Consider the following 143369-nt stretch of genomic DNA (forward strand, 5'->3'; position numbering starts at 1 on the left):
CTCCTTCTGGACATTATTTATTTTATATGATAATTAAAAATTATTAATAGATTAATTAATTTTATTATTTTATCTTTCATAAAAAAAATATACATAAAGTATATGAATAGTTGGTATTGGGTTGTTCACATTCAAAAGATCATATTCATTTCATTGTAGCAATAAAATGTGAAATTTTTTAATTAATATTAACTTAATTTAGTAAGTAATATAATAATATGAGATAACTATTTTCAATAAGATATCCATCTATTATGAGACAGTGAGAGTATTGTTTAGATCTTATTTATAAAGAAAAGTATGAAAACAATTAGTTTAGTAAATTAATGTATAAAAAAGGAATATATTTATTAATTAATTTAATTAAAAAAATTAAAAGAGTGTGACTGTAAAAGATTAAACACCAATAATTATTCATCGTGAAGTGAGGGTCATAATTAACGGATATCATTTAAATATATCTTTTAAAATATTTATACTTAAAATTTATTACGTGAATAACATCAATAATGATTATTACAAATATTTTAATATTTTATTATATACAAAAAGTATATATCTATTATTGAAAGGTAATTTTATAAATAGTATACCGTTATACTAAATATCATTATTGTTATAGATAAAATAATGTTACGAAAAAATTAAAATTAACATAAAAATTAATTTTGCATAAATTAGGATCAAATCCTAATAATAAAATACTGTTACAAACGAATGATTCTTGGTGCATTAATTGATGTTTAATTTTAATAGATTTAAAATTATTATAAAAATTAGTATTTTTTTTTTCTCTGATATGTTAAATTAGATAAGTAAAAAAGAAAATTTTTAATATAATGAAAAATAAAATAGGGAATAAAAATTATAAGGGAAAAGGACAAAGTAACCTATCGCCCGCTGACAACCACGTGACCTTAGGCCCGCTTTCCAAGACATTATTTTGGTGAAAATTAAATTACTTGTCTGCCACAAAATTGAGTGCAAATGATGAGATGAGAGAAATATATCTTGATTATTTTGTTATTTTTTTATGAAATAACTTATAAATAATAAAATAAAATAATTTTGAAATTAAAATGATTATAAAATGATTAAAACGCAATCAATTTAATAAACTATTTCAAAATTATTACTCTTACTCCGCTCATTAAACTATCTTGATTAATCGTACGAGTTAGATTTTGGAGGTTCTATTTGAATCGTTCCTTAACATTGGTTGAGCTACATTCTTGATTTATTTATTTTTTAAAAAAATCATATTAGAATTTCTAGTACCTTCACTATCAATAAATTCTAAAAAAAATGTGGTATAGATGTTTGCAACAAATTTTAAAATGATGAAAAATAAATTACAATCACAAATAAAATATGAAGAAATATAATTTTATTGATAAAATATGAAGGTACAAATCTGTTTGTTCCTTTGATTCTTTTCTCTATTCGAGGGCTGTTAGTGGTTTATTTCTCGAACTAGAATGATTTGAATTTGATCTCCATTATGATTCGATGTCCGTTAATGACATATTTCTCAAACTAAATAGGATGATTTGAACTTGATTTCCATGAAGATTATCAAGAAGAGTTTGACATAGTTTAATCTCTTTATTAATACTTAATAAATTTATGAAATCTTCAAAATGTCTTTTTAAATGAATATAATACTCTTTATATAGGCATAAATTAGAATTTAGTATAGAGTAGCCTCCAAAATTTTGATGCCTACAATAGAATCATCAACATTGTAAAGAAATTTATTAAATTATGAGTAAATTATTTTTCTATGATCTTGTTGAGATTTATCATGCTTATATATACTTACTTTGTTTCATTTTTCTCTTCTTCTGTATCTAAAATAAATATTTTATTTTATTTTAACAAATTAACAAAAAATTTATTATCTTTTCCATAATATTTTTGATATTAAATAACTACATAAAATTACAATAATTAGATTTTAAAATTTCTTAAAAGTTACACGTGTTCGTCCACTTTATTCAATGGTCAAGAACTCGAGATTCATTTGTTGATCAGACAATCTTAATAGTTTTTTTCTGTCTCCCACTTATATCCACGAAAAATAAAACCAGATGAAAATATAATACTAAAGAAATTGGGCAAATCACAAAATACCCCAAAAATGAAATTTCATAGCTAAATGTGGTCTGGAACGTGTACATAGATTAAAGACATGTCAGAAAATAACTATAAAGTTTCAATTAATTATGAATAATGAAGAATCCAAGATGTAAATAAACAAATGTTACAGCAAACTTGCAGGCGTCGTTTATTAAATTATCTTTCAGTTTTCCTTATAATATTATTGTTAAACCCCAGGTTAAAAATATTGTTGATTCGAAGATCATAGTTGGATCTGTTAAATTCATAATCAAATTATGCTCTTTTGAAACCCAAGTGACAGAATTGCTAACTACAGCTAATAATCCATACTTGTTACTTTTACATGTTTTATTATTTCAAAAATAAATTCATTTTTATTTATCATTTTTAATACATTAAAAAAAATCACATTTTATTTTTTATTTTTAAATTATTTTCTAAGACCTAATTCTAGGTATCAATTAATATGAAAATTATTATAAAATACTCATATCAATTCTAGTTCATATTAATTGAATTATTGGGATATTACATATTCCTTAAATGAAATATTTAAGAATATAAATTAAAGACTATTTTCTAGCATTACCCTTCTTATTATTTCTAAATTATTCTTATAGAAAATATAAAGTAGTTAAGAAACTTATTTAAAAAAATGTAAATATGAAGAAGAAAAAATTCGTATTTATTTTTTTTAAACTTTTTTAAAAAAAATTCTAACTATGAAAAAGCCTCAATAATTAACTTAAGGACGCATTTGGCCATAAATATTTTTGGTTTTGGATCTTCCAAATCATCCCCACAGGAGATCCGAACCCATTTTTTTCTGATCCTTCAAGAAAAAAGTTCATTCGGACTTATACATACACGAGGAAAGTAATCAAAAAAGAAAGAAAATAATGAAATCATATGAGATTAAGTTTGAATTTTATTTGAATATGCAACTTGAATTTTTAAATTGTATTTTTTCTTCATAAACATAAAATTCATATAAGTCGTGAAAACTATCAAAATTACCCTAAGATTTTATGCAATAGTATCAGATAAGCAAAAGTTTATAACAAAAGTATCAATACAATATCACTGAGATATCCTAAAAAAAAATACAACACTTATTAATCGAACTTTAGTTCAATAAAAAAATAAAATTGTTAAGAGTTATAGTGTACTATTTTTTTAAATATAAGTCGTTTGTTGATTAATAGTACTAATGATTATATTATCGTGTTCATAATCCATGAATATTTCACCGTTTCTTTGGTATTTTCGTAAAAAAAATTGTGTAGATGTAAAATATACTTGTGGGTCAATTTTTGCCTTTGAAAAATGTAAAATTAGGCTATAAAAATTTCAAATCACATGTCCAAATATTAATTTCATCTTATAATTTCAAATCGTTAAATAAAATTACATGTCCAAACTTTAGCTGATAAGAACTAGAAGAAATATTTATTAAGAGGCGTACAAAGTTGCAAGTAGAAAAAAAAAGGCGGAATGACCTTGGAGGCCCTGTATTTGGCTCTATTTGTCAGTTAAACTCTTCTACTCACGACTTTGCCAAGTGAACACTTAAAGTTCTTAAAATACATTATTTTAAACCTCTTTGACCATTGACCAAGCTTATGTGATATTTTTTTGCTGAATCAGATAAAAAATATGATTACACGCGTTACAAAGCAAGTGAAGACTAAATATTGAAGTTAAAAGAAAAAATATAACAATTAAAAAAAAATAAAAAAATTCCCCACCCCTAATCTACTATACTCTTCTTCTTCCTCCTCATAATTTCCGCCCACCCCCACCACCAACACACACACTTTTTCTATCTGTTCTCATAGTCTTACACACAATTCTTCTGATATCTCTCTCTCTTCCCATATTCTTTCTATCATTTGAGAGTTCTAGTATGATTAAGAAAAAAAAAATTATTTAGATTTGGATAAAAGAAAAAGGGCAAAAAAATAGAGATTCTTGATTGTGAAATAAAATCGGATTTTAGATGGCTTTTTGAAATACATATGTTCGATGCTTTCAAAATTGAACACAATTTTATATAAAACATTTTTGATAATTTTTTCTATAAAGACCATCTTCTTGTTTTCTTTCTCTCACCCTCCATTTTAGTCACTTTATCACCACCATTAAATAACAAAATTTATAATAAAATACCATAATAAAACTTTACTTGTCTCTAATTCCTCTTCAACACAAAAAAATTACATGGGAAGAAAAAAACAAAGAAGATAATATAAGATCCAAATAGCAAAATAGATGAAAGATCTAGAAAGAGAAGAAAAATTGGAAAGAAATCTAAAAAAAAAGGGCTTTGGAGATGAATTTGAGATTTCTTTAAAAAAATATATTATTTGTAATAAAAACAGATTTGGCAATTTATATCTAATGTGGATATTGATGTGTTATCCACATCAGCGCGATTGAGAGACAAACATGATCAGAGGGGTTTTAAAAAATATGTTTTTAATAATTTTAAGTGTTCACTTGACAAAATAGTAAGTAGAAGAGTCTAGGTGACAAACTGAGCCAAATACAGAGGTCCCAAGGTCATTTCGCCGAAAAAAAATAAACTGAAAATTATTTAGTTCACAAAACAAATCTGGACCGTTAAATAATTGCAGAGACACGTGTAAGGACAGGACCACGTGGAGAGAGTCGAGGAACCAAAGTCCGGAGTTGAGGGAAGTTCTTCCTTTTCTACTTTTCGTTACGATTCCATTGGAGAATCACGTGCCGTATTAGACTACTCGTAATTTTTTTTTATTTTAATTTGTTTAAGTTATTTAAATTTGAAATATATTTTTTTTAAAATAATGTATCAAATTTTGTGATCTTAATTTAAAGACATTTTAAAATGTATCAACATATTTTTAAATATATCAAAATATTTTTTAATCTTATAACATTAAATATATTATGTGAAAAGTTAGTATAAAAAATTTGCTAAAAGAGGAAAGGGTTAAAATTACTCAAACTATCCAGTATCAATTGTTCACTATTAACTTGATACAACGATTAAGAAGCCCTAAATGATAGGATAGTTTTAACAAATCATCCTTATTAAATATAAGTCATCTAAATATTAAAAAATAAATAGTATTTAATAGTAAGGAAAAAAATTGATACAACATGGTAAACTATTTATTAATTTTATAAAATGAATAAATATTATTGAACATCTTAAAATAATATAATAAATAAATAAATATTAACAGAGAAAATAAAATATTATCAGAAGGAGAAATTATTTTTTTCCTTTTCAAACTATCTAAAAAGGAAAGTATGTTAAAAAGAAGTATTTACAATGAGGGAAAGGACATAAATTTTCTTCGAAGTTATACCGAAAAATTAGTTACACTTAAACTATCATGGCGATCTATTACACATCTAAACTACCTAAAAGTGAAACTATTACCCCTAAAATTGGCGTGACAAAAAAAAATGCGTCAGATTTTCTATAAAGTAAAAAAAATAATTAAAAAATCAAAATCACCCACCCCACATCCTTTCGTCTTCACACTCACCTACCCTCTTCTTCTTCACACCATCTACGCTCTTCTTCTACACATACCCACCTCCATTTACTTTCATTTTGAATCTTGATTTTTTTCTGTTAAAACTCATTAAAATAAAAAATTAAAAAAAACAAAATCAACCCAGCCTCACATCCTTTCTTCTTCACACCCATCTACCCTCTTCTTCTTCACACCCACCTCTATTTACTCCCATTTTGAATCTTGTTTTCTTTTTTCTTTCAAAATCTATTAAGAGAAAAAAGAATTCTTCTCCCGATTTTGATGGAGAAGACGATTGGGGTTTGGGAGGAAAGGTCGGATGGGTGGTTAATAATTAATTAGAAGTTAATTAGTATAAAATATAGTTAATAAAAGAAAAGAAAAGAATATAAAAAATTGGATGGGTAGTTAATAATTAATTAGGAGTTAATTAGTATAAAATATAGTTAATAAAAGAAAAATTAATTAATAAAGAAAAGAAAAGAATATAAAAAATTGAATGGTTAGCTAATAATTAATTAGAAGTTAATTAGTATAAAATATAGTTAATAAAAAAAATTAATAAAGAAAAGAAAAGAAATATAAAAAATCGGATGAGTGGTTAATAATTGATGGGTAGTTAATAATTAATTAAAATTTAATTAGTATAAAATATAGTTAATAAAACAAAAGTTAATTAATAAAGAAAAGAAAAGAAATATAAAAAATCGGATGAGTGGTTAATAATTAATTAGGAGCTAATTAATATAAAATATAGTTAATAAAAGAAAAATTAATTAATAAAGAAAAGAAAAGAAAAAAAATAAAAAATTGGATATATAGTTAATAATTAATTAAGAGTTAATTAGTCTAAAATATAGTTAATGAAATAAAAGTCAATTAATAAAGAGAAGAAAATAAAATATTAAAATTTATAATTTCTGACGTGTGATGACGTGGCAATAATGTGACACTGACGTGGCACCACGTGACAACGAGTGTAAAACACCACATACTATAAGAGTGATGTTAAGCGTTCAGATGTGTAATAGTTTCATTTTAAAATAATTTAAATATATAATATTTAAATATTATATATTTAAATGATGGCAGTCGTACTTCCATAAACTCTTGAACGAAGAAGGAGACAGAGAAATTATGTTGGGAGATTTGGAACACACAGGGAGGCTTCGCGTTGGTGAGTGTTGCAGGAGTATTTCGGTCGAAGATCTTAAGCGTGTTGTGCGTAGGATGCGCTGGGGAAGAGCGACCGGACCTAACGAGATCCTTGGTGAATTTTGGAAGAGCACGAGCCAGGTAGGTTTGGAGTGGCTGACTAGGTTATTTAATGTCATCTTTAGGACAACAACGATGCCCGAAGAATGGAGGTCGAGCGTACTAATCCCTCTATACAAAAACAAGGGAGATATCCAGAGTTGCAACAACTATAGAGGTATCAAGCTTATAAGCGATACTATGAAAGTGTGAGAAAGAGTGGTGGAGATGAGGGTTAGGAGAGGCGTGTCTATTTCAGAGAACCAATTTGGATTTATGCCGGGACGCTCAACTACTGAAGCTATCCATCTTATGAGGAGACTGGTGGAGCGGTATAGGGAGAGAAAGAGAGACTTGCATATGGTATTCATTGATCTAGAAAAGGCTTACGATAAAGTTTCACGAAAAATACTATGGAGATGTTTGGAGGCTAAAGGTGTACCGGTGGCGTACATTAGAGTGATCAAGGATATGTACGAGGGCGCCAAAACCAGGGTAAGGACAGTAGGAGGAGACTCAAAGCACTTCCCAATTGTGATGGGGTTACATCAAGGATCAGCCCTTAGTCCGTTTTTATTTGCCTTGGTGATGGATGTATTGACGCGACAAATTCAAGGTGAAGTGCCGTGGTGTATGCTTTTTGCGGACGATATAGTCCTGATCGATGAGACTCGTAGCGGAGTTAACGCTAAGATGGAGGATTGGAGACACACCCTGGAGTCTAAAGGGTTTAAGCTGAGTAGGACCAAGACAGAGTACTTAGAGTGCAAGTTCGGTGAGACACCCCATGAGGTTGGCGCAGAAGTTATGCTTGGTGACCAGGCTATCCAAAAGAAAGGTAGTTTCAAGTACCTGGGGTCTATCATGCAAGACAGAGGGGAGATTGACGACGATGTCACACATCGTATTGGGGCAGGGTGGATGAAATGGAGGCTCGCTTCCGGGGTGCTCTGTGACAAGAAGGTGCCACCACAACATAAGGGCAAGTTCTACAAAGTGGTTGTTAGACCGACTGTGTTATATGGGGCGGAGTGTTGGCCAATTAAGGTATCTCACATCCAAAAGATGAAAGTAGCCGAGATGAGAATGTTGAGATGGATGTGTGGGCATACAAGGAGCGACAGGATTAGAAACGAGGCTATTCGGGATAAGGTAGGAGTGGCCTCAGTGGAAGACAAGATGCGGGAAATACGACTTAGGTGGTTTGGGCATGTGAAGAGGAGAGACACGGATGCCCCAGTGAGGAGATGTGAGAGGTTGGCCATGGATGGCTTCAGAAGAGGTAGGGGTAGGCCGAAGAAATATTGGGGAGAGGTGATTAGACAAGACATGGCGCAGTTACAACTTACCGAGGACATGACCTTAGATAGGAGTGTGTGGAGGACCCGCATTCGGGTAGAAGGCTAGTACATAGTCGCGTTATCCTACCCTACTAGTAGGCGCATTAGCGCACTATAATTTCCTTCGTGGAGGACCCAGATTAGGATTAAAGGCTAAGTGATTCATCTTTTGCACCATAGTAGTTGTAGTTCTGTCCATTGTTTATTGCCTTTTGATTTATGCATTGTATTGTTGTTTATAGTTGTGGCGCCGTTGTACGTTGACTGTCTTATCTATCTTATCTTATCTTATTTATTTATTTATTGTAGTTATGCCTCTTTCTTTCCGTACCACTCTACCACGACTTTCCCTTTTGCTATTCCTGTTTTCATCTTGTTTTCTATATGTTTGCCCCATCTGACCTTTTATCTTGTCCTCTCTTAAAGCCGAGGGTCTTTCGAAAACAGCCGCCCTACCTTTCAAGGTGGGGGTTAGGTCTGCGTACACTCTACCCTTCCCAAACCCCACATTATGAGATTATACTGGATTTGTTGTTGTTGTTGTTGTTGTATATAATAAATCATTATAATAGTTTAAGTGTTTAACTAAATTTTCAAATATGATCCGAATAGAAATTTATGCCTTTTCCTTACTATGACAATAATGTGAAGTGACATCCATCAAACTAATGTTTCCCACTCATTAGTGCACAGGCTGTCATGTTTAAAGGTTAAGAATGCCAATTATGGCTAATTCGCAATAAATAATCCCATTAAGCTTTGTATGGTACCAGGCGATATTTTTTGTTTTGAAAGATAAGTGAATTTTAATTTATTTTGTATTTGAGTTTAGTTACTGGGCATCACCAACTTTACCCTCTATTTTAGTCTCCAAATGTAGAGTTTTCCATTTACGTGACAATCAATTTTAATACAATTTTCTATTTTTCTCTTTAAAAAAGAATATTTTTTTCTCTTTTTAATATTATATTATTATATTTATTTCATTTTTATTTTCTTATTTCATAATATAAATCATTTTTTTCTACTTCATTTTTATTTTTTTGTATTGTTATCTTGTATTTAAGTTATTATGTTAGGTATTGTATTTTTAAATTAAAATTTTCATCTTATCATTTAATTTTGTGCATTCTTCTTAGTGAAAATTAATAATAATTTTAAATTATATCACTTAAATATTTGAGGAAAATTGATTAAAAAATATTTGAAATATTTGACAAAAATTAAACTGACGATTTTTTTTTTAAAAAAACTATTTGAAATGTTATTAATTCGGAATGAATGTAGTATATATTAAATAATATATTTTGTAAATGTTATATTACATTAAAAAGAATTGCAAACATTAAAAATTTAATTAATGATTTTAAATGATTTATAATATATTATTTATAAATGTTGCATAGTAGAAATAATGTCATAATTATCAAAAAGTGAAATAGAGAGTGAATATTAGTTCTCCAAATTGGAGAGTAGAGGATGAAGTAAAGAGTGGTTGGATATATCGTGCTATTTACTTTTTAAATATAGAGAATTAGTACAATAATGAGGGGTTGGAGATGGTCTAAGTGGGTGTTTGATCATGTTTTGTTATAAAATAAGAAAATGTTAATTTTATTTTCTAAATGAAAATGATATTTGAAAATTTGTTATATATATATAATAAATTTTGAATAATTTACTTATTTTGAACTGTAATTTTTTTCCCAATAATTCACTTAATATAGACTAGCGGGAGTACCATATTGATTGATTTTTAGGATTAGATTTTGTAAATGATTTTAGAATAAGTAGCTAATATATATATATATATATATATATATATATATATATATATATATATATATATATATCAATATGGTACTCCTGTTAGTATATATTAAGTGAATTATTGAGATTTTTTTTATAGTTAAAAAAAAGAATTATTCAAAGTTTAAGAAAATTATTGAGTATTTTTCCATATTTATCCTTCATTTAATGAAATTTTTAACTAAGTTATATTTTCTAGTACAATAGTTTGAAAATAATAAAAAATATAATAGTGGAAAGTGATCTTTAATTTATGTCCTTAACTATTTTTTCTAAGAATATGTCAACCCAACAATTAACATTACGGACTAGAGGAATTATTATAATAAAATGCATATTCTATCATTATTTATTAAGAGAGTATAAGATTTTAAATAAACAAATTAAAATAAATGAAGGGAATCAAAAAAAAATTACACGTAATCCAACAAAATATTATTGGAATCTAGAGAGAGCTAGAAGACAATAATGAATCTAGAATGTCTACTATAGAAAAAATTCTTTACTATTCTTAATTGAAGTAATTTTTCATCTCATTTTTATAGAATTTATTTTTTTAAAAAAAATATTTCAACCAATTATGAAGATAAAAAAATCAGACCCAACAAATCCGTAGATCCACTCAAATACTGCATCTTATATAGAGTTTTTACTATTATTATATATGGGTGGACAGAAAAAAAGGACATGAATTATCAGTAACAGGCTAGAACGGTGCATGGAAAATGACGGGACTTTTAACTTATAATTGATATACATACCAAATTATTCTTCAATTAAAATTTTAAAAAATAAAATAAGATAATTATAAATAAAAAATATAAAATTTGTTTCAAATTTAATTTAAAAATATTTCTATCTTATTTTACCTACCAAAACGATCCGAAATAATTGAGTAGACTAAACCAATATTTTTTAGAAACGTGGGAGGTGGTGGGCGGAGCTATTTCATTTGAATGGTTGAAATTATTTGCATATTTTTCATGAGTGATAAGAAGAGGACAAGTATGGAATTGACAGGCTTTTAATTGCTAAGATCTAGACATAGAAAGTTGGGCCTCCTGTATACGGGCTAAAGAGAGAGACGCTAAAGCATTTTTTTTATTCAGTTGAAAAATTATATTATGTATTTTAATTGATAAATAATCTTCTTACACATACATATGTTCAATCGAGCACCAAATTGTTAAGTTGAAACATCAGGTGTAAATGTCAAACTTAATTCTCTTTGGACAATTGATCTTCACCTTATAAGTTAGAATTTCGTATTGAGTATACTATGTTGGTCCTTATCTTATATCTCCACGCGCTATATGTCTGATCCTGCATTTACATGGGATGTTGACTGCCCATACACATTGAGATGTCAAAATTTTGATTTTTATATATATTTTGAACAATTTCCACTTTATAACTAGATTTTGAGGTTGACATCTAAAGTTAGTTTTCTAGCATGATTTTTATGTGTAAACTTATATAATTTTGCAAATATTTTTTTGGATCAGTTTCGACTATGTTCCTCGAAATCTTTAAAAATAATCATTGGTGTGTGTTGAATTCTTTAAAATAATATATTTTTGAAGAATTCAATATAAGTGCAGCATTAAAAGTGAAGAATCCGTGCAACTTAGAGTTTCATACTCAAGTACTAAATTACCCTCACCTCAACATAAACCTTTTCCGGTCTCCACACAAAAAGTGAGGGCATTATAGTCTTCTTGCATATATCCTCCTTCTCCCTTCTCTCTCACTATCGTTTTCCTGTGAAAACTCAAAACTGTCCCTACTGGTAGTGACAAGTTAATTCGAACCTCCCTCAACCTATGCCCTAATTTGGGGATTTCATTCAATTAAACCATTCTCTGCTCAATGTCAGAGTATCAGAGATACTATTTTATATTTATATAATTTTTGGTAAATTGTGGTGAATAGTCATTTTCTAGACCATGTATTTTTGTCGTTTCTGTAATCTTGATTTTTACAAGTAATTTGCGCCTAAAAAGGTGATTTTTAGTGTCGCAAATATTGGTGATGTAATTTGATCTGATATCGCGTTTACGAAAAATATAAATGTATTTTTTAATATAATTTTAATTGGCATTTATATTTTTAATTTTGAATGTGTAAAAGTAAATACTTAAATTATCGTAAAGTTGAACATATAGACGCATGCAAACTATATGCAGGTAGAATGTGTGCATCTCACACAACTTTTCATGTCGGACTTGTGTATCTAGCTATTAAACTTTACGATAATTTAACTGTATATTTGTTGACAGAAAAAATTAGATGACATAAATGTCAGCTATGAAATTAAAGGTATGGAAAAACTTTGCAATGTTCTAAAAATACATTTAATTTAACTGAATTTTTAAATAGAAAAGTACACTTACATAAGCTTTTTGCCAAATATGTCATCATATCTTAAACTTGAAAAAAAAGTGTGTCGTATAAATTAAGACATAAAAAATAGGTTTTTTTTTGGGGAATTATGATTTATAACCATGTGGTGTGTAATATTCTCTTAGAACCAAATTATCAGTCAATTCTTTTCAAAAATATTTAGGTGTAACTTAGCAATTATATTTTATATTATTATTTTATTAACTAGCGTGAAAAAAGCTAAAATGAAAACATGGGAGATGGTGTATCGTCTTTTCAAAACATGAGAACCTTTCTGTATTTCGAGTCTTTGTTTGTTCACCTGGATTATAATTTTATTTGAAATTCATTTATTAGTACAAAAGAAAAGGTTTTTTTGTTGAGGTGTTTTGTACTTGAAGATGACAATTTTATGCTTTATACTACAGAAAATCTTGAAATTTTGAGAATTATTTTGAAAAGTTTTGACTTAGAATATTAACTCCTCTACCTTCATTGAGTCCTTTTCTTCTGCAATAAGCTCCAATCTTTTTGTTATGATTTGAATCGATAACCTTAATACCTAAAGTAGAATTCGTTTAACATCGGAACAATATTTGTTCAGTAATTTGTGATAAAACAAAAAGTTTTTTTTAATCGTAGATCTGTTATTGGTTTAAGTGAGGTGAATCTTACTTTGTTTTATGTAATTGACAAATAAAAGGACAAAATAACATATTGGCCGCTGGCAACCACGTGAGCCTTGGGTCCGCTATACTTGGCATTATTTAGATGAAACAATAAATGATTTTGTCAAACACCAAACAAACTCAGTAGAATATCTCTATAATTTATTGAATGCAAAGGGCCTAATTAATTGTACTATTTCAAAAGATTCTTTGACATAATGACACATTTTCTTATTCTTTAATAGCCATTCAATTTTGAATTCAATTCATCAATCTCCAACGTGTGGTTAATGAGATACTCCTTTCATCTCCACTTTTCTCCTTATATACTCCTTTTGAAATTATTATTTCGAGTTAGAATTTCTCTCAATACGAAATCGTCTTTGTTAAAAGACACTTATTCATAATGTAAATTTTTTTGATACAAGTTCGAATTTAATAGAGATTCAATGCGAATATCAAACATCAAAAAAGAGAGTATTTTCACTAATTTATCCTTTATCTTCTTTTCAATACATTTTATTTATGTGTTTTATCTATCGATACCAAACTTAACAATGGTGAAACGTTTTTGAAACTTTAAAATATTTATGTTTTCAAGAAAAAAAATGAATTTTAAGGGGAAAATACAAAAAATATATATTTTATAAATTAACAAATAATTTGTGATAAATATATTTATATGACGGAGGGAATAATAATTTGATCTTCCCTAACGATCTTTCTGACCAAATTAACCGATCATTATAGTCTCTTTATTGTCTTCATTCTTCAAACTTTATTAACATTAATAGTCTATTTACTAAACTAATTCATTAAGCTTTGCTTGAGTAAGGATAATATGATATAACTTTCCATCTATATAAAAAATGTTCAGTCCTTTTCCTTTGGGGAATAGATCGATACAAAGTCTTTTACCATGTAATATTGTGTTTGAGTTTTATTTCTTAACGATTTTTTTTGGATAGTTTTTGTGCTACTAATTTATTATTAAAATAGCTTGTTCAAATTTTAAAAAATATATTTATATCTAGTGAAATATCTTTAAGAACGATATTATAAACACATCAAAATTTTTGTAATTTCCAATATTTTCTAACGCAAGTTCCAAAAAGGAAAAATTAAACTATATGATTATTAGGGTAAAATTATTTTCTAAACTAGCCTAAATAATAAATAATATTTCAATTGTTACCCGTTTTAGTCATCAGTGACTTTATTTTGCATTTTTTTTACTTGGCAGTCATTGCTGCTGCTTCTTTATTTTCTGATAAAAATAATATTTTTTAAGGAAATGTCTAAATTTTTTTAAAAAAAAACTCTATCGTTGGGTTCTAAAAAGCTTGAATTTTCAACAAATTGATAATTGATGTTCGTTGGGTGTGTCATTTTGAAATTATATTTAAAATTTGAAGTTATTTGAAAAAAATCTTACTTATTTCGAATAAAGTTTCATAGTCGAAATTTGAGAAAAAAACAGAGAAAAAGTGTGTATAAGCACCTCTTATGCACTGTTATATATTTTTATAGAAGGTCCATACATTGTATATAGTAAGTGTATAACATTGTATACTGTATGTACAAGCACTATTGCAAAAAAAAAAAAAAAAACAAAGAGCTACACGTACGTAATATGAAATATATGCGCTATGTAGATGTAATATTGTATATTAAACTGTATATTTTGTAAAAATTCCTCATGAGCTAGCTAATTTTTGAAATTGAGATAGATTTAAAATTCTTTTCTTAACCAAAATATAATTTTTCTTGTGAAAAACTATAGAAGTTTCTACATATAAATTAAATTAATTCATGATTTTAAAAATACAACAAATTCAACGCTAAGATTTTCAAGATTTGTTTGGTAGAATCCATCCCAATAAAGAAAATTTATGAATCTAACGGGGCCAGGTTTATTATGAGGGGACAGGGAAAGAGTAGTACTATTATATTAGTTTGGGAAGCTATGGTTACCAACCAATAGATGATTTTAGAAAAGAAAGATAACTGAATATTTCGAGGCGTGAATAAATTCATCGTCTTTAAAAGAATATTGCTCGTATATTCTTCAGAGAATACAAATAAATTTCTTTAGAATTTTTCAAAGCCAAAATTATTATCGAAATTTTTTAATTACTCTTGGATTACGTAATATATAAAAGAAGAAGAAGAAAATCACTCCAAAAAAAGATTTCTTTTGTCTGAAAAGGTGTTTCAATAAAATTTAAATTTCAAATAAATTAAATCCGTAATATAAGAATCAACACAAAAATAAAAATATCTTTCATTTATAGGTTGAATATGCATCTAAGCTCCAAGTACAAGTTCTAGTTATTAAAGATGTTTGTTGAACTCACATGTTCAAGTACATATAAAGGGCGAAAATACTTAAATGTTATTATTTCTTTTTCTACCGACGTGGAAAAGTTGACTATATGTACAAATTATTCCTAACAGTTAAATCGGACAAATTATAGAGGTGTTTGAATTGACTTATTTTAAAGAGAGTTCTTGAAAATATTTTAAGGAAAGTCATTTCGTTATATTTGAAAGAAATAAATCTATTTGAAAATATTTTTCAAAACAATTAAGCCAATCAAAGAATATTGAAAAAAGAAAAAAACATTTTGGACTTTCATACGAAATACACCCCAGGAGGAATAAGATATTCTCACTAATACTTACCAGACAAGTGATATTAAGAATTTATGTCCTTGGTCTTTGTACAGCCGTTGAATGTTCAAAGGAATATGAGGATTGAGCAAAATCTCCTAATGGTACTTGAACTGCTACTTGAATCAAATATAGTTAACACAATCCTCTTTATTATGTGTTGAGTTTGACCAAAAAGTAAAAAAGTTTCCCATTTCCTCCTTCACTCTCAAGGCTCTTAAAACAGTTACACTTGTACTCGGTAACTTTTTATTTTTATTTTTTAATATATATATGGATAGATAGTCTAAGAAAGGATGATATATTTAGTTGTGCATTCTCATAATTGAAACTCATCTGGATGCACTTGGTTGAAGTCATCACAAGCTGTTTTTTTTTTCTTTGTGATATTTCTATCTTCAAATCCTGAGTTTGCTTCTGTGTGATCATAGGTCGTTCACATGATTACGCACAATGTAATCATAGGTGGTTAATTCACAAGCTAACAAAAATGCATCTTCTCCTCTTGAAGGGGATATATACCATGTAAAGAATGCCACCTCCTTAGTGATCCTAGGTCTCTATAAAATCCTAGGATTAGTAGTAGTTTCACCACCATTGATTGGGTGATTATAGTATGACTTCATTGAAAAACATCTTGTATTCCTCTGATATTCTCTGCTCAATTTTGTGAAATGATAAGTTGAGGATATCAATGCTCCAAACATTTTTACCTGGTGATCAACTCTTCAACAAGTTGTTAGTAGGGAAACATGTCCTGCATGAAGCAAATAGTACTGTATCAACAAATTAAATGACTAATAGTTTGTTCCTCAATTATTATTGTTTTCAATATTCTGAACAACCTTTTTATGTGTCTAGAGAAAATTATCACCTATCAGCCTTCCATTGTGTGTCACTGACGCCTTAAGGTTTAAAAAGCTTAATGTTTAACTGCCTCGAAATTAAGTAATATGCTCTCTGGTCCAATGTGACTGCCTAAGTTGGCTTTAACGCTCAAGATTATGAATTCGACAATTACAATTTCTTAACTTATTGAGTCCTTTTTCAAGTCTAACTTAATTTTTTGATCATGATTATATCCTCTTCTTATGATTTCTGCAAGTGAGGTGCTGCTTACATACACTACACTACTACAGTCTTGGGAAGGTTTTTACTTTGGACCATTGAGACTTTTACAGGGTCATATACAGAGTGCGCGAAAATCAAGTTATGATCGAATTGGATTCTGCTAATTAGGAAGTTGTAAAAAGTCACACTGGGTATGTTATTGTGGTGTTGTAAATTGAAGGAACATATCCCACGACAGTTTGCTAAAATTTTGGTCATATTATAGTTTCACTATAATAGTTAATATTGACCATAAACAGTATCTTCTAGTAACTCTCGTTTTTTAACAATGCAGAAATACATCCATTGGGTATGATATTGCTTTGGCAACAAAAGGAGACTTGTCATAAATGAAAAAAAAACTCTATTAGAGAGTTACAAGAGAAGTAAAAAATAACTCCTTATGACTCAATGCTAGCAAGAAGTGTGATAATTTCTGCAATTGAAGTGTGCAAATCATCTAAGTGCCCCTACAAGAAAAAAAGTAACCCACAGTTGAAAATCCTAAATGACAGAAAAAAAGCACGAACCGTGTATACACACTCACACATAGACTCGAAACAATGAAACACACATTAGCTAGGAGTAGTATAGAACTGTGAAAAGGGCAGTGCACTAAGTATGTGCGGGAACAAAGGAAGGGCCAAACTATAATTGTCTATTGTACAATCTTATTTTATATTTTTGCAAGATATTGTTTCTACGGCCTTGAAAACTCTCGGAAAAAAGATCATTTGATTAGTAAAAGAGGTTTGCAGTCATGTAAGTTTGAAGTAAGATACTGGCATTTTCACTTGCTAAACAAATACTACATCACATTGTAATAAAACCATACGTTTGTCCTTTTTCTTGGTGATATTTCCTCCCAAAAGAAATCTGAAAACTACCAGTGCGCTCTATCAGTCTTTCAAGGCCCAAGTAACTTAATTTTCTCCCATGAAATATTTGGATTAATGGATTAGTTCGGTTCAAAACTTGAGATAATGGGTGTAAACCGAAAAAGAATTTGGACAATACTTGATTGAAGTTGCAGTTAAATCTTCTTAAATATTTTTTCACCATTTTAAAGTTGTCAAATTAACATTTTAACATACTTTTGTTTGTGATAATATTTGTAAATACTGAATTGTTACTTCTGATTTTTTTGATTTCACACGTGTTCGATGTCCCCATTAAAACTCCGACTAAATACAATGGAGGTGAAGACTCAAACCTGAAATCTTACTTAAGGATCAATAAGTCTCACTATTAGCCATGTTGGTAACTGAATTGTTACTTGCTATCACACTCTGGGGCTTACAAAATTTTAATCATATAGCTTAAACTAAACATTGTTGTAAAAAACAGTGTTACACCTCTTCCCTTCCACTCTTTCAAATCAAAGAGTGAGAATTTGGAGAGGATATAGCAGAAAAAATGGAGAAAGGAAAACAGTAAACCTCAAAGGAGGAGACTCAAGTCGTAAATGTTTTTTCAAAGGAAAAATATCTGTTCAATCTACAGGAGGAGTATCTCAGTCGCTGCTCTACTCTCCCCAAAACCCAATTCCCATTTCATCCAAGACTCAATTTTTCACTCTTTTCACTACACGGAAGAGGTTTTAGCATCGAAACTAGCTCCAATTTTGCAATCTTGCACAAATTGTAGAGAAAATCTTGCTTCTGTTCTTCGTAAAGGGCAGCAGGTTCATGCCCAAGTAACTGTTAATGGAATCGACAACTTGGGTATTCTGGGTACAAGAATCTTGGGGATGTATGTCTTGTGTAACAGGTTTATCGATGCCAAGAAATTGTTTTTTCAGCTTCAGTTGTGTTATGCTTCCCCTTGGAATTGGATGATTAGAGGGTATACAATAATGGGTCGTTTTGATCTTGCTATATTGTTGTTCTTTAAGATGTTGGTTTTTGGTACTTGCCCTGATAAATACACTTTTCCTTATGTGATTAAGGCTTGTGCTGGTCTAAATGCTGTGAATTTAGGTAAATGGCTACATGGGGTGGTACAAACTTTAGGTTTTGAGGATGATGTGTTTGTGGGTAGTGCTTTTATTAAGTTCTATGCTGAGAATGGTTGTTTAGATGATGCTCGTCTTTTGTTCGATAAAATGTCTCAAAGGGATAGCGTTTTGTGGAATGTGATGCTTAATGGCTATGCTAAAGATGAACAGTCAATGAATGATGTGGTTGGGTTATTTATGGAAATGAGGAAAAGTGAAACTAAGCCTAATTCAGTAACATATGCTTGTGTTCTTTCTGTTTGTGCCTCGGAAACAATGGTTAAATTTGGTTGTCAGGTACATGGGCTTGTTGCGCAGTGTGGGTTGGAAATGGATTCTCCAGTAGCCAATACATTGATCGCGATGTATGCGAAATTCTGTTCCTTGTTTGATGCACGCAAGATCTTTGATTTAGTGCCACAAGCAGATCGTGTGACTTGGAATGGGATGATTGGAGGGTATGTACAGAACGGGTATATGGATGAGGCCCTGGATTTATTTCGTGAAATGGTAGCTAGCAATGTCAAACCAGACTCTATCACCTTTGCCAGTTTGCTCCCCTCTGTTTCTATGTCAGAAGATTTGTACCAGGGGAAGGCAATTCATGGTTATGTCGTGAGACATGATGTATCTATTGATGTTTTCTTAAAGAATGCCATTATTGATATGTACTTCAAGTGCAGGAATGTTGCAGCAGCACGCAACATATTTAACTGCAGCACTGCGGTGGATGTTGTTATTTGCACTGCTATGATTTCAGGATTTATTCTTAATGCCATGAGTTCTGATGCCCTAGATGTTTTCCGATGGTTACTTAGTAAGAAGATGAGGCCCAATCCTGTTACTCTAGCAAGTACCCTACCAGCTTGTTCTGGTTTGGCTGCTTTGAGATTAGGTAAGGAACTGCATGGTGTCATTGTTAAGCGCAGCTTTCAAGGAATACTTTATGTGGGAAGTGCGGTGATGGACATGTATGCAAAGTGTGGAAGATTGGACCTTGCTCAAAAAGTGTTCAGAAGGATGTCTGAAAGAGATGTTGTTTGTTGGAATTCAATGATCACGAGCTGTTGCCAGAATGCTGAACCGGAATTGGCCATTGACTTCTTCCAGCATATGGGTGCAGATGGAGCCAAATATGATTGTGTCAGCATATCCAGTGCTCTTTCTGCTTGTGCAAATTTGCCAGCTCTCCATTATGGGAAAGAGATCCATGGCTTCATTACGAAAAGTGCATTAAGCTCTGATCTTTTTGTGGAAAGTGCGTTAATAGATATGTATGCTAAATGTGGGAACTTGGAGATAGCTTGGCGCGTTTTTGACTTGATGGCGCACAAGAATGAAGTATCATGGAACAGTATTATTGCAGCTTATGGAAATCATGGTCGACTTAAGGACTGTCTGAATTTGTTTCATGGAATGAGAAATGATGGATTCCAGCCTGACCATGTCACTTTTCTTGCGATCATATCTGCTTGTGGCCATTCTGGTCGAGTTGAAGAGGGAAAACACTACTTCAATTGCATGACTAAAGAATATGGGATTACACCCCGAACAGAGCATTATGCATGCATGGTTGACTTGTTTGGTAGAGCTGGTCTTGTGGAAGAAGCATTTGGCATGATTAAGAACATGCCATTTGCTCCAGATGCAGGCATTTGGGGGACATTACTTGGGGCTTGTCGTTTACATGGCAATACTGAGCTTTCTGCAATTGCTTCTGAGCATCTTCTGAGCTTGGACCCTCAAAATTCCGGCTACTATATGTTACAATCAAATCTACATGCTAACGCCGGTAAATGGGATATGGTTTCTAAAATTCGTCATATGATGAAGGAAAGAGGAGTGCAGAAAGTACCTGGTTACAGCTGGACTGAAGTTAACAATATCACTCATATTTTTGTTGCTGCGGATGCGAGTCACCCACAATCAGCTCAGATATATCTTTTATTAGATAATCTTCTAATGGAGCTGCAAAATGAGGGTTATGTTCCTCAAATGAATCTTCAAATACAACAGTCATTATCCCTAGAACACTGTTGATTCTGATTATATTCACTATTAACCAACCACAAGCTTAGCTAAGGACACTGTATCCACACTTCAGGTAGCATAGGCATTTCATCTTTGTGTTGCAGCATTGATTCATTTATATTTGACCTCACTTGAAAAGAAAATAATGATCTAAACAGAGAAATGTGCATTTGTACCAAAATAAAGCTCTGAATTCTGATCTCCAGTGTAGTTCAGGAGTTTACTGTGGCTTCTATCTCAGGATTCCAGTAATAGTAGCGAGAAATGTGGACTCAAATCGAGCACCAACTCCAGATATCAAATGGATCACAGCATCTTTGAGCAGAAAATGGCTCCACCATGATAGCACCCGGGGTGTGGCCTAGTGTCACGATCCGACCTAGGGCCTAGTCGTAACACGGAGATCGGGGTGCGAGGGACCCCAACCATAAGTCATTTTAGCATTCATTGCATACATAAGGTAAAAAACAATATAAAGATAAGCGGAAGTAGTCATAAGTGGGGGTAAGGGACTTAGGGAAACCCAACTCTATAAACGCCCAAACCGGACTACACCAATACATCATCTAAACATGCCTCTAGTTTAACCTTCGACGGGGGCTTAGGACAAGCTCCTAACTCACCCTAGCAATAGAAAAAATGTCTAAGCAATAGAAACATGAAATAAAGTCTTGTCCTCGATAGAATGAGGACTCACCAACTCGTTGGAAATCTGAAGAAAACTCTAGCCACGAGTGGGGTAGTCGTGAGTGTCGTCCGTCCCTACATTATGAGACAATGTAGGCAAAATATGCGTTAGTACGTTTGAATGTACTAAGTATGTAAGGTATGCATGACAAGTAAGAGAACATAATCAATATGCCATAAGATGTATGATCAATCATAATGAGCATGAGTATAGCTTAAAAACAACTTTTAAACATAGGAAATTCTTGGTCAATGCATAGCATAAAACTTAAACTTTCAACCCATAACTTGATATCTTAAAGCTTAACTTGAACTAGTGTGGGATAAGACCTTTAACCGACAACTAAGACCATACGAGCTACTACATGGAATTCAATGACTCCTGCATTGAGACAGGCCGATGACTCCTGCATCGAAACAGGAGAGGCTACCTTGCCAGGGCATACTCCAAAGATAACTCAACTCAACTCAACTGGGATAAAGGCAATCTATGTGGGCAACGTAGTTTGGGACTTTAGGTTGCTACTACGATTCCCTTGGATAACCAACTACATTATCCGATCGAACCCCACCTAGAAGACTACTCGGTGCTTAGTCAATATTCCAACGGAAACTCGTAAAACATACTCATAACATAGTAGGAAAAGATAGTAACTGCCTATCAATCCATCTTTAAAATATTTAGGAATAGTTCATCTAACTTGGTGATTCATAAGAATCTATAACTTCGGTAAGAATTGTCCTTATCACCATCTCAAAACATCTAATGATCTTAACTCTGATCATTATCTCAAAACATCTAATAATCTTAACTCTGATCACTATCACAACTTTTTCTTCAAAAATCATAATCTCAACTATAACTCATTGAAAACTATCTTTATAAATTATTTAACTCATGATTAACTCATAAAAATCATCTTTAACTCATGATAATAGCTTGAAAATAACTCTTATACATGGGCATCTATAATTCAACTTGAAATCATGCAATTCATATTAAAACATGCATATAAAGATCATTGATAACATCTAAAAATAAAATCAACTCAGCCCAATGCAATTCATCCAAACTAGGGTTCATAATCAATTGTAAATTGAATGAAAAGGGCCCATTAATCAATTCCCACACACCTTGCTTGAATTTACTAATAATTGAAGAATAACCTTGAAGAAACCTGAAAACCCTAGCTTGGAGATTTGAGAGAAACCTTGAGAAACCTGGTGAGTTCTTGCCTTGGAAATTTTAAGAGCATGAATTGAATAGGAGGAGATTTTGAAGAAAGGAGTATTTATAGTCTTTTAACTTGGCTATAAAAGTGTCTAGTTCATGGAATTGAACTTTGAAAAATACACAATTGCCCTTCAATAATTCTGAAAAATTGACCCTGCGGACCCTATTATACGGGCAGTCTTGGCAACGACGAGTCGTCTAAACGACTCGTCTTGCAAGTCTAAGAAAAGGTTTGAAAATAGAGTCTTTGAAGTTTGGGAACAGGCAGGGTTTACGACCCGTCGTCAAGGAAACGATCCATCTTTTGGGCTCGTCCTGCAGGTCCCAAAAACCTGCAAAATTCAAGTCTCTGAAGTTTTATGAATTTTGGAAACAGGCAGGGTTTACGACCCGTCGTCAAGGAAATGATCCGTCTTTTGGGCTCGTCCTGCAGGTCCCAAAAACCTGCAAAATTCAAGGTTCTGAAGTTTTATGACGGGTGGTCTTTACGACCCTTCCTTACTTCTACGAGTCGTCCTGTCAAGTCGTTATCTTGGGCAATGGAAAATTTTGAACAACGCCTCTGAACTCTGGTTGATGAGGGGTTTCTACGACTCATCTTCTAAAGGACGACTCGTCCTGGAAGGTCGTAGAACTTCTACTGAGGGAAAGTTCAACTTTTGTTTGAAGTGTCACTCTACGACCCAACCTTGCGAGTCGTAGAGGGACTCGTTCATATGGATGGATTCGAAAATTTGACACTTTTCTCCTTGGTTCCAACTTTTTGACTTACGGGATCTTACACCTAGTGGTCAATGAGGTGGATTGAAAATCAATGGGGTTTCAAGTTTAAATTTCAATAGAGACAAATATCTAGTATTGATGAAAAGAGTTATCTGGTACTTATTGCTGGTTTAAAGTGGCAGGTAACTCGTGGAATTAGTCAAGATACGCACAAATTGGCTCGAATAACATAATTATCACTCAAAAAAAAGGCTCCACTATGAGCAGTTCAAAAGTAGTATGCTTTATTATGAAAGGAAAGTTATATCAATAAAAATATGGGAAAAGCACACTTATACCCAAAAAATTAAAATATTTAGAGCAAGTTTGAATTGGCTTATAAGCTGTTTTTAGCTTTTTTGAGTGTTTGTCTAGCCAACTTAAAGTCATTTGGTGCTTAAAATAAGCCAAAAAAAATAATTGGATCTGTTTGACTTAACTTATCTAAAGTAGCTTATAAACTGAAAATATCTTATAAGGCACTTACACTTAAATGTTCCATTGCTTTCATACCCCATTTTTATTTTAAAATGGCGTACATCTATTTTTAGTTTGCATGCTAACATCACCGTTCACCCTATTCTCTCTCTCTGATACCATCACAATAAATTATAGTATATGAATATACTCTGATGGTATCACGGAGTAACTGAGCAGTGTCTTCATTGAAGGATTGCTTCTTCCTCCTTGATACTATCAAAGTATAATATACTTTGGTGATATCAAAGAATAACTGAACAGTGTTTTCATTGAGATTTGATTCAATTCTTCTATGAGATTACTCGATCATTCATGATATCATTACAGTATATCTACATATTGTCATGGTATCATTGATGTATATTTCAATTCTTAAATATTTTAATTAAAAACACTTTTAAAATGAGTCATTATTTAGATACAATTTTTTTAAAAAAATTGCAAAAAGAGAAAAATTACAAAAATATATTTTCTACTAGTTTAGAATTTAATAAATAAGATTGTGATTTTAATAAATTTCTCTTAACTGTTTCTTATTTATTTCTTAAAAAAAGAGCCCAATCCTATATGATACCGATAGGGTATATTAACGAAGTATCACAGAGGATTAAACTCAGTTTTATATGATACCGATATGATATCAATATATACCGACAGAGTATCATATATGATTAATTCATAATAGTGATGTTGATGTCATGCTTACATCATACGAGAAATAAGAAGGAAGAAAGTGGGGTAAACTGATAAATAATTTGGACCGCTGGTCCACTAAGCTTACTTAGATTGGGATGGGTCCATTTTTAATAAATAATTTCACAATTAAATCTATTTTGTATAATGTTCCTTAGAAATATTTTTAATAAGATTTACCATGTAGATAGTAAGCTTCACCAACTGAATACATTAATGTGCTTTGTCTGCCAAAAATTATAAATTCTGCAACCAAACTAGTAGTCATGCATTAAATAAAAATGTCATTTTTATCCCTTTAGTTTCTTTAGACAATACTATTAGATATTAAAATATGCAATTCAAATTACTCCCTCTGTAATTTTACTTGTCGCGCGTGAAATTGTTTCACGAGGGTCAATTTGACTAATATCGAAGCTAACTTGATTAGACTAATTTAATATTTTAAATTTAAATTTAGATATTCGAAAAATAATATAATTTACAATCATTCTCATATTAATATATTAATGAGAAAAAACATCTTAAAATATTAGTTAAAATTCATGTAGTTCGACTCTCGAGAAGCGAATTTTGACATGTAAAAGTGAGCCGAGGGATTATTAACCGGAAATAAGTACACCATTGTCAATTTTTATCCCTTTAGTTTCCTTGAATAATGCTACTTAAGTGTTTGAAACTGAAACTAAGCTGTGAATCTATAGGTAAAAATTTAATTGAATGTTCAAAACTTCATGGTCGATTGACAAACATTTTTTGTATGCTAAAATTGAGAAAATAGTCAAATGCCCCTTCAATCTATTATCAAATTTTCAACTACATATTTATACTTCACGGAAGTCTTATAAAAGAAACAAAAGAAACTCAATTTCTTGTTCATCCTTTGCAAAAAGTTGATTTTTTTCTTTAACCCATTTGATGAATTTGTATTTTCAGCAATATTTTTTTTATTCAAATTCATCATTATAAGAAGATTCTTAATAAGATTTTTCAAAAAATTGATCCTTCTTTTTGCATTTTAGCTATTTTTAGAAGAATTTTTAATATTATTTTAATGGTGAAAAGATAGTGAAATGTGATTAAAAGAAGAAGAATGAGGAAGAAAGTAAACAAAAAATAAAAATAAACAGAAAATACACATGTTAAATATGGGTTGGTGCGTGTGTTTCACCGCACACAACAAATTTGTGTATTGCATTTTAGGGTGAAGTTAATTCCATTTTGAAATAGTTTAGAGGGTAATAAGACTTCCGTAAAGTATAGGTGTGTAGTTGAGAATCCGATAATAGATTAGGGGGAATATTTGGCTATTTTCTCTGCTAAAATTCAAAGATTATTGATAACAACATATCATAAGTACAGGAATATATATACATATATCTTACCTCTATCTTAGAAGTAGAGAGACTGCTTCTCATAAACAGTTGAGCCCTCAACTTGAGGAAAAACAGTTCAAAATAGTTTGGAAAAGAAAATAATTATGAGGATATCCTCGCTAGAAGACTTGTTATTTTGTTATGTGCATATATATTCATACTCGTATTGACTTTAATTTCTTTCCTATATACTCTGTATTGAACCTCCAAACAAACAAACAAAAAAACTAGTGGCAAACTAAAACCTATGCAATGATGGAATTTAAAGACCAAAATAAGAAAAACTGAACCCATTACACCAAGGAAAGGCTTCTTTACCACAAATTGAAAACACAAAAATAAGAATCTTAATCCAATTATTGTCCTTTTTTCTCTGCACCACATTTTTGGAATTGAATGAAAGGAAGTGCTTTTAGATTTAATGCAATCCAGAAGCTAGTAAAGGTTTTTCTAGCAGCAATTATTAACAAGAGGAAATATGGTATATAAATATACAAGACAAAACTTTTAAAGTGGTAGGATTCTTTTTTCCATTCTGGAATTTGCATGTCCCATCGCTAGCTATTTAGTGGAACCTTGTCATTGAGGTAACAAATAGAGTAGTAGTAATAGGCAATGCCCAATCGATAATTTGTTAGTAAACTGTATTGTAAATATTAAAAACAGTAACAACAACTAAAGGTCATAAAACACAGAATCTGGAAAATTAATGCAAAAACAAAAATCGAGCCCACTGAATGCACAGTGTGTCCTTAAGGAAATTATTCCCCTCAAAGTACCCGAGGTTTTGGAATCTTTCCTCCCAGGATAGAACGATTTACTCACCAAAGTAGAGGTTTTGCAAATTTTGGTGACTGCGAACCACTTGAAGGTTGTATATCACACGATTTTAGGAAGTGCAGAAAGAAGAAGAAGAAGTATGTTATTTCAGAATTTTTCGTATAGAACATTCTGAGGATTAAGAGACATATATAGACTGTTTGCACCTTTTAAGAAAAGGCACCTGTTGGGAAAAGATTTGTCTGTTGAGAAAAGGTTTGCAACTTTTCGGACAAGGTTGCAACCTTTCAAAAATCTGTTGGAAAAACGGAGGGAAATAATTTTAAATTAATCCGGGAAAGAAACGGGTCGCGGGTCAGGATTTTCACTTAATTAATTAAATAAATAAATAATGTTAATTAATTAAAATTTAAAGGAAATTTGGTCCAAAAAGATTATCAATCAAATCCAAAGCCGAAGCTGAAGCCGAGCGAGCGACGACGACGGTGCGAGGGGAGACCCTCTTCTTGACCCTTTAGCAACATGAAAGAGTCCTTCTACTTTTAAGTAGGAGACTTTTCATTTTCATCACCTATGTGGGACCAAAGCTTATTTAATAAAGCAAGAGAGAACATATTATTTTCCTCTCCACTTCTTTTTCCCTCAATTTCCCATTCAAACTATCAATTAAACCCAACATAATTTTTATTAAGTTCCGCTCCTCATAATGGAGAATTTAATATAGTTTCATTTTAGTTTTAATTTTACAATTGAAAGATTATATGGTCCTAATAACGACTAGTAGTATATTTTAAAGTAACGAAAAAACAAAAGTTCAATTAAAATACTCATATGATTTAATCTGTCCTTAATTGGTAACTCGGTATAAGCAAATTACGATCAAAGTATACAGAAAATTACAGTATATATGAATCAAATCTTAGTGTTTGTTAAACACCTTCAAATATTCTTTTAACAAAATCCTGATTTCTTCTCTGTCTAGCTTCGATCCGCCACTGGTTGCTACCTTTTACCACAGCTACGGGTGTTAAAATGAGCGCAAATATAGATAACACATTCAATCCATTCAGAATTTTATGAGTTGAGCTCAAAATAATTTGAATTAGATCAATCTCAACCCATTTTAAAAAAATCATGAAACCCAATTTATTCTCCAATTTCAACCCATTTTAAAACTCTTTATTTACATTTAATGTAACGTATGTTCCCAATTCCCTATTGAACGTATGAATTACTATTTACTTTATATCTTCCAAGATTTACCTATCCATTTATAACTTTTTCTTTTTAATTTTGTTGAGATCAAATTCAAATTATGATTATAAAAAATAAATAATAATATGTCAAAACTATAAAGATTAAGCGGGTCAAATTATACATATTATCACCCAACCTGATTTTTAGCCTATTGGAGCCTCTAATTCATTTGAACAGATTACCCGACCTCATTTCTATTTCAATCCATTTTAATATTTTAATTTCAATTCTAACCATACCGCATAGCCTATGGTATCAAATTCCAGTGATTAAGAGAAATCGAACCCGAGCAAATTTTAAACAAGTTTCATTTCTACTAGAACAAGTGATTACTTTGTTAACAAAGGATTTTCAATAAATATTTACAATATATATAATTACTGGATCCTCCCCAAGAAGTTTGAATGCAAGCAGAAGATGATATATATACGTTGCAAAAACTGATTTATACTTATACTAATATCACATTTACATAATAATCGAACAAGCTAATTAATTCAAAATTCAAATAATTAAAGTAATTTAACTATATATGGCAGCTCCATCACCAACTTTTTCTTGCTCCTGAAAATGCTGCTGCTGCTGCTTAATATTCCTTCTTTTCTTCTTCTCATAAGCAATCCCTCTCGCTTTGGCTTGCGTGTCTCTCACTTCCCTCAAATACAACCTCACTGCTCGAGCACCAAACGGATTCGTCTCCGTCCGTCCTCCGTTCTCTTCAAATGCAGCGCGTAGCCTCCCAATTAGCGCGTCAAGGCTACCCCAAGCTTGTTTCAACGGACAATTGCACGGCGCCGGCGGATGAGGATCGCCGAAAAACGGACAACTACAGTTGTGAACTTTCGTTTTTCCGAATTGATCTAGGTACTTTAAGAATTCTAGAATGTTCGCTCCGCTGCACCTTGTTAGTATCAATGGTGGCTTGTGGTTTCTCAAGTACTGCCCGAATGTGTTCCAATCTCGCCGTTTTTGGAGCTCGTAACGGCTCACCGGCGGCGGCCGCACCGACGGAGGGGAGAAGTTTTCTGAGACGGAATTAATTGTACTGTACACGTCTAACATAGCTGTATTTGTTTTGTGGGGTGTATTTTTTGAAATTGTTTGAAGGTCTCTGCCTCACTATATATAGGATGTGAGAGAGTTCAATAGGTTACTTGTTGAGGCTCATGATTTCATTCATGTAATGATATAACCCACGTCTTTTTTTGTAAAATGACATAAAAGAGATATTTTTGGCAAGTTAGCCCAAGAGATTAATTTTAGAATAAGTTTATACATATTTAATTTCGATGAATTACGAAATAGATAATTTATCTCAAAATTTTAATATTCCTTTTATCTCATCTTGTAATAACTAATCAAATGACTGTTAAGGGATCGTTTTGTACAAACATTAATAATACATGGATTGATAATCTAGATATTATTTTTTATTAAGTATTTGGTTCATTATTTTTCATCTAATCTTGTGTTTGGTTTAAAACTCTAAAAAAATCTTTTTCTCAATTATATCCTTAAATTATTATAGAATTTTCTATTTGATGTAATTGGGTAAAGGTAGATAATTACTGAAAAATATTATTATTTTGTGGCTTTCTAACTAACTAGGAGAAGAATAATTTTGTTGTCATATTTCTTATTTTCTCACTTGAATTATTTGAGGTAAATAATTGTCATCTTAATAAATTGATCACTCACAAAATATCAATTTTCAATTTAATAAAGATAGATCATCTGTTTTAAAATTGAAAAAACGGTAAACAATAGTAAAATCAAAAAAACCATTTACGTTAAAAATTGCAAGTTGTAGTTTTAATATGGAGTTAACATCTTAAAAAAATCACTCAACTTTGAGAATTTATCTAGTAAAGTCATTAAACTTTATTTTGTATCAATAAAATCACTCAATCAAACATTTGTATCAACAAAATCACTCAACTAAATTAATTACATTTGACATGTCAAAATATTTTTTTTAATATTATGTAAATATGAACCCTCAAATAAATAAAAATTGTCACTTAATTTATTTAAATAAATTTAATAGTACAAAACTACAAATATAAAACATAAAATCAAGAAAATGATTAAAAGAATTTGAGGGGTATTTTTAGTTCTACATATTTAATTCACTGGTATTAAATTCTATGTATTACTAATAACCCCAAATAAAAAATATTAATTATACACCCTATAATATTAATGTAGGGTGTATAACTAATACATGTACTTGTTATATCTAGGCTAAAAATTTCTATCAAACATAATATTAAATAATATCATATATAATACATGAACCATTAATCCTAATACATCATATCAAACGATTTTTTAGTTCTTTGTTTCTTTTTATTTACTCCACAAGTATGATTTGAAGGATCAAAAGTAACTAACGTTTATGCGAATGCGGATATAGAATTTATAAATAAAACTTTGCTTGGTTTCTAGCATACCTAGTTATGATGGTGTTATAATGTGACAGTAGTATTTGTTTCATCGAATACATAATTATTAGGTAACTAATTTTTAAAATTTTAAGAATTTGTTTGAATTGGCTTTTAATTTTTTACTTGTAAATTAAAAGTTATAAATTAGTGTTTTTAACTTTAATTTTTATTTATTTTTATAATTTTAGTTTAAAATTAAATGTTTAAAAATATTTTTTCAATTTATTCAAACACTCCAAAAGTACTTGAAAAATTACTTTGAATTAAAAACACTTTAAATAAATCAAATTGAATGATTTGAATGATAAAATTACAAAAAAAAGTAGGGTACGGATAGAGCTACTCAGAAAATATAAGATAAAAGATGAAATATAATTATTAAATAATAAATAAAGATAAAATGAGAAGAAAGTAATAAGGTAACGATGCAATTACATCAAATCGATCGTTAAATAAAATGGCTCTTTTGATCGTTATCTAATGATGAATTTAAACGATACAATACAATATAATTTAAGTAATTATCAAAATAAATATTATATTTAGATTATTAATACAATACAATAAAACGGGCAACAATCATTTAAATAAGGGGTAAGGATTATATTTAGATATTATGCTTAAAATCAAAGTAGAAATAGTGAAGAGAGAGTTGCTAGACCATTTATAGAGGGAAAGTAATGGCGCAGAAAGAAGGAGCAAAAGAAGATAATGGGGGGAGGGGCCAAAGAGTGAATATCACTTCAACTAGTCTTGTCAAATGTAACTTCAATTCTTGTCTTATCAATTTCATCCTTTTCCTCCCTTCATTTTATCCGTGTGACAGTGGGTTAACTTGTTTTGACCAATGGAATGTTTCGTGTGGCCGGTAACATTTTTTTTCCCTCTCTTTTGCTTTTTTATTTTTATTTTGAGGTACCATTAGAGCAAATGACAAAAAATGATCCCTTATGTTTGGATGTAGATCTAACAACAATAATAATTATTCCCTCCGTTTAAAAAAAAATAATCATTTTTTTTAGATTGTTTTGAAAAAATGATTCATTTTTTTTATAACACTTTTTTACCTTGCATGTTTCAGACCACAAAATTAAAAGATATTTTGTATATAATTTTAATTTAGGATTACAAGATTGAAAAATCTTCTTTATTTTTTTTAAAATTCTATTTCAAATCAAATCAGGTCATTCTTTTTTAAACAGAGAAAATGTTAAGTTTAAACCTACAAAGTAGAATTAGGAAAAAGTGGAGTGTAGATTTTTTTTGATAGGTGTTTAGCTTAAGGAAAAAAATATTCAAAGCAGTATGAAAAAAGAAATAATTGAAGTGAAAAAATGGTGGCAAAATACTATAGACATCATAACAAATCATTCTCAACAGTATTTATAACAAAACAACACGATAAACGAAGCACAAGAAATAACAATTAGTAACTGAATTCAAAGAGCAAAAAACTACAAAAGTAATACTACAACTAGTAGTATGGAAGCATAAGGGAGACAACACTCAACTATCTAACTAATATTATATTCTATTTCGTGTCATTTATAACATTCTATCTAAGACCATGTTTTCTAGAAGCTGAAGTTGACATGTTCTTCCCCGATAGTTCTTAGGCCTACCTCTAATTCCTATGAAATCATTTATAGTCAACTTTTCACACTCTACACTAGGTATATGCGCATCTCCTTTTTATATGCATGAAACATCTCAACTTTATTTTTCACATTTTGTCCTTTTGATGGCATCTTCTTATCACGTGCGAACCTTTATTTTATCCATCTTGCACCAATATGGCGTGTGATATCATCATTATTCTCCTCATTTTATTGGATAATAAATTCAAAATACTCAAAATTTTCTCTCTTTTGAATGATTTGTGTATCAAGTCTCACTACTTACCAGCCGTAACACCACTCAACTTGAACCCTTTAGACTCCCAAAAATGTCCCCAAACTTCCAACTCAGCATTAACTTCACTACGAGTTTCATCAATCAAAACTATATCATATTTAAATAACATATGCCATGACATTTTTTCTTGGATATATTATGTCAATTCATCCATCACCAAGGAAAAAAAAATTGGTCTAAAAATTGATCATTAGTGCAATCTCATCACAACTGAAAAGTGCTTTGAGTCTGCCCCACTATTTTTATTCAGATCTTGACTCCATCATACATTTTTATGACTGCCCTAGTGTACGTCATAGGTATACCCCCAGTCTCCAAACATCTCCATATAACCTCTTTTAGGACTTTTTCACAAGCCTTTTCTAAACCGATTAACATCATAGATAAGTCTTTTTTCCTCTCCATGTGCTACTCCACAAATTTCCTTATAATATGAATGACTTTTGAATTTAGTGTCTTCACATGAATACATGCAAATTACGCTTAGATACAATGTATCTATAATAAATTACGCTTAATTTCACTCGCGTGTATCTGAGATACATATATTTGTTTTGTTAGATACATATATCAGAAACAATATTTTCTTTTGGCAAAAATATAATTTAGGAAATTGTTGTTTCAAACATATAATTAGTACTAATAATAGTGTGCTTTGTGTTGTTTTCTCTAAAATTAAAAATTCAACTGCTCTGTTTGTCCACTCCGTTCAAATTTGGATGATTTATTGATTTGCTCATTTATTAACTCAATTTATTTTAATTCATTAAAAATTGGGTCATATATAATCAAATTGACTAATGAGAAATTTTGTCAATTTTTTTTAAAATATTTTTTATTTGATATTCTATATATCTTTATAATAATAATAATAACAATAAATTATTAAGTACTAAAGAATTATAAAAGAACAAATAAAACATAATAAAAAATAAACAAGTTGGATTATGCCGTGCATTTTAGCCTATATTAAGCCCAACTAAATTTTAAATGATTCAATTATTTATTTACATACTAACTCAACCTAATTTGATCCGCTCAAATTCAATTCAATTTGTCCAAAAAATAGTAAAGACTCTTCAAAAGTAAAATAATACTCTATCCATTTTAGTTTATGTGACACATTTTAAATTTTGAGATTCAATTAATTTTTTGTTTGACCAAGATTTTTATTTATATATATTTTAAATTATTAATTATTATAACTTTTAAATATATAAATTTTATTTCAAAAAATGCGTAAACATTTCAAAATTAATCTGTTTGGTCTCGGAAATCTAAAGCTCCCACACAAATTGGGACAGAGCAAGTAATTACTATTTTGCTTTCTCCAAAAAAAGGGGATTTTCCATTGTTGGCTCAATCGGATCCGTCCTTCTCATCTCTGGTAATCTTTCTCGTTTTGTAATTCTCTCTGTGCTTCTTCGTACCTCTGATTCGTTATTACCCATACTAGTTGTGGTTGCAGTAAATGTTAAGTTTAAATTCATTTTCTTGGGGCGGCTTGAATCAAGGGTTTGGTTCTCCAGTTATAGCAAACAATAAATCTGTTCAAAAGATCTAGAGTTTTTTTTTTTGGTTGGAAATTTTTATCTTGTGATTGTGACCTAAAGCTGTCAATTTCATTGATAAGGAGATTTTGTGCAATTTCTTATTGAGGATTGATTAACGAGGGATTTCAATGCATCATTGGTCTAGTGATTTACCTGTTCAAATTTGTATGTTAGTAATAGAGAACTTCCTAGTGTTATGAAACATAAATTATTGAATAACCCCAACTAATTCGGGATTGAGGCATAGTTCTTGATTAATGAGCTAAATTAGAGATTTTTTTTACAAAAAAATTCCAACTTTGATCATTGATATGGGCAAAGTACAGGTTTGAGTTTGGCATCCCAAACTTTGACATGATTAAGGGGTAGCAACGGTGTAGGACTGTTCTAATAACACTCTGTTTGAATGGTGGTTTCCCGTGGTTTCATAATGTACGGTACTGTGTGGTATGGTACTGTACTATACAGTACAATACTATGTTTGGATAGACTGTATGGTTTGCTATTGTTTAATGATAATTTTGTTATTTGGTTTGACTGTATGGTACTGTATCGTAACTGATAAATTTACGATAATATCCTTAATTATTATAAATATTAATAATAATTGAAGAGAGAATTTTAATTTAAAATCCCTAGAAGCTTCAATTGAAGAGATAAAGAGCACAATTGAAAAGAGAATTTCAATTTGAAATCCCTAGAAGATTCTAAAATTGTTGCGGAGGAAAATGAGTAATACGACGGTGAAAGCAGTAGATATATTAGAGTAACGTCTAATAAAGAATAAAAGATAAATTAGAATTATTTAAAATTAAGTAAGGGTATAATTGAAAGAAAAAAAATAAACAATGGGATACCACCAAATTGGTGGTTTCAAAAAGTGAGGGTTTTCATGATTACAAAACCATGAAACCAAACCATACCATACCATGTAATTAAAGAAACAATCAAAACAAACGTGGTTCTCTTACTAACCATAACATACCATATCACGGAAAACCACCATCCAAACAAGTTGTAAGTACCACCAAAAAAGGGGGGGGGGGGGGGTTGTCATAATTAGCTCAAAAGCTAACTGGACACGATGTAAAATTTAGGTGAGTTCGTAAATAATATTAACAGGTCTCATTGGTTTAGTTCTAAAGGATGGGAAATCCCATTTATCCATATAGGCGAGACCTCTCACTTGCTTAGGAAGGGACGAAAAAAGAGTTGAAGAGATGGATTCCTTCAATGCCATGACTCAAGGCCGCGAGCTTGTCAGCAGGTTTATTAGCCTCCCTAAAGCAATGGCCGATATGGTATCTATGCTCTTAGATTAATTTCCTGGCATCTTGAACCATACCATTGATCTTCCATAGCGGGTCCCATTCTCTTTTAATACCTCTGGTTAACAATATGGAGTCTGTTTCAACCCAGACATTAGAGAAGCCTCTATTAGCACACCATTTAAGGCCTTAAAGAAGAGATGCCATTTTCGCGATGTTGCTTGTACCAGGTCCCTAGTTGATGCAGTAAGCAACCAGGAGGTTTCCCAATGAGTTTCTGATCAGACCACCTCCACCACAACAGCCTTGAATGCAACTACCGTCACTGTTGAGTTTTACAGACGTATTTGGAGGTTTAAGCCACTGAACTATGGTAGTGGTTCTGTGGTGAATTTCGCATCTAGAATGTAGTGTAGATTTCTCCAAGACTCTACAATGTTAGCTTTGCCAAATTTCTTTTTAGAAATCTGCACAATGGTAAAAAGAATGCTAGCTTTAGTTCTGTATAAAGAAGGCTTAATAGCATCAAATTTATTAGAGCATCTTGCTCTCCATATCTGCCAACAAATTATTGGGGGAGAGCATGAATAATAAAATTAGCAATGGGGTTCTTTGTAACAGTATTCCACCAATTGAGGATGCGGATTTTAAGAGAGCTGTGGGTGAGTCTCACTCCTAATGGACCTGCGATCTCACACCACACTCTTCTAGCATGTTCACCCTGACAGAATAGGGTGATTCACTGTTTCCAAGCTCTCATTACTTGCAGTGTAACAATGACATCCAAGGCTAATATTGATGCCCAACTTAGACACTTTCTCATCAGTAGGCAGCCTATTATAAATAGCTCTCCATGTGAGGAAAGCCATTTGAAATGGAATGTTATTATTCCAGATCTTGTTGGTGGCACTGTTGGGATCTCTTTTCTTTCTAATAATATCCTAGGCAGAGTGGAGAGTGAAGTGGCCAGAATTTGTATTTTCCCAGATAGCTTTGTCTTTTGTGAGGTCGGTGAGAATAATCCCCAAGTTGATAATATTATTTTTCAAGTCATTGGGGAGCTCTACTTGGTGTGAATTCCAGTTCCGTTCACCATTACTAAGAACAATGTTAAGCTTGATTTAGATGTGCCCTTCATTGTTGGGGTAGAGAAGGTACAAGGTTCCTAGAGCTGACCATTTATCAACCCAAAAATTGACCTCTCCTCTTCCAACCTTCCAGTAAATATGTTGCTCCACCAAAGACAGCTTCACAGATGGCTTTCCAATTTTGAGAGTTGTCAGAGGACCATTGAGTCTTCACAGGGTCTTGATTCTCGAGGTACTTAGCCTTCATGTAATCTCTCCAAAGAGAAGAAGAGGTTCTTAGGTTCCACCATAGCTTAGCTTTGAAGGCCATACAAACATCTGAAAATTTTTCCCATTGACTTCTTCATTCCAGGAGTTTTGAATTATACCAGGAAGTCAGAGTGATCCATCCAAATGTTCAAGAATTTGAAGAATTTGATAGTGGGAGGAGTATCGTTATTCATCTTAACCAAAAGAGGAGCATGGTCCGAGCACGTTCTGGATAAGTGAGTAACATTAGTAGCATTATAGATATCATACCATAGAGATCTGTGGACAAGTCTATCCAATCTTTCCCAAATGGTGTTAGGGGGGTCTCTAATGTTGCACCAAGTATATTTAGAACCCGAGAAACCTGCATCTTGAAGACCACACTCATTGAGGCATTCAATGAAATCAAGACTTTCTTCCATTCTATGAGGTCTTCCTCCAAATTTCTCATCACTGGAGACCACCACATTAAAGTCACCTATTGCTCCCCAAGGGTCTTGGATAGTGTTTGCTATAACTCTCAATTCTGCCCATAGGTTTTTCCTCAGCTCCTCTGTGCATTTGGCATAGATAACTGAAAGGAAAAAAGTAAGAAGGTGCATTGTGGGATCGATCCATTTCTTCTTTTTACTATTTTATTTTACAGTGTAATGTTTTGTAATCTTTTTATTACATAATACTACACTTTTGGTTTGCTTGGGATTAAGACATAGTTGCAGCAGTAATTTTTTCAATGTACCTTTTGATTTAACAATTTGCACACCAAATTTATGCTGATGTTATGGTAGCTGTTACTTGGAGATAAAAGTTCACTTTTAGTTACAATGGATGGGCTTCAGTTTTAGAGGGTCTCACTTGAGGGTTTTGTTCTCTTGGGTAGAAAAAAATAGTTCTCATAATAAGATGTGGATGAAACGTCATTTAGGAATGATAGGAAAGATATTGTTGAAGTGGTTATATATTTCAGAATCTTTGGAATTATTTCTCTTTGCTACTCAGTCCATTAGTTCAGTTCCAGCTTTACTAGTTTGGGCTATTTATGTAGTACATGATTACACATAATGACATTAATTTTATCCATTTCAGAACCAAAGTACCACCAGGTTTCAGCTCAATAGCCATTAGTTATGGACCACTTTGGAGGAGGAAGTTGGACAATGATCCCCAACATCCAAACTCACAGTAATCCTTCCACACCCTCCAATCAAGACAATTTATTTCTTCAGCAACAACAATTTCAACAACAACAGTTCAATCAACCGCAGCTCTATCAGCAGCAGCAGCAGCAACAACAACAACAACAACAACAGCAGCAACGGTATCAACAGCAGATGCAACAGCAACAAATGCAGCAGCAGATGCAGCAGCACCAGATGCAACAACAACAGCAACAACAACAACAACAACAGCACCACCAATCACTTGCCTCTCACTTCCATCTTCTACAAGTATTGGGCAAAAACCATGATCTGTAGTTTGCTATTTCAATAGAGTAACAAGACATTTTTCTTTCCTAGCGAGACCTTTTGTTCTAACTTTGATTGTCATCCTACAGTTGGTGGAGAATTTAGCTGATACAATTGAAAATGGAAATCGAGATCAGCACTCAGATGCATTGGTTTGTTCATTTCTTGATTGATGCACTATATAATAGTTTGATCATTACATGTTAGTTTTCCATTCCTTCTAGTTTAAATAGTTTGTATTTTTCCTCACTAGGTAACTGAATTGAAAAATCAGTTTGAGAAGTGCCAGCAGCTGTTGACATCAATATCAGGGTCTATTAGCTCAAGATCTATGGTATTTCATTTTCACATGTAACGTTTGATTTCTGTTGAAACTTGTTCTGAACACACTCCACCCCCACCCACCCACCCACCCAAAAAAAGAGAAATAGAAAAAAGAGAGACCCCAACAAAGAGTTAAGCGCAATAAAGTAAAACAGAACTTCAAAAGTATTCTTTTCTGGAAGAATTGGATTGTTTCTTTTTGTTGTGTTATTGCTTTAAATTGTGCTTTTTCATTTGGGTTTGTTTGTGCAACTTATAGTTGTGAGGAATTTTACAGTAAAATGGGGTTCAGTATGTTTGAACGATGTTTACTTGAACAAAGTTACTCCACAAATTCAAATTTAGTTGCATGTTTTGATGCTTAAATGTGGGTAAGATAATTAGTCATTCCTGTGTTCTTTGGACAGACAGTTGAGGGACAAAAGCGCAAAAAGGCAGAGTGCGAACAAATGCTAAATCAGCGAAGGTATATATATATTATCATTAGCTTTTCTGAATGTTTGAGCCTTTCTGAATGTTTTCTACTGAAATTTGTATAATTATGATTAGCTTCTATATCTGATGATCATGATTCATGCTTAATTCCAGGGATCTTATTTCTAGGTACAAAGGCTCGGTTGAGGAGCTTATTAACTCTGAACTGTAGCTGCTACTCGCATTTTGACGAAGGTAAGATTATGCACAGCAAGTCGTTTCTGGCCTGCCCAAAAGAAGTTGAGTTGAATCACCTGTCATTTTGTTTTTATTCAATGCGAGTGAAACAACTAAGCAGTTTACTGGATGCAGTCAATTTGCAGTTTGTTGTAATACATGAGAATTAACTGCCCATGAGAAATTTTTAATGATGTTACTGTTGTAATCACTATATCTCGACAAATGACTGCTCTGACTGTAAACATAAAACCTCTTGGGCCAAGGTTATGATAATGATTAGCATTACCTTCTTAAGTGACTGATTGTATCTAAATCTAAGTACATCGAAGTGAAGCAAATAATTGAAGTAATAGTGCTACCCAGGCTCTAGTCAGGCACCTAGAAGGCTGATTGTTCAGTTTAATACTTGACTAGAAATAGTTTAAGCATTTAAATGAGTAGTTAAAGTAGCATGGGGAGTTGATCTTTCTATAGAGTGGACTTTGATGGCGCAGAGAAGTGATCAATGTTACATATCACATGCATAGAGAACTTTCCAAAGACATGGCTGTAGAAAATTGTATGTTTGCAAAAGTTGTTGGGAGCTTTGATTTGCTAAAATATTAATATTTTGTTACCTTTTTTTTTGTTGGTTGAATTTAATGCTACATAGAATTCAAATCAGCACTAGGAACTTCACATACAAATTGGACATCACTAGCTATCGAATTATACAAGTTGTCATTTTTTATCACTCTTAATCTATTCTCAAATATCTATAAATATTCATTGAAAGTGCGCTTAAACTCTGAAACTGGGTGAAGCCCCAGTTGGGTGCTTTGCCTCGCTTAATTGACACCTTAGCTTAGGCATCAGGAGCTAAATAGTGTCCTCATCATCTTTAGAAAGTTAGACTATACAGTAAATGTCAATTTAGTTGACAGATTGATACAAAATGTCGATGATTTTTTAGTCGTTACGAATAACAAATTAGAGATTAGATAAGAAAAATAGTTAGTGAACACTTAAAACTGCATTACATCCAAATTAGAAATTTAATTTCACTTAATTATAGAAGTTCTTCCAAGTCTTCTATCCAAATAATTAGTGTAGACTTTTTAGTTTTTGTTCATCAGTGCCTTTCTTCGGATACGATCACACTTGATCTTTTCACTTTTAGTCCCAACAGATCTTGGTGCTTTTCAGCTTTAATAACTCTGATATTTTCAAATGGAGTATTCCTCTAGTAGCTGGCTCAAATTCTTATATCATCAGGGTGTATTTGGTTATCCATGCTGGATCTGCATACCCATCTACTGAAGTAAAACATCTTGAGTGAATGAAATTTCTCTATGCTGGGTCTGAGAACTTGCCATTCTTCTTTCTTAAACACTTGTAGTATTTTCTCTTTTATATATGTGACATGAACCTAGAACATTGTCAACAATGAAATGATGACTTCTCAATATCAATGGTTGTGACCTTTATTAGACATCTGAAGTCCTACCTGATGAAACTTTTTCTTGGCACAGGAAAATACACACTAGCAACTTGTCCGAGCATTAGCATCTTTCGGTGGGAATTCATCGTCATCAGGAATTTGCAGTTGGTACTAACCATGATGAATCCTTAAGACTCCATCATCAGATATGTCTTTGTCAAGTTATATTTGCAACAATTTTCAAGGAAAATGATAACCTAGATACAAGTATGGGGAAGGAGAATTGCAAGAAAAATCTTATATATAACACACTCGCATTTGGACAATTAAAAACCATATGGTATGTTGAATTTACTTAACCTTAGAAGAATAAACCTTAAATCTTCTAAATTTGAGTTTTTCCTACAAAACCTATTTAGAGTTTTGAAGGATGCAAAATATCTCATCTTCCAACATTTATTTCTATGCTAGACGGCTGCTCTTTTAGTTCAAAATTATTGAAGCCCCACGTTCTTCAATTTTCTACATTGAAACTTTTTTCCTTTTTGGACTTGTTGACTGCCTAGCTCTATTAAAATTATCAATCTTAATTTGGGTTTGCTGGAACTAATAGGTAGAGCTACTAGTAGGAAGGCGGCCAAGATAGATGACCTACACGTAAAAATTAAATAATCTGTATCAGTATTTATACCAAATCGATATATGTAAAGACATATAGTATCTTTCTATACAATTTTTTTTACTTAACTATGGTTGTGTAATGTATTTTTCTTTTTAATTGTTAAGACTAATGTCATTGATTTGATGTAAGAGTAAATTTTACTTAAAATACATAAAGCAAGTATTCAACGAGCAACACTCGTTAAAACGAGATTGTTAACTGACTTTGCTTTGAATTTGAACTACTGAATAAATTACTACTATTATATGCTTTGTGGTCCCTAGTAGATCAATAATTTATGGAATTTATTTAGTGAATATTGCCACTTACCCACCTCAACTACTTAGGATGTTACAACTTGGTCCCTGAAACTGAAGTTTTATGTTCTGTCAGACGTCATTTAATTTTCAGGTATAAACACTTTTGACCTCCGTACAAGTGAGAGGAAAAAGTAAAGACTTCTCTTTCACAAAATGCAATTCTTTTTTAATTTTAAAGATAGAAAGAAAAATTCCAATTGAAATATATTGTTAATTTTGTTTACCCTTCAAATGGTACAGTTAAATTTATAAACATAGCAAATTGAGATGACTAAAACCTGAAATTTGTATGCTTCAACTTGCTTAGTTAATGTGAGCAAACTGGTAAAAAGAAATAACAAATACATAATTGAATTGAAATAGCAAGATAAATAAATGTGATGAGTTTGAGTTCTGATATTGCTAACAACGTCACCTAATAAGCTTCATGTTATTGATATTCTTAAGAATCATGGAATCACAGCGTGAGAGTATATTGCTGGTAAATGAATTATGATCCCATTATTAGCCAAATTCAATTTCATAAGGACCCCTATTTTACTCGCGTCTGCATTCCTTACGTAATGGCGGGGAGAAGATTGCAAATTTTCCGATAATGATTTGAGTTTTGATATTACCTATCCAATTCCATGCTTTGGGAAATTACTATAGTTAATAATAAAGGTAAATTAAAAAATAATAATTATTTTTTGATTTTTTGAACTGGACAAATAGTAAAAATGAATATCTATTTTTAGTATGGACGGGGGAGTACTATTTCAAAAGTAAGTCCAGTTTAAAATAATTCAAAATTGGTCATTGATAAGCATAAACGAGATATTAATGCTTAAAATGCAAGTAAGGAATTTCGTGTTTTTTTTTTTTTTTTTTTTTTTTTTTGGGGGGGGGGGGGGGGGGTTAAATATGATACATTTATGTTTTTTTCCAGCTAATAGAAAAATAGAAATTCAGGTAATTTAATGTCATTAATGGATTTTCGGTTGCAGATATGCTCATAAATTAGGACATGATGAATCTCGTGAACCTTTCGTTTTCAAAATATTTCCCTCCTCACTTCAAATCAGCTTTTTCGAAAACCCGAAAGAATTAAGAAGCTAAAGAGGTGTCTCCAATCCCCAAAATACATAAGTTTTACTATATATAAGAGAGCATTTGGGTATAAAACAGTAAATCGTAATGGGAAGTCATGATGATTATTGCAGCATTTCCATTATCACAGCTAGGGCTTGTACTCAAATTAGGAAAAGAAGATCAGAAACCTGTAGCCGGAGTTTTACTACTTGTATTTCGCCGAGATGGATTTTCTCGCGGTGGTTCGAAACAGGGGAGAGAAATAAGGGCACAGAGAAAGTGAATCAGCTTCAATATGGTAGCCCCAGAAATAAGGGGAAGAAGAAGAAGAAAAAGGAAGAGGATTCTCTTACGGAATTTGACACCAAATCATCAACCGCATTGGAAGATCCAGGTAAAAGATTTTTGTTTAAATTTCTCATCTGATACTCAATTATCTGTTTTGGGCTCCGATTAATATGAATTTGAGCTGCATTATAAAAATGCTAAGCAGTTTTCATTCTCAAAGCTTGAAATCGAGAATTGTGATCATGAGTAAAGTATTTCTATCTATCCACCATAATTCTAGGTAGTAACATTTTCTTTTTGTGTGCATATATTATCTGAGTTATTTGTGTAATAAATGAGTTACGTATCAAGATGTTTTTTCAATATTTATTTATTTACAATTATTTTAGAGTTCATAAGATGATAAAATTGTTTAATCATTATTAACTTAACATATTGTCACAGATTAAATACATAAACATATTCCAGAAGTTGTTTGTTTTGTAAATTATCCTTATTTGAAATGAGTTTTAAAAAGTTAGTAAAAGTCAGGACGACAGCCACCAAACAGTAAAGAGAAATAAATAAGTGGAGTATACATTTCGAAAAATTCGGTGCATGGAAAAAAATTCATATTAATGTCATTTAAGGCTAGCATTTACATTTTTAAATTTTTGGAAAGGAATAAGTGTTTTTAGGGAGAGCATAAGCTTAAAATAAAAATAAATCATAATGATCCAAATATAATAATAATTTATATTCACAATATAATCAGCGTTTTGACATTTTAACCCATTTTTTTAAAAAAATTAAAATTTTCTCATTAATTTATTTATTAGCTATTTTTCAATGCATGAGAAACTTTCCCAATACATTGGAAATGAAAATTTTTCTTGTGTATTTAACTGTTGACTTCCAGTTCAAAAATTTGGCCATGCAAACAACTTAGAATAAAGTATAAACATTTCTAAGTAATTATTTTTAATTAGAGAGCTGCTAATCTGCCATAAAAAATTGGCCTAAATTTGGCTACAATGGTGAAAAAAAGGCTAAAATCTTTGCTTGTATATTTTTTACTACCAACAGTTTTTTCCATTAATTTTCCTCCGAAACATACTAGTAATGAATACATCAACTTATGTCAATTTCCAAAACTGAAGATGAAAAGTTTCTACATGCTATATTTTATATGTATTAACAAATTATATGATTTGTTTAATAAATAAAAATATATATGTTATTTAAAAATAAGTAAAGCATATAATTTTTATTTGTTTATTAAATAACTCATAAAAAATTTCATACACATAAAATATATATAGCATGTAGAAACTTTTCATCTTCAATTTTTATTGCTCAACCTGTTTTGGAAATGGACATAAGTTAATGTATTTGTAAATTGGTTTGACTTTTGGAGTATTTTTATTATTTTGGCTTAAAAATAAGTGCTAAGTATTTTTTTATTTTACTCAAATACTATAAAACTGGTTAAAAGTTATTTTGACTTAAAAATACCTAAAATAAGTCAATCCAAACAAGCTCCTACTATGTTTGGAGGGAAATTATTGGGGTAATAAAAGTTATACAAGCAAAGGTTATGACCGTCTTTTCATAATTGTGGCCAAATTTGAACCAAATTTTTGTGACAGCTTAGCAACTCTAAAAAAAAATCCATAAAATACTCTTTTGAAAAATACTTTTGAGAAAATAAACTTAGAATCCCATGTAAAAGCTTAGTCAAACGCTGCTCCAAAAGTGGTCTTTAGTCAAACGCAAATTGCTTGTGTTTTTTTTTAAAAGGATTTTTTTAAAAAAATATTTTAAAATAAATTGATTTTAGAACTTTGACCGAACATGCTTTTAATAATTGGGTATGGCCATGTTTGCTTTGGAATAGAAAATTGAGAAAGACTGTGGGTGGTCCATGTTTTATTGTGAAATTTTGAAAAAAAAGTAGTCGTTGTTTTCAAAGTAAAAAATGATATTTGAAAATATGAATTGCAATCGCTTATTGTATTTCTTTACTTAGTTTTACCTCTCAATAAATAAAATTTGATTTTTGAATTTGTTCATTTTGCAATAAAATAAATAAAGTTTGTTAATTAATTTCATTATCTTTAACTAGAAAGAGTGTCGTGCAATCCATATAGGAAAATGCCTATATTAAGTGAAATTGATTCGTGATAAGCAGATTTTTATATTTCATACTACATTTTATGATTTCAACAACAACAAGATATCCTGTGTTTCCCACAAAGTGGGTGTACGCAAAACTTACTACAACTTCATGGATAGAGAGGCTGTTTCCGAACTACAATTTATGATTTCAGTTTTCCAATATTTATTGAAACATATTAATCAGCATTTCATGCAGGAGGAGAAAAGAAAGCAGACTCTATGAACCTAGGCATTGGATTTGGTCTAATTTATCTGTTTAATTCTACCAAAAATGAGCTCAACAAGATCGTTGAGATTCGTCGAGAAATGGAAATCCTGCTTCATAAATCCAAGATAGAATTTCAAAACCAAAGAAGAATTAGAAGTAATCCGTCTGGTGCATCCAATTCAAGAACCAAAATCTCACACTATGATTCAGATTGTGTTGAACAATTTGCATACTCAACTGATATAGAAGAAGAATCAGAAATCACTTGCAGCCATGATGATCACCCTTTGAACTGCAAATTGATGAAAGGAAATGAAAGGAATTTGGAAATGAACCAACTTGAAGCAGAGCTTGAAGTCGAATTAGAACGTTTGCAGTTCCATTTAGATTCAGATGTTATGTTAAAATATCCAACACAACAAGATGCAGAGGTATGTTACTTGTTTTAGCAGTTGCATTTGTTTTTTATACTTCAAATCCTGAATCCATCTCTGAGTATAACATAACTATAATCAATTGTTTTTAGTTTAGCATGAGCAAAGTGGAAAAGAAAGTATAATTTTCTATCCCTTGAATTGTGGCAGATTATGGATGAATATAGCTCAGGGGGAGGAAGCCATAGCACAAGCTTTGCAGATGTCTACAACCCTAACTGCGGAGTTTCTGCAGAAGAATTAAAGAGGAGGCTGCTTGAGCTTCTGCAGACAAGGCAAGAAGAAAGGATCAAAGAACTGGAGTTAGCTTTAGAATCCACCATGCAAAAACTTGCAGAAAAAGAAAAAGAGGTATGTTGGTGGAGAGACACTGCCAAGGTCATTTCTCAACATGCTCCGAGTCATCGATCACTTACTAAGTTGGGTTAAAAGCCACACCCCCACCAACCTTTTAGGCAACTGTCCAAAGATTTTTTGGATAGAAAGAAATTAGGAAATAGGAAGGAGAAGAAAGAAAAAGAGATGGATACAGTTTCATGTAAAAGAAGGTGAAGGAAATAGACCACAACTTATATATCAAATACCGAAGTTTCGTCTGAAATGACAAGAGAATATAATCACCACTTACTGTGACAATACATTGGAAACTGATAGGTATGTTGAGGCATCATGAACAATAACATCACTAGAGTATTAACTTTCATAAGAAGAAATTTAAACCCCTTTCAACATGTTTGGGGCGAGCATTAATTAAAATAAAATAATTATCGCCATATATGTGGCACGAGACTACCCCAATGTATACTATGTTTGGGAGAGAACTGAACATCCTATAGCAACTCATGTTGACTCTTTTTGGAACATGAGATAGTATGCATAGTCATAATACAGCTTCACATGTATTATTTTGCTATGTCATTGAATTCTTCCAGAAGTTTCTCAATCGTCTTCCTTGATACGATCTTTTCAATCTCGAAGACCTTCATCTCAGCAGCAAGACCTGCAAAATTACATCAAGAGTTCAAACCCAACATGTGGGAAAGAGTATGTCTACACTCGAGTGGTAGTTCATGAAATTGCATTCTAGGGTCAATTAGGGGGAAAAGAAAAAAGAGCAGAAGAAGACAGCAATGGGGTATATGAAAGAGCTAGCTACTTATTTTTCTTTTCCTCTTAAAATATCCTTGAGTTCGTGTAGAAACAACTTTCTACACATTCTTGATTAAGGAAAAAAGATCTTGAAATATGGTTTCAAGATAGAAATATAATCTTGAGACAGATCAAGTTCTATATGAAGAAATATAGCTCACTAACCTGATTGGCGCAAAGCTTTGAGTGGAAGAACATTTGCATAGGAGTAGATAAAATGGAGCAGACTTTTCATAAGCTCAGCAGTTTCAGCTGAGACTAGAATCTCCCTCTAAAATTGAAAGCCAGGGACATGGTTAGATTGCTTGAAAATCGGCAAAAATGGTATCAAATATGCATACATCCAGTTCATACAAGTACACACAATACAGAGCCATTAATGCCTTGTGATCCTTCATCCTAACGTCTAGCCCTTAATATGTAGACTCACCGCAAATTCCACATGTGGACTTTCTCATTCTAGTTTTCAGAAGCATGAAAAAAGAAGACAATTATAGTCATGATCTTGGTTACCAAAAACTGAAACTACCATCATCAAACATAGGTTAGCAAGCTCCATTTGGATCATATTAAGTTCTCTATTTCCGTCCGAATAAACATTTTGGAAAGTTCTTATAATGAATGAGGTAAACAGAAAATTTCACCTAAGAAGTTGAGAAATATAAGTAAAGTCGCAAAGAGTATTTAGAAATAACAGGTTTTCATTGTTTTAGAATGATCTGCCAGACACAAAATGGAGCAACTAGATTCATGAAAATAGAGCAAGCATTCAAAGAGGAGGCCACTAAACCTTGAAGCTCTTCTCTGCATCATAATACCCTGAAACAATCAAGAGGATGTGAAGTTTCTCTAGTTCTGCATATCCAAAAGAAAATATAGACAAATTAGGCAACTAGCTAGAGGGTTTTCTCTCAGTGGACAATAAGATGAGTCAGATTGAGTGAATCGTATGAAAAATAACTACAGTTGGACGATATGATGACAATTATCGTGTGATTAGTCACTGACTGAATATTTATGCTTCCAAACTGGAAAAAAGGCAGAATCAATTACTTACGCTGGAAATTTCTTATGTTTTCAGCTGAAGTAGAGTGATGTGTTAAGAGCTCTCCTATAGGTATTCCGACTGAACTCATTCCAATATTTGAATTCCCCATTCTTGATCCTGTACCACCAGGTTTCCCTGCTCCCAACTCTGAAGGTCAATCCACATAAATAATACACTTAAAACGTCACACGAGGCATATCACGTGCATGATCTCAAAATGTGTGAAACGATATCACTTAAAGTGTAAACTCTGAGGAAGCTTCTCAAATTTCCAAGCTATCTATAAATTCTAACCATAATATGATTCCATCAACTTAATCCACAGTAGTTTCTTCCAAGAAGAGTTGCTGCTAGCCAAATACTTATCAAGAAAAAGGAAAAACAGAATTTGGCTAGATAAAATAACTTTGTGACTAGCCAGATTTATCTTCGCATTAGACAGAAAGAAGTATCAGGTTTGAGAAGCTAATTACATTTTGTACAAGCTACTCATAAAAGATGAAACTATAATTGTATGGGAATCTAGTAATCATTATTTGTAGCTAGGTGTACTTGAGTTAACTAATCTCAGGGTCACATCAAGGAAAGGCAGCCAGCAACAGTTAGCCCTTGGTCTTTAAATAAGTTTGAACCATATGAATTACAGTTTGAACATATCTATGCTCTTATACTAATACAGAAATGAATCATCTAGTTTAAAGTGGCATAGTTGGGCAAGGAATCTATACAACGACATGCCCAGTGTAATCATCTAGTGTGAAACGGAAAGGTCTGTAATTAGGACAAAGAGAAGCAGATGACATTACCTGATTTTGACCATCTTTTAATATCTTTCCGTAAAACTTCTCCTGTTCTGGGGTCAGCTGCATCTGATTTTGACAAATTTGTATTATCTTTTCGTAAAACTTCTCCCATTCTGGTCTCAACTGTATCCGACTTTGACAATTTTTTGATATCTTTTTGCAAAACTTCTTCTGCTCTGTGATCAGCTTCATCCGGTTTTGACAATTTCTTAGCATCCTTTTGTAAAACTTCTCCTACTCCCTGGTCATCTGCATCAGATTTTGACAATTTCTTAATATCTTTTTGTAAAACTTCTCCTACTCTGGGGTCAGCTGCATCCGACTTTGACAATCTTTTAATATCTTTTCGAATAACTTCTCCTGCTTTGGTGTCAGCTGCATCATGCATTTTGTATCTCACTGAAAATGACAAAGTTTAAATAGGGATATGAGTTAGAAACCTAGAATAGTGAATAAATGTAATGTCTATCAAAGGTGCATAACCTACAAATTTCATAAAGACCGTTACATCCAAATCGACCTGCCCCATTTATCAACAAGGTGGTCATGTACTTATCCTTTGTTGTAGTTTGTGGGTTTGTCAAATTTCCAGTATCCATGAGTATACCTGCCAGCTGCACATATAATCAGATTTATAAAGAGATTATACAACATATAGATTCAGCTAACAAAAAGGTGTTGCTCGAGACCTCCCTTGGTATTCACCTAAAATGAAAATGTTAGAAGTTTCCCTTTGAAAATATGATAAACCCCTCAGTAATTCAGGTATTGAAGAAAACTATTTTTTTTTTTAAAAATAGATAACTTCATTTCAGACAAACAAGCTTGTATACACAATGGAAAATCTAGATGTCGGAGTTAGTACCAGAAGTCGACTGAACCCTTGACCCACCAGTATCTCCGGTGAAGTTCGTACAAACTTGTCAGCAGTAAGTGTGCAGCATGATGCCTCCTACAATGAATAAGTACATAAAAGGCGTCAAGTGAGCAGATAAGAACAATCATTTCACTTCCTGAAGAAAATTGGATATGCATAAACACATGAACCTTAGAACTAACTCAACCACAAAGCTAGCTCATAAGATGAAGGTTGCCCAAAGGCCTAACTTTCTCCTACTTCTGCTAACTCCTGCTATAATTTCTCTCTATTTGTTCTTAAATTTATTGGAGCACAATGAAGTCGACTTTAGTGCTACTTAGCAATAATAATCTTTGCTAACTAGTTTAAGAGGAAGAGATTTTTGATGTATAAAAAGAGTATATTTTTAAAGAATAGCAAAAATACAAGAAAAATAACATTTATTGGTATGTTAAATTTCCGTCATATTTCTTACAGAATGAGTAAGATACCTTCTCAATGGTGACAGCAGCAACTGAAGAATAAGGTGTATCTTCCTGCTAAAACAGAAATATCAGAGCATAGCCTCTCTATTGAACATATTTTACTAATTGACATGACCAAAGCATAATGGAGATGCAAAACATGAAAACCAAAATAAAAGAAGAACCTCTCTGCAATTGAAGATTTCAACCACTGCATCCTTTAGTGCCTGCTCGAGTAAGCAGTAAGTAATCATCATTTAACTGATTAATAGCAAATCAGCACCATTGAAACAGAATGCTTACCTCCTGATTAGCTGGAAGCTTGCTACAATTGACTAAAACTAGTTTAAGACTCCCATATAATTCATAGTAGGACAGGTCAATCTGTTCAAATAATATCAAGTTATTAATTGAATAAGAACAAATTAGTTCAGCATATTTAGAGTATAGAGATGTTTTCTTTTTACACTGAAGACAAGATCTTACATGCTTTCCAAGGAAAGCAAGATTGTTGTTTTGATTCCATTCGTGGTTTTCATTTACTATGTGGACCTAATTTTAGAGAATCTAGACTAAAATTTCATTTCCTTTCCTAACTTTGCATATAGAATGGAACATACCTCATCAATGAAAATTAAGGAAGATTGATCAACAAAGCAAGAATCAAGTAGCCATCTGAGCTCATCATGAGCATGAGCATCCGACCTTTTCATGTTGATGACAGGTACAGTACATAACTGGTCATCATTTAATGTTTCACTCAAGTAAAAAGCATACATTATGGTTGAAGCAACAGATCCAACATCTGCATCCGGATGCAAACAAACTTACAATTAAGCTCAACCAGTGTAAGACGCAAGTTATTAAATGGTCACAGACACAAATTAGGAGTTTTTCTTCTCTACTGCAGTCAATAAATTCTACTAAGAAAATATTTCTCAAATAATGCCACAGGACTATATAAGCTCAGCATTTCTCTTTTTTGTCCCTGAATTTGCTTCGAACCTATTTACTTCTAGTCCTACAAAGTGGAACTGAATGAAAAAATTGGTGAATAAATTTAAACACTTTGCAAAATCTTTACACGTGGCAAACAGCTGGAGCAATTTTCTCCTTAGGCATAAAGATAAATCAAATATAATTCTGCAATTACAATTTGAGGTAAGTGAATCTACAATTACTAAGCAATATCTGTATTAAAAGAGATGCATCAAGAAATTGGTTGAAATAGATGCATCACCAACAAATATAAGGATCTTCAACATTTTTCCGAGATTCTTAAACCAAGTTGGTAACTGGAGCAAATGGTCTTTAACCACTTTAAATAAAAAAAATACCATGTCAGTCAGCTTCAAATTTTGCGAGCTTATGGCAAGAAATGCTAGAATACTGTTCATGAGCCAAAACATAAATTGGACCATGCTATACAAACTCAGTTCATAAGTAATTGGTTATCTATCCTTGAAAAAGAAAATGTAGAATCATCTAATTAACTTTTTAAATCATCAAATAACAACTTCATTTCCTTTGTTGATTTACTTTATCATGAATACAACTCTTTATGCATCTGTGTTCTCAAATTAGCATATTTCAATTGGGTTACCACTTACCGAGTTTTATGGGTCTCTATTTCCTATCAAATATAATATGAAATGAAGGATAATTTTCATGATTATCTTGATGGTTTACCAGCACATTTGTGGTTTCACTCTCTTACAAGTTAAAGATGCTGCCATGGTGGTCAAATATCTACCATCTATCCTGGGCCTTCTCTTGTTTACTTCTCTTCATCTTCAGCACTTTTAACTTCTTTTTTTTCAGTTTCAAACTCCACATGAACACTCTAAAAGCTCTGAACTTTCAAATCAAACTTCAAAAAGATGAACAGAAGATATTTATCATGAACACTCCTTTTGAGATGATCTTCTAAGCCCTAAGGAGGACCATTTTGGACATGAAATTAAGACCAATTTCAATCTGGTATGCTTTAGGAAAATGTTGGGTGCCGATAAGCTACAAAGTTGAATATGATTTGTTTTTCTCTACACTATTTTGAGACATTGTAACATGCTAAAATTAAATGAAATAATAGAAGCTGGTTTAATACGGAGGCCACTTTTAATTAGACAATGAATGGTTCATGGATATTACCACAGCAGTCCGGCCCAATCACCGCATGCAAAAATCTTGATGGTACTCCAGCACTAACGTAATCTCTTCTTTCCTTTAGAAAAATATTCAACCTGTGAATTCCTTGGCATGATCCAAGGACTTCCATCTGCAGTGAATTTCCACAGTAGAACGATGCTGCAGATGGAGGAAGTGGAATGTCGGAGATAGTTCTACTTTTCTTGGTCACAGTGTATGATCTTTCATAGGCAGGCAAAGTCAAGGCACCAGGAGAGTGGTACTCTCCATTTGCCTCAGATGATTTTGGACTAGACTGAACTGAAGACTCATCTACATCATGCAGATCAACCTTCAAACCAGACTGAGGACTTTGCACTGGTAAGGAATTCAATTTGGATGCTGCTGACCACCTTACAGATAATGACCGACCAAGAGGTTCACGTATACTTTTTGAAGCTGAATTAGGAGAATGTCTATCATTATAAACATCATTATCAGATAATTTCACACTAATCCCTTTCTGTCCTCGGTTACCAACATCAGAGGCCGACCTCAGTATGTCATTCCTAGTGACTTTTCTAAGAATTTCTAAACCACTTTCTTTGTTGATGGCTGCTGTCTCACCTCTTCGCATCCCATCGAAAAAAGGGTCATCTCTGGCACGTACATATTTTTCCTGAAAGTATAGCAGAAAGAGGTAAATTCAAGTACTTATGCAGCTATAAGCATGTTTTTCCTTAGGTCCAACAAGACCATAGATATGCCCTTGATCAGGTATTTCGATTGGAGTTAAACGGCAGAATCACACATTACAGATCTTGTCTACATCACTGTTTGGAATAACTGAATATGATAATAAAATTAAATTCAACAGAGAAATAAACTTTGATTTCATTTATATTAGAAGAATATTGACTATAACATATTGGGACAAATGATACAGTTTATGGGAAACAGAATCTAAAGTATGAGCTCCAGCCAATGTCGGAGCCAAAATTGTCAAGTATAAAATATGAAGAAGTCGAAGAAGCCAAGGGGATTCATCATCTAGAATATATACATAATTTTCCACCGAATGAACCCCGTTGCACCCATGTGGCTCCGCCATGGGTGCCAGAGTCATATTTTTTAGTTCCTTTGACCGAATTTAAGTGGCACACTTAAAACTTTGAGATTCAAACTTTCAAATTTTGACCGTAAGTTTAGACATAGAAGCTTTAAGTTTCTTGAAATGAAATTTATATATTTGAAAGCTAACTAAAAATTACTATATATCACAATAATTAACAATTTAAAAGACATAAAAAAGATTCCGGAAAACTTGTTAGACTCCTTGAAATTTTAACGGTGTCATATAAATTGAGACAGAGGGGGTAATAGGAGATTCTGCAAGTACATGAAAAAGGGTCTAATAAAAATTGAACTTTGAACTAGAAAAAAAATAATCTCACCTTCTGAAGTTCCGCCATTGGAGAACAGAGGATGTACTGAGAAAGAAGATAAGTAGTCTGTCAAAGAGAAAATAGAAAATTTGGAAGAAAAACAAAAGAATAGGACGGTAAAGTGTAGGAAAAACAGAAAATAAAGCCAAAGTAGCGTCTTTGTGGAGTCCGCCATTGCAGCTGCTGTATAAGCATACAAGACAGTTAAGTCGAGACAAACAAATTTTTAACTCCTTTTAATAAAACCATAACCCGTTACTTTATAATTTCTTAACACATTCTTGAATGTTTTCCAAAAAATAAGACTGATTACTAATTCAAATTTCAGTTAGACTTTAAAACATGTTGACAGTTGAACTTTGGATAAATTGGTTTTCTTTTTGGTCTTGAAAGATTACCCATTCTATTACGTTAAAACCAAAGGAGTATTGGATCGTACAAAAGCAGGCTACCATTTTCGGCTGGTGCAAGATAACAGAAAGTGAATCTTGAAGGATTAACGTCAATGATGTTTGATTGTGGCATCGCAAGTGCTCTATAACTGTTTGGACTAATGGAGATCTACTAGCTTTTGAGCAAAATAAACAACTTGCATAAAAGTTCAAACTATTCTTTCACCAAGCCTAGTAGTATATTGATAGAAGTTCAACCTGCCTTTCCACCAAGCTTTACACACATATGCTAAAAACTTTGACATCTTCCTGCTTCCATCCAACCCAAACTTTTTTTAACTCATTCGTCAAGAAATAATCCCACCCAAAGCAAAAAATTGAAAATAAAAAGAGGTCCAATGATAAGGAATATCATTGATGTCAACCATGTTTCCACAAAGACCTTCTATTTTTTTTCTCTTGTACATTCAATACTTGGATTGATGGTTACTGAGATGGTAAGTGGTTACTGAGATGGTAAGCCCTCTATCAAAAGTGTACATCACAAAAATCTTTATCTTCTATTTCTTGTTTATTGAAAGTGCTAGGCCCCGTAGCTCCTCGAAAGCTTGCATAGTTTCTGCATCAAATCCTCCTGCAAACTGTACCAATAGAGACAAAAAGTAAACTAAGATGACATTTACAACAATTTGATGCAGGTGAATTACCAATCTATTCTTAGCAGGTGAATTCATTAATATCTCTTGGTTATCGATTGCTATATATATATAGTGTGTGTGTGTATAGTTCTTTTCAATATTTCTTTCTGTTGCACTATTAGAAAACTTGTTTAAGGTTTATAAAAGATGGGAAAGGAGAAAGTGAAAGACTGCAGACTGCCCAAGGAGCAAGTGTACAAGCCAGTATTTACTTTTATTACACAAACCTGATGAATCCGGAAAGCAAATCTCACTCCTTGGAGTAGCATGTAGTCCATGGAAGTGTCTTTATCTAATGGTCCCTTGGACTGAAGCTCCGCAGCTACTCTCTTCATGTACACCTTGGCCAACTTCACAGAGCCAAACTTTATCTGCATAATTTCTTTTGAATTAAGTCCTAAGCAAAATGACAAGTAGATAACAAGAAAAAAGGTACTGTAGTTTAATTCTGAGTATTCTGGAGGAGGACATGCACGTATGCATGAATGAAACTGCAAACAGATGAGCAATTTCAATCATGAAATGTTGAGATACTGAAAATGGTATACAAGGATGTAATTAAGATAATGTGCAATCCTGAAACTCGTCATCTGTCTCATATCAATCTCTCATCATATTCCGTTAAGCTCAGATTCCCTTCTGGTGGTGAACCATATGACATGCATAATACAGTCACTAACCTAATAAATGAAGCTTGTTTAGGACAATTAACATCTTAGCATACTGCTTAGTTGTGTACTTCCAAGTTCCGACTACTTATATCTCACTGGATACTCAATGTATCTTTCAAGCTTTATTACCATTTGAAGATCTAAACTTTCTATTTGGAATAGTCAGAACTGACCTTGCTTATTATCCCATTATCAAGCATCCAATGTGTGGGGATTTTGAACTCTTTGCAGTGACGCATCAATGAGTCTCTTGTCCGAAGAAGGTTATAGACACTACGTTCCATCCTGCAATGTGAAGATAAAATTTGCACAATTAGTTGAAAAAATTCACTGTCTTGGCAGAATGGCAAGGAGGTACCAAATTATAACTACTTTACGACAAGTAAGAGGTCATACTTCTCTGACAAAGAAATCATCTTCTTTAGTGCAATATCACATGGTGATCGAGGATCGTCCTTGTAAGTTGAAACTTCATTCTCCAACTTCTTGAGATCTCTATATCCAAATGCGGCCTCCCTTAGTGTGTCTGCTTTTCTCTCTGGCCAGTCAAAGTGCTTTAGGACTGCCCTTTCATCCACCTTCAGAACAGTGCAAGCACATGATCAAAATTAGCAGTAAATTGCAAACTGCAGCTTCCATTTAATATGAAATATAGCAGATATAGTTCCTCAATATTTGGTCAAATTTTCTGAGAACTGCATTTACGTACACTGTTTTCAATTGATAATAGTTACTGAACTTAATGTCATAAAACCACAATGAACTAGGACAGATGCATGACTTATCTATAAGTTATTCTTAATATTCATATGAATAATCCCGAAAATTTCAAAATGAGACAATAACAACCGTGTATTTACTGTTACAGTTGATAAAGATTTCATTCTTTTCTATGCTGATACTTCATTAGATAATAAGCATATTGAGCTTACCAGAAAGCAAAGCTCATCATCTAGCCATTTCACAAAAGCAACCACGTCCTCGATGTCTGAATAAACTGCATTATTGACCTCTGCTATCAGGGAAATCACAAATTCTGCTTGAGTTTCTACATCTGCCCTTATCTGGAAGTGGGACAATAATATGCAATCAGGAGTGAAACTAAGTCCAGAGACTAAAATGAAAAGCATCTGCTGGGAAAAATCTGAAACTTCCTTATTGCTGGACTAGTAAACGGAACGGAGGACCAGGGAAATCCAGATACAGTGGCCAGACAGTGTCTGTCACTGTTCGGATATCTTGAGTCATTAGAGTGCAATTTAGTGGTCAGTGATACGGTTAGTGTGCCTTATTGACAATAATAGAATGAGAAGACTAGAGAGAAAGAACTTACAGCCAGCAAATATGATGATCTGTTCTCAATTTCACCAATCATGCTACTACGAACGTCTGAAACACTTGATGGATCACATACTCCTCCATTTAATGAATCCTTCCTTGAGTCTCTCTTCATCAGTGAATGATAGAACTCTACTACTTGAGGAGCTCTCTGTACCATGCCTGATGTAGTTTTTCCCATAAGTTTTGGAGGAGGTGGTGGTGGAGGAGGGGGAGGGGGTGGAGGACCAGGAACTTGAACAGAATTTTCTCCTTCTTCTTCAATCAAAGCAACAGATGAAGGCCTCGGAGGGGGATTAGGAATCCGCAAGACACGTTTCTCGACCTCCAAAGGATTGGTTAATTTATGTTGGGAAACAAGAGGCTCAATCTCCTTTTCCACTTCCTTGGAACACATAAAACCATCTGATTGCCTTCTCTTATTGAATATCAAGTCCTCAACACAAAATTTTGATCCACTTATCGAGTGCCTGCGAGTAGAACTTTGTGTATCCTCCCAACTATGATTAATGATATTATCCGGGCTCCCTACTAGTTGCATATCTTCATCTGTAATAGGCCACTTCTTTAGCTTCTTAACGAGGCTTAACCTCCTTGCACTACTACATTTTGAGTCCTCATCACTATGTTCATAAGACAAGCTAAGTGATTCCCTACTTTTCTCACTGTCATGAGGGCTAGAAGTCTTATCACATGTCATGGACGAGCAACTGCGCAACTCTTCTCGCAAACATGAGTTCACCCACCTCAAGTAAGCTAGCTCCTCGACCTCATTCAACCTACTCATTTGTAGACCCTCAACTTGTTTGCAAAGGTTTTCATTTTCATGTCTCAACAAAGAAGCCTCTGCTTTGATATGCTCAACTGTGTCTCCCTGATAAGAATAAAATGAAACAGAGAAACAAGATATAATCAAGCCAACCAATTACAACTGTTAGACAAATTCAAATTTTTCCTTCACTACAACAACAACAACAGCAACATACCCATTGTAATCCCACAAGTGATACAGGTTGAACCACATGTTTTCAGTATTTCATTTACAAGATACTAGAGAAAACTACGCATTATAAGCAGACTCTAAAATCAATTCATCAAGGTTATTCAAATTCAAGATTTCAAAACTGGGTTTCCAAGAAAATGCAAACTGGATACTCTTATCCCATATTAGATCAATAAGACAAAGTAGTAAAAAGTAAATACCTCTGGAATTTTTCCAACAATGGCTAGCTGGGACTCCATGGAAGACAGCCTGCAAGAAATATCTCTTTTCTGAAGCTGAAGCTCCTTATTCAAGCGCCTCAACTCCACAACCTCCATTTCCAAACTAGTCACACTTTTGAAATCTTCCTTATTGGAAATCGTATCTTGTCTCTCAAGGGCAGCAGTCAATGAACCTAGTTGATGAGAAAGGACTGCCTTCTCACATTCCATCAATTCAACTTTCTTGACAAAGCTACCAATCTCACTCTTCTTCAGTTCCAGCTCCCTCTCGAGCACAACCACCTTTGGACTCCTCTTAAATTCGGATAATTCAGCCTGCAATTTCAATTCCCTTCCCTTTGATTCTTGTAGCAAGCTCCTCAAATGATCAATTTCGTTGAACAAATCACGCGAACCCGAAGATTTATTCCTGTTAATGTTAACTGTTTGAGGATGAACTTGAGTGGAAGTGGCTGAACATGACAAGTCTCCCATTAGAGACCTCTTCACTCTTGGCTGCGAAATCCCAGAAGAGTTCTTCTGGTTCGAGTTTTCGTTCACGGGAACCAGCTCTTTCTTGGCATGAATTATGGTCTGCAACTTGGTTTTTCTCTCCCCTGAGAGACCCTTCACAATTTGAGAACCCCAAGAAGATCTCACCCTTGACATATTGTTACTCCCTTTTACATTGCTATTACTACCTTTTGGTGCCTTATTTTGATCAGCAAATTTTGAAGCTTTCACTCTATTCTCTAATGATTTTTCCTCCCCCATTGTGAACAAGTTACAAAGACTCCACCCCTTATACTCAATATCCTGAACAGTTATATGAGCTCAGAAACTCCAAACTTTCAAGGATTAAACTCTAAATCCCTGAAGATACAAATGGGGTTTTCTCATAAAATGACTAAACCCAAGTTTAAAGCTCAAAGATGAAACCTTTTCACCATAACATGAGCTCCAGAAAACAGAGAGCTCTAAATGGATTTATCAAAGCTCAAAATTGAAACTTTTACACCAAAACATGAGCTCCAGAAAACAGAGAACTCTAAATGGGTTTGGCAAAGCTCAAAACTGAAACTTTTACACCCAATTTCAGCATTGATCATCGCCGATATCAAATGGGGTTCTTCAGTTTGAGCTCAAAACTGAAACTTCTCCACTGCATCTATATAATCTCTCTCAGAAAAGAAAACTAGACCAAAATGTGGAGCTCAAATTTACTAATTTTTTCACTATAAAATAATTTTCCTCAAAAGTTCAAGAGTATCCCTCTATGTATTAAGCTTCTTGGCTTTTGAGTAGCGAAAAGATTTTACTTTTTAAGGGGTTCTTTAGACTCGTCAAAATTGAGTCGTCTTTTCTTTTCTTTGATCGAGCAAACAAGACGCTCCGCTCCTCTTTAAAGAGACAAATCATTAGTTGAAAATGGAGAAAGAAAGGCTCATACTTTGAGGAATTTCACTATACATTTCGAGAGAGAAAAAAAGGGGAGATTGTCGCAGCTTTAATGGCTGTTTGAATTTTGAAATTTGAATTTGTTCTTCTTAGCCGTAAGATTTTAGATGGTCCCACCAGCTTACGTGGGGTGGTCTTAGATGAACGGTTGAGATTGGAAATTAAGAAAAAGGTTCTGCAACGGTCGATAAATTTGCTTCTAAACCTTTGCAAAATTAGTCGACTCTCCACTAAAATTTGCTTTAAATAACCTTTCAAATTTTGCCAAATTAGTTATTTATGTCCTTCCTTCCCATTTGGTCAATATAAAGATTTGAGTTTTTAAAGTTTGTGATTTTTAAAATTTGAAGTTATATTTAAATATGTATTTTATTTGAAATAAAATAAAATTTTGTGAATGAAAGTACTCAAAAAATTCAAAAATTTGTTTGAGCTAGTTTTTGAGCACTTGAAAAAAATTCAAGACATGATCAAATTCATGGTCAATCAGATATTTGAAGATAAAATTTTAAAATCTACTTCCAAACACTAACTTCATCTTATTTTTTTAGTGATGTGAGGCTAGATACTCACACAATCCAAAAAGGGGTGGGGGAGGGGGAAGAGGGGTTTCAAGTATCTTGGATCTATTATCCAAGGTTATAGGGAGATTGACGAGGATACATAGTGGATGAAATGAAGACTTGCATCCGGTGTGATAAGAAGATACTACTAAAACTTAGGGGTCGTTTAGTAGAGTGTATTAAAATAATGTTAAATTGAGTGTATTAGTAATACTTGTATGAGTCATGCTTGAATTAATTATACATATAATATTTCTTATGCATTGTTTGGTTTAGTGTATTAAAAAATAACATGCATTGCATAAAAAAAAATATTTACAAAAATATCCGCAACAATTACGATGGAAAAGATGTAAAAGGAATTTTGAAGGATAATTGGGTCTTTAACCATAATAATACAAGCATTAAATCCTCTTGCATTACTAATACCTAGAAATCCATGGTGTTAGTAATGCAAGCCTTAATACACAATGCAAACATTATTTTTGCTAATACACACTACCAAACGACCTCTTAAACATAAGTTTTGTGGAGTGATGGTTAGACCGGGTATATTGTATGGAGCAGAGTCGCTAACGGAAGGAACTTCCTCTAGCACCCTCACCCTCACCTGAGCCAGAAGCCCCTGAATCCCCTGTTGGATCCATCATGTTACACGATGAAGAAATGCAAAAGATCAAGTAAATGGGAAGGGCCAACGCTCCGGAGCAGCCCAACCCTCTGAGAGAAAGGGAAAGAGCCTTACCACCGAGCGCAGTGAAGAACTCTCATGTGCAAAAGATGAAATCTGTGGAAATGGAGATGCTGAGATAGATAGATGGAGTGTATTAACAAAAATAATGCATGCATTAACTCTGACACTCTATTATGTATTAAGGTGTGTATTACTCATATCATGGATTTGTAGGTATTAGTAATGCAAGAAGATTTAATGAAGGGAAAATTACATAACTAAGCTAACATTTAGTAGTTAATTATGATTCATAACTACAATTTAAATTAATTATGGAAAACGGTTATAGTTTAAGAAAATGGATATAAGATGGGTCCCACCTTTTGTATCAAAATATGTAGTATCATTTTTTCTCCTTTGTACAAATCAACACTCTCTCTCTTATCACATTCACTTATTTTGCTCCTAAAATCTCTCAGTTCCCCCTAAATCACTCAACTGAATTAAAATTCAAAATCTGAAAATTTTGTTCATCCCTCTAATCGTGCAAAATCAAATCCAAGTAACCTCCATCCATTTTTTTAACTTTCATTCGTTTTTAGTTTTTGTGTAGTTTGTTTCGATTTTTCCCATTGTTTCATATTTTTTCAGCCATAATCTTGAAATTTTAATATAATCATCATACGCATTCAAATCATGGAGGAACAATCTCCATCAAAGAGGATTACTAGAGGTGATTCTCCATCATCGTCAATCTTTCAGTAAAATTAGGTCTACCATCTTTTTCTTTCGGTCTAACTCAAAATTTCGAAAAAAATTGCCAGATTTCTTGGTAAATCTAGAGCTATTGAAGAAATTAGATCCAATGAAGAGTATAAATCTATAAATTTGATGTAATTGTGAAAAAATTACAAGATTTCTTCCTCTATTGAAGAAATTAGATCCATGAAGAATACAGATCTATAAATTTGAGGTATTTGTATTTTAATTTTGTATATATATTTTTGTTATAAGTATTTGTATCAAAATATTCGATATTTTATTGTATATGACTTTCTGAATTTGTTTGTATCCACGTTTATTGCTACGAATGTAATTGTATACTGTTTGATTTGTATATTTACATTAGTTTTAATCCACATGTGGATTTTTAAGGTTCATATTTTTATATTACTAGCGATTTTACACTCTAGATATTATTTGTATAATTTCAGCATTTGTGTAGTTTATATGTTACTATGTTTCAATCAATTGTACACATATACAAATATGTGTACAGCAACTCTTATTGTTGAATAATTTATGCAACTGCACATGCCAATGATGTTTATTTAAGGAGTTGAATCTATCGTCAAACGATCATGACATACATTGTTGTATACAATTCAATAAGAACAAAAAAAACCAAAAAATCATAATTAGTCTTCATATATACAAATACTAAAATGCACACACAAATTATGTATTCAATCGATATACATCCATAAATTATTTATCAATTATACATATCATCATAACTCTAGTAGCCAATTTATACAAATACAAAGCAAACGAATTTTCGATACATATACAAATTATTTAATAAATCTATACATATCTAGTAACTCCAGTAGTTAATTGATACAAACACAAATCAAAAGAGTTTCTTGATACATATATAAATTATGTAATCAATCGATAAATATCAAGTAACTATAATCATCAAAAATTTAAATAATCAATTTATACAAATACAAGTCATATATGGTAAGAAATTATAATCAGATACCATAAGCGTGATTTGTGGGATTGTTTTCCATTTTAATAATCAAAATTATCTCCTATTTTCATTAATTAAATTAAAGACCAATTTATATCTTATTAAATTCCAGCGAGATATACAAACGTATTGTCATAGCAAATAGAATTATAGCTATAGAACGTACTTAGTAAACTGTAGCTAAGGAGGCTCTATTATGTTTCACCAGGTAGCTATTTATGGAAATTCTCCTTTAATGAATGCATTAGTATGGTTAAAAACTCAATTATCTCTCAAAATCCTTTTTACATCTTTTTCACCATAATTATGGAGAATATTTTTATAAATAAATATTTTTATGCTATGGTTGCTATTTTTAATACATCAAACCAAACAATGCATAAGAAATAATTAATGAAAGCATAACTAATGCAAACAGTGTTAATACACTCTATTTAGCATTATTTTTATATGCCCTACCAAACGACTCCTAATAGAGTTAATATTAGAAATGAAGGTATCCAGAACATGGTGGGAATGTCCTCAATAGAGGACAATATACAGAAAGTGAGATTGAGATAGTTTGAATAAGGAAAAGGACAAGTAGGCCAAAAATTTATTAGCTATCATTCATTACAAAAAAGATTTAGATAAATGTTTTAAAATTTATCATACTACTACTAATTAAAAACACTTATAAGCCTTTTAAAAGAGCCAAGTATAACTATGTTTGTCCAACTAGCCTCATTTGTTTACGTTTAATAAAGGTTTGAAAGAGATTTTGGGCCATTAAGTTTGTTTGTTTACATTAAAGAATTTAGCGTTATTTGGTCTGAATAGGTCTTAATTATTAAGATTTTGAACAGAGTCTTAATATCATTAAGAGATATTTTGTGTGTATAATTTTTATCAGCACTTCGTTCACAACCATCATCACCTTTGTCATAAAAACCATCACCGACAACCATCATTGTTGTCAATCATTACTATCAATTTGTTACCACACGTATCATCTCTATTATTAGAAATAGGCGAAATTCATCGGTGGCCCCTTAAAGTTGGCACTAACTTTCACTTAGACACCTAAACTAGGAGATGTTCATTATAGACACCTTATGTAAGGGTCTGATGTGTCATGTTGACACTTTTTAAATAATTTGTTATTGGACTCAAGCGCATGTATTACAATTTCGTTCACATGGATTAGTTGGTCAATTATATCATGCCAACTCTGTCTTCCTTTTTTTCTTCTTTCTTTTCCTCTTTTTTCTCTTCCTTTTTTTCCTCTTTCTTCTCTTCTTTAGCTGGTCCCACCGATAATTTATCAACTTTACCAATAGCTTTTTCCAATTTCTTCACCACTGCAACTGTATCCATCTCTTCTATCACTGTTAATTTTTGCTCTTTTATATTTGTTACTATTGAATCTACACTTGTTTGATTTAAAAAATAGTTCAGTTTTTTTGATGATTAATTAAAACTAGATCATCAAGAACTAAATAAGGGCTTTTTAGTCAGTAAATTAATTAATTACCTAAAATATCAGTTGTAGCTTCTATGGGTGTTTCAACACAGATCTTACCGAAAACCATGCCCATTTTTAGAAAACTTAATTATTGCAAATGGATTTTGAGAATGTTCAGAGTAAATGTTAGTTGTGAATTGTTAGTACTTAAATGGAAGAAAAGGAAGTTTCAGCGGAACTTAGAAGAGCCGGCAAAAAGGACTTGGAGTTTCGCTTGCGGCAAAATGAATGGTCTTATTTTACAAAGACATAATTTTTTCTTCTTTACTTTTAAAAAATCAGTTACTAATTAACAATGGAAGGAAAAGAAGAACTAGATCTAGGTAATGATAATGAGATTACAAAATCAAGGTCCAAAGTTATGGAGGAAAATGTCTAGAAAATGGAGAAAAGAAGAACAAGAAAAAAAAATTAAAAAAATATATTTTTTAAAAAATGTTCTTCACGCACTCAAAATAGGTGCAGCACACGCAATATGCCAAGTCAGCACAAAGTGCCAAAATGACACATCGGGGCCTTACTTGAGGTGTCTAAAATGAATATCTCCTGGTTTAGGTGTCTAAGTAAAAGTTGGTGCCAACTTTAAGGGGCCACCGATGGGTTCCGCCTTATAAATATATCCGCTTTTATCAATGTTGCTATCACTTTTGTTGTCACTTTCACTCCTACGGTCAATTCTTGATATCAACTATCTTCGTCGTCTTAACTAACATCGCCGTCAACAAACACCAATACATATCAACTAATAACATCAATCAACTTTACTATTACAATCATCACTACCATAACTCCACCAACATAACTATCACCACTAGAAATTATTTATATTTGAGGACTAAATTCTCCAAACGATTCCACGTCCAAAACCATTTTCCATAAGATCTACTTTTTTAACAAATTATGCGGAATGGGATAGAGCAAGATAAAATCAGCGAGTATTAGAAAAGTGGATGTTAGGTCCACGTCCCTTTCCCCTTTCCCCATTTTTCTTCCTTCTTTTCCTTTTTTCACTCAAATTTGTTCCCTTAACTTGTTTTATTTTCTTCCTGCAGTGGCTATAAATAGCCACTGCTGTGATGCATATCGAATGCAAATATAGAAAGAAAAATACAAACACTTTCTCTCTAACATTCATCTCTTCCTCTCAATATATCCCTTTATAATTATTTTACTATTTGCTAAGTTATTTATAACACGTTATCAGCACGAGGCTCCAGCTATTTTTTTTAAGGTAACAAAAAATGGTAAGAATTTTATTTAATTTTATTTTCATAAAATGGCAAATATTTCAAAACTTGAATTTCTGGCTCTGACATTTCTGGAAAAGGCTACTCCTCATGGGCACTAGATGCCGAAATTCATCTAGAATCGATGGATCTGGCAGACACTATCAAAGATGATAACACGATATCTAGTCAAGACCGTGAAAAAGCTATAATTTTTCTCCTCCACCATCTTGACGAGGGGCTCAAATTACAATAACTTACATTAAAAGATCCCCTGAAATTGTGGAAAAATTTAAAAGAAAGATATGACCACCTGAAGTTGGTCATGCTTCCACAAGCACGTCATGACTGGTTAAATCTGAGACTAATGGACTTCAAACATATAACTGAATATAATTCTGCCTTATTTAAAATTATAGCTCAGTTAAATTTATGCGGAAACAAAATCACTAAGTAAGATAAACTCGAAAAAACATACTTCACATTTTCACCCGCGAATATGCTCCTACAGCAGCAAAATAGCAAAAAAGGTTTTACAAAATATTCTGATTTACTATCTCACCTTCTTATTGCTTAACGACATAATAAATTATTAATAAAAAATCATGATAATCGGCACGTTGGTTCTTTGCCACTCCCAGAAGTGAATCAGGCAAATTATAACCAATGAAAAAGAGGTCATGGTCCCAGTCGTGGTCATGGTCATGGGCGAAAAAGAAATTATAATCATGATACTCGGCTGGCACCGAGAAATGATCAACAATATAAAAGGCAGGGTAAAAAGCTAAAAGCTTTACCAAAGAAAAATTCAGAAAGTGTATGTCATAGATGTGGAGGTGTGGGGCACTGGTCGCGGACTTGCCGGTCGTCAAAACGCTTGGTTCAGCTATATTAGGCATCCTTGAAAAGGGCAGAAAATAATTCAGAGACTAATTTTATCTGTGAGGATAATATTGAGCCTATGCATTTGGATGTAGCTGACTTTTTTAATTTTTCAGATGAAAATATGAATATTAATAAGACTAATAATATGTAATTTTCTTTTATTTATTTGTAATAAATATCATGTTTGTATTTTTCAATCCAAGTAAAATTTATGTAATGAACAATGTATTAATTATAATATTTACTTTATTTTCTTTTTAAGAAGTATATGGATATGCCTCAAATTTTGTTTGGATCAATGATCAATCCGAGGATATTTGTGTAATTGCTAGTGGAATAACCCATGCTATATTTAAAGACGAGAAATATTTTTCTAACTTGCTAAGAAGAAAAGCATATGTTACTATAATTTCTGATAATTCAAAAATGATAAAAGGCTCCGGAAGAGATACTATAATTTTGTCTAAGGGGACAAAAATTGTTATAGAAGATGCACTATTCTCTTCTAAATCCCCTAGAAATTTATTAAGTTTTAAAGATATCCGTAGAAATGGATATCATGTTGAGACACTAAATGAAATAAATATTGAATACCTTGGTATAATCAAGAGTGTCTCAAGCCAGAAGTATATTTTGAAAAAATTACCAACTTTGTCATCTGCCCTATATTATACAAAAATTAGTGCAATTGAAGCATATATGATTGTAAATCAGAAGTTTACTGATCCAAATACATTTGTGCTATGACATGATCGAATAAGTCATCTTGTATCAATAATGATGAAACGAATTCTTGAAAATTCAACTGGACATCCGTTAAAGAACCAGAAAATTCTTACGACTGATGAATTTTCATGTGCTGCTTGTTATCAAGACAAATTAATTGCCAGATCATCGACCCTGAAAGTTGGCATCGAATCTCCTGCCTTTTTAGATTGTATACATGGAGATATATGTGGACCTATTCATCCACCTAGTGGATTATTTAGATATTTTATGGTCCTAATAGATGCATCATCTAGATGGTCTCATGTGTGTCTGTTATCATCTCATCACCTGGTGTTTGCGAAGTTGTTAGCATAAATAATAAGATTGAGAGCACAATTCCTAGATTATCCAATTAAGGCCATTCGCCTTGATAATGCTAGAGAATTGACATCCCAAACTTTGAATGAGTTTTGCTTATCAATTGGAAAAAAATTAAACATCCTGTTGCTCATGTTTATACTCAAAATAGCCTTGCAGAGTCATTTATAAAGCGCCTACAATTGATAGCAAGACCCCTACTAATGAAAACAAAATTGTCAATTACTGTTTGGGGTCATGCTATCTTACATGTAGCAGCACTTATACGTCTAAGACCGACACATTATAATAAATACTCTCCATCACAATTAGTATTTGGTCATGAGCCAAATATAGCCCATTTAAGAATTTTTGGTTGTGCGGTATACGTGCTTGTAGCACCACCACAACATACAAAAATGGGTCCTCAACGAAGGTTGGGCATATATGTTGGGTTTGACTCACCCTCCATAATTCGATACCTTGAACTAGGGGTGTACATGGACCGGGTTGGTTCGGATTTTTTACAAACCAAACCAAACCATTTGTGTCGGGTTATTAAATCTATAAACCAAACCAAACCAATAAAAGTCGGGTTTTTCGATATCAATTTTTCTTGGGTTTTTTGGGGTTTTTCGGTTTTTTTTGGGTTTCTCGGGTTTTCATAGTATCTAGTAAAAAGCACAGAGCAGTACTTCTTAAAAAGAGTTCTAGTACAAAATATCAACATATAAGATGGATGCAGAACACTGTTTGTAGTTTTAACTTTATAATATAACTTTATAAAATGAGCTTTTTTTGTATATCATTTAGATGAGCTTCTAAAATCTAAATCTAAATGTAAGAAAGAAAACAAAAATTATAAAAAAGTTTTAAAAAATATTTATAAATTACATTTTAATAAATATTTTTATGTATAACATAATTTAAAAGTAGTATATCTATAATCGGATTGGTTTGGGTTCGGTTTGACTTTTTTTAGTTAAAACCAAACCAATCCTATAATGGTCGGGTTTTTTTTTCAAACACCAAACCAAGTCAAACCAAACTACTAGTCGGGTTTTTTTTCCGGTTTGGTTCGATTTGTTGGTTTGGTGCGGTTTATCGGTTTGCCCTGTACAGCCCTACCTTGAACCATTGACCGAAAACTTATTCACTGCTCGATTTGCAGATTGTCAGTTTGATGAAACAATTTTCCCGCTACTAGGAGAAGAGAAAAAAGAACTCAAAAAAGACAAAGAAATTGCATGAAAAGCATCACTATCTCATTTTGATCCACGCACCCGCACATGTGAGCGGGAGGTCCAGAAGATCATCCACTTACAAATAATAGCAAATCAAATGCCAGATGCATTTACTGATTTGAAACGGATAACTAAGTCACATATTCCTGCAGTGAATGTGCCTATCCGAATTGATGTCCCAAAAGGACCATCTACTAGTATTATAGCTTCTGAATCCCAAACACGCCTGAAGCGTGGTAGACCATTGGGTTCAAAGGATAAAAATTCTCAAAAGAGAAGTGTGAGAAATAATAAAGATGATGCTACACAAGAACCTCCTGAAGAAGGTCAAGATTTGAGCAATCCTGATATTCCTGAAGAAATCAGTAAACCCGAGACTGAAGTGAATGAACACTTTCAATAAGTTCTACCAGTAATGAGATAAATTTAGATCAATTGAAAATTACGATGGATAATATTTTTGCATATAATATTGCAATTAACCTCATGCAAGATAGTGAGTCTTGAGCCTAAATCCATCGAAGAATGTCGATGTAGATGTGATTGGCCAGAATGGCAAAAGACAATTCAATCAGAATTAGACTCACTTGCTAAAAGTGAGGTTTTTGAACTTGTAGTCCAAACCCCTGAAGGTGTAAAATCAGTTGCTATAAATGGGTTTTTGTGCGAAAACGAAATGAGAGAAATGAAATTGTAAGATACAAGGCACGCCTTGTTGCACAAGGGATCTCTCAAAGACCCGGGGTCAACTATGAAGAAACATATTCACATGTTATGGATGGAATAACATTTCGATATCTCATCAGTTTAGCTTTACATAAAAATCTTGAAATACATCTAATGAATGTAGTTACAACTTATCTTTACGGTTCACTTGATAATGAAATTTATATAAAAATCCATGAAGGATTAAAATTGCCTGAAACATGTAATAAGTCTCGGAAGATGTACTCAATAAAACTGCAAAGATCATTATATGGTCTGAAACAATCAGGGCGCATGTAGTATAATCGCCTTAGTGAGTACTTAATAAATGAAGGTTATATAAATGATGTCATTTGTCCATGTGTTTTTATTAAGAAAACGGAATAAGAGTTTGTTATACTCGTCGTTTATGTTGATGACATAAATCTCATTGGAACCCCTGAAGAGGTTCAAAAGGCAATTGAATTTCTAAAGAAAGAATTTGAGATGAAAGATCTCGGAAAGATAAAACTTTGTCTAGGTCTGCAAATTAAACATTTAGCAGACGGGGTCTTTGTCCATCAATCTGCCTACATTGAGAAAATCTTTAAAAGATTTTACATGGACAAAGCACATCTATTAAGTACTCCAATGGTTGTTCGATCACTTGAAGTAGAAAAAGATCTATTTCGACCTCCAGAAAAGGGTGAAGAACTTCTTGGTCCTGAAGTACCATATCTTAGTGCAATTGGTGCACTTATGTATCTTGCTAACGCAACTAGATCTGATATAACTTTTTCTGTTAATTTGCTGGGAAGGAATAGTTCATCCCCAACGCGAAGGCATTGGAACAGTATCAATCATATTTTGTGATACCTTAAGGGTACTATTGATATGGGTTTGTTTATACTAATAAAGGTCGTGCAGACCTTATTGGTTATGCAGATGCAGGTTATTTATCAGACCCACATAAAGCTTGATCTCAGACAGGCTATCTATTTACACACGGAGGAACTGCTATTTCATGGCGATCTAAAAGCAGTCTATTGTTGCTACTTCTTCAAATCATGCGGAAATAATAGCAATTCATGAAGTAAGTAGAGAATGTGTGTGGTTGAGATCGATGATACAATTCATCAAGGAAAGATGCGGTCTGGAAAATAATGTTAAAGTACCCATAGTTATATTCGAAGACAATGCCGCGTGCATAGCTCAATCGAAAGGTGACTTCATAAAAGGAGGCAGAACGAAACATATTTCACCAAAATTATTCTTCACACATGATCTTCAGAAGAATGGTGATATTGATGTACAACAAGTTCGTTCAGGTGAAAATCTTGCAGATTTATTCACAAAGGAATTACCAACATCAACTTTTGAAAAACTAAAATATAATGTTGGAATGTGTCGTCTCCAAAATATCAGGGGGAGTAAAATTACGCGCTGCACTATTTTCCCCTTAACCAAGATTTTGTCCCACTGAGTTTTCCTGATAAGATTTTTAATGAGGCAACATTCAAAGTGTATTATCAGATATGTGTACTCTTTTTTCTTCACTAGACTTTTTTCCACTGAGTTTTTACTATTAAGGTTTTAACGATGCATAACATATATAGATATTGAAATAACTATGTATATTATTTCTTGTAAAATTTTAATGGGACATACTAAATGTGGACATCCAAGGGGGAGTATTAAAAAAGTGGATGTTAGGTCCTCGTCCCTTTCCCCTTTCCCCATTTTTCTTCCTTCTTTTCCTTTTTCACTCAAATTAGCCACTGCTGTGATACCTATCGAATGCAGCTATAGAAAGAAAAATAGAGACACTTTCTCTCTAACATTCATGTCTTCCTCTCAATATATCCCCTTATAATTATTTTGCTATTTGCTGAGTTATTTATAACAGCGAGTTATTTATACAAAGTGGGGCGGAGAGGATTGAAGTATTCGCGAATTTATGCGGAATTTGCCCCGCAACCGCCCCGCCCCCATTTGCCATCCCTCCCTCTACCCGTATTTGACCCGATACCGGAAGTGAGCAAAACGGCTTTTGGCTAACCAACACTGAACATTCATAACTACTAGCCGGAAAAATCCAATCTTTGGTCGCCGGCAGCCAACCGACCAAACCAGGATTAAGAAGAAGAAGAAAGTGCAGCCTGTGATGCGTGGTTGAGTTGAGATGGTGGCAATTATCTTGACAGAAGCTCTATTTGGAGCTTCACTTTGTACTGATTTCAATGGAGTTTTTGGTTCAAATTACCTCCGTTGCCCTTTTTTTCAATCAGGATTTTCAATTTCCGAGACACCCACTTTGGAAATTTCTCTGGGAAAGAAAAGGGTAAAGAAGCAGAAGAGGAATGCGGGTTCCGTGGTAGTTTCCTGTGGCTTAGATAATGGGATAATTGATAAAGAAGAGCTTGAATTCAAGCCTTCATTTGATGAGTATTTGAAAGCTATGGAGTCTGTCAAAGAAAAGAAACAGAGGGATAGTGTTAGAAGAAAGAAAAGTGAAGAAAAGGGTAAATTTGTGAAGCCTGAGAAGGAGAAATGTGTAGAAAGTTCTGATTTTGTGGAGAGGAATGAGAAATATAAAGGAGTTGGAGTTGTGAAAGAGAGTGGTGGTGGTGCTGGGAAATTGGAATTTAGAATGGTGAAGAATCAGAAAAGACAGAGCATAAGTAAGGAGGACAGGCATGTTGATGAGATGGTGAGTATGGAAAGAGAGGCTTTTAAGTCAATGGATGGTGATGTTTATAATAAGCCAAGAGTTACTAAGGCAGAGATGGAGGAGAGAATCCAAAAGCTTGCTAAGTGGTGAGTTATTCCTAGTTTTGCACTTTGGTTAGTGTGCTTTCCCATTTGATAAATTCCTCATTTGGTGGTATTGTTTCTTTAGCATTTCCTTCTGCTGTGTTTATTATATTTGTTTTTTCATGCATGAATTGATTGAACTTGTCATATTTCACCTTGTTTTTGGTTTACTATAAGGTAATATGGTTTACATATGAGTTGTTAGGGTATTTTTCCTTGTTCTTTTTCTGGTATAATCCCTTTATAACATAGTGAGCTCCCAGTGTTTGCATAGGCTAAGAGTAGAATGATTGAATATATTACAAGAATAAGTTTGGTTTATAATAATGATTTGAAATGTGAAAAAGTGGGAATTTGTTGAATGTGAAGATATAAAGATATACTTTTCCGAGAATGAAGATATAAAGATATACTAATTTATGTTAGAACTTTTGGATGGAGAAAGAGATTCATTTACGAAGCCAACAAGTTCTTCTGTGTCATTCCAAACAGGAAAGTATGTGTAAGTGTTGTGGAGTATATGGAACTAGCAGAATAGAAGATTTGTCTCATAATAGTGAAAATAATACACTTATATTTTTGGGGTAAGGAGAAACTACCATGTTGTATCGATTAGGGGTGTTCATGGTTCGGTTTGGGTCGGTTATTGATTAAAATCATAATCAAACCAATTTAATCGGTTATTAAATGTCTAAAACCATAACCAAACCAAGTAAAATAATAACCACGGGTTTGGTTATTGTCGGTTTGGGTCGGTTTGATTCGGTTATTCAGTTTATGACTAGCCGAGATAATTCAAATATTCTCTCTCTACATTCTTCAAATTCTTATGAAGCTCTTTTTTCCTCACGACTCACAGAGGTTCAAAACAGAAAATGAAACAACTTAAACATTCGGAAAAAAAGAAAACAACTTAAAATCAATTTAAAATTTGAAAAACTCCTTACAAACCTTCTCAAAATTTGACAATCTTATACTTGGGGTTGAGGAGTTGAGATTGCTCTTGAGCCTTCACTGTTACTCTATGACTGTGAGTCTGTGACTTTGTGAGAAACCAGCGTGAGAGGAACAAAAATGTAAAAGGAAAACAGATACTAGGGTTTTAAAGTTTTAACTTTTACTTTATGTTGCTGCCTGCTGCTCAAGTGCTTAATGCTTATTAGAAATTTAGGATTTAGAATTGGGCTTGAGAGTTGGGCTAATGGGCTTGGATTGTTGGACTTGGACCGTTGTTTAGTGTTTATTAAAATTTATAATTGAGCTTGAGAGTTGGGTTTGGATTGTTGGGCCTTAAAAATAAGTATATTAATATTAAATTAATAATTAAAACGTATAAAATATCTTTAATTATTTATGAAAAACTAATATTATACATATAAATAATTATAAATTTTAAGTATATAATTATCGGTTTGGTTCGGTTATTTATTCAGTTATTTTTTTCTATAACCATAACCAAACCAAATATTATCGGTTATTCAAATTTAAAACCAAACCAAACCAAACCAAACTGAATGTCGGTTTTTTTATTCGGTTTGGTTAAATTTTCGGTTTGGTTTTGGTTTTAACCAAAACTGTGAACAGCCCTAGTATCGATAATTGGTAAACTTGGTGGAAGACTATGTATGATTCAAGCAGAGTCACACATACATCTTGTATTCATTTTTTGGCACCTACTTGGTGTTTATTAATGAAACTTTTTGACTTGCAAAACAGAAGTGTTTTGAGTCCGCTGGAGTAGTAAGGTTAGACTCTGAGAATCTGTTCTTTTCTTTTAGCAGGTTACATAGGTCTCAAGTGCTTCGCAATTACATTTATGTTTATTTATCAAATAGGAACAGGAAAAAAGATGGGAAATAAGTGTTGGGGAAGATAGCCTGGATACTGAACTCTTTGGGTTAATTTGCAAAGGAGCCGTTCCATTAATAACTGATGATAATTTTGTCATTTTCATTTCAGATTAAACTTTTCAAGTTGAACATAATGATGTGAGATAGTGCAATTCCCATGGTTGGAGCTGCTTTAAGTTCGTAACATGCATGCATTTTGCATCTGGATGTATTGTTTGTAACTTTGTATCCTGAGAGCTTCCATCTCTTTATGTCTAATTGGCATTTTCTTGTGATGCTGTGTTAATCTCTCTCGCATAGACACTTGCCATCTAGCAATTCCCTCCCCTATATCTAACCCAAGATGGCATGCCCAATGGAATAAACACTTGGTGATGAGGCGTACTCTAGGTTGCATGGTTGAGGCCGGCATGCCCAATAGAATTATAGATACAACTAATCAGGACCTCTTGGTTAGAAGTGAGTGTGTCAATACTTGGAGGTAGAGAGGTTGTCCTCGAATAGTTTAGTGTGGAAGAAAATCAAAAGAAATACTAACTCTAACTTAACTTGGACAAAAGTAGACATGTATATCTTAGAACCACGAGGATAATGGCACATTGTTACAGAACAATCACTAGGCATTTTCTTCAGTTCTGGTTTAATTTGAAGTTTGTTTCAAATATTAGTTGGTAGATTGTGGAAGCATGGTTCTTCTTAGCTTTATTGCATCTGTGTGCTTTGTCATGCTCAGTATTTTTTCCTTTTTGGATAAGAATCTCCGAAAACTAGTTACCTTTGACATTCGATGGTGCTTAAAGGACAGCTCTATGCTTGAGTCACACTTATGGCCCCCCTTGTCTGCAAACCTTACAGAAAAAGTGCCTTCTCTGTGAAGTTGTGAAAATAATTCAATTCCCGCAATCTCCTTCCTAAATGCCATAACAAACACCACAGAATCGAAAAATGAAGGACTAATGCTCATCACCAAAAAAAGGACCTATGTTGCAGCTATAAAGGATCTTCTAAAATTGCTTAACAGTTGGCAGTTCGCTGGCAAATTCTTCTTTTCTGACGCGTAATAAAATACTTTACTCTTACAGTCTAAATGGTGCAGACATTGACATGCCTGAATGGATGTTCTCTCAAATGATGCGAAGTGCTCAGATTAAATTCTCAGATCATTCTATCTTGAGGATTATCCAAATATTGGGTAGATTGGGAAATTGGAGACGGGTGCTGCAAGTCATTGAATGGCTGCGTTCACGTGAACGCTTCAAGTCACACAAGTTAAGGTATCTTTTCTGTGATCATTTATCCTACTACTCTTCCGGTAGGAAACTTGACAGTCCTTTTAGTGTATAGAGATAGTGCAATGTCTTAGTGATTCCTGAAATATATTTGTATATTCTTGATTTGGGATTGAGATATAGTTTTTTTTTTTTAGTTGATTCACATCTATAAATTTGGTGGTGCTTTTGTTTTTGTTGTGGTATGCTTGATTTATGATCTATATCTGCAACAGTGACTCATTTCCATGGGTCTTCTACTTCCTCTAAATGTCTTAAGAAAGCATTTTACATGAATCTCTCAAAAGAATCTACCTGATCTTCTAATTTTTCCTTTATGAACCTCCTGAAAATGTTTTCTGAAATTGTTCAAAGTTTTGAATTATATTTTCGGTGGCACATCCTTCCTATCCTTTTTCTGGTAGGTCTAGGGTCAAATTCCTTAATGGGAAATTGATGCTGATGGACCCTTGGATTAAATTCTTTTGCAAGATATATTTACACGGCTGCACTGGATGCATTGGGGAAGGCAAGGAGGCCAGTGGAAGCACTAAACTTGTTTCATGCAATGCAGGTAACACCTATAAACTTTATTTCCATCACTTGATCTCTCCTTTAATCAATATCTTGTGTCCTATTGAGATGGATAGGTTGTGTGATATGTAACTAATACATCCAACCTCGACTCATTTCCGTAGGAGCACATAACATCATATCCAGACCTTGTGGCTTACCGTTGTATTGCTGTCACTCTTGGACAAGCAGGACATATGAAGGAACTATTTGACGTCATCGATACCATGCGATCACCACCCAAAAAGAAGTTCAAGACTAATATTATTGAGAAGTTTGATCCACGACTGGAGCCGGATGTTGTCGTCTATAACTCTGTAAGTAATGGAAGGGTGCACCAGAAGGACCAAAATTTTGGGATTGTTCTTGGTTAAATGCACTTGTGGCTCTGACTACTTTATCATTTGACATAAGAGAGTGATGTTATTTCACCATCATGCTAGGAACTTCTTCTGCTCAGTAAAGAATGAGAGTGTAGTGTCTTCCCAATTTAAGGAAAAGATAGTTGAGATAGACACAAGAAAAACAAAGCAGAATTAGAAGCCAAATGAGAAAAAAGTTCAGTATGGCATTGGTAATTTATCGCTGCTATATCTGGAAAATTCTATTGACGATCTATAGCTAAATGGTTAATGCATCAGTGATTTTCCACTTTCAGTTAGCACTATATTCAGTAATTTATGCATCTCTACGTCTATGTTCCTATGGAAGCCAGGTATCCAAATTTGAAGCAATCATTTTAACTCAGTGCTATTGCTCCCTGGATGCTGAACTTATTTTTTGCTAAAATATGTCTCATTGACCGAGTTTGTTTCTGAGCTATAAACTCATCAAGTAAATAAATACATATGATAAGGACTTGGTTGCTGAATTCTATTATTAACTGAAAGGGGAAGATACAATTATAAATTGACACCCAAAGCTATGTGTAGCCCTTCCTAATGATCTGTGATACAATCTTGGTTGAAGTTCTTGTGTAATTTTTGTTCTTGATGCTTAAACGTGCTGCAATTAATTTTCGCTGGAAGTCGGCATATTTCAATTTGGTTCAAATGACAGCTTTATGAGAACAATTTTGTTCTTTTCTTGTAGGTGCTAAATGCCTGTGTTCGCCGTAAAAGCTGGGAGGGTGCCTTTTGGGTACTGCAACAGCTAAAGCTCCGAGACCATCAGCCCTCAATAACAACATATGGATTAGTCATGGAGGTAATTATCTTTTTATTTCCATAGGTGTTTAGTGTAGAGTAATAGTTTAGAAGGCTATTGACCCATTGTTCTTTTTGTTTTTTCTCTCTTCACAAAGAGTCGCTTCCACCCAAATTAGCTTCAATCAGCTTAGTTCCCATGGGAGGTTTCCTGACATTTGTTGGCAAATACTCGCATGAACTGGCATCTCATGTTTTGTATAACCGTTAAGATCTAGCATTAATTGGTGTATGCTGTCCTTGAGATGGGAAATTACATTGCTACATTTTGCTTCTTATGATGTGATTCCCGTCTTCATCAGGGGAAAAATGAAAAGATTAAGTACAAGATGACAAAATGTGTTTGGTATAGCAGAGCTTCTAAGAATACATATCCTAACACCTCATCAAAAACAAATAAGAGATATATATCCATAATATCAGAAGATGCTTATCTATTTTTTCCCTTTGTATTGGGGTCTTCTCTTGACTCAATGAATAAGAGTCATCTTACACCTACATATCATAATAATATTCATAGCGAAGTCCCTTAAGCTCCAAAAAGCGAGCCGAAGATCTTGATACTTCTTGGATATCCACTTGCCAAGGAAATTAGAAGAGCAAATTTTCATAAAGTATGTCGAAAGACCTCTACACATGTAAATATTCAACTAGTTACATCTTAACCTCAATTTGGAAAAAGATTATGATTGATCAATTTAATATTGATTATATTTAGAAAAAACTGTGGTAAATAATGTATCCTACTTCTTACTTCTGATGAATTTTTCATGATATGCAGCTTTTGTTCTTTATATTTTATTTCTATATTAAACCTATAAATGAGAGGAGGAGGAAGAACCTGAAGCATATTGCATATTTGAACAGAGGAGAAGACAGAAAAGGAGAGAAAATCTTATAGCATAGTCGTCTATCTGATTGGCCCTTTACTCATTCCTTCTATTGTTGTGAAAGGACTGTTTCTTCTCTTTCTTCCGTTTAAATACTTTTGGGTTGGGGTGGGGCAAGGGAGCCCTCTATGCGGGCTTTAATGCTTGCCTGGAACATGTTAGTTATGGAAATATGTTTGATTATACCAGTAGCTAAACTGAAGTGTTCATTCAGGTTATGTTCGAATGTGGAAAATACAATTTGGTCCATGACTTTTTCAAGAAAATGCAGAAGTCATGTGTTCCCAATGCTTTGACCTATAAAGGTAACACAGAAATGGGTGCTTAGTTGACATGCTGCAAAAGATTTATGCTGAATCAAGTTTTATTTGATGCATGTAGTTCTTATGAGTACTCTTTGGAAGGAAGGGAAAACAGACGAGGCCTTACTGGCTGTACAAGACATGGAGCGACGAGGAATCGTGGGCACTGCCAGTTTATATTATGACCTTGCTCGTTGCCTTTGTAGTGCAGGGAGGTGTGAAGAGGCGCTGATGCAAGTATGTTTCTTGTATTTAGCTTCCATTGATCTTATTCTATTATCCCATTCTGTTACTGGGCCCTATGATTTATCTTGAATATTCATATATGCTATTAGACATCAAATAAAAGGATGTAATCATGTTTCAGTAAAGTTGATGTTCGTTCATCAAAAATATTTCAACAGGAGCTTGTTGTGGTAACGGATTCTGTTTCCGACTATATAAATTAGAAGTTGGATGCAATTGATTATAAATGATAGCATACATAAGTACGTGAACGCAAATTCACTACTATTATTCTTTATATCAACTGCAAACAAATAATCATAAGCTATCTTGTAGGATTGCAAAGACACCCACAGGAAACCTATGTATGTACTCAATCCTCATATAATTCTAAATTCTAAGAACTGCTTCTCTGAGATTTTCTCAAGTATTTAGTATTTTCTGATTTATTACTTCACTCTTAGTTTGCTGAAGATGTTAGTGTTCTATTTGTTCATCAAGAACTATATCAGTGTGCTGGGAGATCCTATGACTTTTAAAGCATTAAGTCAAATCTGATGTATCAAGTTAGTGTCCAGAAAGTGGACTCCCTGTTTAACAATTTTCTAATAGTTCTTTGTTCTAAATTCATCCTGATCACAACCAATAACTGTGATGGACTATAACTTTGTGCCATAATTTTGCAAGTGATTTCAAATAAATTGTTACAACTTACATCCATTTTCAACTGAGTGATATTCAGGACCTTGTTGCGCAGTTCAAATAACTGGAATTAGTTCTCTAGATTCCATGATCCTGTAGCACATGAAACTCTCGTTGACTTTGTCATCCATGAAATTGATTAACCAAGCATTATACCATGGAATTTTGAGCATCTCATATTTGGAAAGCACGATTTGTCTCCTCGTAGATCCATTATGATATCCATTATCTTTCCGGCATTTTTAAATATGGGACTGTAGAAATGCCTTCAGTCATCGAAAAAGAGGTTTTGATTGAGTATCTAGGAGCAAAGCATGAAAATATAGGAGAAAAATATTATTGAATTGTTGTTTATACATTATTACACAAAGACCCTAGTTATAGACACTAAAATACAATCCTATACCAAGTAGGATACTATATATTATTCCTATTCCTATTCTAAGTAGGATTGTATATACATATTCCTATTCTAACATCATATTCCTATTCTAAGTAGGATTGTATATACTTATTCTATTCTAACGCTTCCCCTCAAGCTAGTGCATTCCTAAGTTGCTCGGACTCGAGGGTGGGTGTCCAAGACGGATGCGAATCTGAGAGTCGGATTCGGCAAAATCTAAATTTTAAGATTCGGGGATACGAATCCGAGTATGGATACGGGTGCCAGGATTCGGTTAAAAATATTCAATATTATAAAAATATAGTTATAAAGATAAAGATATGCTTCCCCTCAGAAAAGAAACAGAAACTCATTCAAGACCCTCCATCAACTCTCCTTACAGATCGTTGCTACTGTCTACCAAAAGTCGGAACACAACTGCTTGAATATTTAGCATCTCTCTATCTGTCTTGAAACATGAAGCAATGAATATTGACCAAGAGAAAAAGTATCTTTGTCAAAGTATCTGACATGGGTTGACCGAATCCCACACGTATCTCGCACCCGTCTCAATCGACATAGGTGCGGTAGCAAAAATGAAGAGTCCCTGCAACTTAGGTGCATACAAGTCATATGTACCTAGCTTGTTACAAATATAATTAATATGAGGACCGATGAGGGGCTTGGTGAGATATCTGCAAGTTGATCACTCGACTTCACAAATTGACAGTCAATCTCAATCTCAATGTGCTTGTCTTCTCATGAAATACCGAATTTGATGCATAACACCAGTCAATCTCAATGTGCTTGGTGTTCTCATGAAATACTGAATTTAATGCATAATGTTGAAAAAACACAAAATGCTAAAACTATTGTGTTGAACTTCCCAAGCCAAGCTTGAGAAGACTGTTTCAGGCGATAGAGTAACTTACACAATCGACATATAAGGCTACCAAACTCCTCCTAAGCAACAAAATCAGATGTTGCTCCATATAGACTTCTTCCTAGAGATCCCCTCCGTCTTTTTTCTTTTGATATCTCTGAACTGATTAAACCACTTTTTCGAAATTGGGACCAAATTCCACTTTTATGGGAGTTTATGCCATCGTGCATAAAAACATTCTTAATGTCCAACTGATTAAAAGGCTAATAAAGAACAACCACCATAGATAGAAAAAGGTGGACATATAGTATTTTAGCCATGGAGAAAAAATATCAATAGTATAACATAGAAAGTTCTTTTATCCATACCGCCCAAAACTTGGATTGCTGACCCAATCCAAAATTCCTTTATTTATTTTATCACTTTTTATTATCTGTTCTTTTTTTCTATCTCTAATCTATCTAGTTCCTTCTTGTACAATCATATGATGAATTCTCATCAAATAGCTCTTCCACTTCCAGTGGTCACATAGTTACAAACACTAAAAGCTAAATGGAAAAAGAAAGGAGTTTTAATCCAGTCCAAATATCTGAGTATACCTTCTTTTTGTTTTTCTTTTTTTGGCAAAAGTAAATCTGAAACAGAATGAAAACACTACAGGAAAACTCAAATTTCTCGAAAACAATGCAATGGTAGCTGGAAAGTGCTCGAAATCTAGTATAAAATACATGAATCGTCTCGAAATCAAGAGATGAGTAGATCTTAAACAAGAAAGTCAATCGTAAAACTGGCTGGAACATGCTCATGCACCGGATTATTAGATTTGATGGCTGAAAGTGGTCACAATATGAGAAATAAAATTATATGGGTAGGGTCGGAATGATGGCACGACCCTACTGAGAAAGAGAATGATATGGGTGGGGTCGGAATGATGGCACGACCTTACTAGAAAATAAAAATTATATAAGTAGGTTTCGAAATGATGGCACGACCCTACACAAATAAGAAAGTAGTCACGAAAAAGATGGCACGGTGCTACGCAAATCGAATATGAAAAAGTAGTCACCGAAAAGATGGCAAGGTGCTGCACAAATAAGATATGAGAAAGTAGTCAACGGAATGATGCACAGTGCTATACAAATCAGATATGAGAAAGTAGTCTGAAACATGCCCGGTACTACGCAAATTAAATATGAAAAAGTAGTCACCGAAAAGATGCATGGTGCTACGCAAATTAGATATAAGAAAATTGTCACCGAAAAGATACACGGTGACCCAACTCTTGCTAACATAATCATTGGCCAGACAAGTTGCATTTATGGGTAATAGCCGCCCGCCGGCAGCGGAAGTTTTTTGATTCTTTACCAAGATCATAGAGGCTCTGATGTCATGTGAGAAATATTGGAGAAGAATATTAGTGAATTGTTATTTATACATTATTACACAAAGACCCTAATTATAGACACTACAATAGGATGCTATATACTATTCTTATTCTAAGTAGGATTGTATATACCTATTCCTATTCTAACATCCTATTCCTATTCTAAGTAGGATTGTATATACTTATTCCTATTCTAACACAGAATTTAGGCCAAAATACCAAATGAAAGTTCTTGTAGGTCCTTTACTTTCTTCCATGATACAGTAGTGAGTTTATTGGTTTTATTTCAGAATAAGGAAGATGTATTCTCAAGAAGATAATGTATTGGTACATACATGACTTGTCTTGCTTAGATGTACTCAAAAAAACAGATAACTTATTTATACTTACATGACTTGTCCTGATTATCTCCAGAAAGACCTTCAGTTGAATACTCTAATGTTCCTTCTATTTTTGGGTCCTTCTTCTACTGTGGAACAGATGGGGAAAATATGCAAAGTTGCTACCAAGCCTCTAGTGGTGACTTACACTGGTCTAATTCAAGCCTGTCTGGATTCTGGTGACATTCAGAGTGGAGCATACATCTTCAACCACATGCACCAGTTTTGCTCCCCGAATTTGATAACATACAATATAATGCTAAAAGCTTATCTAGATCGTGGGATGTTTGAAGAAGCAAAGCAAATGTTTTTCAAGTTATTGGATAATGGTAACTCTATTAGCAGTAAATTGGATGGTGAGGATAAGGTTTACCCGGATGTCTACACATTCAACTTGATGTTGGATGCATTTGCTTCTGGAAAGAAATGGGATGATCTCAAGTTTGCCTACTCACATATGCTGAAATATGGGTACCACTTCAATGCAAAGCGTCACATTCAGATAGTACTTGACTCCTGCAGGGCTGGAAAGGTACTCTTTGTCGACCCAGTAGTCAGTTTTCCTATGTGCTCTCTCGTTCATGTTCATTGGCTGTCATTCCTAGGAAATTCTCATGTGAAATTTAATTTAGCTGATCATGGTGTGGACTGTCAAATCAATGTACAACTTTCTGTTCTGTTGAAATATAACCAGCATTTCCATTATAAAAAAAAAATATAACCAGCATATCTGTAGAGAAAATATTTGCTCAATGGAAACTGAGATTAAGCTGTTACTGGATACCTCCCACCCCCAATTTTCTGTCTATATCATAGTGGATATTGATTTGGAAATGAATATTAAAGGCAGATACTTCTGTCTGTCTAAATTGCCCATCTTTAAGTATAAATATCTATGGGTACTTGTTACTGTTAACGCAAAAAAAAAAAACAGAGGGGGGGGGGGGGGGATATGGTTAGATAGCTAATGATAATAAATAATAAAACCAATTTAGTTCTACTTGTGTGTCAAAACGTAGTAGTATGAACTTGTGCACAAAATTAAAGTACAATAATACTTTGTGCCATTCTATTGACCTAAAACTAATTCTCTTCTTTTGTACAATATTAAAACCAATTAGAGCTCTTTGCTCATCTTTATATACCTTCGGCAGTTATTGTTTTCCTTCTATGAGAACTATGAAGTGTAAAATCCTTGTTTGCTCATGTACTTGATGAAGTACAACTGATTATTTGGGTAGTTCTTCACCGACCTTATTGGTATTATGGAAGTGAAGATAAGAGCATGATCGTCAGCACTTGAAATTACTTTTGTTGGCTGAAGGAATTAAGAGGATGTTCTCGCGTGGAAAATGCTGTCTTTACTTGTTGCCAAAAAATTTCTTGCTGGAATGAGAAACCAGCAGACACAATGGGGATTCTTTTGATTACTAGGGTGGCATATGTGGAGTTCAAATTGTTTTCAATTTATCATTTTCAGTAGGCGCGTATTATACCCATTTGATGCCAGGTACTATGACAAGCCAATGTCTGAGAGCTATCAGCTCCATATATCCCGTACCGTTTGTGATTGTCTACCTACTGCTAGGAATAACAGAGAAATAGAGAGGCAAAGTGGTGGTTGGCACTCTCTTTTCCATGTCAGTGCATGGAATTTTGTTTGAGTTTGAGCCTGTTTGGATGGGCTTTAAGTTGGTCAAACCAACTTATAAGCCCCTTTTTAGCTTTTGGATGTGCTTGCCTAATGCTAACTTTAAGCCATAAAGTTCTTAAAGTCAGTCAAAAATGAAAAGTTGGGATTTCTAACTTTTTTTTCTAAGTGCTTAAAGCCATTTTGTTTGACCATGGAAATTACTTTTATATCCCTTATATTTTAACTAAATTCCCAAACTACCCTTTTTATTCTTTTAACCCTAAAATTCAAACACTTATTTTCAACATAAACACTTTTATCCAAACACTCAACTGCTTATTTATAAAAATAACTTTCAACACTTCAAAGTTCTAAAAGCACTTCATACATAAAAGTTACTTTTTTTAAGCCCATCCAAACGGGCTCTAGAAGGTAATGTAGGCTTGAGAGATACTTCCTATTACATAAGACGGTTTCCATTCTCCAACATAGAGCATGGGTAGATTGAGTTGCGTGTGTCCTTGAGATCTGTGAAGACAAAACATTAGGAAATGTATGTCCTTGAGAAGCTTCCTGAATCTTTTTTTTTTGACAGCTGCATCCTGTATTTAGACTATAGAGACAGGCCTGGCTTTCTATCTTTGCAGGGTAGATTAAGAGGGAAGCGGTGTGAGGTTTGAGAGCAATCCTATATTACATCCCGTTTCCTAGTTCTGGATAGAAATATTATGGTTCTTTAGTTTCCTGGAAACACTCCTCGAACTTTCCAATAAATCCTAAGGGTGTAAATACTATCCTTTTATCACTGTAGCACACAACGTTATGGCCTAGTGGTCAGAAAAGAGATCTGTAAAGACAAAACATTAGGTAATTTCTTCCCATCTACCTAAGCTTTTGGTGATCTGAACACCACCTTTATAAAAGGAATACTAGTGTGTCATCTTGACGTGGTGGAAGTCATCAGTTCGAGCTTGATTATCCCTAAGCCCAATGTGGCCTCTCTACCTTCATGAGATAGTTGTAAGGTCTACGTACATTCTACCCTCCCCATACCTCACTTGTGGGATTTCACTGGTTATGTTGTTGTACCCTTTTACCATATGACAGTATCCTTTGTTTGTTCATATCGATCTTTTGACCACTATGCTAAAGTGAATCCAAGGTTGTTTTGGTTTTTCTCTGACAATATCCCACTTTCATTTCTTTAGCTGATGATAGGTTAGAATTATGACTATTCTACCTGGACCTTTTCAGGTGGAATTATTGGAAGCAACATGGAAGGACTTGGCTCGGGCTGATCGGGTTCCACCAGTGCCACTAGTCAAAGAAATATTCCGTGTGCAGCTGGAAAGAGGCGACATTGCTGCTGCCCTGGCTTGTGTTGCTGATTATCCTTCTGCTGAGTCACAAGCATTTTCTGCCAAGTTTTGGATGAAATTTTTCGTGGAAAATTCTGATCGATTATCAGATGGCACTCTTTTCAGATTGCTACAGGAGGTGAGCCGGGTGGTAGCCAGAAATGACAGCAGAATACTTGACAATCTGGTGGCTTCTTGTAAAGAATTCTTGAGAACTCGATCAACAAAACTAGATAGAGTTCATAGTGAAACAACTCTTGTTTGTTAACTTTGCTACACCCCCAAAAGAGGAGAAGAAATCATCTTATACTGTATAATCTGTTCTTGAACAAGTGCTCTATTTGTTAAGAGTTGACTCAAGTTCATAACCAACTTTTCTTTAATCAGTATAATTAGGTTTGATTGTATAGTTCAGCAAGAACTTGTGTGAAAAAAATTAATCTGCTAGAAATGATTTCAATCTGGATGTAGGACTCGAGTCTTGTCCATACAACTCAAGTAGTTGGAGATTTTCAAATTTACATAATTCAGCACTTGTATGTTGAAGCAGCTTTCATTTCTCCAAAATTGGAGCAACTATAAAACCCAGTTATCTATATACATACACAAATAAAAGAATAAAACACAACAAAAACAAATTCAAATGAGCACAGATGAGGGACGAAGCTATACCTGGCCCAGAACTATTATTGATCTAAATATCTGTTTTACTAGACTAAGATACACATCATAAGTGGCTGGATAAATAAGCTGGCTAATACACAACTCTGTCATGTATTCAATCTAGATGAGCGATAAAATATAGACCCCTCTTTAGCTTCCAAAAACCTACTCTAGTGATACTAAAAAATCCACGACAAGTTAAGCTGTGTGATGGGGTTCATGTCAATCTTCCACAACGATAAGTTGTCAATGCATTACGAAGACTTGACCAGAGATGAACCATAACCATTAAGGTGTGATCGTTGCCATCTCCATGCGACCTGCAGACTCTCTTGAAGATCGGTGTGTTGGGCTGTCCAGTTCAGTTCAAGTTTTATCTTAGTTGGATCACTAAAGACTTCTGCATAATCACCAGGTCGACGAGGAAGGAAGTCAACTTTGATAGGAACCCCAGTGGCTGCCTTGCAAGCCTCCACAAATTCCTTCACTGATCTACCTGTTCTCAGAAACCAAAAGAATGGAATGAGAACTAGACTTAGATGGGAGAAACTGAATATGATGACAAAAGAAGGAATACCCTACCTCTTCCGGTTCCAACATTGTAGATTCCCACCTTCCCAGGCCTCGACTTTTCAAGAGCTTTCACATGAGCATCAACCAGATCAGTGACATCTATATAATCCCTAATGCATGTACCATCTGTTGTCTTATAGTCTGTTCCTCTAACCTGCATGATGAAACAAAGGCTCTCAGAGATGAGGGCAGATCATAACTATTCATGTTATCATTGACACATTTCAGTTCCCGCTACCGCATATTAAAAGAATTGCTGATAGAACAGACAAAAGTTTTACTTTTGCTTGTTATTCATATGAATTTCACACATAAGAACCAGACACATTTTCTGGTAGATATTCAAAATGCTTAATACATGAAGCAATTTCTGACAATTCAATGATCACGAGTACATAGATGATAAATAGCTAACACATCGAGTACAGGGATAGCAATTATTGGCTGACCTTAAGACCAGGTATGATTCCACGAGCTGCATCATAACAAGCACCAGAAATTCGCCCATGTTCACGAAGTTCAGGCCGAGGAGCTTCTCCTAGTCTTCCCTCTGGATCAGAACCAATCACATTGAAGTACCTGGATTTCCAGAAAACAATTTAGCATTAATTTTACCCATGCTAACTGTGCTAAACATAGTAAGTCAAACAATAGTTATCACTCAGGTTTCAACCATCGATCAAAGAAGATCTTGTTTAGTGGTTGACTTGCCCTAAAAATTAGACGAGCAGTTCAGAATATCTGCAATACTAACTATTTTTTCAAGATAGTAAACAATGTCAGTATAAGATTTGGTAACAGGAAATTAGTCAATGCTGCCAGTTTGCTAGCCGATGGAAGATAAATGGACATGAATAAAGCAAATCAAACAAATAATTTGAACATCATCAGAGAAATAAAACACAAGAAGTCAGGAAAGACCTAAAAGCTTGGCAAGGAGAAAAAATATTATGCAAAATTTGCACAACAAACAAGCACATGACTTAGTGGGAGCTTGGAAGGAGCTCCTAACCTAAACACGCAAGATTGTATTCAAACCCGGCCCTTCCCTTCAACTTCATCTTACACCAAGTCACATCCCCCCAACCACTATACACAAAAATAAAAGGAAATTTTTTTAAAACATAGAAAAGCATAATAAGTACCAAAAAAACACAACAACATATAGGTAATGTTTCCATACACTGGAAAATAGAGAAACTAAAAGGGAAATGGTATATTGGCAAGACATATCAAACACCTACCTCAAAATCATGACAGCCATGTTTGAGTTCTTATGGAAATCCAAAATAATATCCTCTGCCATTTTCTTCGCTTTTCCATATGGATTAATAGGGAGCTGCAATTTGAGGAAAAACTCTCAGCTGTTGCTTACCATTGATGTAACGGATGGGCAATCACATGGTTCAAGTGTACTAGAAGTATATACAGCCTTTAAAACACTCACCTGTGGAGTTTCTTCAGTGATAGGCATCTTTTCAGGCTCTCCATATGTCGCACATGTACTAGAGTAAATCAATGTGGGGACTCCATGAGCTGACATAGCTTCTAAGACAGTGAGAGTATTTGAAGTAATGTTGTGATAGTACCTGATTGGAACACACAGCAGCTCATGAAATATGAGTTTCAGAGCATAAAGGCAAAGAAACAACTACCAGAGACATATTTAACTTTATACAGTATCACAACATCGAAAAATTACACTAAATTTACTCATTAAGGAGACATACTAGATCCTTCAGTTAGAACTATTTAATACGAACAAGGTCGAGAAAAATGATAAAAATTCCAAGCCCCCTAAAACAAATGGCACTTTTCCGATACGAAGTCATGTAAATACACATACGCTTCGAAGTAGTAATACTAGCCTTAATTTGCTTGTGTTCAGAGTAAAAAATCAATCAAGGCAGGAAAACATAATGCTGCATCAGTGATACACTGGACACACAACCAGCTTTGATAGAGATGCAACATCAGTACATACTTGATGCTTTGGGTTACCCTGTACGGTGTCATTTGGTAGGATGTATTAGAAAATCTAATACATATATTAGTCATGGTATTATTTAATCCTTTGTTACGTAGGTTTTTCAGCATATGTATAACTGATACATGCATTATTTATACATCCTATTCAGTAATATCGGGTGTATAACTAATACATAGCAAACCATGGTATAAGCAACACAAGGCTAATTAATACATGGATAAACATGGCTAAGAACAAAACAACCCTTAATACCCTGAACCAAACAATGCATAGAAAATAATCTCATCATTACTGGTAACACCCTATTCAGTACTATCCTTATACACTCTACCAAACAACCCCTAAAAGATTTAGTTTCTCTTCCTTCCATATGTAACAAGTGAAACTCACCATTTACATTTTTTTATTGTTAACTCTCCATTTACATGTTATAATGGAAAGGTTTATAGAAAGATCAACTGTACTTACTTTAGAGGATCGAGTGTGCTCTCTCCAACATATGCTACAGCTGCAAAATGCATCACAGCATCAAAAGCATTCTGGGAGAATATCTGGCGGACCTGCTCATTTCGGTTATGGAAATAAGTGAATGCAAATAGCAATAAAAATAAAAAAGGTAGTTTCAGAACAGCGGTAGTTTACCGCTTTTGCATCCCCCAAGTCAACATATATAAACTGAAGCCTCCCTGGTTCAGGAAATAATTCTTGCAGAATCCTTACAGCTCCAATATTTCCTCGTGAGAGGTTGTCCTGTCGAATTGATAAATCATTTATCTTATGAAGTGTCATACACACATTTTCATGCTCATACGTGACCAAGTAAAGTTAGAAGTAAAAGTCATTCAAGAATGACTGTCAAAGGACCTATTCACAACTTCAGAAGGGGAAATTACCACTATCGTCACCCGATAATTTTCTTTTAGAAGTCGTAATGCTGCATGGGAACCAATGTAGCCAGCACCTCCGGTGACTAAGACATGAATAACACCTGGTTGATGGCGAGAGAACTAGGAGAAAACATCAAGAAGAAAAAACAAACACAATGAGTGCGAATCTTAGAATTTTAGAACCATAAGACTTCAATCTTTTGTTGCAAATAAACCCTATACTAAACAAACTTGGCTACGCACACGCATTTGGTGTATCTAATACGGATACATGCAAAAAAAAACTAATTTTTTGTGCATTTTTGAAGAATCTGAATGAAATATGTTCTCCCTATTTCAGACCTATTCGACAAGGGTATATCAAGGCAATGAAAGATAGATGCAAATACCAAATTGTCAATCTAGCCCAAGCATATTGACACAAAGCTGAGAAAATAATTAATAAAGAGAAGGATCAGGGAATTACTGCACTTGGGGTATTAAAAGTTGGGGACTGCTTGAGCATAAGAATGCATAGCGCTGTTAGCACAGCAGCCATAAGAATTTTACCCACGAAATTGCTCTTCTTCTTTGGGTCTGCATAATCCATGCCTATAATTACCAAAGAAAGTAGTTGTTTTAGACCCTAAAAACAAATGTTATTCACAATACCTAAAGAAAAAAAAAGGGGGCAGTTGACCATCAGCAGAATTATATCCAAGGAACCAAAATTGAACTGCTTTACATTGGCATCAACTGCCAAGATAATAATGATACATTCATGATTTAACCAAAAAGAACTAGCCCAATCATAGGCGTTTAGGTTTAATAAATTGTACCCAACAACTGACCAAGAAACAGAATGTAACAACAACAACAACAACAAACCCAGTATAGTCCCAAAAGCGGGGTTTGGGGAGGTTAGAGTATACACAAACCTTACCACTACCTCGAGGGTAGAGAGGCTGTTTCCGGAAGATCCTTGAAAGAAACAAAATGTAAATAACAAGAAAAAGAAGCAAACCACTCAAAGGAACATGGCTCACCTCCTAGAGACAGAGATCTGCTAGACCTTGTTTGAGCTCTTGTCCTGCCCAAGCCTAGCATTGCAGAATCTCTTCAATGCCAAATAGGCAAACAATCAAAATAGATAATCCTATTGTTTGAAACTGGTGATCAATTAAGACCCCTCCTTGTATGTGGAATTATTAACAGTCTGCAGCAACAAACATTAGTAAAAAAACTGAAACATGGATTACTAAAACTTAAGACCAAACACTAAACAAAAAACAATCAATAACTGGGTCCTGTTTTATAAAGATGGACATAATTATCACATACTCAGATATGAAATGTGTCCCTTCCTTTGCCCCCCACCCACCCACCACCACACGCAAAATAAACTCCCAAAAAATGTGAACTAAATGGGAAAATTTTCCATTTGTAAAAATGACCGACTTGTAGACCAAAGATTACAAGAATAAAGGAAAACAACAAATTTCAATTTTTCCAAAGGATCTGAGTTGAAAATCCAGCAAAAGAAACAGCATTTCAGTTGAATTGATTATTCCCACATAAAACTAACAAACCCCAGAAAAACCCCAGAAAAGAATAATTCTTTCTCATTCAAGAAAACTGAAATTCAAACCCAGAAAAGAAAAGACAAAAAAAAAACCAAAAATACAAATTTTTCCCCAATTTAGACGAAAAATCTATACCCATAGAAGAGAAAGAAAACATAAATTAAAAACAGAAGAAGCCTCGAACCTTTCAATTAAGCTGTAGAACAAAAGGAGCACCCAAAACCTTCAGCTTCAATTTCCAAAACAAAGCATATATCAGAGAGTATATAGTAACTCCAAATGATCAAGAGATCTGTGAAATTAACTAAAGAAACATTTTAAAGAAATTTATAGAAGAAAGAAAGAGAATTGAGTAGAATCCACGATCATGTTTTGGGGAAGAAAAAAAAAAAGAAACATACGAAGAGGGAGAAGGTTCAGTGTATCGGTGGTGCTGATGAACAACAAAGTCCTTGAGGCCTTCTTGCGCGTATTATATTGTATAATATATAGTATTTATTTGTTTATAACAACTTTCATCGTTACCGATTTTATTTATTTATTGGGTATCTGAAGTCAAATAAGTAAAGGAGAAGTGGCGTTAGCTAGCCATGTGTTGTACTCCCCTGTCTCATTTTACGTTGCATTATTTAATTTGACGTGATATTTATCACATAAAATAAAATAAAGTATATTGTACTTTGATGCGGATAACGCAACAAACTAATCTCCTTTTTTCATCACATACTTATTTTAGTATTTATGTAAATATTTTTTTTTAATTCACTTTTATTTATTTACTATTTTAAACATATATTTTTACTTTTATTTCTCACTATTAATATATCAAAAAAATATTTTTTTTATGTGTTTATTTTTAGCATTAATTAATTATTATAAGATGTAATACTAAACTATTATTATTGTCCTAAATTATTGTTGAATTTTTTGAATATATTATTATTGTTAAAAAAATAAAAAAGAGAGAAGTGGGCCCTTTATTGTTAGTTGGTCTCCACTTTCCTCGTGGACGGAAGGAAGAAAGAAAGACGCGGCTATGTTTCCAATTTTTGTTGTTTTTCTGCTGTATTTTCTGAATTTAATAAGTAACTACATATTTGTATTCAAATTCAAAGTTCAAACTTGAATTTCCTGTTCCTATTGACTTTTCAAATTTGGCCAAATTTTCATTGAAATTTGATATCATGATGCTCTTTATTGTCAAATAGTGATAGATATTTTGTAATATATGTCGGCTTCCACGTGAATTGCATGTGAGAACGTTACTCAGAGATATAATAAAGTTATTTGATATATGTATCGGTGAAAAATGATAAATACTTGATAAATTAGTTAAATGTATTTGTAAATTAGTTGAGATACTATCATTGCTAAAAAGGTATAAATAGCAATATATCCAATAAAATTTCATAAGTAGGATCTGGAGAGTGTAAAGTGTTCTGAAAGACCCTCGATTTAAAAGTATCTGTCCCAAGAAAAAAAGAGCAACAATATATATATATATATATATCATATCAGCTAAAACAAGAATTGCTACAAATTCTACAAGACAAGAATAATACTAATAGCAAGAAAATGATAGTCAGATAGCAGTAACAACACAACTAACTGGCACGTCTAGGCCTAAGACCGTCACAAGGCAATACCACAATTTACCCCTGCTAACCTTCTACCCTTACTAGCCTTCTACCCTAATACGCGACCTCCACTCCTTTCTATCTAAGGTCGTGTCCTCGGTGATATGGAGTTGTGTCATATCATGTTTAATCACCTCTCCCCAATACTTTTTCAGTCTACCCCTACCCCTCCGCATAGACCCCAAATCTAACCGCTCGCACTTCTTAACTAGGGCATTGACACACCTCCTCTGCACATGCCCAAACCATCTCAGTCTCGTTTCTCTCATCTTGTCTGCCACAGAGGTCACTCTCACCTTCTCCCGAATAGCCTCATTCTTAATCTTATCCCGCCTAGTATGTCCACACATCCATCTCTACATCCTCATTTCCGCAACATACATCTTCCGAACATGAGAGTTCTTGACTGGCCAACACTCCACACCATATAACAACGACGGCCTAACCACCATTTTGTAAAACTTACCTTTAAGTTTAGGTGGTACATTCTTATCGCACAGGACTCCAGAGGCAAGCCTCTATTTCGTCCATGCTTCCCCAATGCGATGTGTGACATCCTTGTCGATGTCCCCAATACTTTAGATGACGGGTCCAAGATATTTAAAGCTTTCTCTCTTAGGGATAGGTTGAATGGCAAGCCTCACGTCCATTCCCTCTTCATCCGATGCAACACTAAATTTGCACTCCAGGTACTCTGTCTTGGTCCTACTCAATGTGAATCCTTTCGACTCTAAAATTTATCTCCAAACCTCTAACCTATCATTGACTCTGTCCCGAGTCTCATCAATCAAAACTATGTCATCTGCAAATAGCATACACCATGGAACCTCCTCTCGAATAGATCGTGTCAGCTCATCCATTACCAAGGCAAAAAGAAAATGACTCAGCACGGATTCCTGATGTAGTCCCATCTCAACAGGAAAGTGCTCTGAGTCATCTCCCATCATCCTAAAAAGGTATAATTATTAGTAAATTTTTTCACACATTCAATTAATATATAATCGAGGGAAACCTAAAATGACCAAAAAAAAATAGACATAATTTATGATTTTACATTCACTATCGTAGTAGTTAAAATTCAATTATTTTAAAATTATTGTTTATTACTCTCTCCGTTTCAAAAAACCTACTTTCTTTTTTAGTGTGTTTCAAAAAGAATAATTCCTTTTTAACACTTTTTCACGTGACATGTTTAAGATTAACAACAACAACAACAACAACAACATACCCAGTGGAACAAGTGAAGTCTTGGGAGGGTAGGATGTACGGATACCTTATCACTATCTCATTGAGATAGAGAGACTATTTCCGAAAGACCCTCAGTTCAAAAGTCACAGCCCCAAGTAAGAGAGAAAAACAATATATATAGCATAACGACAAAAAAATGAAAAGCGATACAAATTTTACAAGACAAGAACAATAACAATAATAATAGCAAAGTAATGTGATAATCAAAGGCAATAACAACACAACTATAATGACACCCCTAAATCATAAGGTTAAAAGGTATGTGATACATTTGACATAACTTTAATTTGAGACCACAAAATTAAAAAAATCATCTTTATTTTATTAAATTTTATATCAAATTAAATTAAACTTTCGTTTTAATAGAGGGGGTATAATACTGTTATAGTAAGAGAAGTTAGGTGACTATATGTGTGATTCACCCAATCTAAAGCTATTATGTATGATTCACCAACTCTAAAGCTATTACATTGCATTAATTTTTTCTTTTTACTGAGATTATGGATTTTTAGTTAAGGCGTGAATGTGAAATTAAAACAAAGGAGAAAAATAGACAAAAGTGGATGTTTGAAATGCATTACTTCCGTCATTCCATATTAACTGAATTTCTAGAGCTTTTTTATTATTCAAAATAGTTAAATTGTTCAAAGTTCAAAAAAAATGTTTAAAACTTTTTCCATGTTTACCCTTTCCATTAATGAAGTTTTGTAATTTTTTAGGAGTTAAACTACACTACTTACAAAGTTATACTTCAATAAAAGACTACTTGTATTTATAATTTCACATGTAATCATTTTTATGAGATTGATTAAACAAAACGGTAATAGAGAAAAATATGATTCAAATTTTATTCTTAAATATTTTTCTTAATACATGTACATTATCTTAAAAATTTAATTAATATGAAATAGAGGAAATATTATTTTATAAAGTAACTTCATCCCTCGTTTGATAGAAATAGAAATATTGTTATGCTTAAATATTAATATAATTTATCAACTTTTTAAAGAAGAGGGTCTTTCAAAACAATTTCTTTTTACTTCTACAAAATAGTAACAAAATTGGCATATATTTCTATCTTTTTCAGATTTCAATATCTTGTGCAAAGAAACCATTTGTGCTTGTTGAGATCCCAAGAAGAGGACTTTAACTTAGATGCAACGTGTCCAACTAGTCTCTTACTCTGTCAGTCACATTTATGTTTTTCCACTTTAATAGATTATTCATTTGTTATCATCATATTTAGCATGGCAGTATATCATTGGATTTTAGTACATGCTATAAAGTCTTTGTGGGTCCAATGGTCCTTAAATTACTATTTATACTTCATTTGATTCAAAGTGAAAAGCTTCAAGGAAAAGAAAGTGAAAGAGTGAAAAAGGTTTCGCAATTTAAATTTGAAAGCGAGTACTTTTAGGTTTTTATTTGAAATCGACGTTTATTTAGAAAATTAAGTAGATTTGAAATTGAATTTTATTTAAGCATGTAATTTAGAAAGAAAAAAAATCGATTATGTTTTTTCTTATAAGTATAAAAACTTCATAGTTTGTGAAAATAATCAAAACTTCATCAACTTTTATATAGTATGATATTATCACTGAGAAAATCATAATTTATAAATGATGTATCGTAATATCTTAAGGCACCAAATAACTAAATTATGTACTTTTATATTATTTTTTTATAAATAATTTTTTGTGATTAAATGTTATTACAAATTTTCAAATACACATAATCTAACAAAGATTTGTTGATCCAAATAAATCAAAGTAGCAGATCTTTGATATAATTCTCATGCACAACAAACAAATCACAATTTAAAATTTCAAATCTTACTTTTTGAAAAATTTATAATTTAAAATTAGACTTTTATTATGAAAGTGGATTGTACACTTAACATAATATTTTATACACGTGGGGCCCACTGAAAATGGGCAACCCACTAATTTTCCTCTTTCTTTAGCCATCTATATGTGTATAAATACCCTTAGCATCGAAAGGATGAAACACACAAATATAGCAGAAGAAAAACATACAGAAGAAAATATTTACACGACAATAATTCTACGTTTGCTCTTTTTTGTTTTCTCTTATTCTCTCCGCTTTATTTTGCTTATTTCACAACAACTTTCAAATTCTATGACTAAACGCCTACTAATATTTCCAATACCAGCATATAGTATTAATTAATGGTGGGGATGATGTTATACCATTTGCAAAATGTTAGCTCACATGTATGTAAGTAGTCAAATACTCAAATAAAACTCAAAAAAAAAAAGAAAAAGATGCCCTAATCATTTGTCTAATGTTTAACTTAGGGGTTAGGGGTCGGTTTAGAAAGCACTTGATAATTGAAATTAGTGTAATTACTTATCTAGTAATTATATAGTCTAGTAATTATGATGATCTGTTAATTTGTCATAGTGTAATTTCAGTGTAATTACAATTATTCTGTTTTGTTGCACAAGTGTAATTATAAAATTATATTAAATTTTAAAAATAAAAGTTAATTTTTTAAATTTAAAATTTATATTAGACAAATAATGATCTTTATAAATAATATTGAATTAATAAACATATGTTCTTAACTAATATTATAAAAATAATAATTTATTTATATTTTTTAAATTAGTATATTTTAAATGATTTAATCAAATAAACTCAAAGTATAAGATTTTTATGAACATCATGAAATGTATGTTTGACAAAAATATTAATATTATGAATATACAACAACAATCCAGTGCAATCCCACAACGTGGGGTCTGAGGAGGGTAAAGTGTACGCAGACCTTACTCATATCAAGGTAGGACGGCTGTTTCCGAGAATATTATAAATATAATGTCATAAAATTATTAAAACATTTGACAAAAAAATAATCTATCAAGTTTAACTAAAAAATATATATTTTGCAATGTGAAATATCAAGTCAATAGTACTAAAACAAATGAAATTGAAAATATGATATAAATCGTAAATTCAAAACAAAAATTTAACATAATGCTCTTATATCAAATTTTAACACAACGTACATAAATATGATTTTAAAAATTAGAATACTAACAAAATTATTTTTAAAAAGAAATGTCACACTTATATATATGGACCACATTTTCAAGCACGTACCCTAGCAAATAAAAGGGAGGAAACAAAAGGAAATACTTAAAAAAAAAGTTCGTTGATTTTCTTGACTTTAATTATTATTTTTCATCATTAAAAGATGTTTTGCAGTGGATGATGTTATTTCTCTCTTAATTAAAGATTTTGAATTCGAGTCTTGAATATGAAAAAATTCTTCATAAAAAACGTTTTTCCATAGATAAAGCCCTACAGGCTACATGAACTTTAAAAAAAAATTACTTTCAAACTTTTCAAAAGTTTGGCATATTGGCATGTCATTGTATAAGAATGAGGTTCGATGTGGTTAGTCCATCTAATTATTATGCGTATGAGAAGGAGGAAAAGGAAATCTTACTTTGTTGAACAAGAAATTGCACCTACCACTACACTGCCATCGGTTATTTATCGTGATTTTTAAAAATAATTATTTCAAATTATTTAATTATTTTAAAATTTATAATAAAATTATTTTTCTCTTTTCCTGTTTTACTTTTAATAGTACAACTTCAATTCTTGAATGATTACATAAAAGTATATCTGAAGACTAATAAAAGTAAGATAGTCAAACTTTTCTTAATAAGTAGTAACATGAAAATCTTACTAAAAATATTTATCTTATATTACTTGATTATTTATTAAATTAAAATAGAATTAATTAATTTTTTTCTATTTTACCCCTACAATTAATATGACTTTTTAAATGTAAACAATTCCCAATACAAGTTATTTCTATACTCTATGTATATTGCATTGATATAAATAAAGACCCAAACGATAAAGTATTTTAATGTATTAATAATTTTTTAATCACCATATAAAATTGAAAGTGTCCATCTAATAATATAAGACGGAGGCAGTATTTTATTAAAGAGCTTTAAAACACTATAAATATGTTGAAGCAATTATAGTGTTTTCCAATCTGAGAGTGACACATCAACACTTAATTCATGTTTCATGTTTTCCATTTCTCTCTTTATTCCTTTTTTTTTTTGAAAAAAATAATATTTTTGGTACGATGGAATCTAATACGATATTACATGCCACGTGTCTTGATGTTTTGCCCACTTTCATAAACGAGGAGGTTAATTTAGTTCAATAAATGTTGGAAGATTAATTTAAAGTTGGAATAGGAAATTAAAATTATTTAGGATTTAGTATTTTTTAATTTTCAAAATTCATGTCTAAAATATGATTTGTGGTCAAATTATATAGGGATATATCTTCCAAATTCTAGTTAAAAATGAAGATATTTTTACTTTTTTTATACGGAGAATCGTAGAGAACATTAAAATATTCATTTTTCTTCATTAAACAAAGGAAGATTCAAAAAATAAAAAGAATCTCGAAAGGAAAGATGAAATTAATCGGCACAATGCTATATAGTTATGAACATCATGTTATTATTAGTCTTGCCATTTTTAATTATGTAATATTGAGTTGTCATGCTTCTTAAAAAATAATAATAAATAAAATAATAATTAAGTTTTTCTCATTTTATCCTTATCGTCTTACCATTATTATTTTCTTTAAAGTGAAAACAAGTTAGTAAAGATTTAGAAAAAAAATCTTCAAAGGTAAATTAATAAAACTATCTTTTTTATTTATGATTTTTTATAGAACGTGTAAAGAAAAAAATGAACAACTAATATGAAACGAAAAAAATAAGTAATAAATTATCTTTTATTTTTTTAAATTAAACAAATAAAAGTAAAAGGATGGAGTAATTTATATATCAAGCTTTGTAACAGCATTAAAATTAATTCAGAAAGCTGCTAGAGTACAATTATTAAGACCTTATTTAAGACTCTTAATTAAGAGTGGAGTGTGGTGTGAAAATTATGTACCCGATTTTATTGCGTTTGATAAATGAGTAAAAGCTTGAATTTGGATCGCAGCAAATTACTCCCTCCATTTCTTGTCAATTTTTAATTTGGCACATCTATTAAAAAATTAATTATTGATACAGCGAGTTTGCTATTTTATGCTTATTAATTACTAAAGCCCTAATCCAAATTTCAAAACATTTTGATACCAAAAATATTAACTCTCTCAATAAATTGAGGGTATAATAGATAAAAAAAATATTGTATTTTCTTGATTTATCAAATTTGACAACTAAAAAGGAAAATCAAATTCCAAAATTTTTGATTAGTAAAATGAAACAGAGGGAGTAACTTTTTGGAGTAAATTTTGTCAGACATTTTAAAGATAGTTTTTTCACTTAAATCAAGAATTTAAGTTGTATACTTTGGGACTATAAATAATATTTTTCCCTCCATTTTCATTTTTTAGTTAAAATATAATTTATTTTGTGTCCTTAAACATGTCAAATGAAAATTTAGAATTAAAAAGTTGCCAAAAAAAAGAAGAAGACATTTTTTTTTAAAAACGAACTAAAAAAATTAGTAAGACAAATAAATTGAAATAAAGAATGAATCTAATCGTCAATAGAGGAAAAAAAGGAAATCATTCAACTGTTTCTTTTAAGTTATTTGTTTGCACATTTATTTCGGTCATTATTGATTTATAAAGATGATTTAATTCTTAATTTTTTGTGCTTTTCATATCTTCAGTTTTTCCTTTTCAACATCTTAATTCCAATGTGTCTGGCTACATGCTTTCAAGAATAATGTAAGAAGTTGAGCATTATTGCAATATTAACGTTAGTTTTGAACTGTTGCAACCCCAGAAATTATTGACAACTTTAGAGTTGGCTTTTTGATAAAATATGGATTTGATCAAAACTAGACTGAATACCATATTTATCCAACTGAAATATAAGTGATTCAACTCATCAAAATGTGGATTAAATTGGCTATTTTATAAATAAGGGCTTATATTGTCACAAAACGCACTTTATGAAAATGTTGCAGGTACGATTTTTACATTGACATGCCAATCTTTAAACTGTCCGATGACAAATAACCAAATGAACAAACGCCGGAACTGACACTACAAAAGATAGCTTCCTCATTTGCCTGTTGTACTCATATAGTAGGGAAAATAATGCAACATGCATCAACTTTTCTTCAAGCAACAGTTTGGACTGCTCTATCAAAACTTTCTTCAGCAGATGCCGCGCGCTTGACAAGTGTGTGCTCGGGGTTCGATAATTTCAACTGGCTGCAAATACCAAGTCACAAAAAAAGAAGCATGTTAGTATTCCTTTCTAGCCACCATGACAATAAATTGGTGCTATCATGGTTGAACAGTCTAATGTTATCATAAAAGTTTTATGAACCGAAGATACTGCAAAAGCTGTGAACTAGCGATCAGACTTAATCTGGCAAATTGAAAAATGTAATTCTACTATCTCTCAACAACCATTATGGTATCACAACTAGATTCATTCAATAAAAAGTTGAAACGAATGGTAACCATATATATGACTCATCATACTTGAGATAGCGTGCTGAAGGTTTCCCAAGGTGAAGACTGCAAACAACCAAATTGGCCAGAGTTTCTGGATCTTTAGCGTCCTGAATAAATAAACAAGCTTGTACGTGATAAAGGAATAGAGGAACATATTTGTAAATATTTTCATAAAAACGATGGGTACATAACGAGAAGGCATCAAAAACAATTGTGAATGCCATGATAATGCATCGTGAGAAAGATTTTGCTAAATGAATAATTAGCAAAATCGTTCAGTGTAATCAACAGAATTGAAACATGAAGGTTAACTGATTCTTTAATAAGAACTAGCTCAACCAATAAAAATAGAAGACAATTATCATGTCAAAGTGACCTTGTTTAATGCTTCAAGCAACAGCGTCTCTGCTTCGTCAAAGTTACCCATGTGCATGCAACAAACTGCCTTCCCATTCAGGATCAAGCTAGTCATCTGATACTTCTCAGAGAAGTCTTGGAAAATAAGATATGCTTCTTGTATTTTTGAACCACCCTGAAAATAGAATATATTTATGAATATTCTAACTATAGTTTTTTGTTAGGCAACCAAATTTGAACTTGGTATGTACCACTGCCAAGTTTAACCATGCACTTGCAAGTTGAGTTAGTGTATGATCTTCATCAACTTGTTGCATGATTCTCAACTGCTTCTCTGCATAATCCGACCTATGCATCTTAATGAGTATCTGGACATTCAAAGCATGCCTGCATAAGCACATTTAGTCAGGAAAATGAGTAGTATTATTATACATAAATTCTAACCTCAAAGTAGATGGTTGGAAAATAAAAAGTATTCTAGACCTCAAATCCATTAAAACAGAAATTCATAAATATGTCAAGGCTACAACCTTTCAGTCGCACAACTTAAAAATATGACAGGGTACATCTAGAAACTAAACTAGCCAAGGTAAAGCAAGAAAGGAATGGAAAATTCAGTTTGAAGGGAAGCTTCTTAATCTAGCTTAAGGCATAAAATTAATTCAACCATGATGAAATATGGAGATGTATCAGTCTACAATTTCCTTAGCCAGCACGCTCCATGATTCCTTCACTAATTTCAAAATGACGGAGTTCCACTCTTTTTTTGGTGATAAGTATGAAGTTCCATTCATTAGAATGTCTTGATTCATAAAATCAATTAAGAAATAACAAAACAGCAAAACAGTGTACAAACAGAAATAGATAATCAAACAAAAGATTTAGAAAGAGCCATTTCAGAGTTGGAGGATTTGGGGAAGGGTTTGGAGTTGAACCACCAAAAGTTCTGTGATTCAATCAGCTGCCAGGAGAACTAGCATAAACTCATACTTGCACAGGATTACATTAAGATTAGTTATACTTTCCCCAGAAAAGAACTCATGTTATTATATCCATTCTGTAATAATTTTTAGTAGACGACCATTGTCTCTATCACGTCTCCCAAAGACATGCTTTTTTGTCTCAGAATAACCATTCACCCAGTTCCTGAAGCAAAACTTTTAAATAGCATTTTCCCTTAGACACACACGCACCATGGTATAATTAATACAATGCCACTAGTAACAGAAAATAAAGCAATCAATCCATCAAAAAGAAAATTCCTCAATGTATCTCTACACTATTTAGCATAGTACCTTCAAAGCAATTATACAATAGAAGAAAAGATAGCAACTCACAATTCCATTGTTCCACCAGCATTTGTGTGTTTCAGAGCTTCATTGTAATCCTGCTCATGCATGAACACGATCCCAGCAATGAGCCTTAGTATAGGGTTGCTTCCTATGGCAGGATCTCCTAATAATTCATGAAGACCGGCGATTGCTGTTTCCTAGAACATAATAAAGAAGGTTACTACTAATTACCCTCCTCTTGTCCATAATAAATAGGGAAAAACACTTGTGCAAAGAGCAAAAATGTTGATTATAATAAAGCATCTTCCAAAAACTTTATAGTTACAAATAAATGATTCATTTTCTTTCATCAAGGACTATATACGAGTGAGAACTCATCTCAACTCCTCTCCTCTACGTGTGTATCAATTGATAGGAACCCGGAATGTCACTCAAACTGAATTTCCTAAAATTGCTATTCCAGCTGCAAATTTTATAGATGAATAGATGTACTTGAGATAACACCCACCCCAGCCCACCCCCACCCACCAATCCCCCACACCCATCCATCCCAAAAAGGGGAAGAAACCCTTCTTCTTCTTCTTTTGAAATTGGTAACTTTGGAAGAAACCCTTCGTAATTGAGAGTTTATTTTCAATAAGATCTACCACATCAGATCAGAGCACCTTCAAAATTACAGATAACAAGACGCAGTATCTACCAAATTCTCACTGGAGTAAACAAGGGATAAATTGGAATCAAATTTTCACCTTATTATCAGGGCTAGCAAGGTACAAAGCGAGCAATTTGACAGCCTGAAGAGGAGTAGCAGCTGATGCATCGATCTCATTGATCACAAGCTGTAATGGAAAAAAAAAAAGAATTAACTATCACAGAAGAATTCAATCAAAACACAACAAACCCAAATCATAAAAATACTCAAAAAGAAGAAAAAACCTGATAACTGGAAAGGGCAATATAAGATCGATAAACAAGAGTGTCTCTTTCAACGGCGTCATCTTGGGAGAGATTTGGTACATCACTGTTGTTAATTGCAGCTTGGTAAGCACCTATGTAGAAGTTGTTCCTCAATCCGAACAATGGGTCTGGTCCTGATCCTGCCATTTCTTCTTCAACTCCTTTTGTCTTCTTCTTCTACTTTGCTGTTGTTTCGATTCAGATCTCAGAAAAACAAAAACTTTACAAGACAACTGAAAATTGAGCAAAGAGCTTTAGCAAAATGAGTTGGGTGGGTCGATGGTTATTGGGCCTGATCGCTTTTTGGGCTTTTAACACATTTAAGCCCAAATGATTACTAGTATAAAGTACAGAATACATTTGGGGCTAATTACATACTATCCGGAAGTTTGCTCTCTGATACATTCCTTGACTGTCCGATACTAATACATTACTTAATGGGAGAGATGTATTCGAGAGGGATTATGAATGTATCAGTGAATTTTTTTTGCAATTCTTTCAAATAATAATTTTTTTTAGAGATTATGATATCTTAAGTTGTATATTTATGTAAAATTTTCAATTGAGACAACTATTTATTTCAGACCATAGTCAATATATTATATTATATATGCAAAAGAAGTACATTCCGACTATTATGTCATGGGCATATATACAGTGAAATTCCTTTTGTTTTTCTTTTTTATTATTGTCTTATAGCTTGGTTTATGCAAATATCAAAAGTCATCATTTAAATTTTATCACTAATTTTACAAGTTAAGCAATATATCTATTGAGGAAATTTTCTTTCGGACAATTTTTAACTCGAGTCTAATATTTTCTCATATATTACTTAAATTTATAAATAAAATATTAAATTGTCAAAAAAATTTAAATCATGATGTAATATTTTTTTGATAAGATCTTCAATTTGCTCAGAGGAAATACATAGCCTATGAGTAAAGGTGCACAAGACACCAAAAGAAAAAATATTTACTAAATAATTGTTCAAAAAGGGACAAGCAGGGTCACTTAAATCTTGTCTCTTTAGTTCATTTTGAAATTCATTTGTATGTCTGTTAAAGAGCAAGTGGATAATGAATTTGATATCCACTTGCAATTGCTTTTTTTTTTGTGTGTGGGCCCATTTAAAGTGGGCAATTTGCCCACTATTTTTTTTTACTTTCTAGCTTTTTCTTTCTATAAAATGCCCGTGTTTTGGCATTGAAATACACATACGCAGATATATACAAGGCAATTTCTTCTCTTTCTTGTTTTATCTCACTATCTCTTTTTCCAATTAATTTACAAAGTTAGTTTATTTTATAACACGAAGCTCTAATTTTTCCAGACAATTAACTTTTATATCAGATAAATAAACTTCTCAATCTTCAATTGGATCCAAAATGAGTAATGGAGATATGTGCCTTTTGGATAGTGCCACAACTCATACGATATTAAAAGAAAAAAAATATTTCTGTCATTTAATTATGAAAAAAGGCATATGTCAATACAATATCTGGTAGTACAAAATTGATTGAACGCTCTGGAAAAGCGGCCTTATTACTACCTAGAGGAACGATATTGGTAATTGATAATGCATTATATTGTAGTAAGTCTCAAAGAAACTTGTTAAGTTTCAAGGTTATTCGTCAAAATGACTATCATATTGAGACTGCGAATGAAGGAAATATTGAATACCTTTATATTACTACAATAAATATGGAGAAGAAAATTATGCACGAAAAATTACCTGCACTTTCTTCTGGATTGTACCATACAAATATTGGTTCTGTTGAATCACATGTCATAGTAAATAAAAAATTTACTAATTCTAATAATTTTATCATTTGGTATGACCAGTTGGGCCATCCCGGTTATAATATGATGTGTAGAATTATTGAGAATTCACATAGACACACTTTGAAGAATCAGAAAATTCTTCAATCTAAGAAATTCTATTGTGTTGCTTGTTCTTAAGGAAAACTGATTATTAAACCATCACCAACTAAGGTTGGGATTAAATCCCCTGTGTTTTTGGAACGTATACAGGGTGATATATGTGGGCCAATTCACCCTTCATGTGAACCATTTAAATATTATATGGTCTTGATAGATGCATCTACAAGAAGGTCACATGTGTGCTTGTTATAAACTCGCAACATGGCTTTTGCGAGATTGTTAGCTCAAATTATAAGGTTAAGAGCACAATTTCCAGATTATGCAATAAAGATAATTCGTCTTGATAATGCTGGTGAATTTACATCTCAATCCTTTAATGATTATTGTATGTCGATTGGAATAAAAGTTTAGCATTCAGTCGCTCATGTTCATACTCAAAATGATTTAGCAGAATCATTGATTAAACGCCTCCAATTAATAGCTAGACCATTACTAATGAGTACAAAACTTCCTCTTTTGGTATGAGGGCATGCTATTTTGCATGCAGCAGCACTTATGCGCATAAGGCCAATCAATTTTCATGAATTTTTTCCATTACAGTTGGCATTTGGAAGGGAGCCAAATATATCTCATCTTAGAATATTTGGGTGTGCGATATATGTCTCAATTGCTCTATTGCACCGCACAAAGATGGATCCCCAAAGAAGGTTGGGAATATATGTTGGGTATGAATTTCCTTCTATTATAAAATATTTGGAACATATGACTGGAGATTTATTAACAACAAGATTCGTTGATTGTCATTTTGATGAACCAGTATACCTAACATTAGGGGGAGAACATAAGCAATTGGAAAATGAGATAGATTGGAATTCATTATCACTATCTCATTTAGATCCTCGAACAAATCAATGTGAGTAAGAAGTTTAAAAAATAATTTATTTGCAGAATATTGCAAATCAACTGCCGGATGCATTTACTAACTTTCCACGGGTTATTAAATCACATATCTCAGCTGCTAATGCTCAAGTTCAAGTTGATGTCCCGATAGAATAACTTATTCAGGCAAATGAGTCTAGGCCCCGCTTAAAACGTAGAAGACCAATTGGTACCAAAAACAAAAATCCTCAAAAAAGAAAAGGAATAAATGATCAAGATGATCATAATTTGGAGACAAGTCCTCAAGAAGTGCCCAGAGACACAACAAATGGTGATACCACCAAGGAGGTCCAAGTAGCTAAAAATAATAAGAATGAAGAAATCTCAATAAGTTATGTCTCGACAGGAAAATGATGGAACTGAAATGATATTGTGATCGATAATATTTTTGCTTATAATGTTGCCATTGAAATAATTCAACAAGATAAGGATCTTGAACCAAAATATGTCGATGAATGCAGATAGATAAATGATTGGCCAAAATAAAAGGATGCAATTCAAGCAGAGAAAACTAAAGTTTTCGGATCAATAATCCGAACACCTGAAGGTGTCAAGCCCGTAGGGTACAAATGGATTTTTGTGCGTAAACTAAAAGAAAAGGGAGAAGTCGTAAGATATAAAGCATGACTTGTAGCCCAAGGTTTTTTGTAGAGGCCTGACATTGACTATATGGAAACATATTCCCATGTGGTGGATGTAAATTACCTTCAGGTATCTAATGAATTTGATAGTTAATAAAAAGCTTGAAATGCACCTAATGGACGTGGTCACTGCCTATTTATATGGTCATTGGACCACGACCTTTTTATGAAAATTCTCGAAGGGTTCAAAGTGCCTGAAGCATACAAGGATTCTCGAGAAACTTGCTCAATAAAGCTTCAAAAATCCTTATACAAGTTAAAACAATTAGGACGAATGTAGTACAATTGTCTTAGCGAATATTTGCTAAATAAAGGATATAAAAATGATTCAATTTGCCCTTGTGTATTTATAAAAATATCTGAATCTGAATTTGTCATAATAGAAGTATGTGTTGATGATTTGAATATTCTTGGAACTCCGAAAGAACTTTCAAAGGCAGTAAAATGTCTGAAAAAAGAGTTTGAAATGAAAGACCTCGGAAAGACAAAATTTTGTCTTGGTCTACAAATTGAATATTTTACAAATGGGATATTTGTCAATCAGTCAACATATACTAAAAATATTTTAAAGAGGTTTTGAATTAATAAAACACATCCATTGAGTATCTCAATGATTGTGAGATCTCTTGATATTAATACAGATCCATTTCGACCTCATTAAAATGATGAAGAGCTTGTTGGTGCTGAAATACTATACCTTAGTGCAATTGGTGCATTAATGTATCTTGCCAATAATTGTAGACTAGATATAGCTTTCTTAGTAAACTTGTTAGCAAGATTTAGTTCTTCCCCAACGCACAGACACTAGAATGGAATTAAGCATATATTCAGATACCTTCAAGGGACCATTGATATGGGATTGTTTTATTTAAATGAATCCACGTCACAATTGATTGGTTACGCAGATGCAGGATATTTGTCTGATCCCCATAAAGATCGGTCGCAGACAGGCTATTTATTTACATGTGGTGGTACATCTATATCATGGCGTTCAACAAAGCAAACTATGATTGTCACTTCTTTAAATCATGCAGAAATAATAGCCATTCATGAAGCAAGTCGAGAATGTGTTTGGTTAAGATCTATAACTCAACACATTCAAGAAACATGTGGTCTTTCTTTGAAAAAAAATGTTCCAACAATATTGTATGGAGACAATGCTGCATGTGTAGCTCAACTGAAGGGAGGATACATCAAAGGAGACAAAACAAAACATATTTCACCAAAATTCTTTTTCACTCATGATCTTCAAAAGAAGGATGAAATAAATGTCCAACAAGTTCGTTCAAGTGAGAATTTGACAGATATGTTCATCAAAGCATTGCCAACTTCAACCTTTGAGAAAATGAGATACAAAATTGGAATGCGTCGTCTTCGAGATATTAAGTGATGTTTTAATTAGGGGTAGCAAAATACGTGTTGTACTCTTTTTTCCTTAGCCAAGATTTTATCCCACTGGTTTTTTCTGGTAAGGTTTTTAATGAGGCAGCACTTAAGGCGTATTATCAGATGTGTGTACTCTTTTTTCTTCACTAGGTTTTTTCCCACTAAATTTTTCCTAGTAAGATTTTAATGAGACACATTTCATGTGGACATCCAAGGGGGATTGTTAAAAAGCAAGTGGGACATTGAATTGGATATCCTTTGCTTTTCTTTTTCTTGTGTGAGGCCCACTTAAAGTGGGCAATTTGCCCACTATTTTTCTTACTTTCTAGCTTTTTCTGTCTATAAAATGCCCGTGTTTTGGCATTGAAATACACACACACAGATATATACAAGGCAATTTCCTCTCTTTCTTGTTTTATTTCACTATCTCTCTTTCCAATTAATTTACATAGTTAGTTTATTTTATAACAATGTCATAAAAGGTTTGTAGTACTACAATTTTTCATTTCCTTAAATTTTTATTTATTTTCATTTGAGACAAGCTTTTCTCATCCTTTTCATATACTTGTTTTTTTTGCTTATGATTACTTAAAATAAGTGTTTTAAAACGTAGATGTGCAAGACATGATATTTTACTTATTTTTTAAATCTCGAGGCATGAGATATAACCTTCTCCCACAACTTTTATTCCTATAATATAATATTTGCATATATTCAATCACCTCCGATCACTCGACATTTTAAATTCCACAAGATGCATATAATAACCACTTTAGATGAGAAGCATAATCCCTTTTGTCTAAAAATTCATTAGCAACTAATGAACTTACAACTTTAATCTTTCATTGAACTCGATCTTTAGATAGAAATTCATTAAAATTCTAGTATATATTTATGTTGCTCAGACTCTTCAAAAAAAATATCATAACACTTGTGTCAAATCAAAAAATGCATAATTTCTTTGAAAAATCCGAACAACATAACTTAGTTCCGATTATTACTGGTGGTGAAGACGAATAGGAAGTCCATTTTCTGGTGTTGGCATCATATCACCAACAATCTTCTCATTAGGGACTATCAATTCCCACTTGTATTTCATTACAACATTGTGAAGAAAAGTTAGAATTGCAAGACGAGCATACTCTTTGCCAGGGCACATTCTTGGTCCACCACCAAATGGGACATAGGTATAAGGAATTGGACCATCACATTTGTCATATCTTGATGGATCAAACACTTGAGGGTCTTGAAAATATGATGGATTTTTGTTTGTGCTGCTTGTTGTCCAATAAACCTACATGTCAAATACACCTAAAACATTACGGGCCAAGTAAATAAACACTACCCATTTTTTGATCGTCATATAACTTATGTTTTCGCGCGCTTTATAAATTTTTTAAAAGTTTATCCATTTCTAAAAATAATTCAGACATACGTGATTGAGGTTGGAAATTCGCGCTGAGCTACATGTAAATATTATCTTAAATCTCAGTCATGTCAGTACTTGTTCTGCCAACAAAGTTCTTTTGTTATTCGAATTTCAACAATTCAACACCTTAAATCTACTCCAAATAAGCTTAAATTTAAAACTAAGTTTCCTATATCATAAAGAACAAGCTTCAATCATCAATATATCAAAATAACAATTCTAAAAAATTCATTTAATGCTCTTTTAATTTTTTCATAATTATTTCAATTTCAATCATATCTAACTAAAATATATATGAAAATTGACTAAAATTTTATTTCGCGGAGGATTACTGCGGATTTCAAAGAAGGTTTGGTGTGGAATTTGTCCACTCAACTTTAATTGACCTTCCAACCTTGGGGATAGTGTAACCAGATTAGTGGATTGTCCACTCAACTTTTACTGACCTTTAACAACCCAATAACTAGGCTGATAAGACCATTATACCAGTGGTTGAGCCATCAATTAAGCCTTTTGGCAATAAAATAAGAATAAAGTTGAAAAAGTTTAATTAATTCTTTTGTTGATAGTTTATATTGATAATTATTTTTAATATACATGATAATTAATATGAGACGGAGGGAATATTTGTATATTCCGAAATTTAGTATTTGCAAACGCTATGTAACCAAAATTTAGATCCGGCTCGATTCAAATTTTCCGATTCAATTTTAGGTATTTGCAAATAATAAATGTTAGTACTGAAATATTGGTTAAACGTTAAAAAATTGTCTGAGGAAGTACTATCTCGAGTGAAATGATAATTTTTGCTCACAAATCATCAATTTATTTATTTTTCAAATAAAATTCATGTTCAATATAATTAAACTTTCAAATGATATTTTTTTAGTTAGAAACTTGAAATTCTCTTACTCTCTCATCCCCTTCTGATCTCTCTTTAACTTTAACCAAAATATTGCCCAAATGCATGGTTACAACTTACAATTATACTTCAAATCCTATATTTCCTTTTATCACCAAAGGATTTGGTGAAAATGATTGGAATTTCTCTACTTTTAATTATACGTCTTATATAATTAATATATGCATTGTGAATCCAAATTAATTAAATCAGTAGATTCTGAATAGTAATAGATAATTAAACTAAAAAAAAAGGTACTCCATCAAATAATGAGATTATTGAAATAAAATTAATAAAAATTACCTTCCAACCCTTGGGGATAGTGTAACCAGCATAGGTAAAGTCTGTCAACACTTCCCTAAAAGTACCTTGAAGTGGTGGAGTTAGCCTCATTGTTTCACATATCACATTCCATGAATACTTCATTTTCTGCATATCCTCCCACTCTAACAATTCCCCCGGCTTCTTCGCTGCAGCAATCTCCTTTTGCTCTGTATTTACAAGATTAGAAGTTGGTTCAGTGGTTTACGAAATTCAAAATTAATGACTTCGAGTCTCAAATTCAAATTTCAGACGACAGACAAGTATATTAATATTCATTTGTAAAATAAAGACAAAGAATATGTACGTACGTACCGGTCAAGATCTTTTCATAAATATCAAATCTCTCTCCAACATATTTCATAAGAAAAGTTATAGTTGTTGCAACAGTGCTATAGCCAGCAACTAAAAGTCCCATAATTTTATCAGCAATCTCATTTTCACCCATCAACTCTCCATTATTATCCTCAACTACTATCATATGACACAATATGTCTTGCATTTTCACCCCTTTAGACATTTCATCTTTTTTCTCCTTTATAACACCTATTAGCTCCCTTCTGACGGCAATTGCCGCCTTATTAGCGCGATAAAAAGCCGTCCCTGGTACGTTCAAAATCATCGCGTGTAACCCTAAAGAAATGTCATCGAAATAATTTACGAGCTTCACCATCCTCTCCGAATTATTCGTGCTCCCAAGAAAAAAACGACTAGCAAGTGTCAATGTCAAAATTTTAGCAAAATGATAGGTTTTAATCTCATTTTTGCCTTCCCAATGGGATTGCAAAAGTTCTTTTGTTATACAATCCATCTCCCCCAAATAACGGGCTAGGGCTTTCGGCTTTAAAAACCCGGGCTGACGGATAACTCGAGTAGATTGAGAAGGAGGAGGATAAGAAGGAGGAAGAGGATGCTTCGATTGATAGGAGCGAAAAATTCTCTGCATGGAGTGTGTACGAAATGCAGTAAAGAGTTTCTCTTCATTCAAGAAGAGGAATTTGTGGCCGTCGGGGCCACAAATTACAGCTGTTTTCTCTCCCATTATTTTAGTTTTGAAGATATCATGAGAGTACTTATTCATTCTATCACTAACGAATTTTTCAGGGTTGCTGAACAAGAACTCTATCGTTTCGCCTATTATGGGCCATCCAAAACTACCAGGGGGAAGTTTGGGATTTTTGGAAGAGTGATTTTGATAGAGAATAGTAGTGAGGATAATAGAAAATACAACTAAGAAAATGGTGGAGAGATCAATAGCATCCATTGATGGATGTTTATTTTTTCCCCTTTCTTACTAAGAATTTAATTAGATGTGTTAGGCAGTTGAGTTTAATGGATGTGTGCTAATTATATAGAAGAGTGATGATGAGCTAATTGCTCCGTAACTAATTCGAAAAGAGTAGAAATAAATAAATGTAAAACAGCAAGTTGGACAATTGGATGTCCACTTGCCATTGTCTTTCTTTTATGGAAACTTACATAAATATACAATATTAAAAAAATATTTATTATTTATAGCAATAAAAATAATAATTCACTGAACACTTATAATACATTTATAATACAGTTTTAATACATATTGCAGCGAACTATTTATAAAACATATATAATACAAGTTTTATAGATAAATAATACATTTATCACATACTTTAATAGATTTATAATACATTATGTCAATTTCTTACGACACAAACATAATATATATTTTAAAACACTTATAATACATTTATATTGTATGCATAATTCACTTTTAATACAAGCGTAGATTTATCATAATATTATTATGTATTGCTATAAATTGTAATAAATAAAAAATATCGCTAAAATCAGTAATTAATTTTTAAAAAGCACTCAATTAAGTAATTTTTCCTTCTTTTAAAATTGTGTGGGCCCACTTAAAGTGGGCAAGTTGCCCACATTTTTTCTTCTTCTTCTTTATAAATTGCCAATCTTTTGGCAATTGAAGATCACTGTAAAACAGAAATACATACATCGCTTCCTCTTTCGTTCTCCTCTTTATTTTCTCTCTTTTATTTTGAAAAGTTCATTTATTTTACAACACGTTATCAGCATGAATCTCTGTCGCTTTGAGCAATATTTTTAAGAAGGTAATAAAAGAGTAAGAATTTTATTTTCTTAAAATATCTAATATTTCAAAACTTGAATTTGTTGCTCTTGATATTTCTGGAAAAAGCTACTCATCATGGACACTTGATGCCGAAATTACATTTAGAATCGATGGGTCTGGCAGACACCATCAAAGATGACAATACGACATCTAATCAAGACCGTGCCAAAACCATGATCTTGATGAGGGGCTAAAATTATAATATCTCACATTAAAAGACTCCCTTAAATTGTGAAAAAATTTAAAAGAAAGATATAACCACCTGAAGTTGGTCATGCTTCCACAAGCACGTCATGATTAGCTAAATCTGAGATTAATGGACTTAAAAAATATAACTGAATATAATTCTGTCTTGTTTAGAATTATAGCTCAGTTAAATTTATGCAAAAAAGAGATCACTGAGCAAGATAAACTTGAAAAGACATACTCCACATTTCCACCCGCGAATATGCTTCTACATCAGTAATATCGCAAAAAAGGGTTTAAAATATATTCTGAATTACTTTCTCACTTTCTGATTGCTGAATGCCACAATGAATTATTAATGAAAAATTATGATAGTCGACCCGTTGGTTCTTTGCCACTCCCTGAAGTGAATCAGATAAATTATAACCAACGAGAGAGAGGCCATGGCCCCAGTCGTGGTCATTGTCGAAGAAGAAATTATAATCATGATGCTCGGCTGGCAACCGGGAAATGATCAACAATACAAAAGAAGAGTGAAAAGCCAGAAGCTTTACCAAAGAAAAATTCAAAAAGCATATATCATAGATGTGGAGGTGTGGGGCACTGGTCGCCGACTTGTCGGTCATCAAAACGACTGGTTCAGCTATATCATGCATCCTTAAAAAGGGCAAAAAATAATCCAGAGATAAATTTTATCTCTGAAGATAATATTAAACATATGCATTTGGATGTAGTTGATTTCTTTAATTTTCTAGAAGACAATATGAATATTCATAAGCCTAATAATATTTAAAGATTTTTTTTATTTGTCCGTACTAAATGATATGTTTGTATTTTTCTAATCAGTGTAAATAAATAAAATTTGTGTAATGAGTCATGTATTAATTATAATATTTCCTTTTAGAAGAAAAATTATGGATATGCCTCAAATTTTGTTTGGATCAATGATCAATCACAAGAATATTTGTGTAATTGATAGTGGAACAACTCATGCTATTTTAAAGACGAAAAATATTTTTCCAACCTGCTTAGAAAAAAAGCAAATATTACTACAATTTTTGGTAATTCAAAAATGATAGAAGGCTCCGGAAGAGCTACTATAATTCCGCCTAAGGGGACAAAAATTATTATAGAAGATGCACTATTCTCTTCTAAATCCCCTAGAAACTTGTTAAGCTTTAAAGATATCCACAGAAATGGATATAATGTTGAGACACTAAATAAAATAAATATTGAATACCTTGGTATAACCAAGAGTGTCTCAGGCCAGAAATATATTTTGGAAAAATTATCAACTTTGTCATCTGGCCTATATTATGCAAAAATTAGTGCAATTAAAGCACATATGATTGTAAACCAGAAGTTTACTAATCTAAATATATTTGTGCTATGACATAATCGAATAAGTCATCATGGATCAATAATGATGAGACGAATTCTTGAAAATTCAATTGGACATCCGTTAAAAAACCAGAAGATTCTTACGAATGATAAATTTTCATGTGCTGCTTGTTATCAAGGCAAATTAATTGTCAGACCATCAACCCTGAAAGTTGGCATCGAATCTCCTGACTTTTTAGATCGTATACATGTAGATATATGTAGACCTATTCATCCACCTAGTGGATTGTTTAGATATTTTATGGTCCTAATAGATGCATCATCTAGATGGTCTCACGTATGCCTGTTATCATCTCGCAACCTGACGTTTGCAAAGTTGTTAGCATAAATAATAAGATTAAGGGCGCAATTCCCAGATTATTCAATTAAGGTCATTCGCCTTGATAATGCTGGAGATTTACATCCCAAACTTTTGATGATTATTGCTTATCAATTGGGATAAAAATTAAATATTCTGTTGCTCATGTTCATACTCAAAATGGCCTTGCAGAGTCATTTATTAAGCGCCTACAATTGATAGCAAGACCTCTACTAATGAAAACAAAATTGTCAATTACTGTTTGGGGTCATGCTATCTTACATGCAGCAGCACTTATACGTCTCAGACTGACACATTATAATAAATACTCTCCGTCATAATTGGTATTTGATCATGAGCCAAATATAGACTAAGAATTTTTGGTTGTGTTGTATATGTGCCTGTAGCACCACCACAACGTACAAAGATGGTCCATCAACGAAGGTTGAGCATATATGTTGGGTTTGACTCCCTGCTCGATTTGCAGATTGTCGGTTTGATGAAACACCTTTCCCGCCATTAGGGGAAGAGAAAAAGGAACCCGGATAAGAAATTGCGTGGAAAGTTTCATCATTATCTCATTTTGATCCACGCACCCGCATATGTGAGAAGGAGGTCTAGAAGATCATCCACTTACAAAAAATAGCAAATCAAATGCCAGATGCATTTACTGATTTAAAATGGACAACTAAGTCACATATCCCTACAGTGAATGTGCCTATCCGGATTGATGTTCAAAAGAACTCATAACTTCTGAATCCCAAACACGCCTGAAGCGTGGTAGACCATTGGGTTTAAAGGATAAAAATCCTATAAAGAGAAACGTGAGAAATAATAAAGATGATACTACAAAAGAACCTCCTGAAGAAGGTCAAGATTTGAGTAATCCTGATATTCCTGAATAAATCAGTGAACCCGAGACTCAAGTGAATGAAAAACTTTCAATAAGTTCTACCGATGATGAGATAAATTTAGATCGATCAAAAATTACAGTGGATAATATTTTTGCATATAATATTGCAATTAACCTCATGCAAGATAGTGAAAGTTTTGAGCCTAAATCCGTCGAAGAATGTCGACGTAGATGTGATTGGCCAGAATGGCAAAAGGAAATTCAATCAGAAATAGACTCACTTGCTAAACGTGAGGTTTTTGGACCTGTAGTCCAAACCCTAGAAGGTGTAAAACCAGTTGGCTATAAATGAGTTTTTGTGCAAAAATAAAATGAGAAAAATAAAATTGTAAGATACAGGGCACGCCTTGTTGCACAAGGATTCTCTCAAAGATCCGGAGTCAACTATGAAGAAACATATATGTTTGTTATGGATGAAATAACTTTTCGATATCTCATCAGTTTAGCTGTACGTAAAAATCTTGAAATACATCTAATGGATGTAGTTAGAACTTACCTTTATGGATTCACTTGATAATGAAATTTATATGAAAATCCTAGAAGGATTAAAATTGCCTGAAGCATGTAATAAGTCTCGAGAGATGTATGGTCTGAAACAATCAGGACACATGTGGTATAATCTCCTTAGTGAGTACTTAATAAATGAAGGCTATATAAATGATGTCATTTATCCATGTATTTTTATTAAGAAAACAGAATCAGAGTTTGTTATACTCGCCGTTTATGTTGATAACATAAATCTCATTGGAACCCCTGAAGAGGTTCAAAAGGCAATTGAATATCTAAAGAAAGAATTTGAAATGAAAGACCTTGGAAAGACAAAACTTTGTCTAGGTCTGCAAATTGAACATTTAGCAGACAGGATTTTTGTCCATCAATCTGCCTACACTGAGAAAATTTTAAAATAATTTTACATGGACAAAGCAAATCCACTAAGTACTCCAATGGTTGTTCGATCATTTGAAGTGGAAAAAGATCCATTTTGACCTTCAGAAAAGGACGAAGAACTTCTTGGTCCTGAAGTACCATATCTCAGTGCAATTGGTGCACTTATGTATCTTGCTAACGCAATCAGACCTGATATAACATTTTGTGTTAATTTGCTGGCAAGGTATAGTTCATCCCCAACGCGAATGCATTGGAACGGTATTAAACATATTTTGCGATACCTAAAGGGTACTATTGATATGAGTTTGTTTTATATTAACAAAGGTTGTGCAGACCTTATTGGTTATGCAGATGCAGGTTATTTATCAACCCACATAAAGCTTGATCTCAAACATGCTATCTATTTACAAATGGAGGAACTACTGTATCATGTCGATCTACAAAGCAGTCCATTGTTGCTATTTTCTCAAATCATGCTGAAATAATAGCAATTCATGAACCAAGTAGAGAATGTGTGTGGTTGCGATCGATGATACAGTTCATTAAAGAAAGATGTGGCCTGAAAAATGATGTCAATGTACCCATAATTATATTCGAAGACAATGCCGCGTGCATAATTCAATTAAAAGGTGGCTTCATTAAAGGAGACAGAATATAACATATTTCACCAAAATTATTCTTCACACATGATCTTCAGAAGAATGGTGATATTGATGTACAACAAGTTCGTTCAAGTGATAATCTTGCAGATTTATTCACAAAGGCATTACCAACATCAACTTTTGAGAAGCTGAGATATAAGATTGGAATGCGTCGTCTTTAAAATATCAAATGAAGTTTTCATCAGGGAGAGTAAAATACGCGCTGCACTCTTTTTTCCTTAACGAAAGTTTTGTCCAACTGGATTTTCCTGATAAGGGTCAAAGCGTATTACCAGATATGTGTACTCTTTTTCCTTCACTAGGCTTTTTTCCACTGAGTTTTTCCTAGTAAGATTTTAATGAGACACAATATTTATGGATGCTTACGAAAACTGTGTATATTATTTCTTGTAAAGTTTTTTTTATTACACGTGAACATCCAAGGAAGGGTGTTAAAGAGCAAGTTGGACAATTGGATGTCCACTTGCGATTGTCTTTCTTTTAAAATTGTGTGGGGCCCACTTAAAGTGGGTAAGTTGCCCAAATTTTTCCTTCTTCTTCTCTATAAATTGCCAATCATTTGGCAGTTGAAGATCACTGAAAAACAGAAATACATACACTGCTTCCTCTTCCGTTCTCCTCTTTACTTTCTCCCTTTTATTTTACCAAATTAATTTATTTTACAACAATAAAGAATTTAAACTTTTACTTTTCTAATAACTAATTTCACTTATTATGGATAGTTATCTATAAAAATTAAATTGTTTAATTTACATTATCAATCTCGTAAATAAATAAATAAGTCAACTTGACTTTTAGAGTAATGGAGAAACTGGTTTATCTCACGATTCGGTAATCTGACGAAAAGTGGACTGAAAAAAAAAGTGTAAGACTTTATTTTCAAAACTAAAAAGCATAGAAAAATGAATAAATTAAAGTCAATTTGACACTATCAAATTAACCGAGGTAAGTCCTCGCATTTTCATCAAATTTCAACAAGAAATATTTAAATCTTGTCAAAGTAGAGACGCACTACGTAATGTGTTAGAATTAGGCTGTTAAACAGATTCATAAGTTATTATAGTTATAATGAGTCAACAAATACTTTTGGTGGAATGTTTCCCACTTTTAACAACACTGATTGGAAAATTCTTGACAGTACAATCGCAGATCCATTTTTTTTCCTTGTGGATTTAGATTCATGTACTCTTTTTAGAAGTGCCACTTTTTATATAAAGGGCTCAAATTTCAATCTTTGATTAAGGATGAAGAAATTTTAATTATTCCACCATAATCTATTTTGGCGCAATCATACGCAATCATAGTTCCATATATGGTTTGAAAGTATATATTATCATAATTATAGGACCAAGAATTTCACAATTATTTCTTTTTCTACTATTGTGGAAGAGTGGTAAGATTCTGGTATCAACATGTCTGTTTGTAATTTTTTTAAAAATATTAATTAACGGTATTTTGGTTATTTCAGTTTGTTGCCCTATCTACATCATATTTCACGTAGTTGTGTAGCCATCGCTTTATTATGCGTGCTTCCACCCACATCTTCATCAAATTCCTCTCATCTATTGAAGAGAAAGACGAAGGTATTTTGCCTCCAAAACTCTTCATCTTCAATCTTCTTCAAGTACAATTTTAGTATTTGTCTATTTTCTATGATAATTCTAAAAGTCATGAAACAAGTAACTGATAAATTAAAGTTTCTATCATCAATATTCGATTAGAAATTTCAAAGAATCAAATGAAAAGAATTTGAAAAGAAACTTTAAAAACAAAAAAAGAAACTTTAAAAACAAACTTTCCCACGGTTATAAAATGGCAAATGTAACTTTACCTTTTTTTCCTTTTTAAATAGTTGTTGGGATATAAACTATTTAGGGGAGTTGTTTTTAGGCAACTATACGATTGTTAGTTACCAATGCACAAATTTGACTGCAGTTATTTGAGAATTTTAGTATTAAAAAGTTGCATGACTTATCATGTAAAGTGTCTATTGTGGTGAGATTAGTCATAAATCATAATAATTTGGGAAATTTTCACTTTTAATCCCTCATATATCGATAAATTCTATGTTTGGTCCTTGTAATTTTTGATTAATTACATCTAACGTTCAATTAATTGTTATGTGCATTTTTGATCCCTCAATGTGAAAAATCTTTTTAATTATGACGAAGCATTAAGTTTCAGATGATTCTGTTATATCAACTTTGTATTGCTAGTTCCTATGCTATATTTGATAGTAATGTCATTTTAAATATAGTCTACATATTATATATTTTTTAAAGGGAAAAGGCATAAATTCACTCTTGAATTTATTTCGAAAAGTCAGTTACACGATTAAACTATTGGGGCGATCTATTACACACCTATTCTAATTGAAAGTGAGATTATTACCACTCTTAAACGTACAAAGCCAGTCGCACAAGCCTGTGTTATTTACACGCACCTGTTAGATCTTTTCGAGCTTACACGTGTAATTTATTTATTTATTCATGACGAGCACAAACACAATATAAGTTTAGCGCTTCGCTAGTCAAAGATAGTATAGTATAAAGATCGTCTCCATAGGGATTGGTACGAATAATAATTCAATCAAATCTTGCTAAATATTATTCAGGCGATCAAAAGAAGAGAGTTTTGTTGTGGTTATGAACCACAGTTGTAGACTAATTAATAATTTTAAAATCAGTTAATAACTACAAGGTTTAATATCAACAATAAAAGATAGGGTATAAGACGAAACAAGTGCATAATGATAGTTGAGAATTGACCACGTTCATTTATCACCTCTAAAGTTCTATCGATTCTCTCGAATTCGATAGTTGATTATAATATCATCAAGATTAAGATTTCCCTTCCGAGTAATCTCAAGTTAAAGAATAAAAGTCAGCTCATTTGCCTTCTTATCTACATCTAGAAGCCTGGACTCCAACCCATCTACTAATTATAACCTAGTGATCTAAGTAAACATGAACATGTTATGGATTATTCTTAAGGAAGTAACGTCTTTCGACTATTTTTTCTGAGATTCAATCAATAATTATCAACAAGTTCTTTCGATTATTTAAGAGATATATATTGATTCAATCCACAAAACTATGCAATAATATTAACTAAGATATTCTTCCTTCAAATAAATAAAATAATGAATAAGGTTGTCATTCAATTCAACTCCCATAACAAGTTCAAGCATAAGAACGACAATCAAAATCCCAACATATTCATCAATACCCAATGTTTGTCAAAATACCCTCTAAGAAACTACTCCATGGGAGAGAATAAATTAACTAGTAAAAAAGATGAACAAGAAGAAATGGCAAACAAACTCCAAATCCCAACTCCTGTTTTAGATTCGAGTCTTATACCGCGTGTTTCTTCTCCTCTCTTCGTAATCTAGCCTTTTTTCTCCGCTCCCTCCTCCCTTTTTTGGTTCTTGGTTCTGGGCAAGTTCCAATATCATATAGCATAGGTTTCCCACAAAATTTCAATAATTTCCCTTTTAAAAGTGTTTCCATGCTTCCACGCCACGCGGGCGCACCACTGGGCGCCTAGGCGTGCGACCGGCGCACGGAGGACCAGCAGGATGGGTTTTCTTTCTGGGCACGCCCGACACTTGAGCGCGCGACCGGCGCAGGGAGCTAACTACTTGTCAAATGTTATTTCTTTGTCCCTTTTTTCTCTTTAAGCATCCTTGTTACATTTTCACTAATCATGTTCAATACTTGAATTTGCCGCCCTACACATATGAAAAGTAGACATTGGTTTCAAAATAAATATTTTAAACTTATATAAAATCATCTCATTTCATTGCCCATCAAATACCCCCACACTTATTCTTTGCTCGTCCCGCACAAATTAGAATAAACTTGATCCCCTCTAGACCTTGACGCACAAGTCACTAGAAACGACAATCAACTTCAACCATCTCTATAAGTGTATGCAACATTCATTGTTAAATGACTACTTCTTGATAATGAAATTTAAGCAATAGTCAATCCATGAACTCTATTACCACAAAGAAGATGCAGTTTTATCACAAACAAACTTATGCTTATGCATCATAGACAAAACAATCTCATTTTACTCACTCTCACAAAGAAGTACATCATGTTTTTTTAGAATACCATAGGCTTGTCAATCGAGTAATTCTCCACTAATGTAGGCTTTCTCAAGTTAGGATCATGTAGGACTTGTACTGGTGAATGTTGTGGTAAGGGTGTTGGTAGAAGCTAAAAATAATTAAGCACATCCCCTCTCTTTTTCACTTTTTGTTCTTGACTATCTTTTTTTCCCCATTATTTGCAACCTTTGCCCGAGAACCATTTCCACATTCGTATAGCAACTTTCTTCTTTTTCTAGCTCACATACAACAACTTTCATCAATTTTCAAAACACAAGTTAGTTGTCTTTTTTTTTTATTTCCAACAGTTTCATAATCAATTCTCTACGCTTCCGCATATAATTTCACATGAGAGAGTAACACACTGGGGTTAGGCTTGAGTGATGTATTGGTTAATCAAAGAAAATAGATTATGAAAAGGCTCAAAATGACTGACTAGGGATGCATATAATCAAAGGTAGGTGAATTTAAACCAAAAAGGGTAATCAAATAAAGCCCACAATCATATCCTTCCTCAAAAAGTCCTAGAATTTTGCCTCAAAAAACTACCATGCCAAGTTCTAGATTCTTTCAAGCATTAGTACACATCAAGATATTCTCACCACACAATGTTCAAGGATTGATAATGCCTCAACTTCAAATGCCAATAAGTGTGCATATTCACAATAAGCGAGCAACACACCTTCTAGATAGGAATCAGTCAATTTCTACCTCTAGCTCTTATTCAACTATTATGCTAAAATTACTATCCTAAAAAAATGTCTTATTCAAAAAAAATACGACTATTGTAAAAGAATCAGACAAGAAACCCATAAAAGTACAACAAATAAGTTATCCTAAGAAAAAAATCTTTTTTTATTATATGTACAACTCCTACACCCCCATACTAGCTATGACATGTTTCCATGACATAAAAAAATGCAAAGGTAAAGAAAAATTCCATAACTCTCCTTAGTCGGTGTCAAAAATAGCACCTGAATCTATTGTGCAGGCTTGGCCAAGCTCACGCAACTATGCCGTGATCTTTCTATCCGACTTGGTTGTCTTGATTTTTAGCTCATCTATCTTCTTCATATTGAAGACTACCTTTTGCTCTCCAACTATAAACATCACTTTCCCTTCATACACATCGAATATTGCTCTGCCAGTAGCTGGAAATAGTCTCCCAAGAATTAATGGAACCTCATTGTTTTCTTTCATGTCCACCACGATGAAATCTACTGAAAACACAAACTTATCCACCCTAACTAAAACATCTACAACTATCCTTTCAGAAATAATGGTGGATTGGTCTGTCAACTGTAAGGACATAGAAATAGATTTAATAATTTCAAGATCTTCTTCTAATTTTTTAAAAATTGACAAAGACATGAGATTTATAGAAGCTCCTTAGTGGCACAAAGATTTCTCAAATCTAATCGTCCCTATTGCACATGAAATAGTGAAACTATCTAGATCACCACATTTCTGAAGTAGTTTATTTTGAAGAATGGCACTGCAATGAGCATTAAGCTTGACCATCGATGTTTTTTCTCTAATTTTCTCTTGCGGGACAAAATTTCTTTCAAAAATTTAGCATATGCGGGCATCTAAGTTATTACCTTAGTGAAAGGAATATTCACATGAAGTTGCTTCAGCATCTCTAAAAACTTACCATAACACTTGTCAAGCTTCTCTCATTTCATCTTCTGAAGAAAAGATTGCTTTCCTATTTCTTTCTATTTTATGTCGCTAATGGTCGCTATGGTCGCTATGGCCGCTTTAGCTTATGTAGACATATATTAGAATCAACTTCAAATTCTGATTTTTCCTTTCCTTTCTGAATTTTGCTGGACTCCCCTACTATTTTTTGACTTCTGTATGACTCATCTCGGCTCTTTCTTGCTTTATCTTTTAGATTTTTGCAATTATCATTCAACATATTTTCACCATGCAATGTTACAACCTTCAGCTTCTTTGGATTTTTCACCGTGTCACTTGGAAGAGTTCCTAGTGGTTTCTCAGATATATGATTAGCAATCTGTACAACCTGTTTTTCTAAATTTCGGATAGAAGTACCTTGAATTTCAAACCTCTATTCAACCTTTGTGATGATTGTCTTCATGAGATCTTCCAAACTTGATTGATTCCCTTGTTGTCTTTGCTGATTCTGGTACCCCTGAGGTGCTTGACCTTGACCTCTGGAGTTATTTTGCTGCCATGCATTCAAACTACCATTTGATGAAGTCCATGAAAATTCAGGATATTTCTAACCCATAGAATTGAAGTTGTTGTCTTCTTGATAATTTTCACTGGTATAATTATCAATTGCATTCACTTTTTCTTCTACAGCTGTTCCTAGCTGACATTCATGAATCTGATGTCCATTCCCACAAAAATCATATATAGTTGGTAGTGTCATCTGAGCTTGTGTTGCAGTCAATTGTTTCACATCTTTAGCAATAGATGTGATCTGGGCTCACAATATAGTGTAAGCATCAACTTGGTGTACTCCGATAGTCTTCCTTCTTTTTGAAGCTTCTGCAGCCCACTAATTTGCATCTTTCGCCAACTCATTCAGGATTTCAATTGCCTCGTCTGGTGTTTTCTTCGTGATCGGACCCCTAACTGCATCATTTAATATTCTTCGCGATGTTGGTGTCAATACATCCCAGACATTTGTTAACTGTAACCATGGCTCTATTTCATTATGTGGACACTTCCTCAATAATTCTTTGAATCTTTCCCATGCTTCAAACACCGTTTCTGATTCTAGTTGACCAAAATTGTTGATCTCTTTCCTCATTATGGCAGTTTTTGCATGTGAGAAATACTTATCAAGAAAATTTATTGTCATTTCATCCCAGGTGCGGATTGATCCAGAAAGTAAACTTTATAGCCAGATTTTAGCATCATCATTTAAAGAGAAAGGAAATGCTCTCAAATATATCACATCGTCCGATGCTCCATTATAGTGGAAAGTGTTTATAATTTCATTGAAGTCCATCAGATGACTTGTTGGATCCTCATTCTTCTTTCCTCTGAACACACAATTATTTTGTATTGCTTGGAGAATGCTGTGCTTGATCTCAAAATTGTTTGCTGCAACAGGAGGACATCTCACACTAGACTCCATTCCATTGTAATTTGGATTAGCATAGTCTCCTAGCAATCTCCCTACCCTGCCATTATTTTGATCCATTTGATCTTCTACTTCATTATGAGGACGGTGGTTTCCTAAATTAACGACCCCCGGGTGTTCAGCATCATCATCGACCTCAGGTGGTCGATTTTGATTAACGGGATTGAGTGGGTCATTCAGGGCAATGTTACCACCATTATTAGCCATTGTATTATGACTTTGAGACTGCCCTGGCACCTTCTCTTCAAGTTCCTTTTTAAGCAAACGTAAATCTCTTTCCAACTTTGGATTATATTCGATGGCTTCTTTTGAGAAAGATCGTGTCATACATCAAAATTGTGGTTAAAATCTTTTGCGTGCGATAATAGGAACTTGATATGTTAATTAAAAAAATAAAAATAAAAACCTAAATTAATACACAAAACTCTCTTGAAACTACTTGTTGCTAATCTCCGACAACGGCGCCAAACTTTGACGAGCACAAACACAATATAATTTTAGCACTTCGCTAGTCAAAGATAGTATAGTATAAAGATCGTCTCCACAGGGATTGAAACAAATAACAATTCAATAAAATCTTGCTAACTATTATTCAGGTGATCAAAAGAAGAGAGTTTTGTTCTAGTTATGAACCACGGTTGTAGACTAATTAATAATTTAAAAATAATTAATAACTACAAGGTTTAATATCAATAGTAAAAGATGGGGTATAAGATGAAACAAGTGCATAATGATAGTTGAGAATTGACCACGTTCCTTTATCACATCTAAATTTCTATCGATTCTCTCGAATTCAATAGTTGATTAGAATATCAACAAGATTCAGATTTTCCTTCCGAGTAAATCTCAAGTTAGAGAATAAACTAATTATAACCTAGTGATCTAAGTAAGCATGACATGTTATGGATTAGTCTTAAGGAAATAACTTCTTGCGACTATTTTTTCTGAGATTCAATCAATAACTATCAATAAGCTCTTTTAATTACTTAAGAGATATTATTCATTGAGATGAAGTATGATATTAAGTGAAGGAAAGGGGAATTTTAGGAAAAATATCATTTTTTTAGATCTTTTTTCTCTTACTCTTTAATATCATCGTAATTTTTTTGCTATCACTATTGATTCAATCCATAAAACTATGAAACAATATTAACTAAGATATTCTTCCTTCAAATAAATAAAATAATGAATAAGGTTGTCATTCAATTCAACTCCCATAACAAGTTCAAGCATAAGAACGACAATCAAAATCCCAACATATCATCAATACACAATGTTTGTCAAAATACCCTCTAAGAAACTACTCCATCGGAGAGAATAAATTAACTAAGAACAAAGATGAACAAGAAGACATGGCAAACAAACTCAAAATTCCAACTCCTGTTTTGGGTTCAAGTCTTGTACCGCGTATTTCTTCTCCTCTCTTCGTAACCTAGCCTTTTTTCTTCGCTCCCTCCTCCCTTTTTTGGTTCTGGACAAGTTCCAACATCATATAGCATAGGATGTCCCGCAAAATTCCAATAATACCATTTTTAAAAATGTTTCCATGCTTCTACGCTGTGCGGGCGCACCACTGGGCGCCTAGGCGTGCAACCGGCGTGCGGAGGACTAGTAGGGTGGGTTTTCGTTCTGCACGAGCACGCCGCTGGACACTTGAGCACGGGATCGACACGCGGAGCCAGCAACTTGTCAAATGTTATTTCTTCGTCCCTTTTTTTCTCTTTAAGCATCCTTATTGCATTTTTCACTAATCATGTTCAACACTTGAATTTGCCTCCCTACACATATGAAAAGTAGACATTGGTTTCAAAATAAACATTTAAAACTTGTATAAAATCATCTCATTTCATTGACCATCAATTCACTTCTTTTTTATCAGTCATTTTTGCCTTTATTTTCTCTCTCCGTCCTTATATTAATGAATTCATTTTCTTTTCCAAAAAAAAATCAACAATGTCATCTTCTTCCTTTATTTTCTCTCTCTATTCTCAGATGAATGACTCCATTTTATTTTTCAGAAAACCATCAGTATTGGTCATCTTCTTCTTCCTCCATTATCGATACAAAAATTAGCAAAGTCAAGCAATATTTTTTTTCGAATTTAATATTCTTTTCTAACTACCATCAAGTCCACCACCATTAAAAATTTCAACACCATCACCACCTCATTGCCTATACACATCATCAATATCACACTCCTTCACTATCTTCAAATCACCATATCTAACAACCAATTTCACTACTCTACATCCAAAGAACAATTATAGCGTTCGATTTAAAAATTAGTGCTCGATTTACTATCACTGATTTTGAGAAAAATCTAGAGAGAATTTTTCGGAGAGAGAAAAAAGATCTATAAAATACATTAAAAGATTGCATTTTGTGCAAAATTCAGAATTTTTTTATAGAGGAATAGGAAGATCTGAGAATTTTCTTATTTCATGTGCTCACAAGCAATAAAAAAGATAGAAATAGGTTGAATAATTGATCCTCGACTTGACGTATTTGATCGTGAAAATATTAAGCTTGATTAATTTTGGATGGCTTGCCGGTAAAATTTTCGAGCAACAAAAACCTCATATATTGAATAACTTCACCACTCTTTGCAATGGGTTCTATCCCTCAACCTTGTTTTCTGTTTTTCAGTCAAAAAGTTATGGTGAAAAAATTATTTTTTTCATAAGCCATAGAAAAAAAGTGTTTGTGATAAGAAAAAAATGAAAGAGAAGAAAAATAGGGTGGTGTGAAGGAGAAGAGAAGCATAAAGTAGGAGAAGGGGTGGGGGTTGGAAAAAAAATATTTTTGGCTTTTTTTTTGACTTCTGACGCGCCTCTTTTTTTGTATTTAATTTTATTTCCACGTTAGCTTTGAGGGTGGTATTAATTTCACTTTCAGTAAGAACATGTGTGTAATAGATCGCCCTAATAATTTAAGCGTGTAACTAACTTTTCAATACAAGTTCAGAAGTAAATTTATGTCTTTCCCATTTTCTAAATAAGGAAATTAAAAACATATTTTAGTCAAAGGAGGATTAAATATATTAAATTAAATATTATAAGAGTCAAACCATAATTTATCAATAATTTTGGAACCAAAAATGCAATTCTACCTAATAATCTTGTGTAACTCTAATGTGTAATATTTTTCTATTTAAATCTTCCGTATTTCTTATATTCTTATTAAGAAAATTTCAAATAAGACAGACATCACCAACATAAATGATGAATTTGTGCCCAACATAAAGAGATTAAGAGCCCATTTGGATTAGCTTATAAGCTGGTTTCAGTTTTTTTTTGAGTATTTGACTGGCCAACTCACAGTTATTTTGTGCTTAAAATAAGCTCCAAAAAATAATTGAGTTTGTTTGACTTACCTTATCTAAAACAGCTTATAAGCCAAAAAAATAAGTTGGGTTACCCCAGCTTTTTTTTAGCTTATATTAAGCAGTTTCAAGCTTATAAGCAACTTAAAAAAAGTTTATTCAAACATGCACTAAGGTGTGTTTGGTATAGAGGAAAATATTTTTCAAATAAATGTTTTCAATACTTCCTATGTTAATATTTATTTGTCCATTATATTAAAAATATTTTTAAAAATTTTATTCTCACTTTTAACATAACAAAAGAAAATCTTGTGCCTGCTTAAGCTCATTCACTCTTATTAGTAAATTGGTGTCCATGAACGTGCTTTGCACATTACTCCTTATCAATTATCATATTAAAAAGAATTTTAATGGCTAATTCGGAGTCCCATCCCGACAACCGACTTGGCACTCGATCCTGACATCCGACCTTGACACCCGATACCTGAATCAAAACTCTACTTCCAAGCCAAGACTTAACCCTAACTCCCCCCATTTTCCGAACGAACACTTGTTCCATGACTTGACCCGAGATACGACTTCTAACTCGAGATCCGATCTCGATATTCGACCTCGAGACCTGACTGAAACTCGACTCCGCCATCCGACCTCAACACTTAACACCCGACATTGATTCAGGACTGTACTTCTGACACCACCTCCTAACCTAGGACCCGATTCAAATTCCGGATCGGGACCCAACTTTCGACCTAAAATTTGACCCTATATTCAACTTTTGAACCATGATATGACCCCACACGACTGTAACACTCAACACGAGACCGACCCCAATGTTCGACTCGAGATTCCACCCCAACATCAGACTGTAGATCTGACTTGCGAATTAGGATCTGACCTAAGACTCGATCCCGACTTTCAACATAGGTTCTGACTTCAACTTTTTATTTGGGACCCGACTACGAGATTTGACTTTTGATCCAGGATTTGATCCCCGATACTCAATCCCAATGATCGATTAAGGAGTCACTCTGATACTTGACTTAGGACCCAACCTCGGCTTTTGATGACTCTAAAACTCGACACAACACCCCACCCGGACACCTAACTCGAGATCCAACCCTGACACTCCAAAATCTTACTTCAATTTCTAACTCGGAATATAATACACAAATTGAGATCCAACCCCGATTCGATCCAGGATTCAGGAGTTGGGTCTCAAATCATCTTGAATTTAGGAAAAAAAATTAATGACGGAAGGTTGTATCTCATTGAATTATTTATTGGACATTGCCTTTATTGAAAGACTCTATAATAGATAAAATTATCATTTACTATTTTTCTACAATAGACTAAATTGTCATTTACTATTTTCTTTAAATAATTGTTATTTAATTATAATGCAAATATGTAGTATTTTGAAATTAATTGAAGTTATAACTATTAAATATTTACTCCTTAAGGATATAAAAGTCATTCAATATTTAATGAATATTTTGATCGACTAATATTATTAAACATGTAGAAATTTCCTACCCATAGTTTGTTTGAAATAGATTTAATGTTAAGCTCCTATATTAATAGGATAATATGTATTCTACAATAAACTTAGTTCTAATAGAAATATATTTTGTTTAGTCCTAATAGAAAATTACATTTATACCCATTAGTAATTTTTTAGATGGAGGAAATTTTAACTTAAAATGCCAAATAAGTAAATCAACTTTTAGTGGCTAATTTGATCAATCAACATTTATATTCGTGTTTTTATAATAACTAGTGTCTATGAACGTGCTTTGCACATTACTCCCTATCAATTGTCATACAAAAAAGAACTCTGATGACTAATTCGGAGTCTCATCCCGACACTCGGGACTCGACCCCGATATCCGATCTCGATATCCGACACCTGAATCGAGACTCTACTTCCAAACCAAGACATGACCCTGACTCCTGGCCCATTTTTCGATCCAGCCCTTTTTTCAAGATTCGACTCGAGACCCGACTTCTGACTTAAGATCCGATCTTGATATTCGACTCTGAATTCGACTCAAAATTTGACACTGACATCCGACCTCAACACCTGAAATTGATTTGGGACTGCATTTCCGACACCAAATCCCGACGTAGGACCCGATCCGAATCTTGAATCGAGATTCGACTTCTAACTTGAGATTCGACCCTACATCCGACTTTCGAACTGGGATCTGACCCTATCCGACCCGAACATCCGACACGAGATCGACCCTGATTTCTGACTCCTGATCTGTCCCGACTTCTGAATCGAGATCTGACTCTGACACCAGACCTTAGATTTGACTTGCGAACTGGAATCAGACCTCGAATCTGACATAGGACCGATCTCGACTTCCGACACAAGACCCGACTCTAATTTTTAATTTGAAACCCGACCACAAGATCTGACTTTTGAACCGGTATCTGATCCCTATACTCGACCCTGACGATCGATTAAGAAACCACTCCGATACTTGACCTAGGACCCGACCTCCACTCTTGATCTGAAACCTGACTCCGACACCCGACACGAAACTCCACCCTGACACCTAACTCGGGACCCAACGCCGACACTCCAGAGTCTTACCTTGATTTCTAACTAGAGATCCAACACTCAAATTGAGATCCGACCCGAAATTCAGGAGTTGGGTATCAAATCATCTTGAATTTAGGAAAAAAAAATTGATGACAGGAGGTTGTATCTCATTGAATTGTTGATCGAACGTTTTGTCCTTTATTGAATGACTTTATAATAGATAAAATTATTATTTACTATTTTTCTACAATAGATAAAATTGTCATTTACTATTTTTTTAAATAATTATTATTTACTTATTATGTAAATATGTAGGACTTTGAAATTAATTAAAGTTATTACTATTAAATATTTACTCATTAAGGATATAAAAGTCGTTCAATATTTAATGAATATGTTGGTCAACCAATATTATAAAACGTGTAGAAATTTTTTACTCATAGTTTACTTGAAATATATTTAATTTTAAGCTCCTAATATTAATAGGATAATATGTATCATGTAATAATCTTAGTTCTAATTGAAATGTGTTTTGTTTAACCTAGTAAAAGATTATATTTATACCCATTAGTAATTTTTTTAGAGGAAGGAAATTTTACTTTAAGGGACAAATAAGTAAATCAATTTTTAGTGGATATTTTGGTCAACCAACCCTATTATTCATATTTTTATAATAATATATATATAGATAATAATATTTGAAGTACGGTTAAAGTAACAAATTTGGAAATGTAAACAATTAACTAAATAAAATGACTACTCAAATTTGAAATAATCCTCATAAGGTTTTCCTCCAATCATTCTTTATGTGACACTATTTGGTACAACATAATTTTTTATATGAAAAAAAATAAAAAAAATTATGATTTAAAATTAATCTTAATATTTGTATGAATATAAATTATTTCATTAAAGATAATAAATAATAATTGAAAATAAAATAAGTCACGGGTTCAAGCCTTGGAAACAGCCTCTGACAGAAATGCAAGATAGACCTTGTGGTCGGATTCTTTCCCGAACTCTGTGCATAGCAAAAGCTTTAGTGCACCGAATTGTATTTTTTATTATAAAAAAATGACATTGATAACTCGAGGACTAGTACACTTTCTTTTCATTTTATTTTACTTCAAAGTTCAACGTGATTATCTATTCGAAAAGGCACCTCCAGAGGCTCCATTTCTCAGGTTTGTTCGGTAAAAAATTGTTTGGATTCATATAGTTGATGAGCACTCCCAAGTGTATTTTGTCTAATTCAATGTAAATTAACTTGTATTTTACATAAATTTCGATCAAATCGAGTTGAAACCCTATGCAACAGCTTCCTTGTTAAGAAATGGTTGTTATCTCGTGTGTTGGAGAATATCCACGATATCAATTGGATTTCGTTGTCCTGATGGCTTCAGACTTGTGGATTTCGCTTGATATAAAAATTCATATACTGGTTCAATGAATTAGGTATGTAATTTAACAAGTATATTGAGTCGAATTAAAACTGCTGTGTACTAGAGGAAGGAGTTGTGGAGATTTTGTTTGATTGAACATTTCTATCTGTTTTGAAACCCTAAGTAACTTGTTTGATTTTGAGTTTTGCGTTGTGTTGTAGTGTGAGCTCATTTGTTCGATTGTATTTATGATGGATTTCTGTTGTAGGTTTCAATTGTGTTTGGCTTGAATTGAAGGTGCCAAAATGCTTTCCTTCGAAATGAATGATCGCAAAAGTAAGTCGATTGGACCTATGTTCTTATTGTTTAACTGTGATCAACTGCTTTGGGAATGTTGTAACATCTAGTTTGCAAAAGTAAATCGATTGCAAATTCATGTTGTAACAGCTAGTTTGACCTAATTGTCATAAACTGTTCTAGAAATTGCATCTTAGGCTTGTAGCTTAGTGTTCCAATCAATTGGAGCAAAACAATCTCCTATTGTTTGGGGTAAAGAAGTCTGCATTCTTTCATTGTTTTACCAATATGATGTCTCTCCTCAGTTAAGACCTTAGCTATTGAGATGGCAAACTTGAAAAAAGAAGCATGTTGTACCGCTATTTGAAACGTTATGTCTGCTAACTTTGGGCTGCTTGTTGTAACAGAGATAGGGCTAGGATTGACAGGATTTGGAGTGTTTTTCTCGTTCTTGGGGATCATATTGTTCTTTGACAAGGGACTAATTGCCATGGGCAATGTAAGTACAGAGTCTTGCCATTATCATCACATCTCATAAGTTTCTCTGACCTGTCATTTACCACTTTCATCTGTTTTCTGGCTCCTGCCTGCCATTTGACATTGTGTTATTTTACTGAATCAGATCCTCTTCTTCTCAGGAGTGACACTGACCATTGGTCTCAAGTCATCACTGCAGTTCTTCAGTAAACGTAGTAATTACAAGGTTTAGTTGCTTTGGGCCTTTTTTTTCTTCCCATTCACCTCAACAATTCCTCTTGCTCTCTCTAGAACTGTTGGTTTAGTTTATATCTTTTCTATTTCTGTTATTTATTATGTGTGTCTTTCTTTTTCTTTTTTCTTTTTTTTTTGCCCAGGGAACAATATCATTTGGTGTTGGCTTTTTCTTGGTTATTATTGGTTGGCCTATACTGGGTATGATTCTTGAGGCATATGGATTTGTGGTTCTTTTCAGGTAAATTAGCTACAAGGTTCATGACTGCCTAATAATCTTTTAGCTGTAATTGAGTGCTGATTTATAATTTTTCACAGTGGTTTCTGGCCAACATTGGCAGTTTTTCTGCAAAAGATACCTATTCTAGGTTGGATCTTCCAGCAGCCCTATATCAGATCGGTATGTTTGGTTGTATCATTCATACTTTTTTCTTGCATTTCTTTCAGTTTGGGGGAATCATTTAGTTTTTAAGAAAGCAATTTCTTACTTCAATTGTGTGTAGTCCTTTAACATATTAGATTGATTGGAGAATGATATGCTTCTGGTAGAAGGAACCAATGGCTGCTATATGGTGTAGGAGATCATCCTTAGATTTTACAGAGAAAAATCTGGAAGTAGACAAGTAGTCTTAAGTGCCCCATATTATGACTAGGCTATACAATAATCACAAGGATCATAGAAGGAATAGAATGAAACTGCCAATTTTTTCACCCCATCAGTAGAAATTGCTTTAAGATATGTTGTTGCTTCTGCCACTGAATGTCCAAAGAATTGGCTCCTCCCTCTCTTTTGCAATATTTGTTTCTCTTTTATTGTTCTTTTCTTTTTTATCATCTTTATCACAAACCACCATATGATTATTCTAATGGCATTCCCTAAACATTTACAGAATATGACCAGTCTCTTTGTATTTTGCCTGAATGAAAATGGGAAGCCATACTATAGGGCTCTCTCTTCATTGATTATACTATCAAGTCATGGTATTGTGTTTAAATGCATGTATTCTATGTATCACTCTATTGCTACCCTGATAAATTAACCAAAAAATTCCGTTTGGTTGGTAGATATGTGATGTTAATGTGATTGAGTCTGGACATGCCTTACTCTAGGAAGGGATCATAGAGAATTATCGAGTATCGAGATGCCTAATCATGAAGTAATTGTCCGACATTCTGGTCCTCATGCATATGCCTGTAGATGTTGAGATACTGCATTAAAGTCTGTCCCACAGAAGGGAAAATCCTTCTGTGGTGCAATTTTTCGCATTTCAGTTTCTACCGGCACCCCTATTGCCATAGTTAGTAACCTTCCTGCCTCACTGTAATATATTATATATCCACAAAGTAGTTCAGCAGAAGATCAATTTTTCAGTTTATAAAATCAAATGATTGTTTTTCTCATACAAACCAACAAGTATCTCTTCAGTAGCATTAGATATTAAACGTAAAGAAAGAAAGCATTTTTCTTATATAGTTCTTCTGTTGCACGAACATATTATTTACTCAATCGAACTTAACATTATGCATTCTAGTGGTTACTGTTTTGTTTCTTTGGTCTGAGATTATTTTTCTCTCTCTGCAGTTCTTTGACCGCTACCGTGGAAAACGTGTCCCTGTATAGTAGTATCATTTTCAAAGATACAAAGCAAGCGAGATTGATTAGCCCACTTATACGAATTTGTAAAGCACTGTGTTGTAAGATTTTTATATCTAGAAGAGTGATGATAGTAATAGTTTGTTCCTAGTTGGTTGTATCGGCCTTTCTGTGCCTAATACAGCTCTTTCTTTGGCCTTTCTGTTCTACTAGTGATCAGTCCAAAAAAACAAATATCAAATCATGTACCTAGTTACCACTATAATTCTTTTGTTTTCATTACTCATTAGTGATTTTTCTTCACCAATTACGTCCAGAAATTGCCAATTAGATTACAGAAATCACAATCTGGATAAAAGTGGAGAGGAAAAAAACTTGATGTCCAGCTCTTTAACCAATAGGATGAAGCAAGTTTCTATCTCTATTTACATTCTTGCCTGTTACCAGCAAGAAGGGGGAATAGAAAATTCTCCACACTTTTCTTCTCTTCCGACTTTTGAAGACAAATTGTAAAAACATACTAGTTTCACAAAGCATCCCCAATAAAAAGAACGTAAAATACAACTCAAAGATCTCAGCCTTCTCCCGGATTTTAAAAGTTACAGAACACTTGAAATAGAAAACAGTGGAGAGTGAGATAAAGACTCAAAGATTACAGCATCACAATGCTAAGCTTTTCTCCTTTATAGGTTGCTTGATTCCATCTGAACTGTGTTATCAACAATCTGCAGCCCATTTTCTGAGGCAACGATTGCTGTGCACCTGAAATTAATCCAGTGAAAGTAGAAGCAAATTTTAAGGGAAAGCTGAAAGGTGGCAGAAGAGGAAAGAAAATTCAGGTAGGAAAATTATTTTCTTCTCAGGACATTAAGTTAGATACTACTAAGACTTCGTGCTTCTGCATCACTGCCAATCATTTATAATAACTAAAAGCACAGAGACCTTAAATCCAATATCCATCCAACATTTCATGTGTCAAGCATAACGATAGCAAAAACATGAAATAGATGAGATCACTAGACTTAAGTGGTTGTAGAACTAACGGTTTCCTGAAGATAACACCATGTTCCACAACACCATCAATTTGATCAAGGATTTTAGCCACTTCAACTGCCATATGAACAATGGGCGGTAAACAGTTAGCATCAAACAAGTTCAAAAAGAGTGGCAAAGAATAATTCAGAGATGGAGATATACCAAGGCTTTCCATTGGAGATGTAAATATGACATCAAGGATGTTGTGCCCTTCTTTAGTGACTAAAGGGAAATCACCTCCAAGTGGACCTGCATATCCTATAGCTGGCCTCCTCCAAACCTGCATAAATTATTAATGAGTATTGACATTATTATAATGCCACATTATCTGATTCCAGATTAATAAGGCACATACACCAAAACCAAAGGGAAAACATACATTCTACAAAATATCAAGTGCAGTGTTCAACGATGAACGAAGATTAATCTATAATGTGCAGTTTGAAAGTGGGACTTTTGCATAAAAAGTCAATAACTTTCCTTAACTAGAAAGAGAAGTTTAATAGTGGGCTTTTTACATCAAAAGTCAAGAACTTACCTTTCAAAGAAACAGACATTACTTTGCACTGGACTGAAAATCGACATTTAATTTTAAGCTGAGTAAACCAGAAACAAGATATAATGAGAGTGGCACATACCTGGCGATGGCATACTTGTGGCTAATGGATATGTAAACAGGATAGAAGGTTACCAAGGAGATGCAGAACATCACTAACATTTCAGTAATTAATTAAGCTAAAAAAGACAAGTCTATAGCATATAGGCTTCCATAACTTCTTTCTTATAACATTTTATAATTTCCAGAGGAAGCAATCAGCTGAGGTATATTATGCATGAGAAGCAGAGTGATTGAGACCTAACTGCGCTTCTTGGATTTTCATAAATATTGCTAATAAGCATAACAAATGCTTCAGTATAACAACACGCCTCAATAATACGAAAGGAAGGGAATAAAACAGAAAGACAAGCAGAAAATACAAATATGAGAGACTGATAGATATATTAGTTTATAGGTGCTCGAAATGTTGATGAAAATAGAGTCTACAATCTAAAAAAGACAATATCTCAAAGAAGACTGCAAATTTAGCTCGTGGCACTGGCAAAGAGGCCCAGTAATCCCATTCGCGGAGGTAAAAAAGAGAAGGGAAAGAGGAAGAAAAAGTATCATTTCCTTTGGCCCATAGAAACTAAGTGGGGCAAATGTGATCTAATTACGTAATATCCAGAAGACTATCATTAAGGAAGAATATTACTTTGCCCGTGAAATGTATCCTATCTAGGTCTTTTGCAAACATCGGGGGTTGGCAAGGAGAGAGAACAATTTTATGCCTGAAAAGGGTAATACATGATTTGACTTTACCTCTGCATCCCCTAAGAAAAGGTCGTCTATTTCTTCAGCTATTTCAAGCCAGTTAACCTGAGAAGTGAATAAGCTAAATGAGGATAGTTCTCGCCTTTTGAGCAACACTTGTTCATCACCATTCAGTAGAATATTTGGTACAGAACTTACAGATTTGATTAGTACTGGAATTGAACCTTCTACACTGCCCTTGAATTGCTTTTCCTTTATAATAAATATCAGTTGATCAGCTGCTTCCAAAATAGTCTGCATCCGTATTAGCCAATGCAACCTCATAAGAAGTCAGTGGTTAATACGGAAGACAACAAAAGATAAAGGAACTTCAATCTGAAACACTAAAAGAAGCAATAATATGTTACAAATCAAGATAAGAAATACAAAAGAGAGACAAATAGTGTTGAATCATAACAACCACATGAAATATGACAGACCTTCTCTTTAATTATAGAATCATCTCCCTGCAGTTTTCGACGACCAACTATTGCAGCAAGTGTTTCTTCTTCCATAATGTCAGCTTCATCAAATGCTAGATCAATCTATGTAAGAAACATAGACAGCACGAGACATTTCAGCTTCAATGATATGATTCAATAAATGACAAAATAGAGCAAAGTCCCAGGTTATTAGGCTTTAAAGTTTCACTACTTAAATCATAGTAACAATGAAAGATCATTTTACCATGACTTTACTTAAAAAGGTCTTTCTCTCTTGCCTGCCAAGGTAATTCAATTTATACCCTCCTCACTGAAGATCTCTATCTGCTAAGTTCATTAATAATTGCATTATGGGAATGAGACTAAACCAAATAGCTACATTGGCTTTGACTGCAATCTGAATGCATATGCAGGTCCAAGATGTGACTAGATGCTCAAATTTGTAAACAGGTCCTAATGCAATGTTCTAAGGAAGAATCTTATTAGTGGTGCACCTTATAACTATCATGATACTGTCCCAAGGGGATTCCTGCCTTTGCTGCTTCACTTGCACTGCTAACACATCTGCATTAGAGTGTTCCTGATTACTCCTAATGGAAAAACAAACAAACTCAATAACAAGGCTTCCATCCTAAAAGCAGGAAACTTATAGGTAAAAGCTGTATAAAGATCTAATGGAGAAACTAACAAGTACAAATTATGGAAAATAAATAAGAAGGGCAAAATAGTCGATCAAATACATTCTAACATTCAACCAATAGCTGGGACTAAACTCTAGCTGAGTTTGGATGATGAAAATGCTCTCTGAAAATGCACTCCTTGATGAAATCATTTTCATTTTCTGATGTTTGGTTCTCTTAAATTGCTTAAAATGCTTTTTCTGAAGAAACAAGGGTGTTTTTAGGCTCAAATGGAGTGGAATGTCTACAAGGGATTAGTATAGCAAACCATACCTTTTTTGCTGACGGGGTTAAAGTGGATTGACTGGGAGCTAGTTTCCTTGACAAATATCAAATATAGAACTCTATTATTTACTTCAACCAATATTTAGACATCATTGTCACATTAATACTCAAAAATATCAACACTACATTACCATCATATGTCCAATCCTCCACTTTGTACTGTTTCATATGTCAACTATATATCTAACGAACACTTGAAATGATCCCGAAATTGATATTCCAAGATAAAAACATTTCTCAACACACGCCCTAAAAGGCAAGTTGAAAGGGACTCAGGATGAGTACACCAATATGACATGGAGTATGCCTATTCAACACACAAGTTAATCTGCACTATGAACTACAACAAACAATAAACACGGAGCCAATACAAGCCAAAATTAGATTATGCGATCGTATCATATTTCCCTTTCTGAACACAATAAATGATATACTATATACAATTCGAATACAACAATCGAAACAAAACAATAGTATTTTTTTTAATGTATAACCAGGATCAAGACATTGAGGCAATCGGAGATTTGAACTTACGTAGGAATGGCAGTGACATCTTTTATATTACCAGCTCGTAGTTTCTGACCTAGATACTGTATAGCCAATGCAGAAGAATGACCTGAACCCAATCCAACTACCATACCACTCTTCACGTATGAATCCACCTACAATACAAAGAAACAGATTAACACCCAAACAGAAACCAAAAGCTTTAAAGTTGTGGTCTTTCAGCAAAATACTAAAAAGGGCAAACAAGAAAGTCTCTTGATTTAACACCCAAACAGAAATTAAACCAAAAACCTTTAAAGTTGTGATCTTTTAGCAAAATCCTGAAAAGGGTAAACAAGAAAGAGTCTTACTGTGTGTTTGGCGGCCAGGAAGAGATCATCAGATTCAGAGAGAGTAGAAAGAGTGACAAAACGATGGAGGGACTTTCTTGATGAGGTGAAATAAGCTTGCTTTTGAGTAGAAGAAAGAAATGGTGATGCTGAAGAAGGCAAAGCCATAGCCATAGCCATAGCCATAGCCATGTTCCTCATTTCTGTATCACCTTAATCCCATCACTATCATCAGCTCCTATTAATCCCCAGTTTCTATCTGTTTTGAAAGAGATAAGATGGCGCCACGGCCACCCATACAATTTTGCTTTCTTTTTCTTTTTACTCCCTCCTCCCTTCCACTATTTTCCCTATCAATTCTCTATAATTTTTTGAGTTTCTCTAAATAATAAAAGTAACATATTTGAAACCACTATGATCAAAGAAGAACATTTTTTTTACTTCCCAAACAATAATGTTATCACGCAAATAAAGTACTTAATTTAATAAAAAATTAATAGGTACTACTATTTAATATGTATTCAATTTTTAAACTTCGCTTATGCATTTGTCTCGAGTTCAAATAAAGATGGTTAATGTTGTAAACAATTTTATGAATGTCTATTATAACATTTTCATGTTTATAAAAGGTATTGTTATTTAGATGGAAAAAACACACAAAAACTAATGAATACAAAGTTTCTCTCTCTTTTTTCTCTACTATTTCTCCTCTTTTTTGATTTTCTCTTGTGATACTAATTCGATTTTAATAATTAGTTTTTATTTTATAATACGTTATCAGCACGAGACTCTACCGTCTCAAAGTTTGAAGGCTAAAATTGAAGGCTAAGGTATTATAATTTTCATTCTATTTATTATGGCTAATCTGACTAAACTTGAGTTCGTTGCCCTTCAAAACTCGGGCAAGAATTATCTTTTATGGGTACTAGATGCTGAAATTCATTTGGGTGCAATGGGTCTCGGAGACACCATTAAATTTGAAAATAAAACATCAAAACAAGACTGTACTAAAGCAATTGGTGTCTTCGAGACCCATTGCATCCAAATATTAAACATGATCATTAAATCCTTTGGATGTATGACCATTTTCAAGTGGTCATATCTTTCTTTCAAGTTATTCCACAGAATGAGTGGATCATTTGATTGGTGATGGTTCTGTTAATATGGAAGAATTTAATGATCATGTTTAATATTTGTTAATGATAATATTATTAATGTTTGTTGTTTTTGTACTGTTGAGAAATAAATTATATAAATATTTGTTATTGTCCACATATATTAAAATTTACATATATATATTAAATAAATGTTTGTTCATGTATTACAACAAACTTGCCTTTTAGTAATAGACATAAAATAATGCTAAAGATAACAATCTACAAATTTCCACTAATAATAATAGATTTTTTTTTATAATGAATTTTTTTTATGATAATGGAAATATTTTTTTATGATAATGGAAATTTCTTTATAATAATGGAATAATTATTATTTTTTTTATAATGAATTTTTTTTTGGATAAAATTTATCCCCTCAACTTTATTAAAATCTTTTGATAAGATTTGTCCACTCATTTTATTTATCTCTTTATTGATAAATTTTGTCTTCCATCCACTTTATTTATCATTTTTTAATAAGATTTACTTCCCTCACTTTTTTTTATACATGATTTAGCAAAGTGTGGTATTGATTTGTTACTACTAATTTGTCTATTATTTGATTTACTTGATTCTCTTTATTACAATAAAAGGGAGTAATAATTTTATATATACTATTGTGATGAAAAATTAATCAAGACTTTAAGTTTGTTATGATGACTTTAAAAAAAATTATATCCACACAAATAATTATCATCATTTTTATATATTATTATATTATATAGCTTTTACTTTGAAATAAATTATATAAATAAAGTATTAATAAAGATTTATTTCATTCTTTTTGAAGATATGGATAATTTTTAAAGCAATTATGAAGACATTTGCTTGATTGATTCTGGTACAACGCATACGATATTCAAAAATGAGAAATATTTTTCTCATTTAAATATGGGCAATATAAATGTCACTACGATTTCTGGTAGTGCTAATCTGATTGAGAACTTCGAAAAAGTCATTATAATTTTGCTCAGGAAAACTAAACTCATAATAAATAATGCTATGTTTTCTCCTCAGTCTCGAAGAAATTTATTGAGTTTTAAAGATATCCGTGAAAATGGTTATCATATCAAGACAATTGATGAAATGAATCTTGAATATCTGGATATAATCAAAAATATCTCAGGACAGACATGTGTTATAGAAAAGTTCTTAGCCTTATCTTATAGATTGTATTGGACAAAGATTAGTGCAATTGAGGCACGTGCTATAGTAAATCAGAAGTTTACTAATTTCAATATTTTTGTACTTTGGCACAATCGTTTGGGACATGCTGGATCTATAATGATGAGACGAATTATAGAAAATTCAAATGGGCACCCATTAAAGAACCTAAAGATTCTTTTAAATAGTGAATTTTCTTGTACTGCTTCTTATCAAGGCAAGTTAATTGTGAGACCATCACCAACAAAAGATTGAGTCTCCTGCGTTCTTGGAACGTAAACATAGGGATATTTGTGGACCTATTCATCCACCTAGTGGGTCATTTAGATACTTTATGGTCCTAATAGATGTTTCTTCTAGATGGTCTTATGTATGCCTATTATTATCTCGTAACTTGACATTTATAAAATTGTTGGCACAAATTATACGATTATGGGCACATTTTCCTGATAATCAGATTAGAACAATTTGCCTTGATAAAGCTGCAGAGTTTTTATCCTAAGCATTTAATGATTATTGCTTATCTATTGGGATAAGAGTAGAACATCTTGTAGCTCATGTTCACACTCAAAATGGTCTTACTGAGTCATTAATTAAACGGTTGCAGTTGATAACAAGACCATTGCTTATGAAAACAAGGTTGCCCATTTCTGTGTGGGGTCATGCAATTTTGCATGCTGCAACACTTATTTGTCTCAGGCCGACTAACTATCATAAGTTTTCTCCATTGCAATTGGTTTTAGGTCAAGAACTTAATATATTCCATTTAAGAATTTTTGATTGTGTTGTATATGTGCATGTAACACCATCACATCGCACTAAAATGGGGCCCCAAAGAAGGCTAGGAATATATGTTGGGTTTGAATAGCCCTCCATTATTCGCTACCTTGAACCATTAAATAGAGATATGTTTACTGCTCGATTTGCAGATTATCGGTTTGATGAGACACTTTTCTCAAAATTAGGGGGAGAAAATAGTGAAAGCAAAAGAGAAATTTTGTGGAAAAATTCATCATTGTCTTATCTTGATCCACATACTTCTATTTGTGAGAAAGAAGTGCAAAAGATTATTCACTTGTAGAAAATTGTAAATCAAATGCCAGACGCATTTACAGATTTGAAAAGGATTACTAAATCACATATTTCTGTAGAGAATGCCCCAATTCGGATTGATGTTCCTGTAGGACTATCTACTAGTGTCACAGTTAATAAGTCAAATGCACGTTTGAAGCGTGGTAGACCATTAGGTTCTAAGTAGGGTTGTTCACAGTTTTGGTTAAAACTAAAACCAAACCGAAAATTTAACCAAACCGAATAAAAAAATCGATATTCAGTTTGGTTTGGTTTGATTTTAAATTTGAATAACCGATAATATTTGGTTTGGTTATGGTTATAGAAAAAAATAACCGAATAAATAACCGAACCAAACCGATAATTATATACTTAAAATTTATAATTATTTATATGTATAATATTAGTTTTTCATAAATAATTAAAGATATTTTATACCTTTTAATTATTAATTTAATATTAATATACTTATTTTTAAGGCCCAACAATTCAAACCCAACTCTCAGGCCCAATTATAAATTCTAATAAACACTAAACAGCGGTCCAAGTCCAACAATCCAAGCCCATTAGCCCAACTCTCAAGCCCAATTTAAAATCCTAAATTTCTAATAAGCACTTGAGCAGCAACATAAAGTAAAAGTTAAAACTTTAAAACCCTAGTATGTGTTTTCCTTTTACATTTTTGTTCCTTTCACGTTGGTTTCTCACAAAGTCACAAACTCATAATCATAGACTAACAGTGAAGGCTCAAGAGCAACCTCAACTCCTCAACCCCAAGTATTAGGTTGTCAAATTTTGAGAAGGTTTGTAAGGAGTTTTTCAAATTTTAAATTGATTTTAAGTTGTTTTCTTTTTTTTTTCGAATGTTTAAGTTGTTTCCTTTTCTGTTTTGAACCTCTGTGGGTCGTGAGGAAAAAAAGAGCTTCATAAGAATTTGAAGAATATAGAGAGAGAATATTTGAATTATCTCGGCTAGTCATAAACCGAATAACCGAATCAAACCGAACCAAACCGACAATAACCAAACCCGTGGTTATTATTTTACTTGGTTTGGTTATGGTTTTAGATATTTAATAACCGATTAAATTGGTTTGGTTATGGTTTTAATCAATAACCGATCCAAACCGAACCATGAACACCCCTAGTTCTAAGGATCAAAATCCTAGAAAAAGAAAAAGAAAAAATCAAGATGACACTATGAAATAATCTCTTATAGAAATTCAAAATGTGAATAATTCTAATACCCTTGAAGGGATCAATGAACTTGAGACTCAAAGAAATAAGGAACTATCCATAAATTCAATTGATATTGAAGGTAATCTGAATCGATCAGAAATAATAGTCGATTATATTTTTGCATACAATGTTGCGACAAGAATCATGCAAGATAGTGAGGATGTTAAACCTCAATCTGTTGTAGAATGTCGACAAATAAATGATTGACCAAAATGGAAAAAAACAATTCAATCAGAATTGAATTCACTTGTCAAGCGTGAAATTTTTGGACCTATAGTTCAAACACCTGATGGTGTTAAACCTGTTGGTTATAAATGGGTCATTGTACGAAAAAAAGAGAAAAATAAAATACAAAAGTACAAAGCACGTCTTGTTGCACAAGAATTTTCACAAAGGCCTGGTGTAGATTATGACGAGACATACTCACCAGCTATGGATTCAATAACATTGTGTTATCTCATTAGTTTCACGATCCACGAGAGACTTGATATGCATCTGATGAATGTGGTTTTAACCTATCTTTATGGATCACTTGATAATGAGATATACATAAAAATTCCCAAAGGATTTAAGAT

The 143369-nt window shown here is 32.9% G+C and overlaps 13 protein-coding genes and 1 non-coding gene across 18 annotated transcripts; 6 read left to right on the forward strand and 8 right to left on the reverse strand.

The window, feature by feature from the left end:
• Window positions 1-18159: 18159 nt before the first annotated feature.
• On the forward strand, window positions 18160-21113 carry LOC129874912 (pentatricopeptide repeat-containing protein At4g21300). The gene has a single exon (XM_055950299.1). It carries the CDS (start codon window positions 18353-18355, stop codon window positions 20921-20923), a length of 2571 nt encoding a protein of 856 aa, XP_055806274.1. The 5' UTR covers window positions 18160-18352; the 3' UTR covers window positions 20924-21113.
• Window positions 21114-28571: 7458 nt separating this feature from the next.
• On the reverse strand, window positions 28572-29357 carry LOC129873726 (protein LIGHT-DEPENDENT SHORT HYPOCOTYLS 4-like). The gene has a single exon (XM_055948890.1). It carries the CDS (start codon window positions 29243-29245, stop codon window positions 28706-28708), a length of 540 nt encoding a protein of 179 aa, XP_055804865.1. The 5' UTR covers window positions 29246-29357; the 3' UTR covers window positions 28572-28705.
• Window positions 29358-33777: 4420 nt separating this feature from the next.
• Window positions 33778-42886, forward strand: LOC129873457 (mediator of RNA polymerase II transcription subunit 9). 2 transcript variants are annotated; one of them, XR_008762721.1, is made up of 8 exons: window positions 33778-33931; window positions 37789-38150; window positions 38258-38320; window positions 38422-38502; window positions 38900-38958; window positions 39081-39161; window positions 40658-40734; window positions 42750-42886. XR_008762721.1 is itself a non-coding variant. In XM_055948557.1 (7 exons), the coding sequence occupies exons 2-6, from the start codon at window positions 37830-37832 to the stop codon at window positions 39136-39138; spliced, it is 582 nt and encodes a 193-aa protein (XP_055804532.1). In that variant the 5' UTR covers window positions 33778-33931; window positions 37789-37829; the 3' UTR covers window positions 39139-39161; window positions 40658-41093. The 2 variants fall into 2 exon arrangements, 1 of the variants encoding a protein (XP_055804532.1); XM_055948557.1 differs by lacking the exon at window positions 42750-42886 and having other exon boundaries at window positions 40658-41093.
• On the forward strand, window positions 42448-46639 carry LOC129873456 (protein POLAR-like 1). 2 transcript variants are annotated; one of them, XM_055948554.1, is made up of 3 exons: window positions 42448-43012; window positions 45248-45702; window positions 45856-46639. In XM_055948554.1, the coding sequence occupies exons 1-3, from the start codon at window positions 42724-42726 to the stop codon at window positions 46132-46134; spliced, it is 1023 nt and encodes a 340-aa protein (XP_055804529.1). In that variant the 5' UTR covers window positions 42448-42723; the 3' UTR covers window positions 46135-46639. The 2 variants fall into 2 exon arrangements, with proteins under 2 accessions (XP_055804529.1, XP_055804531.1); XM_055948556.1 differs by having other exon boundaries at window positions 45260-45702.
• Window positions 46376-50386, reverse strand: LOC129873455 (uncharacterized). The gene is made up of 9 exons (XM_055948553.1): window positions 50214-50386; window positions 50056-50100; window positions 49571-49657; window positions 49193-49319; window positions 48709-49104; window positions 47912-48049; window positions 47645-47709; window positions 47020-47125; window positions 46376-46705 (listed from the first exon to the last, which is right to left on the reverse strand). Exons 1-9 carry the CDS (start codon window positions 50283-50285, stop codon window positions 46608-46610), a joined length of 1134 nt encoding a protein of 377 aa, XP_055804528.1. The 5' UTR covers window positions 50286-50386; the 3' UTR covers window positions 46376-46607.
• Window positions 50305-53627, reverse strand: LOC129872603 (uncharacterized). Its single transcript, XM_055947547.1, has 4 exons — window positions 53610-53627; window positions 52180-52834; window positions 50649-50833; window positions 50305-50412 (listed from the first exon to the last, which is right to left on the reverse strand). The coding sequence occupies exons 1-4, from the start codon at window positions 53625-53627 to the stop codon at window positions 50305-50307; spliced, it is 966 nt and encodes a 321-aa protein (XP_055803522.1).
• A 461-nt stretch (window positions 53628-54088) lies between these two features.
• Window positions 54089-59385, reverse strand: LOC129875106 (protein CHUP1, chloroplastic-like). Its single transcript, XM_055950539.1, has 7 exons — window positions 57903-59385; window positions 56695-57573; window positions 56294-56425; window positions 55758-55939; window positions 55535-55646; window positions 54918-55061; window positions 54089-54633 (listed from the first exon to the last, which is right to left on the reverse strand). Exons 1-7 carry the CDS (start codon window positions 58674-58676, stop codon window positions 54553-54555), a joined length of 2304 nt encoding a protein of 767 aa, XP_055806514.1. The 5' UTR covers window positions 58677-59385; the 3' UTR covers window positions 54089-54552.
• An 11395-nt stretch (window positions 59386-70780) lies between these two features.
• LOC129873160 (pentatricopeptide repeat-containing protein At1g30610, chloroplastic) lies at window positions 70781-85276 on the forward strand. The gene is made up of 9 exons (XM_055948193.1): window positions 70781-71780; window positions 74710-74901; window positions 75388-75469; window positions 75594-75785; window positions 76561-76674; window positions 77778-77868; window positions 77945-78102; window positions 81922-82353; window positions 84709-85276. Exons 1-9 carry the CDS (start codon window positions 71146-71148, stop codon window positions 85078-85080), a joined length of 2268 nt encoding a protein of 755 aa, XP_055804168.1. The 5' UTR covers window positions 70781-71145; the 3' UTR covers window positions 85081-85276.
• Window positions 85277-85346: 70 nt separating this feature from the next.
• LOC129873161 (UDP-arabinose 4-epimerase 1-like) lies at window positions 85347-91033 on the reverse strand. Of its 2 annotated transcripts, none has more exons than XM_055948195.1 (12): window positions 90889-91033; window positions 90672-90716; window positions 89951-90120; window positions 89392-89516; window positions 88932-89045; window positions 88681-88788; window positions 88507-88598; window positions 87496-87637; window positions 87293-87387; window positions 86498-86627; window positions 86058-86202; window positions 85347-85971 (listed from the first exon to the last, which is right to left on the reverse strand). In XM_055948195.1, exons 3-12 carry the CDS (start codon window positions 90009-90011, stop codon window positions 85730-85732), a joined length of 1254 nt encoding a protein of 417 aa, XP_055804170.1. In that variant the 5' UTR covers window positions 90012-90120; window positions 90672-90716; window positions 90889-91033; the 3' UTR covers window positions 85347-85729. The 2 variants fall into 2 exon arrangements, with proteins under 2 accessions (XP_055804170.1, XP_055804169.1); XM_055948194.1 differs by having other exon boundaries at window positions 90672-90779; window positions 90889-90997.
• Window positions 91034-99294: 8261 nt separating this feature from the next.
• On the reverse strand, window positions 99295-102701 carry LOC129874296 (coatomer subunit epsilon-1). Its single transcript, XM_055949559.1, has 7 exons — window positions 102450-102701; window positions 102263-102352; window positions 101559-101710; window positions 100473-100608; window positions 100241-100396; window positions 99892-99971; window positions 99295-99615 (listed from the first exon to the last, which is right to left on the reverse strand). The coding sequence occupies exons 1-7, from the start codon at window positions 102615-102617 to the stop codon at window positions 99522-99524; spliced, it is 876 nt and encodes a 291-aa protein (XP_055805534.1). The 5' UTR covers window positions 102618-102701; the 3' UTR covers window positions 99295-99521.
• Window positions 102702-108186: 5485 nt separating this feature from the next.
• On the reverse strand, window positions 108187-111324 carry LOC129874825 (beta-amyrin 28-monooxygenase-like). Its single transcript, XM_055950195.1, has 3 exons — window positions 110284-111324; window positions 109951-110138; window positions 108187-108611 (listed from the first exon to the last, which is right to left on the reverse strand). Exons 1-3 carry the CDS (start codon window positions 111230-111232, stop codon window positions 108315-108317), a joined length of 1434 nt encoding a protein of 477 aa, XP_055806170.1. The 5' UTR covers window positions 111233-111324; the 3' UTR covers window positions 108187-108314.
• An 11918-nt stretch (window positions 111325-123242) lies between these two features.
• Window positions 123243-123349, forward strand: LOC129875367 (small nucleolar RNA R71). The gene has a single exon (XR_008763163.1). It is a non-coding gene; the product is annotated as a small nucleolar RNA R71 (small nucleolar RNA).
• A 7301-nt stretch (window positions 123350-130650) lies between these two features.
• Window positions 130651-133846, forward strand: LOC129872886 (vesicle transport protein GOT1-like). 2 transcript variants are annotated; one of them, XM_055947833.1, is made up of 7 exons: window positions 130651-130736; window positions 131203-131270; window positions 131639-131730; window positions 131854-131934; window positions 132086-132183; window positions 132261-132342; window positions 133525-133846. In XM_055947833.1, the coding sequence occupies exons 2-7, from the start codon at window positions 131240-131242 to the stop codon at window positions 133561-133563; spliced, it is 423 nt and encodes a 140-aa protein (XP_055803808.1). In that variant the 5' UTR covers window positions 130651-130736; window positions 131203-131239; the 3' UTR covers window positions 133564-133846. The 2 variants fall into 2 exon arrangements, with proteins under 2 accessions (XP_055803808.1, XP_055803809.1); XM_055947834.1 differs by lacking the exon at window positions 130651-130736 and adding an exon at window positions 130763-131007.
• Window positions 133847-133895: 49 nt separating this feature from the next.
• LOC129872885 (probable ribose-5-phosphate isomerase 4, chloroplastic) lies at window positions 133896-138526 on the reverse strand. The gene is made up of 9 exons (XM_055947832.1): window positions 138188-138526; window positions 137865-137992; window positions 136860-136929; window positions 136363-136467; window positions 136082-136177; window positions 135932-135988; window positions 134734-134851; window positions 134580-134646; window positions 133896-134298 (listed from the first exon to the last, which is right to left on the reverse strand). Exons 1-9 carry the CDS (start codon window positions 138365-138367, stop codon window positions 134220-134222), a joined length of 900 nt encoding a protein of 299 aa, XP_055803807.1. The 5' UTR covers window positions 138368-138526; the 3' UTR covers window positions 133896-134219.
• Window positions 138527-143369: the final 4843 nt, after the last annotated feature.

This window comes from Solanum dulcamara, chromosome 11 (assembly GCF_947179165.1).
Source record: "Solanum dulcamara chromosome 11, daSolDulc1.2, whole genome shotgun sequence".
Taxonomy (NCBI): Eukaryota; Viridiplantae; Streptophyta; class Magnoliopsida; order Solanales; family Solanaceae; genus Solanum; species Solanum dulcamara.

What these genes read in the sequence shown, in the direction of transcription:
- LOC129874912 (XM_055950299.1), top strand. Translation starts at nt 18,353, where the DNA reads ATGTTTTTTCAAAGGAAAAATATCTGTTCAATCTACAGGAGGAGTATC.
- LOC129873726 (XM_055948890.1), bottom strand. Translation starts at nt 29,245, where the DNA reads ATGTTAGACGTGTACAGTACAATTAATTCCGTCTCAGAAAACTTCTCC.
- LOC129873457 (XM_055948557.1), top strand. Translation starts at nt 37,830, where the DNA reads ATGGACCACTTTGGAGGAGGAAGTTGGACAATGATCCCCAACATCCAA. An exon ending in CTATTAGCTCAAGATCTATG is followed by an intron (nt 38,503 to 38,899) that starts GTATTTCATTTT and finishes TTCTTTGGACAG; the next exon opens with ACAGTTGAGGGACAAAAGCG. An exon ending in CAAATGCTAAATCAGCGAAG is followed by an intron (nt 38,959 to 39,080) that starts GTATATATATAT and finishes GCTTAATTCCAG; the next exon opens with GGATCTTATTTCTAGGTACA.
- LOC129873456 (XM_055948554.1), top strand. Translation starts at nt 42,724, where the DNA reads ATGGGAAGTCATGATGATTATTGCAGCATTTCCATTATCACAGCTAGG. An exon ending in AACCGCATTGGAAGATCCAG is followed by an intron (nt 43,013 to 45,247) that starts GTAAAAGATTTT and finishes CATATTAATCAG; the next exon opens with CATTTCATGCAGGAGGAGAA. An exon ending in CAACACAACAAGATGCAGAG is followed by an intron (nt 45,703 to 45,855) that starts GTATGTTACTTG and finishes GAATTGTGGCAG; the next exon opens with ATTATGGATGAATATAGCTC.
- LOC129873455 (XM_055948553.1), bottom strand. Translation starts at nt 50,285, where the DNA reads ATGATGATTACTTACTGCTTACTCGAGCAGGCACTAAAGGATGCAGTG. An exon ending in AAGGGTTCAGTCGACTTCTG is followed by an intron (nt 49,320 to 49,570) that starts GTACTAACTCCG and finishes TTATATGTGCAG; the next exon opens with CTGGCAGGTATACTCATGGA. An exon ending in TAAAAGATGGTCAAAATCAG is followed by an intron (nt 48,050 to 48,708) that starts GTAATGTCATCT and finishes ATTGACCTTCAG; the next exon opens with AGTTGGGAGCAGGGAAACCT.
- LOC129872603 (XM_055947547.1), bottom strand. An exon ending in GATTGGGCCGGACTGCTGTG is followed by an intron (nt 50,834 to 52,179) that starts GTAATATCCATG and finishes ATCCGGATGCAG; the next exon opens with ATGTTGGATCTGTTGCTTCA. An exon ending in CCTTAATTTTCATTGATGAG is followed by an intron (nt 50,413 to 50,648) that starts GTATGTTCCATT and finishes TTATTTGAACAG; the next exon opens with ATTGACCTGTCCTACTATGA.
- LOC129875106 (XM_055950539.1), bottom strand. Translation starts at nt 58,676, where the DNA reads ATGGGGGAGGAAAAATCATTAGAGAATAGAGTGAAAGCTTCAAAATTT. An exon ending in GATCATCATATTTGCTGGCT is followed by an intron (nt 56,426 to 56,694) that starts GTAAGTTCTTTC and finishes TCCCACTTCCAG; the next exon opens with ATAAGGGCAGATGTAGAAAC. An exon ending in ATGATTTCTTTGTCAGAGAA is followed by an intron (nt 55,647 to 55,757) that starts GTATGACCTCTT and finishes TTCACATTGCAG; the next exon opens with GATGGAACGTAGTGTCTATA.
- LOC129873160 (XM_055948193.1), top strand. Translation starts at nt 71,146, where the DNA reads ATGGTGGCAATTATCTTGACAGAAGCTCTATTTGGAGCTTCACTTTGT. An exon ending in TTCAAGTCACACAAGTTAAG is followed by an intron (nt 74,902 to 75,387) that starts GTATCTTTTCTG and finishes TTCTTTTGCAAG; the next exon opens with ATATATTTACACGGCTGCAC. An exon ending in CAATGCTTTGACCTATAAAG is followed by an intron (nt 77,869 to 77,944) that starts GTAACACAGAAA and finishes TGATGCATGTAG; the next exon opens with TTCTTATGAGTACTCTTTGG.
- LOC129873161 (XM_055948195.1), bottom strand. Translation starts at nt 90,011, where the DNA reads ATGCTAGGCTTGGGCAGGACAAGAGCTCAAACAAGGTCTAGCAGATCT. An exon ending in CAGATCTCTGTCTCTAGGAG is followed by an intron (nt 89,517 to 89,950) that starts GTGAGCCATGTT and finishes TGGTAATTATAG; the next exon opens with GCATGGATTATGCAGACCCA. An exon ending in CAATGTTGGAACCGGAAGAG is followed by an intron (nt 85,972 to 86,057) that starts GTAGGGTATTCC and finishes TTCTGAGAACAG; the next exon opens with GTAGATCAGTGAAGGAATTT.
- LOC129874296 (XM_055949559.1), bottom strand. Translation starts at nt 102,617, where the DNA reads ATGGCAGGATCAGGACCAGACCCATTGTTCGGATTGAGGAACAACTTC. An exon ending in GCTGGTGGAACAATGGAATT is followed by an intron (nt 100,609 to 101,558) that starts GTGAGTTGCTAT and finishes GTGCTTATGCAG; the next exon opens with GCATGCTTTGAATGTCCAGA. An exon ending in CATGGTTAAACTTGGCAGTG is followed by an intron (nt 100,397 to 100,472) that starts GTACATACCAAG and finishes TTCTATTTTCAG; the next exon opens with GGTGGTTCAAAAATACAAGA.
- LOC129874825 (XM_055950195.1), bottom strand. Translation starts at nt 111,232, where the DNA reads ATGGATGCTATTGATCTCTCCACCATTTTCTTAGTTGTATTTTCTATT. An exon ending in TTATGAAAAGATCTTGACCG is followed by an intron (nt 110,139 to 110,283) that starts GTACGTACGTAC and finishes TTGTAAATACAG; the next exon opens with AGCAAAAGGAGATTGCTGCA. An exon ending in CTATCCCCAAGGGTTGGAAG is followed by an intron (nt 108,612 to 109,950) that starts GTAATTTTTATT and finishes TTTGACATGTAG; the next exon opens with GTTTATTGGACAACAAGCAG.
- LOC129872886 (XM_055947833.1), top strand. Translation starts at nt 131,240, where the DNA reads ATGCTTTCCTTCGAAATGAATGATCGCAAAA. An exon ending in CGAAATGAATGATCGCAAAA is followed by an intron (nt 131,271 to 131,638) that starts GTAAGTCGATTG and finishes TTGTTGTAACAG; the next exon opens with AGATAGGGCTAGGATTGACA. An exon ending in GACTAATTGCCATGGGCAAT is followed by an intron (nt 131,731 to 131,853) that starts GTAAGTACAGAG and finishes TTACTGAATCAG; the next exon opens with ATCCTCTTCTTCTCAGGAGT.
- LOC129872885 (XM_055947832.1), bottom strand. Translation starts at nt 138,367, where the DNA reads ATGAGGAACATGGCTATGGCTATGGCTATGGCTATGGCTTTGCCTTCT. An exon ending in TCCTGGCCGCCAAACACACA is followed by an intron (nt 137,993 to 138,187) that starts GTAAGACTCTTT and finishes TTTGTATTGTAG; the next exon opens with GTGGATTCATACGTGAAGAG. An exon ending in AGTATCATGATAGTTATAAG is followed by an intron (nt 136,468 to 136,859) that starts GTGCACCACTAA and finishes TTTCTTACATAG; the next exon opens with ATTGATCTAGCATTTGATGA.